At 40.7% G+C, this 124,909-nt stretch overlaps 5 protein-coding genes and 1 pseudogene across 5 annotated transcripts; 1 reads left to right on the top strand and 5 right to left on the bottom strand.

Moving 5' to 3' along the window:
- Positions 1-1,997: 1,997 nt before the first annotated feature.
- Positions 1,998-20,696, bottom strand: LOC143861730 (glutamate receptor 3.3-like). Its single transcript, XM_077372619.1, has 8 exons — positions 20,359-20,696; positions 18,903-20,149; positions 17,844-18,156; positions 7,832-8,011; positions 5,780-7,032; positions 5,272-5,572; positions 4,420-4,801; positions 1,998-2,633 (listed from the first exon to the last, which is right to left on the bottom strand). The coding sequence occupies exons 1-7, from the start codon at positions 20,672-20,674 to the stop codon at positions 4,434-4,436; spliced, it is 3,978 nt and encodes a 1,325-aa protein (XP_077228734.1). The 5' UTR covers positions 20,675-20,696; the 3' UTR covers positions 1,998-2,633; positions 4,420-4,433.
- Positions 20,697-48,879: 28,183 nt separating this feature from the next.
- On the top strand, positions 48,880-50,281 carry LOC143861958 (senescence-specific cysteine protease SAG39-like; annotated as a pseudogene).
- Positions 50,282-51,511: 1,230 nt separating this feature from the next.
- Positions 51,512-74,587, bottom strand: LOC143862204 (Apoptosis inhibitory protein 5 (API5)). The gene is made up of 16 exons (XM_077373214.1): positions 74,452-74,587; positions 74,193-74,354; positions 65,560-65,659; positions 65,407-65,472; positions 61,215-61,297; positions 61,046-61,120; positions 60,740-60,889; positions 59,732-59,797; positions 59,562-59,627; positions 55,454-55,564; positions 55,196-55,285; positions 54,975-55,081; positions 52,464-52,578; positions 52,306-52,371; positions 52,106-52,209; positions 51,512-52,030 (listed from the first exon to the last, which is right to left on the bottom strand). The coding sequence occupies exons 1-16, from the start codon at positions 74,536-74,538 to the stop codon at positions 51,841-51,843; spliced, it is 1,638 nt and encodes a 545-aa protein (XP_077229329.1). The 5' UTR covers positions 74,539-74,587; the 3' UTR covers positions 51,512-51,840.
- A 3,826-nt stretch (positions 74,588-78,413) lies between these two features.
- LOC143860905 (protein FATTY ACID EXPORT 1, chloroplastic-like) lies at positions 78,414-86,668 on the bottom strand. Its single transcript, XM_077371756.1, has 6 exons — positions 86,422-86,668; positions 81,185-81,425; positions 79,641-79,808; positions 79,005-79,051; positions 78,877-78,917; positions 78,414-78,773 (listed from the first exon to the last, which is right to left on the bottom strand). Exons 1-6 carry the CDS (start codon positions 86,542-86,544, stop codon positions 78,680-78,682), a joined length of 714 nt encoding a protein of 237 aa, XP_077227871.1. The 5' UTR covers positions 86,545-86,668; the 3' UTR covers positions 78,414-78,679.
- A 2,784-nt stretch (positions 86,669-89,452) lies between these two features.
- HGO (homogentisate 1,2-dioxygenase) lies at positions 89,453-95,768 on the bottom strand. Its single transcript, XM_077371440.1, has 9 exons — positions 95,466-95,768; positions 93,209-93,439; positions 92,938-93,017; positions 91,417-91,584; positions 91,117-91,292; positions 90,581-90,650; positions 90,295-90,449; positions 90,000-90,083; positions 89,453-89,917 (listed from the first exon to the last, which is right to left on the bottom strand). The coding sequence occupies exons 1-9, from the start codon at positions 95,675-95,677 to the stop codon at positions 89,657-89,659; spliced, it is 1,437 nt and encodes a 478-aa protein (XP_077227555.1). The 5' UTR covers positions 95,678-95,768; the 3' UTR covers positions 89,453-89,656.
- A 7,737-nt stretch (positions 95,769-103,505) lies between these two features.
- LOC143862366 (ATP synthase F1 complex assembly factor) lies at positions 103,506-109,442 on the bottom strand. The gene is made up of 4 exons (XM_077373403.1): positions 109,043-109,442; positions 107,099-107,178; positions 106,964-107,022; positions 103,506-103,987 (listed from the first exon to the last, which is right to left on the bottom strand). Exons 1-4 carry the CDS (start codon positions 109,334-109,336, stop codon positions 103,683-103,685), a joined length of 738 nt encoding a protein of 245 aa, XP_077229518.1. The 5' UTR covers positions 109,337-109,442; the 3' UTR covers positions 103,506-103,682.
- Positions 109,443-124,909: the final 15,467 nt, after the last annotated feature.

Raw genomic sequence — 124,909 nt, 5'->3', positions numbered from 1 at the left:
ATTGATTTTTGAGGCACAGCCTATTTACGTTGTGGCACATCAAATGGACAGTTTGGATCATCCTATGGAGTGGGTCGTACATTATTTTTTGAAAAATACTAGACTTTAGGTCCCCACACCCTACAAAAACTCTGCTTTAGAATCATGCATATTCATTTATTCTCATCATTTTCTTCTTCTTCTTCTTCTTCAGGGGAGAGACTCCATAGTAACTGCTCTCGAGTAGTGGTCGTGGTGTGGTTGTTTGTGGTATTGATATTAACTTCGAGCTATACAGCCAGTCTAACCTCCATGCTGACGGTCCAAAGATTGGAACCGACGGTAAATGATATCGATTCGTTAAGGATAACCTCCATGCCATGGTTAAGTGCTACAGTGACTCGTTCGTCGATGTTTTGCATTTCCCCTCCCAAAACATCAAAAAGTTCTAAACAGCCGACGATTATCCAGAAGATCTCAGAAGTGGAAAGATCGCAGCCGCATTTCTTGAGCTCCCCTATCTCAAGGAATTCCTCGCCAACTACTGCAAAGGGTTTGCGATGGCTGGTCCAACCTACAGATTTGGAGGATGATTCGGCTTTGTAAGTAGTTTCCTTTATCCCACTGAATATTTAATGTCCAATATATATAGGCACTTGGTGGAACTTTTGTTTACTTGCCACTTGGTGGATCATATGGAAAGAGAGGAACTCTAGAGTCTTTGAGGGTATGGCTAAATCTCCTCATTGGCTCTACCTGAAAATTATCACCTTGGTTATTTCCTGGGTGAGATGTTTACCTTTGTTCCGGTTTGTTTCGGCATTTGACCTTGGGAAGGGTGGAGGGAGTTATGTTTTAGTAGGGAGAGAAGAACTCAAATAGCGCCAAGATGGGAGCCCCCTCCTCATGATATGATTAAAGTGAATTTTGATGGTGCTAGTTTTGGCAATCCGGGACCGGCCGGGGTGGGAGGTGTTTGCCGTGACGATTGTGGTGATGTTCTTTGGGCATTCTCCGGTCCAATTGGTATTTGTGATGCATCGGAAGCCGACATTAGGGCAGCTTACCATGGAATTAAGAGACTTAGTAGAGGCATGATGGATAAAGCTATTGTGGAAGGGGATTCTTTGAATGTGATTCGGTGGCTTAAGGGAGGGGTGGCTCCTCCTTGGAGATTCCTAGCACTATTTGATGAAATAGAGGATTTAATCATGGGATCATCTATTGTGTTTTACCACGTCAGAAGGTCAGCTAATGAGAAGGCGGATTTGCTGGCTCGGCAGGGGGTATCTGGCGAATTGCTAGAATGGTTAGACTATCTGCCGCCATGAGGAGTATAGCGCATATTTGTATCTTTTTCTCACTCTTTTGATTTTCATATCTTGTATTCTTGGGGTGTTCCATCTCGGACTCCCATTTTTCTGTAATGCAATCTTGCCATTTAAAAAAAAAAAAAGAATAAAAGAAGGGAAATGATATCTGCGCCAAGTGTTTCAATAAACATGCGCTCCACTTGTTTGTCGTGTAGTATTTAAAGGGTTTAAAGAGCTTTTTGAGAACCATAATATCCTCTGAAATCCCTTTAAATACTAACGACAAACAAGTGGAGCTCTTGTTTATCGAAACACCTTGGCGCAAATATCATTTCCCTAAAAGAATAAATAACGCCTTCTCCAACAGCTTAAGCTATTGGAGTAAATGGTTGTTTCACAAGCCGGACCGGTTTGTGCAGCAAATCCACACAAGAAATCTGGGCCTTGTGGTTGGAGTGGTTGATGGTTGGAGTAAGTGGATTAGAGCTGAGGAAAAATCTAGCTCTAATACTACATGGCAGAAGCGTGTGGAAAGAAGGCGAACTTCTTCAACCTGGCGAAGAACACCTTCTCCTTTGATGAAAAATTCAGATCTGAAATTCTTTATGCACAAGTCCTGAAGTCAATATTTAAAAAAACAAATACTTCTGCTACTGTAACTCCATCTCTAAACCAACTAGGATTAGGAAGATAAACTCTGTCTCCTTATTTTGAATTCTATCCAAACTAATCATTATCTGTCTCCTAATTCAAGTAGGACTAAGAAAGAAGATAAAAACGAAAACAGAATCCAGGACAAATATCGTCCTACAACTCACGGCCAGACTGTGAGAGTGCTCTGGAGTGTTTTGCTCGCTTGCAAACTCCACGCTAATTGAACTCCATGGCCGGACTTTGAGGGTGCTCTGGAGTGTTTTGCTCGCTCACTGACTCCCACCTAATAGAACTCTTTTCTTCAGTGTCACCCGTCTTTGAAGCTATCTCTTGAAGTTGAAGTTGAAGTTGCCCATTGTCCCAGTATTTTACCAGCCTCACTATCCGTTTCCAGATGCTATCCTTCATGGGAGATGCATTGCCTTCATCAACCACATGGAGGCGATGTATTTTATGGACTAAGTGAGCAAGGAAGAGTAGAAGAACAATGGTGGAAGTGCCCCCTGTAATGACGAAGAGCCCCCAGAAACTAGTGAGGCTTAGGCTCACTGTGCTACCTTTGCTCTTCGAACATTCGGAGACAGAGGAGACCCAGTTGCTTTCCAGTTGCCTTATTTTTCCATTCTCTAATAGTTGTAAGATGGCTGTAGAAATGTCAGTGGCTAGTGGAGAACCCTTTGGGAATACCTGCAAATACAAGGAAGGGGGAGCTTCAGTTGCTACAGGTTGGTGCCTGTAGAATTTATCATTTTATAAAGTAGAACAATCTTATGTGTGGAATATTCACAAGATCATGTGTATATAGCTTTTTTTTTTGAAATGGAAAATATTATAAAAGGAGCAGAAGGGACACCCGAAAGGGAATACCCGAAGTTGCAGAACAAATAAAAAAACTAATTACAAAATAGATAGGACATCAAAGAGGAAATTGATCAGACCAATTCATCGAGTTGCATACCACCCCTCTTCTAGCCAACTCATCCGCCTTCTCGTTAGCAGACCTCCTAACATGCATCAACTCAATATCTAATTCAGCCAATATATCTTCCATTTCGTCAAAAAGATCCAAAAACCTCCAAGGTGGATCCACCCCACCCCTCAGCCACCAGATAACATTTAACGAATCCCCTTCAAGAATTACATTCTTCAGATGGTCCCTACACACCTTTTTTATTTCATTGAAAGCCGCTTGGACTTCTGCCTCCATAGCGTCTGTCACACCTAAAGGGCCCGAGAAAGTCCAAAGAACCTTGCCGGCATCATCATGACATAAACCTTCCACCCCTGCTGGACCAGGATTTCCAAAGCAAGCACCATCGAAGTTTATTTTTAACACTCCTTGAGGCGGTGGTTCCCATCTTTGAACAACTTTATTTGCCCACTCACTACTCAAACACACCACATGCCATCCTTCCCAAAGATCAAACGCTGAGACAAACTTGAAAGATGGATGGCCTCTTGTCCAATTAATAACCAATGCAATTATCCGCATATAAAGATAATGAGGAGCCTTGGCCATTCACTCAAACACCCGCTCATTTCTCTCCTTCCAAACCACCCACCAAGTGGCAAGCAAGCATACTTCCCACAAAATTTTCCCTTTCTTCTTCCAAGGCACGAAGCTCCATTGTTGCAACATCAACTCAATAGATCTAGGAAAATCCAGCTAATCCCAAATCTCATAAATATGCGACCCCATATAGACCGAGTGAACGAACAATGCATTTTTCGGTTTATCTAGCACTCGGGACTTGGCTCTTCGGCAATTTATTCAACTACGGGGAATTAGGGTCAGGTCAAAATGGGGTGTCTACACAACTGTTCCTGTTGTGTGTGTGTGTGGAGAGAGAGAGAGAGAGAGAGAGAGAGAGAGAGAGAGAGAGAGAGAGATGGGAGACATGACATATACGTTAAAGCCTAACGTTTAACGTTAGCCAGCCGTCAAGGGGGGGGGGGGGGGGGGGAATAACCTACAAGGAGGGGAAATATCAGCGCCCTATATTTATAGGGAAATGTTATCAGAACTACTGTATTTTGACGAGGGCAATCCTAATAAAGTATGGTATGGTCAGCACCATACGATGATCTAAACCCCAAACCGTCCATTAGATGGGCCATAGCCTAAGTAGGTTGTGCCCCAAAAATCATTTCCATAGGTTGATCCTAACCCTCTGATCTATAGAGGGTTAGGAGCAACCCTTTATTAGGAGTGCCCTCATCAAAATACAGTAGTGCTGATAACATTTCCCTATTTATATGGTACATATTATTTGCCCATGATGTTTTTCTCATTGTCTTTAAATATTTAATTGGATGTTGAGAGGTTTTTGTGAATTGTAATATATAGCTGGTTAAATAATAAAAGACAAGTTGAATTCGTCTTATTACCATAATATTGTTCTGCAAAAATCAGTAGCCGGTAGCATTTCATATTGGACATTCAATATTTACTAGGAGAAAGGAAGCTACTTACGAATCCGAGCCCTCCTAATCTGTAGGTTGGGCCAACCATGGCAAATCCTTTGCAGTAATTGGCGAGGAGAACCTTGAGATAGGGAAGCTCAAGAAATGCAGCTGCGATCTTCCGCTTATGAGCGCTTCTATATAATCTTCTGGATTTGGGAATTCAATGATGTTTTTGGAGGGGAAATGCAAAACATCCTGCAGGTATTTCTGGATGAAGGGGGCACCAGTGTCGCACCCAACCTTCACATCGTTCTTCCTTAACGGCGGTCCCAAACTTTCGACAGTTAGCATGGAGGTTAAACTGGCTAAATAGCTCGCATTTAATATAATTACCACGAACAGCCACACCATGAACACTACTCGAGAGAAGTTACTACGGAGTCTTGCACCTGAAGAAGAAAAAGAAGAAAATGATGAGAGATAATGAATATGTTGTTGGAACTGGGTAGAACTCACCCTTAAAAGCTAGTCAGTAAGGAAAGGGTGCTCAAGTACTTATAAGCCCTTCCACATCCACTTACTTTTCCCATACGGGATATTTTCATTGGCATGGGACCCCAACATATGCATGATTCTAGTGCATTAGAAGATTTTTTTCCCATGCATCAAAATAAACTTCCATCGGACAAAAAAGATTTTTCCCTATACATAGAGACCCAACTTTAGAATGGTTTAGATCAACCCAATAATGTAGGCTCCACTAGATATTTTTTCCCCTACACTCACACCAAAATGCATGTCTCATGGCTTGCTTAAACTAATATTCCATGGAAGAAGAAAAATCATGGTAGTCGAACATGGGCGTAGAGCTCAGAAAAAAAAAATTCATATAGTAATTACACTTGCGGGTAATACTTACTATCTGCAAAGAAGAGGGTGGAGAGCATGGTGCCTAGCTGGCTCCACCATGGCCCCCTAAAATCTGGGTTCCTTGGGTGCTCCAGGAACCAGACGACGAGACCAGTGTATATGAAGATGGTGCCCGTCACTATCCACATGGACTTGGTGAAGGGTCTAATGAATAGCCACGTGTTCCGAGAAGCTTCCTCCTTAACAGCGACCAGCATCCCTAGCCCCGACTCAGCATAAGATTGACTGAATTCCACGTACCGAGAGCGTTCGGTCAAGATTGTAGTGTCACCCACAACGGCATCAAAAGTCTGCATGCCACGAGTTTGTCTTCATTTTAGAGATGCTGAAAACGCGTCTACGAATCAACATATGTAACCTATAAACTTTTCGTCCCTTTCCGATGTGGGATCTCACAGGAAATATCATTTCCGATCACCAAAAAAAAAATTGGGTATGGATACTTTGTTCTGGATAGAAGAAAAATAGGGAAGCTGTGTAGTAGAATTGGAAATCACCTTGTAATAGACCTTTTTGATGAGATCATCGTATGTGCCGTGGTAGGGCACGAACATGTGAGGCAGATCATAGGGCAAGAGCTTTACAGCTTCTTCAAAAACTTCTATGCAAAAGCCCGTCACAACAGAGCCATTGACTATCTTAACGAACTGATTGAAGGCTGTTTGTACGGGAACACCGATTCTTAGTGGCTTTCCATCCGTTGTAGCCACCCACCCTCTCGGGGTCGAGATTTTTCCTCCGGGCCAGAAAACGTTCATTTCCAATTTTTCTCCACCTTCTTCTCCAATTGCACTGTTGGAAAAGCCGGATTCCAGCGACCAGAATCCAATTTCTCTATAACTCTTTCCAAACACGTTCACAATCTGAAAAATCCTTGTGCCCACAAATTCTTCGTCTTTGAAATTGATTTTTCCACTCAATCCGCTGAAATTGCTTGCTAAGATACTTTCTACTAACTTTTCACCCCCCTTTGAATTCTTCTCTATTGCCCGAGCCACTGTCCAAATGGAATCATAAGCACGTAGAGCAAAGATTCCTGGGTTGGGATTCTCTTCTTCTACTGAATACTCTAATTGGAAGTTTCTTCCGAATTTGAAGTTAAAAGCTTGGTACTCCCTGCTTGTTTCTGAATAGTAGGGCTTGATTCCTATCACACCTTGCATGGTGGAAATAACGGAGGAGTTAAAAGAATCAACTAAACTCGTGATACTGCTTGTAGTTATCCATACATAATCTTTTCCCATCATTCCCATTTTGTTTGCCTCCGCAAAGAGACTAACTGCGAGGGGTAATGAAGACTGCAACAGGACGAAGACTCTGCATTGCTGGCTTTTTAGCTTCTCTAACTCTTCTAGAATACTGGTTTCTGGATCAGATAATGAAGCCAATGGTGGGAGAGCCAACTGGTATTCTATCTCCGAACTCACATTTCGGAGGGCATCGGAGAGAAGTGTAATGGTTCCGGCATCGCCACCACTGAAAGTGTTGTCTTCATAAATTGCGGTCACTCTCCGCCACCCATAATTACCGATGATGTCCGCGATGCATTTCATCTCCGCAGAACCATTGTTAGCCATCGGAACTAAGAATGGCCACCTCACCGTCATCAAAGGCGGAGTGATTGAAGGTGCTGTTAAGGAAACTATTGGGACTTGATCTCGTTTTCTGGCATCGGCAACATGCACAGCTTCATCCCACGAAGCCGTGCCGATGATCAATTGTGCTTGTTGCTTGTTGATGAGTTCTTCCGCTGTCAATAGAAAAGGAATAAAATATACATCGAAATATATGTTACACTATGAAAAACACTTCTAAAACGGGATCCTGTCCTGAAAATATATAAGTGGTGAAAATGACCAATCCCTTTGGCTATTTTCAGCTTTTTTTCGCATTTATGGGTATACGCCCTCTCTATTTGTTTGATCAGAGGCCATCATACTTTTTTTTTTGAGCTCAGAACCCGTTTTTGATCAGAGGACATCATAGGGTTTTCCCATTCCCTTTTGGTCCATCTTGCCACTTCCGGTTTTGGGTACATTAAAAAAAACCTGTTTTAGTTAGTTTCTAAAACATGGGTCATACTGTCATAGCATTATGGGTTGATCTTTAAGGTAGCCAACGAAAGGGGTGGTGGTTAGCAAATTTAAATTCTAAAGATAACCGACATGCATGCATTTAAATCTTGGTAGGAGAGATTAAGGCGGTAGATTCAAAGGGTTTGGTTCCCATCTCTAACGGAAAAAGGTGGTCGAGACCACCCATTGTTTTCATGCCAAAGGAGAGGACACAACTGGAAATAAAAGCAATGTGTTGCGCGTTGGGCGATCAAGATTCAAGGACAGATCCTTGACAGATCCTTTCATATTATTTTATGTGGATTCATTTCCCAATATTCCTTGACAGATCCTTTCATGTCCCAATTTTCATTGACACAATATTTAGTGCATCAGTCATAATAACTATAGCTATGAGAAACCTTATGTAAATGGGAAGTTATAGCAAGGGAAATTAAAATAAAATACTTAATAAATAAAAAATGGAAGAGTTACCAGCGGAGGCCGCTTGTAGGTGATTGCCACCGGAGTTTTGTATGTGGAGGACTAATCTGATATTGGCAGAGGAGGTGTTGAAGTCTTGGATTGCAATTTCCATGGCTATCTTTTCCTCCCTTCCTATGCGGGAATCAGTGTCGATGATGGCGCCGATGTTTGCTTTGGCTGTTACCTTTGCTGCATCAAAGAGGAGAAGAAAGTAGAAGAGGAAGACGAAATGGGCTTGAGAAGGTAGGGAGTAGGGTGGCATTTTGGCCTACTGAGAAGCGAGATGTTGTGTACTCTGATTCTCTAGAGCTACATATAGTAAAAAACCTGTGCGATGCACGGGCCGACAAAGAGGAGAGAGACCGGACCGTGTAGATAATCAAATCTCCCAGTCAAAGCTTTTTTTTCTTCGAAGAAATATCTAAACCCGTTTAACAATTAGGCCATTACCCGTTTGACGGAGAGAGAGAGAGAGAGAGACCGGACAGTGTAGATAATCAAATCTCCCGGTCAAAGTTTTTTTAGAGACAGAGACCGGACCGTGTAGATAATCAAATCTCCCAGTCAAAGTTTTTTTTTTTTTCGAAGAAAAATGTAAACCCTTTTGACATTTACGTCATTACCCTTTTGATGGACCTTTTCTTTGCTAGAGGGTTAGGATCAACCCTCTAGCATTCAGATCGGAGGGTTAGGATCAACCTATGGAAATGATTTTTGAGGCGCAACCTATTTGGGATGTGGCCCATCTAATGGATGGTTTGGATCATCATATGGTGCGGGCCATACCGTACTTTTAATAAAGTGAGGAGTGCCCTCAACAAAATACAGTAGTGCTGATAACATTTCCCTAAAAAAATTCCATCTTTTTCCATGAAAGTTCTCTTGGAATGGTTAAAAATGGTGAATTTAAACACAAAACCGTTTCAAAACAACAATTTAAATTGGGTCAAAATATACGTAAATAAATTTTGAAGCAAAAATTCAAAATTCATAAAATATCTAACATATAGGAGATTGTATATAGTCTGTGCGGTGCAGTCTAGTATTTTTCGAAAAGTACAGTGGGTCCCCTACATAGCATGATCCAGATCATTCATTTCTTAGGCCACGACGTAAAAACTGTAACTGGAAAATCATTTCCATAGGTTGATCTTGTTAAAGTATCAAAGATTAAATAATGCCTTCTCCAACGGCTTAAGCTTTTGGATTAACTGGTTGTTTAACATGGTATGGAGTAAAAGGGTTCAAACATCCTTGATAGTAAAAATATCACATGCAATCTGGGTGTTAGGGTGCTTCCTAACATCCTCCCTCGTCTCCATTGTAATAGATTTTGATACATGGGATACATCTGCATGGTTGTCGACAACAAAATAAGTCAAGGTGATCGGTTCACACAGGACTTTTCTCAGTGTCAGAAGGAAACCAAAGATACGATATGGACTAAGTTACATGACGTGCATTCGAAGTAAAGCTCTCATTTTCGAATTTAATTTGCGGCCTCCCACCCTAGTATATTCTCCCAAACGTGATTCAAGAAAGTCGTTGGGCTTCATTTTCTTCCTCCCTGGCTCCATATATAGGCGCTATTTCTCGGAAGGGACAACATCTGGAAAACACCACCAGCTAGCACGATAATTACGATAGGATCCATGCCACTTCACACTACGATAGACTACTTGGTGAAATCCCTTTGGAGTAATTGGTTGTCTTACATGATCTCAAAACTAATTGTGAATTTAAACACAAAACCGTTTCAAAACAACAATTTAAATTGGGTCTAAATATACGTAAATAAATTTTGAAGCAAAAATTCAAAATTCATAAAATATCTAACATATAGGAGATTGTATATAGTCTGTGCGGTGCAATCGAGTATTTTTTTGAAAGGTATAGTGGGTCCCCTGCATAGCATGATCTAGATCATTCATTACTTAGGCCACAACATAAAAACTGTAACCCGAAAATCATTTCCATAGGTTGATCTTGTTCAAGTATTAAAGATTAAATAATGCCTTCTCCAATGGTTTGCAGGCCTCAGGCGATCATCTCCTATCATCATCTGTTTGAAGGCGTGATAATACATCCATTGTCGACCAGGATTTTTTCAACTCCCAGTTTGCAACGAGCATGGTGATGATCAGAGCGTCGTCATGAGGGGGTATCAAGTTGTCGAGGTCCATGTCTGAGAAAGAGATCTTGTTCTCTATTTTCATCTTCTTATCACAAGTATGAATAGCGTTGACTCGGCGGGCATAAGCTTTTCGAGCGGATGACGAAGTTCCCCCAGCTGCTAGCCCTCCCATAATGGTGTTTATGACCCCATTGGGCAGGGATCGGTGGATTTCAGGATGCGGGCTCGTTGGGGCAAGAGACTCATGCCGTGCCGGGGGCGGCAGGGATTGTCGAGGGGTTCGACCCTGAGTGCTTCTCTCCCTGCGCTCCCTTCTGCGGTCATTATCCTTAACATACTTCCTGAGGTATCCTCGGTTAATAAGTACTTCGATCTCTTCTTTAAGATGCCTGCACTCGTCGGTGTCGTGCCTGTGGTCTCCGTAGAAACGGCAGTATTTTAACTTGTCTCTTTTATTTCCCTTCGAGAGCATTTTGGCCGGCCATTTTAATAAGTTTTCTTCCTTGATGGCGGCCAGAATGCGCCTTCTGGAGGTGTTGAGGGGGTGTAACTTTCTTCCTTCCTCTGGGGGCTCCTTTCTCTTCACGGAGCTTTATCGTCCTTGAGCTGCTTGGTGGGTTCTTTTCTTCCTCGAAGGTTCTCCTCCGGTTCGAGTCCAGTGCCGCCAGAGTCTCCTCTACGGATATGAACTCTTCTGCCCCCACCATCAGATCCGCTAGTGACTGCGGGTTTCGGCGGGCTACCGATCGCCGAAAATCGTTAGACTTAGCACCAGCGAGGAGCGCATTTGTGGCTATAGAGGGATCTAAGTTCGGCACCTGAAGGGCCTCTCTATGGAAATGGCTCACAAACGCCTTCAGATGTTCGCTTCCCTCCTGTCTTAAAGCCATTAGCGACGCTGCTGTTTTTCTTGGCCTTCGACTACTCATGAAATGTCGGACAAGGTCATCTCCAAAGTCTTCAAAGTTACTGATGGAGTTCGGCTTGATTTACGAGTACCAATCTCGGGCGGCACCCGTCAGGGTGGTCGGGAAAGCTCTACAGAGGAACTCGTCAGAGGCTCCGTGGAGGAGCATCACGGTTCTGAACGTCTCCAAATGGTTCACGGGATCAGTGGTTCCGTCATATTGCGGGACCGATGGCATCTTGAACCCTTTGGGCGTTGGTGCACCCAATACATTATCGGTAAATGGCGATCTGCTTGAGAACGCCTTTGAGGTAGGCCGGCCATGATCTTTCGCCAGCTCTTCTATCTGGTGGTCTATTTCCTCGATCCTTCGCAGCATTGGGTCGGATCTCTTGTTTGCTCGCCCCACCGATCTGTCCCTTCACACAGAAGGGCCAGTGACAGACCCGGAATGACTTTCTGAGCTTCTTCGATGACGACGGGATATATCTTGTTGTGCACGGTCCTCCCTGGCTCGGTGCCTCTGTACGGAGCGAGATTGAGACTTGTGACAGCGGTGAGGCTCCGTTTGTGCGTGTCTTGTTCGGAAGTGATGTGCTAGCCTGGAGTGGTGGGAATGATCACGACGGGGAGGTATAGGTTCTTCCCCGGGGGACTTAACCTTTCATGCATTGGTCAGGAGGCCTCTGGGCCCTGCTGCTGGGGTGCTTGTTGGACCAGATGCTTGTACTGAACAACAAGAGTTATCATTTGATGGAAAAGAATCTACATTTGCTCAGACGAATGAGCGAGAGCGGGATTTAGATGCTCTGAGTGAGCCGGACTCTGATCCGCCGTCGCTGAAGGGGCCACTACTTGGGAGGCGATTCACTCGCTTCGTGCTCTGCGTTGTGCAACAGGTCGGGACACCCTTGCAGGGATTACCCGAGCGCCCCTCCGTCCTACTATTTGTGATGGGATTTAGAACAGCTTTTTGTTCGAGGGTCCCACGAATAGCGCCAATCTGTTAGGCCCAAAATTGGTAACAGATACGACAGTGACGAAAGAGCTGATCTGGCGGGTCCAAGTTGACTTAAGAATTTTATGTCCTGCACAAGAGCGCACGAGGTCAGAAGACCAACCCGGAGTCGTTACTCCGGACGGGCCCTTCGACACTCAAGTCAGTATGAGCAGAAGAGTAAAGCCAAAACTTGGAATAATAGCTTAGGAATTCGATCCACCCACCTTTGCATGAGTGAAGGCAATTTATAGTGAGAGTCTTGGGGTGGTTGAGTTACCTACCCCAGGACAGGTGTCGGCCCATGTGTGGACTTGATTTTACCTGCTCTTGGCAGATTACCAGGCTACCCCTGGGGCTAATGTTAACTTCATGGTGAGCCCTTCGGGGGCCACGCGTCGACAGCTAATTGGGTGTGGCTTTTCATACCCCATCAAGGTGTAAATAGTGGGCCCCACCATCAAAACCTGAGGTGTAAATAGTGGCCCCACTACATCAAAATATGAGGTGTAAATTGGGGCCTCCACCTTAAGCATGGGTTATGGGAGTTGGTAGGCCCTACCTATCAAAACATGAAGTCCAAAATGGTGGGCACCAACATGCTATAACAACCATTTTTTGCCCCTCTTAAAGCATATTCTTGGCTCCCCCCATTTTACAGGGAAAGAAACAGAACCTTAGGCCATGTCTGGCAGCCAGAAATTTCCTTTTTCATGATAAATCGGTGTCTCCAAGTTGTGAGAGAGGGAGAGAGAGAATTGAGAGGTCGCCATTGAGATGAGCAGCTAAAAATCAGGAAAATGTGGCTCCTTTTTGTTTCCTATTTTTAGCCACTTCACCCGCCTACTCCTCTCTCACCACTTGGAGACACAATTTTTCATTAAAAAAAATTCATGGTAGCCAAACGTGGGCATGTTTGGCAACCATGAAAAAGAAAATTCATGGAATCTGGACTTACTTAGTGTGATAGATGAGCAAAGAGGCCGGGGAGAAAGAGAGATTTGAGGGAGTGATGGGGGACGAGAGGATGTAATGAGCAGGAAATAAGGAAAAAATCCTCTTGGATTAAATTTTCTGACAAATGCCAACACCATTTAAGCTGTCACCGGCAACCAGATGTGACCGGTTGACTTATTCAGATTCCGTTGTTACCAATACCACATAAATCGTCTAGAGAAATAAAATTTTCATCATCTAATATCCACTACTTTAGATGAATTGTTGCATATTCCTCTAATAACCAATGGAATATAATACAAGAAATCATCCCAATGTCACTAAAAAGGGATTAAAAGAAGGGGTTTTACTAACGAGTGCCCTTTGTTAAGGAGCATTTGAAATGTAATTTTACACACATTTTGAGAATGTTTTGAGACTTTTACAAATGTTTTTAGACTTTTTCATTTGAAACATGTGTAAATTATGTTTCCAATGCACCTTAACGAGTGCCCTAAGGGCACAATTTAGCAAAACCCTAAAAAAAGAAGACGAAAACACAGTTCCTAGAGACAGGACAAGAATCCAAAGTATATAGGATCTAAATTGGTAAGGATACTCAAATTAAATATCCATAGCGTCTAAACTACTATGAGAACAATCAACAATAAATAATACTCAACTTAAAATCGATCCAGACGAAAATAAAGTTATCAGTCTACTAAAACCCTAGATTTCTTACAGAGATAGGCAACACGAGGAGACTCGTTTAATACATGAAACTTCTATGGAGTTCGATTTTCTACATCCAGGGCCGGGCTTTGAGGGTGCTCTGGAGTGTCATGCACGCTCTCAAACTCCAACGTTATAGAACTCCATTCTTCAGTGTCTGCCTTTGACGGTGTTGAAATTCTCTCTTGAAGTTCAATCTGCCCATTGTCCCAGTATTTTACTAGCGTCACTGTTCGTTTCCACACGCTCTCATTCATGGGAGATGCATTGCCTCCATTACCCACATGAAGGCGATGTATTTTATAGACTAAGTGAGCGAGGAAGAGTAGAAGAACAATGGTGGAAGTGCCCCCTGTAATGACAAAGAGCCCCCAGAAATTGGCTAGGCTCAGGCTCTCAGTGTTAATGCTCGTCGAACAATTGGAGGAGGAGACCATGTTTTTTTCCAATTGCCTTATTGTTCCATTCTCTAATAGTTTTAAGATGGCTGTAGAGATGTCAGCTGCTAGTGGAGAACCCAGTGGAAAGACCTGCCAATAGAAGGGAGAGCTTTAGCTTCTTCATGTAGATGCATGAGGAATTCTTTCTGGGCAATCTTCTTGCCACACCCTAACTACGTCAGGGCCCAACAAATGAATGGTTTGAATCACTCAAAAAATGCGGGCCCCATTGTATTTTTGGGCTGCAGGTGCATGCACAACCATCAACACATTTTTTGGGTGATCCAAACCATTCATTTGTTGGGAGTTGGGGTAGATAGGGTGTGCCCAGAAAATCTTCCCCAAACCCTTGTGTGCCGTCCATTTTAAACCTCCACAAATCAGAAAGTAAGTATCATCCTATGAAGAAGATTTTATGGTCATACCCTATTTGCATCAGGGCCCAATAGTTCGTCCATTTTAAATCTCTACAAATCAGATAGTTAGTATCATCCTCTGAAGAAGATTTTATGGGCACACATACTATCTACGTCAGGGCCCAACAAATGAAAAGTTTGGATCACCGCGAACAGTGTGGGACGACCATCATACTTTTGGGCTACACTTGCATACACAGCCGTCCACCATGCACTTTGTACTTTTAAAGTGAGAATTTATAGGGCGGATGGCCGTGCGTGCACGTGCAGCCCAACAAAACAATGGGGCTAATATCTTTTGGGTGATCCAAACCATTCATTTGTTGGGACATGACATAGATAGAGTGTGTGCAGAAAAATCTTCTCCATAGGATGATCCTAACCTTTTCATCCATGGTGTGTCCCATCCATTTTAAACCTCCACAAATCAGAGGGTTAGGATTATCCTACAAAGAAGATTTTCTGGGCACACCCTATCTACATCAGGGCGTAGCAAATGAATGGCTTAGATCACCTAAACAAAGTGGGCCCCACTATTTTTTGGGCTGCACGTGCATGCCCACTCAGGCTCCATATAAAAACTTAGCATTTGATAGCTGGTTGAACAATAAAAGACAAGTTGAATTCGTCACATTATTAAATTATCAGTGTGTGAACGCCCGAAATTTTATCCCAAAAATACCCCTTCTTAAAATTTCGTACCCCTTTGAAAGAGGAGGGCGTTTTTTTGTCTTTTGGAAACCCATTAGAGTTAGGACTTCTAATAAGAAAGCTATAAATACATCATTTAGGGTTCTGCAGAACGTAACTCCAACCCTAATCGTTTCTGCAGCCATAGAAGAGAGAGAGAGAAGCAAATCGAAGAAGTCGAAGATTGAGGTTAAGAAATTGGAGACGCGAATCGAGGTAAGAAATTAAACCCACGTTTATAATCTGTAGGTGTAATGAAAGAAACTAAAACAAGAAATCGAAGGATTGAGAATAAGATTAAGACGTCGGGATGATATACGATGATCTAAAGGATGCCCTAAAAGCTTTGATTAATTTTTTGTATATAGATCTGAGATTTTTCGAGCTTGTAATAGAATTAGATGGATTCCTCTCATCGATACGAGTCCAACAAATCCAACCACTCACGAATCAGATGTCAAACGAAGGAGTTATGGTCGTGTTAGTAACAAAAACGGTGAAAAATCATGTTTCGGGGAAAACTTGATCCGCGTATAGGGCGGACGTCCGGAAAAAATGGCGGACGTCCGTATGTACCAAGTTTGACAAACAGATGGATTTCCGGACGTCCGGCGCGACAATTTTTTTCCCCGTAGTTCGAAAACTTCAGAAATTCACAACTTATTCGTTTTTTTCCGTTTTCGACGTTCTTGTACTCTACGGATATGCTGAAAACGTCATCTTTCTGTTAAAAATAGTTTCAATAAGTTTTTGAAACTTTACAATAATGATATATATGCCTTATAGGACTGATATTAATAATAGAACTTATGGGGAATATGTATAATATTAATTGTAGGTGACCAAGGTGTTATGTGAAAAGGATTTCGAACTACAATCGAGGTGAGTAATAAGGGACTATACTGATGGGTTACCCCAAACCCTTTTTGACAATATTCTTTTGTTCGCATGCTTTACTGTTTGAAAACCCATTCAAATTATTGATTATTGCACCCTATTGAATATTGAAAACCATGATACATTATAGATTGAGATTGTACCCATTAACCTCTTTGAACTACATGCTATTGAATACTTAATCCTTCTGAATATCGAATCAGTTTTTCTTGAGATGCTATATTAATTCTAGATCCTTAGCCAATGGGGAAATGCATAATACCTTTGGCACTTAGATACCACTGGCCAGTGTAATTACTGTCATATAGTAGACAGATATCGAATCAATAAACATAGCACTATCGATGTCTCAAGAAACTCTGACCCATTGAAACTCTAACCTATTGAAACTCTGACCCCTTATCGAATATTGAAATTGAATAATGCCTTACTTCTGAAATTGATGCCCATTGAATTACCGATTATTGTTACCATTGAATGCCTTACCTTCTTTTAATTGTTTTTGCTTTTGATGCCATATCTGTTAGTGTAGCTTTCTTATTACTTCACATGAGCGCGTTTAGCTCACGCTTATTTAACAATTTCAGATCCTGAGGCGTGATTTCCAGCTTGACGTTGGAGCAGCGAGGGAGGACTATCTGGAGATTTCTTTATTTGCTTTCTTAGGTTACTAGTGAGTATTAGAGAGCTTTAGACTAGTTTAATTTATTTTCTTTGGCATGGGGATGAGAGGAATTGAATATGCATCGTAATGGATTTATTTATTTTGAGGTTGGATTGTCATTTGGATTTAGTTTATTTGAGCATGGTTCTGTTTATTGCTAGCCGTGCATGCTTGTGAAGGCGACTTTGCAGGTATGTGGCGTTGTCGCACCCCTAGGCCTTGTGATTGTAAATTAATATGTTTGTGAGTGGCTTGGGGCGTGACACAGTGCCTATATACTGGACATTAAATATTCAGTGGGAGAAAGGAAACTACTTACAAAGCCGAATCCTCCCAATCTGTAGGTTGGACCAGCAATGCCAAACCCTTTGCAGTACTTGGAGTTGGCGAGGAAAACCTTGAGATAGGGGAGCTCAAGAAATGCAGCTGCGATCTTTCCGCTTCTGAGATCTTCTGGATAATCGTCGGCCGTTGAGACTTTGATGATGTTTTTTGAGGGGAAATGCAAGACATCCTGCAGGTATTTCAGGACGAAGGAGTCACCGTCGCAACCAACCATGGCATTGCTCTTCCTTAACGAATCGATATCATTTACCGTCGGTTCCAATCTTTGGACTGTCAGCATGGAGGTTAGACTGGCTGTATAGCTCGAAGTTAATATTAATACCACAAACAGCCACACCACGATCACTACTCGAGAGAAGTTGCTACGTAGTCTCTCCCCTAAGAAGAAGAAGAAGAAGAAAAAGAAGAAAATGATGAGAAGAAATGAATATGAAATATTATAATGCAGAAGAAGATAATTTCATGGTTGCCAAACATGGCAGTAGAGACTCTAGTCTACTGATATTAGCACTACAATATTTGTTAATGACACGAACTCACCCTGTCTTTTCCTTTTTAACTGGCTCCTGCTAGATATAGAGTAATGCTAGAGAAACCGAGAGTACGACCTAAAAGGGGACCGAACAAATAGCTTATTGCCACAATATCACAAGTGACGTGAGATTTCTCTTAAGTATAGGGAATCAGAAAAAATAATGTTTTTCTTGAACACATGTCATTTTCTCATTACAGGTCCCCTGCTAGGTGATACTCTCGGTCTCCATATGATTTTCCTTTTAGGAATTGTAATAGCTTTTGATAGCTAGTTATATAATAAAAGACAAGGTGAGTTTTCGTTATTATAAAAAACCGGTAATACTTACTGTGGGCGAAGAAGAGTGTGGAGAAGGTGAACCAGAGCATGGTGCCGACCTGGCTCCGCCATGGTCCCCTAAAATCTGGGTTCCTTCGGTGCTCCAAAAACCATACGACGAAGCCCGTGTATACAAAGATGGCTCCAGTCACAGCCCACATGGGCTTGGTGAAGGGCCTCATGAACAACCAAGCCTTCCTAGAGCCTTCCTCCTTAACAGTGACCAGCATTGAAAGTCCTGACTCATCGTAAGGCTGACTGAATTCTACGTACTCAGATCGTTCGGCCAAGATTGTAGTGTCCCCGACAACGGCATCGAATTTCTGCCACGAATTTGTCATCATTTTAGAGTAGAAAAACAACTAGACAAGTAGTACAAAGCTAGTTGTAAGATAGAGACATCTCTAAGGATGACTAAGTCATCCAATAATATTCATAATTAGAAGTAGACTATGACTGAAATAGGAGCTCAAACTTTGACTAAGTCATCCAATAATATTAATGATACGCATCTTGAATTTGTTTTGATTGACCATGTTATTTTGACTTTTGATAATTGGGCCAGACAAGAATCAACTTTGGCAAATGGTAACTAATTTCTATGGGTGATTGCGGGCATCCCAAGGAATAGTACCCCCCTAAAAATTGGGGTGAGGATACCCTATGTCATAAAAAAAGAAAAAGAAAAGAAAAGTGGAGAAGCTGTGTCTTAAAAACATGGTTTTAAATATAGACAGAAATCTGAAATTTCTATCCAAAATTTTGGGTTTCGGTGGAGACTAAAAGCGAAATCCCTAATACCCAAAACGGTACTTTATTTCTGTCCGAAATTTTGAAATTTCAGTTCAAAATTTAAGGAATATCACCAAAAAATCTGGATTTAATTCATTATTTAATATTTTCACGAAATTTCAGCCGAAATTACTGGAATTTTTGACTCGGCCGAAATTTCGGTAATTTGGGCCGAAATTTTGTACAAGATAAAATATTTACTTTATTTGATTTCGTTGGATTTGGTTCGAAATTTCAAGCCGAAATTTGAAATCATGCGTAGAAATGTAATAATCACCTTGTAATAGACCTCTCTGACGAGATCCTCGTATGTGCCATCGTAGGGCACAAACTCATGAGGCAGATCGTAGGGCAAGAGTTTCACAGCCTCTTCGAAAACATCTATGCAAAATCCCGAAACGGATCCATTAACCACCTTAACGAACTGATTGAAGGCTGTTTTACCGGGAACTCCGATTATTAGTGGTTTTGCATCGGTCGCAGCGACCCACCCTTTCGGGGTAGAAGTTTGGCCTCCGGGCCAGAAAACCTTTGACTCCAATTTCACTCCACCTTTTTCTTCAATCGCACTGTTTGAAAATCCAAATTCCGGCGACCAGAATCCGAGTTCTCGATAACTCTTTCCGATCACATTAATAATTTGAAAAGTTGGCATGCCCGTTAATTTCCCATCTTCGAAACTGATTTTTCCACTCAATCCACTGAAATTGTTTGATAAGATACTTTCTACTAAATGTTCACCCCCTGTTGAATTCCTCTCTATAGCCTTACCCACGGCCCAAATGGAATCATAAGCACGTAGAGCAAAGATTCCTGGGTTGGGATTCTCTTCTTGGTCTGAATATTCTAATTGGAAGTTACGTCTGAATCTGATGTTGAAAGCTCGGAACTCCTTGCTTGTTTCTGAGAAGTAGGGCTTGATTCCTATAACACCTTGAATGTTGGAAATAACGGAGGAGTTAAAGGAATCAACGAGACTCGTGATACTGCTTGTAGTTATCCATACATAACCTTTTCCCATCATTCCCATTTTGTTTGCCTCCACGAAGAGACGAACTGCGAGCGGTAATGAAGAGTGCAACAGGACGAAGACTCTGCATTGCTGGCTATTAAGCTTCTCTAACTCTTCTAGAATACTGGTTTCCGGATCAGATAAAGAGGCCAAAGGTGGGAGAACTAGTTGGTTTTCGATCTCCGAACCCACTTCTCGGAGGGAGTCGGAGAGAAGTGTAATGGATCCAGCATGGCCACCATAGGTGCTGTCTTCATAGATTACGTTAACTCTCCGCCACCCACAGGTGTCGACTATGGCTGCAACGCATTTCATCTCGGCAGAATTATTGTTACCCATCGGAATTAAGAACGGCCTTCGCGCCATCATCAGAGGGGGAGTGACGCTAGCTGTTGTTAGAGAAATAATTGGGACTTGTTCACTGTTTATGGCATCAGCCACAAGCATAGCTTCCTCCCACGACGCCATGCCAACAATCACTTGTGCTTGATTCTGGTTTATGAGTTCTTCCACTGCATGTTGAAGTATAAATGATTAAATTACACCAACTCTAACAGCTTAAGCTTTTGGAGTAATTGGTTGTGTCACATGGTTTCAGAGCTATTGCCCCAGGATAAGTCATATGTTCAAAACCCAACAACTCATTGAGGCAACACGTGAGGGGAGTATTGAAGTATAAATGATTGCTGTAAAAATGAAAAATAAAAAATGGAAGAGTTACCGGCGGAGACTGCTTGAAGGGGACTGCCACTGGAGTCGCTTATGTGGAGGGCTAATCTGGTAGTGGGAGAAGAGTTGTTAAAGTCTTGGATTGCAATTTCCATGGCTATCTTTTCCTCTCTTCCGATGTGTGAATTGGCGTCGATAATGGCGCCAATGTTTGCTTGTAAGAGTCCGTTTTCAAGTTGGGCTGTTACCTTTGCAGCATGAGAGAGGGGAAGAAAGGAGAAGAGGAAGAAGAAAAGGGCTGGAGAAGGGAGGGAGTAGAGACGAGAGGGTAGCATTTTGGCCTTACTGAGAAGACAGCTGTTGTGCATTCTCTGCTTCTCTTAAGCTAACTAAACGAACTATACAGAGATCGGAATATATAGATAGTCAAATCTCCTTCTGGTCAAAGATTTATTCTTGGAAGAAAAAAGCAATTTGAACATTCTACGTTATTACAGCTGTATAATGGGATGATCTGGTCCTCCCATTTGATGGAGCTTGTCTTTTGTTAGGTCTAAAATTGGTAACAGGTTATGGTAGGGCCGGAAGGGCTGATCTGACAAGCCACAGCTGAAGGGCTAGTGGAGTCCTGCGCTGCACAAGCACAGACAATGATGCAAAGGGTCAGAAGACCAACCCGGAGTGGTGCTCCGGACGGGCGCTTCGACACTCAAGTCAGTATGAGCAGGAGTGCGGAGCAATGTCAGAGCAGAAGGCTTAGGGTTTTTATCTCAGATCCCTCACCTTAGCACAAGTGAAGGCTATTTATAGTAGTTCTGAGCCACCTGTCCAGGACAGGTGGTAGCCCTTGTATGGACCGGATCTCATACCTAGGAGGGGCAGGTGGAAGTCCCCGATTGGTCCAGGTGTCATACCTAGCAGGGACAGATGTTGGCTTTGCAGTGGTCCCTGTGAGGGCCACGTGTCAACAGCCGATTGGTTGCAGATTTTGGACCCCATCAGTTGCCCCCTGTTTCTCCGAGTCGTGACAGCGGCTAGGGGAAGCAAAAAGAGGGTTAAAACAGCATCCGGCCGGCCTTAAGGCCTCTGGGCAGCTGAGGCCGGCCTCAGACAGGGGGCCAGGAAAAACCGCGGCCGGACATGGGCCTCTGGGCGGCCTTGTCCGGCCTTGAAGCTTGGCCTGAAGGAGCACGGCCGGACAGGAGCCTCTGGGCGATCCAGTCCGGTCAAAATTTGAACCAGAAGTCTGGCCGGCCAAACCTCCTGGGCGTCATGGCCGGGCAGATCTCCTGGGCGGGGCGGCTAGGCCGGACAGGTCCTCTGTCGCCTAGTGACTGCGCCATATCCTGTCCGGCTAAGGCGCTGGACGGCCAGGCCGGGCAGGTCTTTTGGCGTTTAGCGATTGCGCCATATCCTGTCCGGCTAAGGCGCTGGACGGCCAGGCCGGGCAGGTCTTTTGGCGTTTAGCGATTGCGCCATATCCTGTCTGGCTAAGGCGCTGGACGGCCAGGCCGGGCAGGTCTTTTGTCGCCTAGTGAATGCGCCATATCCTGTCCGGCTAAGGCGCTGGACGGCCAGGCCGGGCAGGTCTTTTGGCCTTTAGCGATTGCGCCATATCCTGTCCGGCTAAGGCGCTGGACGGCCAGGCCGGGCAGGTCTTTTGTCGCCTAGTGATTGCGCCATATCCTGTCCGGCTAAGGCGCTGGACGGCCAGGCCGGGCAGGTCTTTTGGCGTTATCACTTTGGAACTTGTGCCTCGCATTTAATGCGGATGGCGCATTTAATGCGGACGGCGCACTCCGGCTGGTGGGAAAAGGGCGGGATTTTTCCCGCTCTTCCCAGCCTATATATACCGGAGTTTTTACTCATCATTTTTCACTTTTCACATTCTTCTCTCCTCCTCTGCTGCTCGGCTAGTCAAATTTCTGCCCGCTTCGGATCAGTGAGCCCGGAGATCTTCGTTCAACACTTCAGTTCGGTAATTTCTTTTAGCTTTTCTTGTCTTCCCTTTTAATGTCTAGCACTAGTTCGGAGTCGGACTCTGGCTCAAAGGAGTCCGGTTCGACTAGTAGTACGGGGTCCGGGGCGTCGGAGAGGACGAGGCCGGCCTCTCCTACGGAGGCCGGTGTTGAGGACGAAGAGATAATAATTGTAGACGAGGAGAGCGGGGAGGAAGTGATTGTGGACTTAGACACAATCCCGGTCCGTGGGGACGGACCGCACCGGGTAGAAACCAGCGGCGACGAAGAAGACGTCGAGGCGATAGTTCCTCGCTTGCCGCGCGCGCCCGTCGAGGTGATAGCGGAGGCACGGATGGAGGCCAATCCGCAGTACAACATCGGAGCCCTGCGCGAGGTGAACCGTCTGGAGCCGGGCAGACTTCAGGCCGTCAGGGACAAATACTGTATCCCTGATCGGTACACTTTGAGGGCGGCCGTGGAAGGGGACCGGGCCAGCAATGATAGTGCAGATCTCTGCCTATACGAAGAAGCCTTCCGGGCCGGGCTCAGGCTTCCCTTGCATCCGTTTTTTGTCGAAGTGCTGAGGTACTACGGGCTGGCGGTTACACAGGTCGTGCCGAACTCTTGGAGGACGCTGGTGGGCTTCCTTTATTTTTTGGGAGTTCGTCTCCGTAGGAACCCCACTATACCCGTCTTCAGGATGTGTGCGCACCTGAAGAGGCACAAGGAGGGCGGCTGGATCTATATCAGCCAACGGTCCGAAGTGAAAATGATCACTGGCATACCTACTTCCATTCACACATGGAAGAACAGGTTTTTCTACGCTAGGGACACCGAGCCGGGCTCCCACTGGCCGTTCTCGTTGGAATGGAGAACGCCGGACACCCAGAACCTTAGTCAGAAGCCAGCCCTTAAGGGTTACGACTACATGACCTTCGCTTTGATCAAAGAAGAGCTGAAGCGCGGTCAAATAAACTGCTCGGAGTTCTCCGAGGAGGCCGTCCTGGTAGCGCCGGGATCAGCCGTGCGACGCCGGCACGTACGTAGACTCTTTAGGCCAGCTTTTATTTTTTAAATTGTTTCGTTCTTTTTTTTATACAGTTCTAACTGTGTTCTGTTCTCACGTTCAGAAATGGTGAAGCAGATGTCCATGCTGGACAGGATCAAGCAGACCTCCCAAGCGTCCCCAACGCAGGAGCAGCCCCAACCCAAGGGCAAGAAAAGAAAGGTGCCGGAGTCGACTCCGGCAATGGCCGCACTGGCCGAACCTCTTAAAAGCAGCCGGGCGACGCACAAACTATCCATCAAGTCGAGCCGGGCAAATATCGCCGGACAGAGCTTCGGATCTGCAGGGGTGACAGGGCCCCAACACAGGGGGCCGGTCCTGGGCATCCCTGCCGCCACGGCGGCGAGAGGCGACAACGTCTTCCGCCCAAACTGGGCGGTGCAGAAAACGGACACCGGCCTGGGGGATAGTCGGATGGCCACGGAATTGATGTACCAGGGCGTCCTCCCACGCGACCGGCGGGACGTCGAGAAAGAGGCGCCGGAGACCTGTGAAGAGGCAATCACCTCCGCCCTCTATCAGCTCCAGGTCTACTCAAGGGACATGGCCAAGAAGCGTTATCTCTTCTCCGAGACGCTCACACAGATAGAGTCCGAGAAGAGCCAGCTCCAAAAGGACAAGGACGGGCTTACCGAAGCCGTCCAGATCAAAGAGGCCGAATGCAACAGCTTGAAGGACGAGCTGCAGAGGGTCAAAAACCAGGCCGTGCAGGATCTCCTAAATGCGCAAGAAAGAGCCGTCAGAGGGAGAAGACGGCTATCAAGGCGGCCGTGAAAGCGGCAGTGGGGGAGGCCGTGAAGGAAACTGAGAAGAGGAAGGACACACAGTTCTTCAACCTGGGCCTCCAGACCTATAAGGCGGGGTTCCTTCTCTGCTCCGAGCAGGTGAAGAAGACTCACCCCGACATTTCCCTGGACGGACTGGTCGTCCCGTATGCACCTCCAGAGGAGGAGGAGAGGAGGAAGAAGGCGAACTTGACTCCTCCCAACCCATCGAGGTGGAACAGGAAGTCGTTCTGGCTTCCGAGGTCACCGCTCCAACCACTGAGGCCGGCCAGGTTGCAGCCCCTACTTCAGAGGCAGTCACCGAGGAGGTGGCCGACGAGGAGGCCTGAGTGGCAGCCCTCTTGCTCCTATCTTTAATTTTGGTTTGTGAATTTTTGTAATGGCCCATGAGGCTCATTCTTTGTAAGCCAGCTCGGCGAAAAGAGCACTTTTGTAATATGAATACAAATTCAATTTTGTCCAACTGTCTGTACGACTGCTTTGCTTTTTGTATTTATGACGTCTGTGCTTCTTCCTTGTCTTTCTGCCGAGCCGGAGTGGTTGTCCGGATGTCATTGGCCGGAGCGATCCACTTCTGTCTCCAAGTTTGCAAACACTTAGAGTCTTTGAGGTGGTTTTCCACTAGGGCGGGTCCATGGTTGGAACTGATCTCCACACCAATTGGACGCGCCGGAGTGCACCACTGCCGTTCTCTAAGTCTGCAAACACTTAGGCTGAGAGCTAAGTCTGCAAACATTTAGAGTCTTTTGGCGCCTAGCGATCGTGCCATATCCTGTCCGGCTAAGGCTGTGGACGACTAGGCCGGGCAGGTCTTTGAGGTGGTTTTCCACTAGGGCGGGTCCATGGTTGGAACTGATCTCCACACCAAATTGGACGCGCCGGAGTGCACCACTGCCGTTCTCTAAGTCTGCAAACACTTAGGCTGAGAGCTAAGTCTGCAAACACTTAGAGTCTTTTGGCGTCTAGCGATTGCGCCATATCCTGTCCGGCTAAGGCTGTGGATGGCCAGGCCGGGCAGGTCTTTTGGCGTCTAGCGATTGCGCCATATCTTGTCCGGCTTAGGCGCTGGACGGCCGGGCCGGGCAGGTCTTTGAGGTGGTTTTCCACTAAGACGGGTCCATGGTTGGAACTGATCTCCACACCAAATTGGACGTGCCGGAGTGCACCACTGTCGTTCTCTAAGTCTGCAAACACTTAGACTAAGAGCTAAGTCTGCAAACACTTAGAGTCTTTTGGCGTCTAGCGATTGCGCCATATCCTGTCCGGCTTAGGCGCTGGACGGCCGGGCCGGACAGGTCTTTGAGGTGGTTTTCCACTAAGACGGGTCCATGGTTGGAACTGATCTCCACACCAAATTGGACGCGCCGGTGTGCACCACTGCCGTTCTCTAAGTCTGCAAACACTTAGGCTGAGAGCTAAGTCTGCAAACACTTAGAGTCTTTTGGCGTCTAGCGATTGCGCCATATCCTGTCCGGCTAAGGCTGTGGACGGCCAGGCCGGGCAGGTCTTTTGGCGTTTAGCGATTGCACCATATCCTGTCCAGCTTAGGCGCTGGACGGCCGGGCCGGGCAGGTCTTTGAGGTGGTTTTCCACTAAGACGGGTCCATGGTTGGAACTGATCTCCACACCAAATTGGACGCGCCGGTGTGCACCACTGCCGTTCTCTAAGTCTGCAAACACTTAGGCTGAGAGCTAAGTCTGCAAATACTTAGAGTCTTTTGGCGTCTAGCGATTGCGCCATATCCTGTCCGGCTTAGGCTGTGGACGGCCAGGCCGGGCAGGTCTTTTGGCGTCTAGCGATTGCGCCATATCCTGTCCGGCTTAGGCACTGGACGGCCAGACCGGGCAGGTCTTGGAGGTGGTTTTCCACTAGGGCGGGTCCATGGTTGGAACTGATCTCCACACCAAATTGGACGCGCCGGAGTGCACCACTCCGTTCTCTAAGTCTGCAAACACTTAGGCTGAGAGCTAAGTCTGCAAACACTTAGAGTTTGATTGGAGGAGCTGGCATATATTAGTGACTCAAAAGTGAGGGTTTGAAGACGGTAATGAATAGATTGGCCAGGTAAGATTATCTCAAAGCTTATTATACTCATTTTTTTTTTATTTAAATAAATTGTTTAATAGGAAGAAGGAGCTTGAAAGTCATAAAATTAGGGAAAAAAGTACCAAAACAGGTACCTGTATATGATAATTACTGAAAAAACTACAAAGATGAGGTATCGATATATGACAATTACGAAAAAACTACTTTTCCTGATGAATTTTTTGAGGATATTATGAATTCCGGACACCTTTAAACATATTTACAAATTTCGAGCACCTGAAGAGGAACAACATATTATAGAAACCTCTATAGATTGGAGGGCTAGGATTAGCCTATGGAAATGATTTTACGGGCACAACGTATTGATGTTGTGTGCCATCACATGGACGGTTTGGATCAACCTATGATGTGGGTCTGTACAGTTCTTTGTCGGCCCGTGTATCGCCACCCATTAAAGGTCCATAACTACAATCCTACCCCCATCAAAATGGCTATTCTACCCTTTTGTGTGTATTTTTTAGTAAGCAATGTCTAGAAAAAGTCAACATAGGCGGCTTTTCCTTATGCAAATTTACATATTTTGTGCATTTATTCCATATACTACGGATTCATGACACCTTTCAAAAAATTGACCAACCCAGCAATCTCTACAAAAAGAAGATATGCCGCTTTTCTTTTTGTAAATTTACAGATTGCATGCATTTATTTCTTATTACTACGAGATTTGTGTGACTATTACATAATACTACGAATTCAGGACACCTTTCAAAAAATTGACGAACCCAATTATATTTAACACAGAACGCTTGCATTTGGTACATAATACAACAGATTTCGGCCACCTTTCAAAATATTCCGGGTCCCACTCGAATGCATGGGTTTGGCTATAGATGGTGCATGAGACCCACCTCTCAAAGCATGAGTGTGAAATACTCCACCTCATCAAATGGGAAAGTGTTTGACCATTTATATTTTTCTCGCCCCATGCATCGCACGGGTGTGGAAGGCTAGGATCAGCCTATGGAAATGATTTTATGGGCATAACATATGATGTTTTTTACAAGTATATATATATGAGGAAATGAAGTATGTGCAGCTACACAGATAAGCTATTTCTGCAGAAACGATAGTGGGGGCCACATTTTTTGGAGGATCCAAAGCATTCATTTGGAAGGCCCTTCCATGGATATGGTGTGTACCAAAAATCAGCCCTATAGGATCATCTTAACCCTGCCATTTGTGGAGGAGAAAAATGCGCAGAAACAGTGTCTATCCATTTTCCCCTCCAACTTTGATTGGGTTAGGATGATCCTATAAGGCTGATTTTTAGTACACACCCTATCCACAGAAGGGCCTTCCAAATGAATGCTTTGGATCCCCAAAAAATGTGACCCCCACCATGGCTGCACACACACAAACCATTTCCTCGGCTGCACACAAACCATTTCCTCTCTCTCTCTCTCTCTCTCTCTCTCTCTCTCTCTCTCTCTCTCTCTCTCTCTCTCTCTATATATATATATATATATATATATATGAGGAAAAGGATTGTACGCTCGAGCGTACCAAGCTTCCAAGCTTATGGTACACTCGAGTGCTCCAATCACATGGGTCCCACATTTTGTGGTGATCCAAAGCATTCATTTGCAAGGCCCTACATAGATAAGGTGTGTACCAAAAATCAGCTCTATTGAATCATCCTAACCCCTCCAAAAGTGGAGGGCAAAAATGAGCAGATTTGTGGTCTGTCAATTTTGCCCTCTACAAATGAATGGGTTAGGATGATCCTATGGAGCTGATTTTTGGTACACACCCTATCTATGATAGTGCCTTTCAAATGAATGCTTTGGATCATCCTAACAAAGTGGGCCCATATTTGATTGGGCACTCTGTGGTACCCGATCCCGCGAGAGGGGTGGGGCGCGAGCCGCCGCGCTCTCTCTCTTGGTCTCCCGTATCCACGCGATTGGCGTGTGCATTTAATTATTGATTTGAATTCGTCTTTCATGTGAACTTGGGATCACTAAGGCAATCCGAATTCCACACGAAAGAGACTGACAGAGTCGCCACCTAGATGTGGGATCTAGGACCCGAAATTAACCAGAAATCTAGACTCGCTACCTGGTTACGAGAATGGAAGGTATGGGGAGTTATCCGCCACATGCACCATTCCTGCCCGATAATCGGTCTTCGATTCCAAAAGCTAACTCTTTTAAATTTATTTTAAATGGCTCATTCAACTCTATGTTAATGTGCGAACTAAGTGACATGCATCCTATGATCTAATTTCAATGTGAATCCTAAATGTGTATCTTGATTTATTAATTTGTCTGGATTCAATCTAAGTGAAAGTTCTCCTAGAATTCTAATTTCATGGAAAGCCCTAAATGATTTGATTAAGCATTTACAAGAAAATTAATATACAAAACACCACAATTTGTTGTGGTGCCGACTCGCGGGTGGTATGCCATCAGACATCCAAGCTGCCTACGTACCCAAGCCTCACTGGGATCAGAGTCGACGTAGTTCGGTGCACCTAAGCTAAGCTACTTATGCCTAACTCAACTAGGACACCGACCTAGACGGGATTGACTGTTTCAACAGTTTTAGGAGAAGTTATTTAATTCAAGTTGAGGATTTTATTATCTTAGGATTTCATCGAAGATGCTATATGATTCTTATCTAAATGCAAGTTCTCCCTTAGACTAATGCAGGTTAGCCTACATCCTAGTTTACTAGGCTTGTCCTAGGGAAAGAGTGGGTGACTAGTGTAACTAGACCTATGGCACGGTTGCTATACATAGCAAGCGTCTGTGATGAGGCTGGACTCCTAACTCTAGGACACGACCTGACACCAGTGTTCCTAAATTGGGCTCTAATGGTTCTTAGATTGGAAACCATAATCCAATGGTTCCGGAAGACTCAAGATGAATTGATTTCAGTTCTGGGAGTTAACAAATTTCAGATTTTGAGGATTTTCAGTTTCTGGACATTTAAGGAATACCAACGGTTCTAGGGTTCGCCAATTTCGGCCCAGAATGGCATTGTTAGGATTCAATTACAGTTCACCAAAACAAACAAACTATAATAACCGGTAAAAATATATATATAGAAAATGGGTAGAATACATATATTAAAAGTTACCAATAACCACTATGTCAATAGTCACTATGCAAGATTTCTATTTATAATTACTATTCAAAACTACTATTCACAGTAGGACCCGCTAAGTACTATTCATACATCAGCGGGCCCCACACCAGCGGGTCCCACATCAGCAGGCTCCACATCAGCGGGTCCCACATCAGCGGGATCCACATCAGCGGGATCCACACAAGCGGGTCCCACATCAGCGGGACCCAACGCAGCGGGAACCGTCAATAATTGGAAACGAAATAATAATTAAATATTCCACCGACGAAAATAATACTTAAATAATATAAATCATCGCGGTCAAAAAAAAACAATAATTTAATAATATTAATCACCGACAAAAATAATAATTTAATAATATTAATCGACGAAAATAATAATTTAATAATATTAATCATCCTAGTACTGTTCACGCAACCTTTACTATGTACGAAAATAAAAATTTCATCCTATTACTATTCAAACAGCTGTTACTATTCTCGACAATTTAATAATCAACTTCGAACACCAACGACAAAAAGATAAAAATAAATAAATAAATAAACATAAAAATAAATAAATGGATGGGATATTTGAGATACCTGGGCGAAGAACAGATGGCGGACAATGAAATGGGGAGATAGGGCCTCTGGGTGAAACAGGGTTGATCGGAGAATGTCAGGAAAGTGGAGCTCGAGCTCTCCTATGGTGGAACTCCCCGCCGAATCCGAGAGCAGAACAATTCTGAAAATATCGCCTATGTGCGATCCGCTTATGCTCTCCTCTTCTTCTTCTTTTTTTCTTTTTTTTTCTTTTATTCTTTTTCTTCTCTGCTGGATGGAGGGAGAGTATGAGAGATAGGGAGATGGTATAAGATGGTCGAGGAACGATGAGATGGCTGTGGTCGGATGTATGGAGGGAGGTAAGGAAATGGGAGAATGAGGAATATGGAGATGAGAGAGTGAGAATTTTGAGAGAGAGGCCGAGGGATATGGATAACTGTGGAAAGAGAGACGTTGAATGGGCTTGATTTGCAATACACAGAGGTAAGAACTCCCCTGTTCTGTTCTTTCTACCTCTCCTTTCAAAACCCTTTTTTTTTTCTTTTTTCTTTTTTATCCGACACTCTGTTTTAGAAAAAATTGGTGTGAGACGACAGAGATGGCTAAAAGGGTGAGGGAAACAGACGGATAGAGAAAGGGAGGCAGAACGTAGGCTGCTGATGAGGGAGAGAGGGAAGAGTGATGGAGGGCTGTTGCTTTGAGAGATGAGAGAAGAGAGAGTACAAGCGTCTCCTTTTGCAACATCCCAGTGTAGCCTCCTCTTTATAGCTCCAGCCAGAAGAGCTTTCTTCATTTGTTTTTTTTTAGATCTCCGTATTCCCCGCTAATTATCGAGAATTGTTCTTCCTGTTGTGGGCCACCTCCCTCTTGAATAGTGAGCTTCTTTCTTGTAATTCCACACTCCACAATAGAAAATTGCCGAACTCTCGTGAAAATGTCAATATTCCTCCACCGCAGTTCTCTTTTCTTTCTTTTTTTAAATCTTAAATATTCCTCCATTTCAACTCTTTTATTTTTTTAATCTTAAATATTCCTCCATTTCAACTCTTTTCTTTTTTTTAATCTTAAATACAGTTCCCATTTCAATTCCCCTTTTTCCTTCTTTGACAATTGTTTGGGAATATTTCCCACGCGAGAAGCACGCCTTTCTTTTTATTTTTTTAATAAGTAAAGAATCTTTCTTCACTATGCGTTTCCACTATCATGATCTAAACTGTTCATTTGATGGGGCCATCTATAAGCCTTAGATCGAAGAAGGTTTAACACTTATTTTCATTTAAACAATATGCGGGCCCCTTGATTGATCCAAATTTAAACAAATATCCAATACGGGCCCACCGACGGTCCGAGCTTCAATAAATGTTCAATGCGGACCCACCGAATGGGTCTGAATTCTCCCCTAGCTTGGATTCTCCTGAATAACCATCCTCAACACTAGCGAAAAGAAAAATGTGGAACATTGCAGAATTGATCGGAAATATTGAGATAGCATAAGGGACGAACACGGGAATGGAAAACACTAGAATCCGACAACGTCACACTAATTTCTTTGTTGATTAAAACAAATCAAAATGGGGGTGTCTACAGATGCCCCTCTTTGGTAGAGATGACGTAGTCATCGAATACCAAAGCAAAAGTGACAGAGCCATTTTGCGTAGCTTTAATCGACAAAGGACTCTCTAGACACCACGCAACCTAATATAATGCAAGACCTTAGATGAAATACTAGAACTTGAACATATATCAAAAAAACACTTACTCTAAATACCATGAGATGGTAGTTTAGAATAACGGAGAATCGGATTTATTTTGAATGCAAAAATCTTGCAATCTAGAACAAAAGATGCGGCGCCGTTTTTGAACGGGCAATGAAGGAATGGGATACCATTTTCAAATGGATTTTAGGAGGGAAAGGAATACCGTTTTTGAACGGTTTCAGAAGAAACGAGTCGCCATTTTCAAACCGTCTCAGAGAGAATAATGGATGACTTTCGAAAGATTTTATTATATTTATTTTTTTTAATTAAATTTTTTTTTTTTTTTTTTTTTTTTTTTGAAGAGAACGAAGCATCATTTTTGAATGGGCTCAGATAAAGCAAGGCTCCATATTTGTATGGATTCAAAGGACATGAGATATTATTTCGAATGGATTCAACCAGAATGAAGCCTCGCATTTGTACGAGGTCAAAGGGCTAAGAGACCGTATCTGTATGGACTTGATAAGAATGAGACCCCGTAGTTATACAGGCCCACAAGGAATGAGATATCAGAATAAGACACCGTCCTTGTACGGTTTCCCAAAGAATGAGCAACCATATTTGTATGGATCCCAAAGAAGAATAAGTGACTGTTTTTGAATAGACTGAGGAAGGATAAGATATTTATACGACTTTCAAGAGAGTAAGGAGGTGCCATATTTGTATGGATGAGATATCATTGTTGTACAACGTTCAAATAGAATCAAGAGAACATTTTTGAACGAACTCAGAATGAAATACCGTATTTGTACAGCTTCCAAGGAAATGAGACATCATATTTGTACGATGCTCAAAGAGAATCAGAGACCATAGTTGTATGGACTTGAAGAGAATGGAACACCGTATTTTTACGGAGTTCCAAGGAAATGAGACATCACATTTGTATGATGCTCAAAGAGAATAAGAGAACATTTTTGAATGAACTCAGAATGAAATACCGTATTTGTACGGAGTTCCAAGGAGATGGGACATCACATTTGTATGATGCTCAAAGAAAATAAGAGAACATTTTTGAATGAACTCAGAATGAAATACCGTATTTGTACGGAGTTCCTAGGAAATGAGACATCACATTTGTATGATGCTCAAAGAGAATAAGAGAACATTTTTGAATGAACTCAGAATGGAATACAGCATTTGTAAGGCTTCCAAGGAAATGAGACATCACATTTGTATGATGCTCACAGTTGTATGGACTCGAAGAGAATGGAACACTGTATTTTTACGGATTCCAAGGAAATGAGACATCATAGTTGTATGATGTTCAAAGGGGATAAGAGATCAAAGTTGTATGGACTAGGAGAGAATGAAATACCGTATTTGTACGGATTCCAAGGGAATGAGACATCATAGTTGTATGATGTTCAAAGGGGATAAGAGACCATAGTTGTATGGACTCGAAGAGAATGAAATACCGTATTTGTACGGATTCAAGGAAAGGAGACATCATAGTTGTATGATGTTCAAAGGGGATAAGAGATCAAAGTTGTATGGACTCGAAGAGAATGAAATACCGTATTTGTACGGATTCCAAGGGAATGAGACATGTACGGATTCCAAGGGAATGAGACATCATAATTGTATGATGTTCAAAGAGGATAAGAGACCATAGTTGTATGGACTCAAAGAAAAGAGAGACCGTTCTCAAACGGGTTTGAAGAATTTAGAGATTTTTCATGAGCTTGAATTTGATGTAAGATTAGATTTTTTTTTTTTTTTTTTTTTTGTTTTTTGAAATCCTTGCATGCGGATTAACTTAGCTCTGGAACGATTGCAGGGGGTTAGATACACCAGGCATCTTTTACCGAGACAGCTGTAACATTTAACTAACTGGACAATGATCGACTCTTTCTAAAGAGAAAACTTAGATAAAAGGCACTACTCAAAGGACTGAGGAGCTCTGAATGAGTGAACTTAGAATAACAAAGATTGACTGACTACACTGACAGACACAGTGATGCTTCTGACTTAGTTAATATTTTGTTTGGTAAGTCTATCCTTCCGAGGAATAGTTTTTCAATTGGTAAACACTGGACCTTTTCCTTAAAACAGTAATGCCTCAAGGATTTAATTACGACCCCTAAGATTGCTTAGCTTCAATGTCCCCAGTTTTGAGGATGTTACTTGAATTTGTTTGAACTTCAGTTAATCTTCAGTCTTGATATCGGATGTGGCCTTCTTATAATGATTCTCTTACCGTGACCAAGTCACCTTTTTGGGGTTTTTAACTTGGCGGACCGTGCTAGCCTTAACTTTTGCCTGAATCGCCTTTCTAGGTTTTCGATTCAGCAGGCTGTCCCCTTAGCTTTTGCCTAAGCCGTCCTTTCGGGTTTTCAACTTAGCAGGGGAATGATCTTAAATTTTGCCTAAACCGCCTTTTCAGGTTTTCAGTCTAGCAGATCTTCAAACTCCGTTCTTTTTCTTATTCATCATTTTTTTTTTCTTATCGTGTCTCGAGACCTAGATCATTAGTTCTGAACATCGGGAGGACTTCATAGGTAGGATAGGGCTTTACAAAGAATGGCTTAAGGCTCGACAAAGATTTCGACCGAACCTATGAACAGGTTGCCTACATATCCACATGTAGGAATCAGGTCGTGTGTAATTCAGGGCGAATGCCCCTAGTTTGAAGATAAATTGTTTGAAGGTTAATTGATTTTTCCTTTTTTTTCGTTCTTTCTGAAATGATTGACTTCTCTTCTGTTGGAACTTGTCCCTCTTCTTTTTTTCTGAAACGATTGAATTTCTTTTCTTTTTTTCTTTGAATCGACCGAACTCGGTTTAACCGAGCTGCCTACGTACCCCAGTGTAGGGATCAGGTCTCGCGTAGTTCGGGGCGGATGCCCCTAGTTTGATGGGTTTTCAAGAAAATTTGATTCAGGCTCGAAGGGTTTGCAAACCGGTATTCTTTTGACGTTGGGTTCTGATTTTGGGATTTATTCGGCCAAAGGAGGCCTTCCGATGTTCAAATTGGGAATCGATCTAGGTTACTAGGGTCCTTCTGGTACTGATTATTTATTTATTTTTTCTTTTCTTTTTTTTCACAGAATTTGACGGCATTTCCAGGTAAGAGATAATGGATCTTCTTCTTCCAAGATTCTAATACGTGCTTTTGACTTTCATAGAGCGAAACTTGTTCTTTGACATCCTCCATCTATGGATTCGTACTCTCGATATCTGATGATCACTTTTCATTGTTTGCTCTTGAACTTTTCATCTTGAATTTGTTGGCTTTTTGTTATGAATTTGAGAACCAAGGTCATTGATTGGAAATATGAAAGTTGTTTCCACTCTATGCCCCTTGTATAGCATATATCTTCTCACTTTCTTCATTTTCTTTGAGCTTTCCATCTATGTCTTGCCCCTGGTATCGGTTGTAGCTTTTCTAGACAATCTTCTTATTCTTGAAATAATTTTATCAATTCTTCACACTCTTTAGAGGGTAATGTATTTTCAATCGGCATTCACTGAATCAAAGTTTCAGTGCCAGTGTTTATCATTTCAATTTCATCTTTGAAAGGTTGGGATTGGCGCTCCTCCTCTCGTTCAAGTAATTGCTGTGACTCAAGTGGAGTTTCGTCAATTTTGTCCTCATTTGAAGAGGGAGTCTTATTTTAAGATCAGAAGCACACTTAAGAACAGACACAAGTGAACTTTTTGGAACTGACTGAAATTTTATTTAAAGAAAAGCTATTACATCAGACGACCTATCCTGAACATGCTCAGGATTCACAACTCTAAATAAGAAAGGGAAACAGAAGATAACTTGCCTGGACTAGGCATTGACCTTTAACTGTAAGACCGGACTCAACAATTATACTGACCATGATGACTGACTCAACATAAAATAGTAAGTGACTAAAACTTTAACTGCTGCAACTGTTTGGCGTTGAAGGCTCGGCGAAGGCTGGTTCGTTCTGAACATCATCATGGCTGATACTTTCAATTTTGGACAATGATGACTGATTCGCATAGGGAAATGCCCCTAGCTCAAGGATTCTGAGAGTGAACTCTGAAGGACTTAGCAAAATAATCTTGAAAAAGGTAGCCCCTAGAGGAGGAACAGACCAGGGGTACAAGCAAGATTGGATTATCTGGACCAGGCATGATCAGATCATGAGAACGCATAATCGAAAGATTGTGAGATTCTGCATCTGCCAGTTAGGGGATGGCATGAAGATACGATCGAATCGTATGACAGAAGAACGAAAGACGCACGATCAAAAGATTAGATGAGATAGCATAAGATTGCTTTCAACGGATAGATCATGAATGACTAATCCTATGAGATCTTTGGAAATGATGGGATTTATATCCTAACTCAAAGGGAATTTTTTTTTTTTTTTTCACATTTTATCAGTGTTACCTGAAGGCATCAACCTTAATCCTAATCTATCGGAGTGGAGAGAGAATCTCGACTCATGACTTTGTTCGTGTATATAAGGACCGATCGTGACCATTGGAAGATGGACCACGGCCTAATCTAGACACAAATGGGTAGGATATCCTAAACTAGGCTCACACACGTGATGCACATGTGTTCGTATACTACATGCATGTGTGGGTTAATCTAGGGGTAAGGCCAAGAGTTCCCTTAGCGCGAATCCATGTTCGATATACTGTACCAGTGTCCAGCGTATCAGTACGTGAACAAGAGATCCGTTTACGCACCATAAAGGTACTAGGCTAAGGGTGGAATGCTTCTCTAGCACAGAGGCACCAGGTGATGAAATCCCAGTCAACCATGCTAGATAACACTCCGGGTTCCTAAAATAGGACGTGTGTGCACGTGAAATGCAAGGGTTTAGATGCAAGTGATGTAAGTGTGTGCAATAAGTTTGCGCAATCTATGATGCCTTCAGGTTTTGTTAGATTAAGTTCAAGTAAAATGTGATGAGAAAATAAAACAAGGCAAACTAATCTAACAAGTATAGAGTTTTTATGAGCCAGTTAAATTAAATTCAAATGAATTATCTTTTGAAATTTTAATGAAGTTAGGTGGTCCCCAGCAGAGTCGCCAGACTGTGGTACCCGATCCCGCGAGAGGGGTGGGGCGCGAGCCGCCGCGCTCTCTCTCTTGGTCTCCCGTATCCACGCGATTGGCGTGTGCATTTAATTATTGATTTGAATTCGTCTTTCATGTGAACTTGGGATCACTAAGGCAATCCGAATTCCACACGAAAGAGACTGACAGAGTCGCCACCTAGATGTGGGATCTAGGACCCGAAATTAACCAGAAATCTAGACTCGCTACCTGGTTACGAGAATGGAAGGTATGGGGAGTTATCCGCCACATGCACCATTCCTGCCCGATAATCGGTCTTCGATTCCAAAAGCTAACTCTTTTAAATTTATTTTAAATGGCTCATTCAACTCTATGTTAATGTGCGAACTAAGTGACATGCATCCTATGATCTAATTTCAATGTGAATCCTAAATGTGTATCTTGATTTATTAATTTGTCTGGATTCAATCTAAGTGAAAGTTCTCCTAGAATTCTAATTTCATGGAAAGCCCTAAATGATTTGATTAAGCATTTACAAGAAAATTAATATACAAAACACCACAATTTGTTGTGGTGCCGACTCGCGGGTGGTATGCCATCAGACATCCAAGCTGCCTACGTACCCAAGCCTCACTGGGATCAGAGTCGACGTAGTTCGGTGCACCTAAGCTAAGCTACTTATGCCTAACTCAACTAGGACACCGACCTAGACGGGATTGACTGTTTCAACAGTTTTAGGAGAAGTTATTTAATTCAAGTTGAGGATTTTATTATCTTAGGATTTCATCGAAGATGCTATATGATTCTTATCTAAATGCAAGTTCTCCCTTAGACTAATGCAGGTTAGCCTACATCCTAGTTTACTAGGCTTGTCCTAGGGAAAGAGTGGGTGACTAGTGTAACTAGACCTATGGCACGGTTGCTATACATAGCAAGCGTCTGTGATGAGGCTGGACTCCTAACTCTAGGACACGACCTGACACCAGTGTTCCTAAATTGGGCTCTAATGGTTCTTAGATTGGAAACCATAATCCAATGGTTCCGGAAGACTCAAGATGAATTGATTTCAGTTCTGGGAGTTAACAAATTTCAGATTTTGAGGATTTTCAGTTTCTGGACATTTAAGGAATACCAACGGTTCTAGGGTTCGCCAATTTCGGCCCAGAATGGCATTGTTAGGATTCAATTACAGTTCACCAAAACAAACAAACTATAATAACCGGTAAAAATATATATATAGAAAATGGGTAGAATACATATATTAAAAGTTACCAATAACCACTATGTCAATAGTCACTATGCAAGATTTCTATTTATAATTACTATTCAAAACTACTATTCACAGTAGGACCCGCTAAGTACTATTCATACATCAGCGGGCCCCACACCAGCGGGTCCCACATCAGCAGGCTCCACATCAGCGGGTCCCACATCAGCGGGATCCACATCAGCGGGATCCACACAAGCGGGTCCCACATCAGCGGGACCCAACGCAGCGGGAACCGTCAATAATTGGAAACGAAATAATAATTAAATATTCCACCGACGAAAATAATACTTAAATAATATAAATCATCGCGGTCAAAAAAAAACAATAATTTAATAATATTAATCACCGACAAAAATAATAATTTAATAATATTAATCGACGAAAATAATAATTTAATAATATTAATCATCCTAGTACTGTTCACGCAACCTTTACTATGTACGAAAATAAAAATTTCATCCTATTACTATTCAAACAGCTGTTACTATTCTCGACAATTTAATAATCAACTTCGAACACCAACGACAAAAAGATAAAAATAAATAAATAAATAAACATAAAAATAAATAAATGGATGGGATATTTGAGATACCTGGGCGAAGAACAGATGGCGGACAATGAAATGGGGAGATAGGGCCTCTGGGTGAAACAGGGTTGATCGGAGAATGTCAGGAAAGTGGAGCTCGAGCTCTCCTATGGTGGAACTCCCCGCCGAATCCGAGAGCAGAACAATTCTGAAAATATCGCCTATGTGCGATCCGCTTATGCTCTCCTCTTCTTCTTCTTTTTTTCTTTTTTTTTCTTTTATTCTTTTTCTTCTCTGCTGGATGGAGGGAGAGTATGAGAGATAGGGAGATGGTATAAGATGGTCGAGGAACGATGAGATGGCTGTGGTCGGATGTATGGAGGGAGGTAAGGAAATGGGAGAATGAGGAATATGGAGATGAGAGAGTGAGAATTTTGAGAGAGAGGCCGAGGGATATGGATAACTGTGGAAAGAGAGACGTTGAATGGGCTTGATTTGCAATACACAGAGGTAAGAACTCCCCTGTTCTGTTCTTTCTACCTCTCCTTTCAAAACCCTTTTTTTTTTTCTTTTTTCTTTTTTATCCGACACTCTGTTTTAGAAAAAATTGGTGTGAGACGACAGAGATGGCTAAAAGGGTGAGGGAAACAGACGGATAGAGAAAGGGAGGCAGAACGTAGGCTGCTGATGAGGGAGAGAGGGAAGAGTGATGGAGGGCTGTTGCTTTGAGAGATGAGAGAAGAGAGAGTACAAGCGTCTCCTTTTGCAACATCCCAGTGTAGCCTCCTCTTTATAGCTCCAGCCAGAAGAGCTTTCTTCATTTGTTTTTTTTTAGATCTCCGTATTCCCCGCTAATTATCGAGAATTGTTCTTCCTGTTGTGGGCCACCTCCCTCTTGAATAGTGAGCTTCTTTCTTGTAATTCCACACTCCACAATAGAAAATTGCCGAACTCTCGTGAAAATGTCAATATTCCTCCACCGCAGTTCTCTTTTCTTTCTTTTTTTAAATCTTAAATATTCCTCCATTTCAACTCTTTTATTTTTTTAATCTTAAATATTCCTCCATTTCAACTCTTTTCTTTTTTTTAATCTTAAATACAGTTCCCATTTCAATTCCCCTTTTTCCTTCTTTGACAATTGTTTGGGAATATTTCCCACGCGAGAAGCACGCCTTTCTTTTTATTTTTTTAATAAGTAAAGAATCTTTCTTCACTATGCGTTTCCACTATCATGATCTAAACTGTTCATTTGATGGGGCCATCTATAAGCCTTAGATCGAAGAAGGTTTAACACTTATTTTCATTTAAACAATATGCGGGCCCCTTGATTGATCCAAATTTAAACAAATATCCAATACGGGCCCACCGACGGTCCGAGCTTCAATAAATGTTCAATGCGGACCCACCGAATGGGTCTGAATTCTCCCCTAGCTTGGATTCTCCTGAATAACCATCCTCAACACTAGCGAAAAGAAAAATGTGGAACATTGCAGAATTGATCGGAAATATTGAGATAGCATAAGGGACGAACACGGGAATGGAAAACACTAGAATCCGACAACGTCACACTAATTTCTTTGTTGATTAAAACAAATCAAAATGGGGGTGTCTACACACTCGGGCGTACCAAAAGAGAGAGAGACCAGACCGTGTAGATAATCAAATCTCCCTGTCAAAGCTTTTTTTTTCTTCGAAGAAAAATCTAAACCCGTTTAACATTTAGGTCATTACCCGTTTGAGAGATTGAGAGAGAGAGAGAGAGAGAGAGAGAGAGAGAGAGAGAGGACCGGACCGTGGAGATAATCAAATCTCCCGGTCAAAGTGTTTTTTTCCTTCGAAAAAAAAAATGTAAACCCTTTTGACAGAGAGAGACCGAACCGTGGAGATAATCAAATCTCCCGGTCAAAGTTTTTTTTTCCTTCGAAGAAAAATGTAAACCCTTTTGAGATTTACGTCATTACCCTTTTGATGGACCTTTTCTTTCATCGCTTGCCCGTTCAAAATCTGAGGGAACCGCGTTGGAAAGTGACTCAATGGTAACATGAAAATTTTCAAGGGAAGTGATATTGCTCCCTTTTCTTCTCCCGACGACCCTCTAGTGCATGTATGATTGCTCTTTGTACAGCACAAGGTAGTGGCCCGGGGAAGAAAAGGGGGGTATCATTTCATAATTTTGAATACCATCGGGGTATGTGCATGCACATAAAATCAACCATCACATTCATGGATGTTCACCTTTTATTTTGCCAATAAAAAAATCCATTTTTTTTCATGAAAGTTCTCTTGAAACGGTTAAAAATGGTGAATTTAAACACAAAACCGTTTCAAAACAACAATTTAAATTGGGTCTAAATATACGTAAATAGATTTTGAAGCAAAAATTCAAAATTCATAAAATATGTAACATATAGGAGATTGTGTATAGTCTGTGCGGCGCAACCGAGTATTTTTTTGAAAGGTATAGTGGGTCCCCTGCATAGCATGATCTAGATCATTCATTTCTTAGGCCACAACATAAAAACTGTAACCCGAAAATCATTTCCATAGGTTGATCTTGTTCAAGTATTAAAGATTAAATAATGCCTTCTCCAACGGCAATGACCACTTTGGATCATCCTACATGAAATGGGCCCAACAGTGCTTTTTGATAAATACTGTACTTTGCCCTCGCACACAGCTGTCATTTACAGGGTTGTCATTATAAGTTGAAAATTCCCCTAAGAACAAGTTTTTCTTTTCTAAATTTTCCCCAGGAATATCCAGCAAGCCAAACAAGGCCTTAGGCTTTATAAATCTTTTCAGAGAATGAAAAAAGTAAATGAATAAAAATTTGAACAGTTATAGACAGAGGCCCCTTGAAGGGATCATCGTAATAGTCAGAGCAAAGAGTTCTTGAAGTATTGGATTGAGTTGCGATTTCCATGACCGTTTTTTCTTCTCTTTGGGTGCGGAAATTAGCCTCAAAGAGAAGATATGGACAGATTTGTGAAGGCTTATACACGTCCATTTTACCTCCACAAATCGTAGGGTTGGGATGATCCTATGGAGCTAATTTTTTGTGGACACCTTATCTATGTGAGGGCCAATCAAATGAATGGTTTGGATCACCCAAACAATATGCTCTCCACTGTATTTTAAGCTAGTGTGTCAATAACTTATCTAGACTTGTGTGTAGAAACCGTCTCTCTCTCTCTCTCTCTCTCTCTCTCTCTCTCTCTCTCTCTCTCTATATATATATATATATATATATATATATATATATATATATATATATATATATCAAAACCATTCATTTGTAAGGCCCCATCATAGATAGGGTGTGTACAAAAAATCAGCTCCATTGGATCATCCTAACCCCTCCAAAAGTGGAGGACAAAAATGGGCAGATTTGTGGCAAACGATGTCTGTCCATTTTGCCCTCCACTTTTGGATGGGTTAGGATGATCTTATGGAGTTGATTTTTTGTACACACCCTATCTATGTAAGGGTCTTGCAAATAAATGCTTTGGATCATCCTAACAATGTTGGCCCACATGAGTTTTGGGACTTCAACCGCAACTAAGCTTGGTGCGGTCGAGCGCACAATCTTATTCCTCTATATATTCATCTCTCTCTCTCTCTCTCTCTCTCTCTCTCTCTCTCTCTCTCTCTCTCTCTCTCTCTCTCTCTCTCTCTCTCTCTCTATATATATATATATATATATATATATATATATATATATATATATATATATATATATATGAGAATAGAGTTCCTAAGGTGTCACCTCATATAGCTTATATGAGGTGGCGCTTAAAAACATAAGGGGCCCACTTTGTTTGGATGATCCAAAGCATTCATATGATAAGCCCTCACATAGATAGGGTATGCCCAAAAAATCAACTTCATAGGATTATCCTAACCCTTCCATTTGTGGAGGTTGAAATGGATGGGTATAAACCTCCATAAATATGCCCATTTTTAACCTCCATAAATGGAAGGGTTAAGATAATCCTATGGACTTGATTTTTTGTAGGCACCATATCCATCTAAGGGCCTTTCAAATGAGTGGTTTTGATCACCCCAAAAATGTGAGCCCCTTATGTTTTGTGAGCGCCACCTCATATAAGCTATATGAGGTGACACCTTAGGAACTCTATTCTCTATATATATATATATATATATATATATATATATATATATATAACATTGTGATTTCCAAGGCTGTGCCCTTTATCTTCTCTTTGGGTGCAGAAATTAGCCTCAACAATTGCGTCAATATTTACATTTAATTATATTTTTTAATCAATTTTCGTCAAAAGTCGTTTTGCTTTTGCCTTTGCTGCATAAGAGAGGAGAAGACAAGAAAAGAACAAGAAATAAGGGATCCAACAAGTGTGGACAAGAGCCGGTGGCATTTGGGGTCACCTTTTCTACGTTGAACTAACTAAACTAATTAAATACCTTTTAATAAATCCTTCACACTATCAAGGTAAATGTCCTTTTGGTTTAGTTGTGCTTATTTTGAAAGAGATACGTGAATTTATTTATTTATTTTTTTTAAAATATCGTAGAACATGAAGCGACCCACATAGCTTCAAATGGAAATGTCATGGGTAAGTTAAAGTGATAAAATGGCAGTTCCCGTTCTATCAAAATCACAAAGTGTAAAATGGTGAACCTACCCATCAAAACCTAGTTGCATACTTCATGAGATGGCTGCTCTCTCGTGCAACAGACCGACCGCGAAATGGCCTTGTGCCATGGTCCCTAGCAAATGCCTGAAAACTAATATTCTATGCGAAAAAACCCTAAGTCTAATAGGTTTGCAATTTCCATTGAAAAAAGGAAGGGGGAAATTTTTTATTTAAAAAAAAAAAAAAAAAAAAAACGAGAAGAAGTTTACACAATGCTGGAAATTTATTTTCTATGGGAAAAATTTCCAGTAAATAATATCCATGTGAAATGAAAAATGAATCACGTGAGGAAGATGATATTTTAACCCCCCTGCTTTACGTGCACACCCCCTTATAACCTGATTTGACGTGAAAAGTGGGCAACTTTATGTCAAATCACATTATAAGGGGGGTGTGCAAGTACTGCAGGGGGTGAAAATATGGATGATTAGATGTTTATAAATCTTCATGATTATCAATAGCAAAATAAGTCAAGGTGGTCTGTTCACAGGACTTTTATCGGCGTCCTTCTATTGGAAGGAAACCAAAGACATGATGGACTAAGTTACATAACGTGCATGGGAAGTAAAAGCTCTTTTCTTAGAATCTTGCAGCCTCTTGACCCTCGTATATTCTCCCAACGTGGCTCTCAACTCCGAATCAAGCATGATTATTCTAGAGAGTGGTTGGGCATCATTTTCCTCCCCCCTATTTCTTGGAAGGAGCAACCTCTGCAGAAAGACCCCCAGCTAGCACGATAATTACAATAGGATCCCGATTCCTGATTTCAGCAATCATGTCTTTCTCCTTTCCAATTCATGTAAGCTAGTAGAAGCTACGTGGGTGTATTGCTTCTTCCAAAAGGACTTCCAAGTTCCAAGTTCCAACCCATGGGAACAAAGGAAAAAAAGAGGAGCGGATAGCTGAAAGCCAGAAAGAAAGGGTGGATGATGGAGATGAAAAGACAATCACACTTATGACTTATCTGATGGTCTCAATTGTCTGATGCATGGTTTCAAATATATGGTTGACACAAAAATTGGTAGTAGCTCCGCCCACTTTTACATTAGAGTAATCTGGACCCTTCATTGGTAGAGAGATGTGCAGTTGGAGATGATACGACTACAGAATTACAATTGTTCAACAATTCCGATATTCCTTCCTAAAATACACTTGTTGGGCCCAATGTATCCGCTTGTATATGATCAGAACCATTGATCCAAACGTCAACCATAAATCCAGCCGGCCGGTTGAGAACACCATGATTGGATGATCCTAGGTCCTTATCTATGAAACCCCATTTAGGGTTCAACTAAGAAATAGCGAAGCCATTGAGTTTTGTAGCTATTTATGTTAGGCATGGGCTATTCGTTGAGGATGGGACCCAAAATTTGTAACCCAAAAATCAACGGTTACCAAAATGTGCTGCATAACCAAAAATGAGTGGGAAGAGACGCGCTCACGTGCGAACTCGATCTCCCTAGAGCTCCTGGTGAAGCCAAAGATTAGTGGGAAATATAGTCCCACATCGGATAATGCAAGGGAGGAGAGAGTGCGCTCATCTATAAAAGGGACGAAACAACATTTGTGTTTTTTTTAACTTAAATTGGAGAAATTAATAAAGGAAAAGTCAAAACGGTGCTTTCTTTTTTATTAAAAATCAAGGAGAAAGATTTTGTCTCGCCCTTTATTTTGGGAATCATATAATTTCTCCTTAAATTGACTGAGTTTATCGGTGATCAAGAAGTCCGATGATCTAGGGCAACTGTTGTCCTACGATCTCCCTAAGTGGGGGCCGCTCATTAATTGATTTAACAGTTTTGTTAACGAGTGCCCTAAAGAAAATTTACACATCTTTAGTTGATTTAAGAGTTTTACTAACGAGTGCCCTAAGGGCATCGGTTAAGGGGTAAATTTTCTTTGCCAAAGCACCACCAAAATCTCTGAAAAAATTTCCCCCACCTGTTCTCTAGCGCTTAATCTGTTACTCCTATACCGTTGACTCAATTCATCCTATCCTTGTGATCTTCCTTGCCTTGCCCCTGATCCTAGCCGCTTGGATCCATTATGCCTCAATTGATCCTAGCCATCCGATCTCTCCTTGCCTCTGATCCTAGTCCCCCTGGATCCATTATGCCTAAATTGATCCTAGCTCTTATCCATTATGCCTCATAGTTTGTTCTAATTGAATGTCCGTAGCTAGGTGATCTATTAGGGCCCATTTAGTTGGTTCCACCCGATTGAACTATTGCTAGCCCAACCTATAAGCAAGATTTTAAATTTCAGTTTTGGGGTTAGTTTCAGTCCTCACCGGAAAAAAAATTTCAGCCGAAATCTTGAAATTTAGGCTGAAATTTGGTAAAGGGACTCGAAATGTCGATTTTTTGGGTCGAAATTTTGAGTAATTTCGGCTGAAATTTGGTAAAGGATTAAAAAATTAATATTTTTTTCGAAATTTCCGAAATTTCGACCAAAATTTGGTACATTTCGCCAATTTCGGTTTCGGTCTTGACCGAAATCCAAAATCCGAGTGGCCGGAATTTAAAACCTTGCCTATAAGGTGTCAGTGTTTAGTTGGTTCTTAATTGAATGATCTATGAGCCGATTGAACTATTGCTAACACATGTTTTTATCCCAACCAGTTGCTAGATGGTGGCCATTCATCTAAGGGCCCACAATACCAGTATTCTGTTGTGGGCCCACATTGATGATGGTGGCCATTCATCCAAGGGCCCACAGCGAAATTAAGCATTGAGCTTTGGCGGCAAGTTAAAAGGAGATTTTGTCGTCCCAATCGAAGCCTACAAACATCAATCAGTGCTCAATTTTAGGATGCACATGAAAATGCCCCCTTTGATTGAAGAATTCTAGTGTGTGAAGTGCACAAATCTTCTTGTAGGACATGTGGCAGTTGGGGGATGTTAATGGGTCCACCTCAGTGAATAAAACACACCTTCGATGGTCTATTTTCAAAAAATCTCACTGACTTATTGATATTTAACCTTTCGATAGATGGCCTATAAATGGAACCTTAAATTTTTTTTTTAAAAAGCACAATAATCTACATTCTATGATACATGGATGGCTCCGATTGTCCTATCCACGAAAATTTTAGATCCTTGGCACTCAACCATCCGTTTGGATACACGGACTTTACAAGCTCAAACCTGGATTTTATAAATGGTTGTAAAATCCATGTTTTGGCTTATAAAATCCAAGTTTTAGTTTATAAAATCCAAGATTTTACATTCCTTGATTATATTATAAAATCCATGTATCTAAATATTTTCAAGTCTATTGTGGGGGGTGGGGGCTACCAGATTTATTACAATCATGTTATAGGGCTCAGTCGTAAGTTGCCTCGAGACACTGAGCTTGAACTTCTTTATAATAAGTGACATAAGTGGGAATTGAATTGGCTTGAACTGATACTAGTCCGAGCTTCCGCTATTCTGGTTATCCATCGCAGAGCTACCTTCTCCATCTTCTGTAAAGTAAATATCCTTCCTTCTCATGGGGATCCATTGGGATCCATTGAATTTGAATGAGCTCTTCCATCCATTGAAAGCTGCCCCTTTTCTTAATACCCTTATTCTCCCTTCGTCCGGAGCTGCCGTAACTTGGGCTTATCATGCTATACTAGCGGGAATCCTATATTGGTTGGATCCTTATTAGCGTATTTTTCGGATCTTACTATCTGAGTCTAGGTCACGATCAATTTTTGAATTGGTCCACCATTGCAAAGACAGATAATTTCATTCTCCCCATTGCAATATGATGAGACTATTCCTCCCAAAATAAAATGATCAAAACATTTCACGCTCACCATTGATTTACCGATTGTAAATTTTCGATTAGACAATAAGGTATGGCTTATTTACGGCAGGGTCCAACAAATGAATTGCTTAGATCTCTCAAATATGTGAGCCCCACTTTATTTTTTTAGCTACACTTGCAGTCTGCACCGGTGCAGCGTTTTATGAACTTGATCAAGTGGAAGCTAAATTAGGAGCTTCTACAGGATTACAGCGTATGAGGCAATCATGATTCATGACCCAGAATTGCACTTGTAATATGTTTCTTATTCCATAAAGGGAAGTTATATATCCGCCCTTTTTATTACTTGGGACACCGGGGCAATGTGCGTGGCAATCAGCCCCATTGAATCCTTCCGACGTGAGGTACATCAGCCCCTCTGCAGTCATTGATACACTGCTGCTGGGTGTCTCAAGTAATTAAAGGGGGCAGATTTATCACTTCCGGCCCTTAATAAAAGGTCATATTTATAGGAAAAAAAAAATCAAACAACAGGATAAGTTAGGAATGGTTGGGATGATCCTATGGATCTGATTTTTTGTGGACACCCTATCTATGTGAGGACCATTCAAATGAATGGTTTGGATCACCCAAACAATGTGGGCCCCCACTGTATTTTAAGCTAGTGTGTAGGTAACTTACCTACACAAGTGTGTAGGAAATGTTCTCTCTCTCTCTCTCTCTCTCTCTCTCTCTCTCTCTCTCTCTCTCTCTCTCTCTCTCTCTCTCTCTCTCTCTCTCTCTCTATATATATATATATATATATATATATATATATATATATATATATATATGAGAAAACGGTTTCTACACACATGTGTGGATAAGTTATCTACACACTACCTTAAAATACAGTGGAGGGCATATTGTTTGGGTGATCCAAACCATTCATTTGATTGGCCCTCACATAGATAGGGTGTCCATAAAAAATCAGCTCCATAGGATCATCCCAACCCTACGATTTGTGGAGGTAAAATGGACGTGTATAAACCTTCACAAATCTGTCCATTTTTTGCTCTACGGTTCGAAGAGTTAGGATGATCCTATGGAGCTGATTTTTTGTGGACACCTTATTTATGTGAGAGCCAATCAAATGAACGATTTGGATCACCCAAACAATGTGGGCATCCACTGTATTTTAAGGTAGTGTGGAGATAACTTATCTACATGTGTAGAAACCGTTTTCTCATTATATATATCGTAAGGGAATTGCTAGCGTCCATCCCAAAAGGCATTTTGCGGCTTGTCCGTCCCATGTCAGACCAGCCACCTCATGAATGGAGACAACAGCGTTGTCTCCATTCATGAGGTGGCTGGTCTGACATGCGACAGACCATCCGCGAAATGCCTTCTACGAGGGACGCTAGCAAATCCCATATTGTAATCATTATTTGCAAATAATTGCATTTGACTCCAAAATTATTTCCATATAAGATTTTATATAAATAAATTTTAGAGATATCTAAAGAAGTCCTAATTAAACTCTCTCTCTCTCTCTCTCTTACTTAAATTTTAGAGGTATCTAAAGAAGTCCTGAGGTAGCTATGTTTTCTTTCTAGAATTAGAAATAAACGGTTTTCATCGAGGAGTTTGTTTTTCGCTGTTAGAAATGAAACGTTTTTAGGTTTAAGCGTTTATGGCAAATAGCCTCTAGTTATAAATACATTAACTTGAATAAAGTCTCCATAGAAGACAATTATGTAAAGAAATACAATTGTGGGAACATGTAAAACATTAAAAACTATAGAAGTTGGGCTCTGTGGACTATGTGATAGTAGTAACATGGAACCAAATTGGGTGGTTGATTATCTATAAAAAAGCTTGTTACTCTCCCCATCCAGATCAGAACACTTGCCCGGGCACGTACGAAGTCCTTCTCACCATCACAATAACAATAAACGTAACGAACCATTTCCCATCTAATCTCTCCCTCTATATAAACTCAGAACGTACACCTTGACATAATCTATCTCATCTACAATCTCCTTACTCCATGGCTTCAACTTCCCAATGCTACTTGGTGGCTTTGTTTGTTCTAGGAGTTTGGGCTTCTCAAGCCATCTCCCGCACGCTCCCTGAGGCATCCATGTCGGATAAGCACGAGCAATGGATGGCCCGCAGTGTTCAAAAACTCCTTGACTCGACAAGGAACTCCCCCGAGTCGACTCCTTTTTGCCTTGGCCGCGTTCCGCATTGCACCACATCCGCATTCCGCGTTTTGCCCTACATAGTCATTAAACTCCTTCGACTCTCCCAAGTTATGACCGCGTCAACCTCGTCAACCGCATTCTTGGCCGCGTCCGCGTTGAGTCGACAAGGATTTTTCCTGGCCGCGTTCCGCGTCAAATCCGCGTTTTTAAACACATGGCGCAGCTCGTACAAGGACACAACGGAGAAAGAGCAACGTTTCAAGATATTCAAGGACAATGTCGAATTCATAGAATCTTTCAACAAGGTTGGGGACAAACCCTACAAGCTAAGTGTAAACGAATTTGCTGACCAAAGTGATGAAGAGTTCATGGCCTCCCGTAATGGATTTAGGCCCACCTTAACAAGGTCATGCGAAACAATATCAACCTTCACATACGAGAACTTCAGCGCGGTGCCTTCTAGCATGGATTGGATAAAGAGAGGTGCTGTAACACCAATCAAGGACCAAGGACAATGCTGTAAGCTTCGTTTCATACTTTGTTATCTGACTTAAGGGTCACGGTTTCAATCTAGTAGTTTCCTACTTGTGAAAATACAAAGAAAGCGCATGATTTTGTTATCTATTGGTTGCTTACTTATAATGATACGTGGAAAATAGGAAGTTGTTGGGCATTCTCAGCAGTTGCAGCTATGGAAGGAATTACCCAACTGATAAGTTGATTTCTCTATCTGAACAGGAGGTAGTTGATTGTGATATTAAAGGCGTGGATCAAGGGTGTGAGGGTGGTCTCATGGACGATGCCTTCAAATTCATTCAACACAACCAAGGCCTTACAACCGAAACCAATTATCCTTATAAGGGAGTTGATGGCACTTGCAACACTAAAAAGGCCGCTACCCATGCGGCAAAGATCAATGGTTATGTAGATGTACCAGCCAACAGTGAGAAGGCTCTATTGAAGGCTGTGGCAAATCAACCCATTTCTGTTGCAATCGATGCTAGTGGATATGCCTTCCAATTCTACTCGAGTGGTGTCTTCACAGGTGATTGTGGTACCAATCTCGACCATGGTGTTACCGCTGTGGGTTACGGAACAAGTGCGGATGGGACCAAGTACTGGCTGGTGAAGAATTCATGGGGCAATGGGTGGGGTGAAGCTGGATACATAATGATGCAGAGGGACGTTGCCGCTAAGGAAGGTCTCTGTGGCATTGCCATGCAAGCCTCGTACCCAACCGCGTAATGGATTATGCTTCTATCCCTTGTTTATATTTATTCCTTTCACTTTTATGGTGTCATACACCTGTGACAGAATATGCTATCTATTTCATAGTAAAACTTTCCCTGCCAAGAGGCTTTCCCGCTTACAGATAGTTTTGTCATGTAATTCTATAAGGTTGTTTATCTTTATCCGGTTCAAATCCTCCTTTGGGACAAAATGTCCAACAACTTGCAAGAACTTGGGCAATGTGTATTTTTTAAGCTAAATTATACCTCTCAAGTTATTCGTATAATAGCATCCCTTATTCGGATATAAGATTCTCCATTGGATTTCGTGAGTACATTTGGGTCAGTAGAACGTTAGGATAAGGATCCAATAGGCACAAACACAGTTGGATCCAAATCCTATCCATTAATCTTTGGATCCAAATCCATCGGACCGTCTGTGTCCATGGACGCCCCTAATTGCAACATGATGCAGCTGTCCTTAACCTTTGATAACCTCTCGTGCCCAATTCAACAGTGTCATCCAACAAGTAGAAGGTAAAATCATGTGCAGCACTTTTGCTTTTTTTCTCCCATGATCGATCACCAATGAAATGGAAAGACAAACTCCCTTGTGCCAATAAAATCCAACATTTTTTATGTACATTATGGCTGATTGAGTAATCAACGGCTAGGAAGAGATCTTATATGTATTCTGCATTTATTCAACGATCCAGACATTCATTTCTTAGGCATGGTTAGAATCTTTAACAGGATGAGAAGATGGGTTGGCTTATTTGTCATAGCCCATTATATTAACGGTCTAGATCATCCAATAACTTGTGCGGACACACAACACTGTTCTTAACAGATGAACACGGTTTGAATCTCCAAAGACAGGTCCTGCTCTTAAATGGGGAGCCAAAAAATTATAAAAATTAAAAGGGTTTAGGATCATCCTATGGCCCTCATTTTTGGGGCATGCCCTATCAATGGTGGGACCTAAAAAATGGATGATTCCCTCATAGGGACCCAAGTAAAAAAAATGGGGTAAATATATGATTTTCCTTTACGTAGGCCCCGTCATACTCTTTTCTGTAAAGGTACCTTTCGCGGCCATTCACTGTATAAAAAACTCCTGAGCGAGATCTTGTCCTAGGGGTGCAATTTGGGTTCCTGGGTCATGTTGAGCTTTTGCTAATAAAAAAATGAATTGGACTCAACCCGAACCTTACCAGATTCTGGCTCAATGAATTGGACTTCCCGGTTGAAAGATGAGCCACAGCCCAAAAATCACATGACTGGATGATTAATGCACTAGGAATGGCTCTCAAACAGATTTTTTTTAACATCGAATCTCAAACTAGAAACAAAGCAAACACTAGTCATAATCTTTACAAAGTCCTCTCATCACTACAATCGGACCTCCTTTTCAACCTGTTCTGAGTCTCCGATTAGAGCTATCTTAGTTCGAACTGAATTCAACCTCTCAAAAGCTTCCCCCTATAAAATTCAGAACTGAATTCGAAGCAGAAGAGCCAACTGATACTTTCGGCAATTCTCGTGTACTGAGTATACCTCATTCTAAGGATGAAATTAACGGTAGCCCCTTCCTCTTCCACGGCCGCCCCATCCCCTGCCTCTTCCACCACTTCTCCCACCATGAGACAAACCTTCAAATGCCCGATTCACAAGCTGGTTTTGCACACCACCCGCACCTCGTCCCTTTTTAGCTGCCCCTGGAGCAGCCCCTGAACCATTCGTAGCAGTTGTTGATCGCTTACCTCTGAAAACCAAGTAGATATTAGTAGAGGGAAAAACAAATTCGGAACAAAGAAAATAGGGAAGCACTGTCTCTGACCCTGCGGTAGCAGCTGTTGGAGCTGGCGAAGGCTTCACTGCTTCCTTCCATGAAAGATTGATCTTCTTATCCCCAATAAATGAAGGGGATTTTGAATGCAGTGGCTGAATAGAAAACACAGGTGAAATTTGTTAAAATGTTACGTACACAACCATTAACGATCAATGACCAAGTATTTTTTATATTTTTCCCTTAATCACCTGTGTCATTGCCAGTATATTATTGCAGGTTCGCAACCCTGTCGTAGTATTCTGCTTATTTGTTTTCTGCAGGGCATGAACAATATAACTGTCAAATACAGTAAAAACAAATTATAGGCAAATGAGAGAAAATACTGTGCCAGTTCCAAAAAACTCACAATTCTAGCCTTTGCATCATCAGTCTTAGCAGCAGTCATTGCCTTATTGTGCTCTACCATTCCTTGGGTCAATTTCTTCATAGTAGCCCTAGCTAGATCCTCAACACAATTCAACCTGCACCACCAGCAAAGCCAATGATGTCAATGCTATTCTTTTAAAAACTGCTACCAACCCATAACACGATAATTGGGTGGGTACCACATTTGGAAGGAAAGGACCAATCAGATATTTGAAGGAAATAAGAAAAGGGTGGATTGTGTTTCCCTCGAAGTGAAATTGGATCTTATCGCATGGGTCAAAGCAAAGAGCCGTCTCTCCTATGGTTTTGGCGAAATATTACGTAACTGGACAGCGGTGATCAAGGAAAGGAAGGTAGTTACAAAGACAACCCCTAAATGGTTACCACCTCCGACTGGAATGTATAAAGTTAATTATGATGGAAGTTCGAAAGCCAACCCGGGAAAGGCTGGAATAGGCAGAGTGATTCATGATGCAAATGGTATCGTAAGGATGTCATACTCGGTTCCTGCTGGAACTTGTGATGCTAATGAAGCTGAAATTAGAAAATTTCTATTTGGGGCTTAAATGGTTTTGTACAAATAACCTGGGCCCGCTCATCATCGAAGGCAATTCAACCAACGCAATTGCTTAGGCTACTGGAGACTCGAAAGGACCTTGGAACCTGCAATCCTACATTGCGGAAATCAGAGATATGATTCGTGTTATTCAACTGGAAATTCAGCACCAAAGGAGATTGGCTAATGAAATGGCGGATGGCCTGGCCAAGGCTGGTGTATTGCGGGACTTTATGTCTGTCATTGTGTATGCCAATGTGGAGGGCTATTTTATTTTATTTTTTTCTCTTTCTTCATCCATCGTATGCATTTATAGCGTATCTATATTGCGCTAAATCTGGGGACTTCTGGTCCCTTTTGTATTTTCGTCTGGGTAATATAAGTCATCTTTAAAAAAAACATAATTGGGTGGGTAAGAATCAAACATCATACAAACATTTGTATTGTTGTCTCAACTAAAAATAGAAGAGCTGGGCAGTGGCACCAAATGGTGACTGCTCTAAAAGGCCATAGGCAAATTTGCGCTTCTGGTGTAATGCAGCTAGAAACTGTTAATTTGTTATGTGTGCATGTGAGATGTAAGTGTATATTATGATGAATAGAGTGTGTGTTGTTAAGTTAGTAGTATGGAACTGTTTAATGTTTACAATTCAATCTGAAATGATGAAACTTTAATGAATGCACAAAATAACCATGGTCAAATGATATTTGTTAGCACTGGATATCTAAGGTTCGAGGATTCCCAAATGCTTTTCTATTATCATTTCTACTTTTTATCCTTTAATTATAACAAGTAAAGATATTTTATTAAGAGAAAAACGATAAGGAACAAAAGATTGAGGTGGCCCTACCAATGAAAGAGAAAACAATGGGCTCTACACATTTAAAATGATATAAATTAAAATATAAAAATAAAATAAGGACGATGATTACCCGATCCACAATTACAAACTGTTCACTCCTTCCCTTGCCAATGAATCTCCTATACCATTGGCACTCAGAATATGTTTGAAAGCAGTCGATCAAGGATTTCTAGAATAACATTTGTTAATCTCCATATATTGGAGTCCGAACTATCACCGCAGGATTCGTAAGGTTTGATGACTCTCTTTTTTCCTAGGATGCTTGGTTGATGAGATTGATAAAGATCAATTAGATGACTTCATAGTTGAACTGTCCTTAGAATGCAAACTTAAGGCTGCAAAACCAAGAAAAATAATATAAAGATAATTTCCATCCATGGCCATGTGAGTTGGCTTTAGCAGGGATGGATGTATAGTTTTCCAATTTTGGAACAATGGATGTATCTAGGTTAGTGATTCAAAACTTGAACTTGAATGAGAACTCGGCCAAGGTAAAAGGGACGACTAGGGTAAAACTTGTACACAGCCTTACCCCTGCTTTGCAGAGAAGCTGCGTCCGTGACTCGAACCCGTGACCACCAGGTCACAATGGAGCAACCTCACCGTTGCGCCAAAGCTCACCCTCTTTTGTAACTGTGTCCGTAACTGTTTTGTAACTAACATAACAGTTACAAAATAAATCCAAAAAATAAAATGTGCCTCACTCAGCAATTGTATTTGGTAACCCGTCCGCGGTGGAGTTATTTCTCTCCTATTGAAGCTTTGTTTTAGTAGGAGGGGAGTTCTATTTGTAAAGCATGTATCTAATCCACTTCGCTATTGATATACATACATACATACCTACATACATACGTACGTACAATTCAAAACTTCAGATGCACACACACATATATGATTCAAAATAACACACATTCTAGAAGAGGTATCAAACTTCAGATGCCAAGACATATGTGGAAAACTCCTAAGCAATGATTTTTAAGTGGAATACTAAGTACATAAAAAAAACAAGAAAAAAAATATGAATATAACTTAGCAGTCCGGTTTCTGTGAAATAGAAAACAATATTTGATACCTCTCAATGAAGTCTTTATAGTTGTCTGAAAAGTCCTCTCCAAGCCTGTCTGATGGTTGACCAGTCACTATCTTGTAACCACAAAGACTATTTGTGGCATTAGGAGTCTGCATCATGTACACAACTTAGAACCAATTTAATAACAACCAACATAAAAAGATTTAAATAGCAACCAACATAAAAAGATGTGAACAAGGAAAGGGTTGAAGAGATTAAATAACCTTGTGAGATAAATGGTGAAAGGTGTACAATAAGCATTCAACATAAGTAAAATTCATCTCTTCACCAGTTTTTCTCCGTGGCATGTACTTCTGGGAAAGAGAATAGACAACCCAAAACTGTTTGTTAGGAAAAAGACTTACAAGGAAAAAACATAAATAATGATGGAACAAATTACCGAGAGATGTAAAGTTTCATAAGATACAAAGCACAAACTTTATTACACTAAAATACTCTAGACCTTTTGTGTAAATCTCTACCTTGAGCAGCTGAACAACAGATGGAAGAAGCTGACGTGAATCCTGGGGTATTGTATAAGGTGACGTTTCAGCAAGGTTCTTGAGCAAGTCTAGTTTCCGTTCTTCAGGAAGCTGACAGGATAAGCAACCATTAGATAAAAAAGAAATGCAAAATGGAATATGCTCATACCTATTTTAAAATGCTTTCGTTAAATAAGAAAAAGACAGATTTATAAGCATTAAGTGAAATATGTTTCTATTGCAGATAAAGATGATCCAATCGCAAAGAATGCGTTTGATAGTAATGAACTTATAATGGAAAATATCACTGATTCATAGTAATGAACCAATAATGGATTTCAAAATATCACTGATCCATAGATTATATTTGCACATTGCACATATCATCAATGCCAAACATTTGCAGTAAGTGGACCCAACTCCCAAGCAGAAACAATGCATCACATATTGAGAAAAGTAGACATGCAAATAACAAGTGCTGAAAAATGTGGACGGAGATGATAGCAGACATGAAAAATCATATAAATATATCCAACAGGACCAACACAGCATCCCTGAATGAATACATAGATTATCAGGTTATACTTTTAATTGATATAGCAACAGTCACTGTAAAAACACTAGTTAATTCATTATCTTTTCACATAGTTTTTATAAGTTTAAATTTATATGCAATGCTCTCTCTCTCTCTCTCTCATTTTTTTATGATCGACAGTGATTTTTTCCTGTTTTCTTTTATATATTTTTTAACACCTAATGAATATCTTGCGTGCAGCTGACAGCCGACGATCGATCAAATGAAGGAGAAAAAGAAGAAACAATAAGACAGTAGAAAAAAAGGTTTTCTTAATGATTTTCACTGAGTTTTTTTAATTTTTCCCCCTTTTCTGTTTTCTATTCTCATTCTCTCGTGTGCAGCGGTAGGCCGACGATGATTTTTTTTTTCTCTTTTTTCCTCGTATTTTTTTTAATATCTGACAAAATTTTCTCTCCCCGTGTTGTAGCCGACAAACGATTGCCAACCAAAAGAAAATATGTCAACCAAAAGGTGAGTTTCTTCCCCTTTCTGTTTTTTTATTGGCTGAAAATTGGGTTAGTCAAGTCGGGTTAGTGTTGACTGAGTTCCAGTCGGTTTGGGTTTGGGTTGACAGTCCTCAAGTTGAGGCTCAAGTCGGGTTAGGGTTGAAGTTATGCTGCTTCGGGTTGGCCTCAAACTGACCTAATCCTGCCACCTTTGCACCCTTATCTAGGCATAGTTTTAAATGTCCACCAAAACCGACATGAAATGATCGAAATGTCCTATTACTTCACCCTCCAAAACACATCCCAAAATCGAAACACACAGGGAACCAAAAGTCTAAGTCTAGTACTATACTATACCATACCAATATGAGTTGCATCATTATATTTATAAGAAATGCATGTAAAATGTGGTGTAAATATTATGGGATTTGCTATGGACTTCCACAGCAAGGCATTTCACGGCTGACTGTTGCATGAGAAAGCAACCACCACCTCAGATGAATAAGACAATCTACTGAAAAGTGAGCCCGTGTAGCTGCTCTCATGTAACAGCCAGCCGCAAAATGCCTTTCTGCCAAAGTCCCTAGCAAATCCCATATAATACATATAAATGTTTATATGAATGACACATGAAATGTGGTGTACTGAATCATCATACACATACAACAGCACGCATCATCAGGTGTTCAATATTGTTAAACCATTTTGATATTGTTTCCATATATTTTCGCAATTTAGCAGAATTTTTACCAAAATTTCCATCCCAAAACAAAATGTTTCCATTTCCATCACGCTTCACGCCCGAAATGCATACCGAAACCGAAACTTGAAACTTTAGTTGGAGCAAGGGGAAAACTCTTTCCCTTCGTAATGAGTGACCTTTTTTTCGGAAAAAAAATTTATATACACAATGAGTGACCTTTTAAATGCACCAAAATGTAGAAATCCATGGAAGAAACAGAGGAAGAGGATATTGGTAGCTCCTGAGGAATGATAAAACCAAAGTTAAGTTTCCCTCATATAAGAAAAATTTGACAATTTCATACACCCCGAGGTGAGTAGGAGGCCATTTCTACCCTGAGGAGGTGGAACGCATTCCCTACATAATGAGGGGTTTTTTTACAGAGAGATATTCAGATGATAAAGTATATTAAGTGATTCTAGTATATTAACATTGAGGGAATATGAATCTGGAACCAAACAAACCTAAATCTAACATAAAACCATGGTTTTAAATTTCGGCCGTTTTGGCCGAAATATTTCGGTTTCAGCACAGGCCGAAACGAAATTCACATGAAGTTCTGAAATTATGAAAATGTTTACCGAAATGTTATAATTTCCACTAAAATTTATGAAATTTCCACTGAAATAGCCGAAATTTCAACAGAAATTGACACCGAAATTTTAGCCATTTCGGTCGAAATTAAAAAATAAAAAATAAACGGAATCATAATCATATTTTTACATGATTTCAACCGAAATTTCGGCCCGAAACCGAAACGTTTCGGTGGTGGCCGAAACCGACACCAAAACCGAAATTTAAAACCTTGCATAAAACACAAACCTAATAACCCTTGTTGTAGATGCATGCCCATCAATTCAATTCTATCCTAAACTGAATTTCTGGGAATTTTCGTTGCAGAATGGAATCTGGACCAAAAAATAAACACAACATTCCGGTCGAAAATCAAGAAATCCCATTAGGGATACAATGTTCTATTTGAACCATAGTTTTAAAACTCCCCCGCGTCCGCGTTGACTCCCACAAGTCAACTCCCTTTTAGCTTGGCGGCGTTCCGCATTATACCGCATCCGTGTTCCGTGTTTTGCCCTACAAAGTCAATAAAAACTCCTTTGACTCTCCTGAGTAATGACCGCGTCAATCGAGTACTCAGCCGCATCATCCGTGTTCTTGGCCGCGTCTGCGTCAAGTCAACAAGGATTTTTCTTGGCCGCATTCCGCTCCACAACCGCGTTTTTAAACATTGGTTTGAACATATCAAAAATACAGTGGATTTAACATTAACAGTGCCGCTTTTCTATTTATCTGGATTTTACACACTTTATTAGTTTTTCCAAGGAAATGAGGGGCCTTTTAGGCATTTCACCTCCATATAGGATGGGAGAGTTAAAATTCATCAAAACCCCCTCTTTGGGTTGCATTTAGGATTTCTTTTGTTTCCAAAACCCTAAAACAAGGTTCGAGAGGACCTTCCTTTGTCATTTTCTCGTGCCTTCTCTAAAAGTTGCTTTCTACCACAATAATCCACACCTAGGAGCGTCTTTTCCAAAATGTAAGATTGAAATAGGCGAAACACAGAACGTTCCAATCCGGAAGAAATTCGTATTGGCCTGTGGAACAGAACCAATAACTAACAGTGAATATATTTAGGGAGTGATAAATCGACCCCCATATATCTTAAATCGACCCCCTATGTCTCTCTCTCTCTCTCTCTCTCTCTCTCTCTCAGGAGAGAGAAAGAGACATGGGGGGTCGATTTAAGATATTTGGGGGTCGATTTATCACTGCCCTATATTTATAAGGAAAGATAATACAGAAGAAATAATAGAAACCATGCCTACTGGGTGAGAGAAGTAAATGAACCAAATTGTAGAAATTCATCGTCATGATTAATTTGGCCAAATAAGATTATTCAAGGAAAGCAGCAGCATCAGTACCTACCTGAAGTGTCAATTCTACTATATCATATTGAGAGGTAGTCAAAACTGAAAGGCGCCGTTGCATAATTAGGATGAAAGGGCGCCCCCATTGGTTCAAAGTCGCCAAAGTGCATTAATAATAGCACCGAAAATGTAAAAATCATCGGATACTTTGAACCAATGGGGGCGCTCTTTCATCTTATTTATGCAAGGGCGCCCTTCAGTTTAGAATTCCTCTCATATTGAATAGGCTGAAATTTTCAAAGCATAGACAATGACTTTTGATTTGGCATTCAACAAGATAAACAATGAAATTAAGCTACAAGTGAAAACCAACATGAATCTGAATAACAAATAGTACGACATGGAACAGGATTCTAAACTTCCATGGCTCATAATAGTAAGGAAAGGAGAACCAAATTACCTTATCAAAAACAGGTATGATGTGTTTGTTCAAATAGCTGAGAAATTTGCTGTTTGATGCACCCCTCTAAAGAAAAACAAGGCTTGTAAATTGATACCAGATCTAAAGCTGTGAACTGAAAATCATGTAATCAACTTAAAAAATAAAATAGCTTGATACCCATTCCATACCACAAAAAATGGAAGAGCCATATACAGGCATGACATCAATCTATCAATGTGGTCAATATCCGAAACCTGCAGTATCAAATCAATGACATACTAAGCAAGACTGAAAACAGGAACCAATAGAATTTTGATAAGTACCATAAACACAGTAAATCTGATAATAATGATAATTTTATTTAAAGCCCAGAAATCTTGTCTAGAGAAATAAAGCTATCAATGTAGGTTCTCTACCACCAATAAAGATAAACCATAAAAAATCACATTAATACCTTCAGGCCAAAAGAAACTGGTCCCAGCTCGTTTGCAAAAATGTTAAAAAAAAAACAAGAGCCAAACAGCAAGATACGAAGGTTATGGTTATCCTGGTACCACTTATCATTAGCGAGGAAGAAGAAAGAAACTGGTCAGGAATTCACAAAGGGAGGAACATCAAGACCAAATATCTATCTTGTTCTGAATAACTTAGACCGAATCACAGGCATTCATTGTTTCACTGATACAGCATGGGACTATTAAATTGTGTGATCTGTGTGCATCTACTTTTTTCTTCTTCTTGAAAGGTAACAACCTAAGTAATGCTGTAATCGAGATTGAATTTACGGGGACAAAAGGTCCCGTCGATGCCAAAATCATACAGCACAAACCAACCCCTATAACAGTGTCAGAAGCACACCAAAAAAAAAAAAAGCACAGTCCAACCCCTGTAATCATACAACACAACCCAATCGGAATTACATTCAACTATCCTATTATGGTATGTGCACAAGATAGGTTTGCACGAATAGTTGTTTCAGATATCTTGAGGCTTTTCAGATATCTTTTGTGTGTATATCATAAGTGACTGCTGAGTTTGGCCATCATGTCTTCAGCACATCCAAGATAAAAATAACATGGCATTGGGTTGGTTTCATGAAAAGTTAAATTGTATGTTAACAATTATTACAACATCATATTCACCATGCCATGCTTATCACCGCTCATCAAAAGAGTACCACAAAAACAAGCACTTACATTAAACTGGGCATCTAGATCTGCTTGTCCTTCAATTATTTCAATAAGTTCTTGCACACGCTCTGGGGGTGCACCATCTCCAAATATGCTCAAACTTCTCAAGAAGTCCATGAACATTTTAAATTCAGCACCAGTTACATCTTGTAAACTCTGAAATAACATATAACCAAATTTCTGACTTTGTCTAGCATATTCTAGAACAACATAAAGAGGTCCAACATTCAGATTTCAGACATGTTTATGGATTTGATTTAAAAAATGTAAAAAAACCAAATTGTGCTATTTAAATTACGATCTTCAACTTGCCTTCTTCACTAGATCAGTTATATGCCTTTCCAATGGCTCTCTAGGCTTCAAGAGCTCGGCTTTGAGGGGAAACACCTGCCATATAACAATTTTCTAGCTCAATAATGTAACAGAAGAAAGAAATTAAACATTGCAAATACAAATGGAAGAAAAATACTATGATTCCAACCTTATCCTTAATAAAATTGAGAACCTTTTCACGTATACTTTCCTCACCCTCCACAATATACTTAAACAAAGCTGTTAAAGAAGCTGCACAATTCAAATGGATTTATTAAATATGACAAAAAAGGCACAGTTCAATAGCTGCATCCTTTTGCTAAATATATTGACAATAAGTCCCACTTTAATATACACAATGACAAAAATTAGAAAAGATCATTCAAAAACAAAAAGACATAACTGAGGCGTTTAATAGTATGAGTCGAAGGTATATCTTTCAGGGCATAAACCAAGAAAAATACCAAACAAAAGTAATATGAGTTCCAACCATAAAAACCAAAATCATATCCCAGTCCTTAAAATGCATGTGAAGACTGATGATTGCATAGCATATACCATTCAAAAAAAAATGATGACATAGCATAAAATATTGTAGAACCCATACAATTCAATCTGTCCAACAACTTACAAAGCCATAAAAATCCTAGAACCATAGTTGCCCCACCACTAGGTTCTTTAACAGTCTAATAATAACAAATATAGATAGCTTTGTTACCCGAAGAATGACCACCAGCAGCTTAGCAACCATGGACCTTCAATCTTTATTAGATTTTTGTTATTAAATTTTTGCCTATCCCTCTCTCTTTTTAGTCAACCCCAGAAGGAATCTTCTAGATCTCCAAAGTTACATTTTCCTACAACTTATGGCCAAAAGTGCTCCTTTTGTGTACATACTCCGATAAAGCCAGTAGTGCAGAATATAAACTCCATGTCCGGTATTTAATATTTAAGCTTTTTAGGTCGGGGAATAATTTTTTTCACAAACAGTCATGCTCTAAAGCGTGAGCAAGAGACGAGCACACGAGAATATTGGCAAACATAGTAGATGAAAACACAAAAAAGAATTCCTACGCAAGGCCATCGAATATTTCCCAGGTATCACAGAGGACAGGAAAGTCAAATAACAGGTGCAAGGCAATCATTTTGGTGAAGAGCTCATTAAACCAGACTGAAAATTGGGAGGAATTAGGGAGACCGCAGAATTTCTTCCACCTAGAACAATGAGAATGAGTAAGATGAAAGTACACCTAAAATGATTCAGATTTAACTTTCAAGAAGTACAACACAATCCTCTATTCTTTGGCAAGTGATAAACAAGTTAAAGCATGGTAAAAATTGGGAGGATTCTGGGAATCAGTGGAAACTCATTAACCCATACTAATAAGATGAGTAGTTTATCCAAAGCTGCTTGCACATACTTATGTAAGCCACTGAACAGGAAGCAAAAGCGAAACCATTCCTTTCAGATCCCTTAAATAAGGGCAAGAGAAGGATGAACAACCCAATCGTTAAAAGATTTAGCAATCCCTAACGAAGATGAGAATGGTAGTGTATATACGTGACCACTTATCGCATGAAGGGAAAGAACAAGAAAATCCCGTGGACATGCTGATTGTGAGTCTTCTGATTAAGAGGAACAACAACCAAAGCAGCCGAGTGAGAACAAGTCTTGGTATCAGCTTGTAAATGATTATTCTGAAAATTTACAAAAATATAACCAGCAAACTTAATTTTCTTAAATGCTTCCAGATCTCACCTAGCTAATGAATGAATTCAAGAAGCAGTTTTGACTTTTGACCCATTCATTGACTCCCTCGTCATTTAGTTAAGTATATCTCTAAAATACATTTTAGCCAATTTCATTTTCCAACTCATGCTTAATAAGAGTAAGACAAACTAAAACGCCAAGTGTGTGAGAGTCTTGGCACCAACCCAATGTTAGTAAAGGAAAAGGTGTGAGGCAAGGCGAGGCGTAAGACTCAACCCATAAGGCATAAGAGTCAAGAATTTTCTAATTTTTAAAATTTATTATTTTAGATAAACAAAAAAAATGGAAAAAAAAATCTAGAAGAAAATGTACTTCATTTTCCACAACTACGTAGAATAAATCATTATTCAACTAAGAATACAAGATACATACCTCAAGCATCTAAAAAGATAGCAAATTCTAGAATCTAAATGGTTTCATTGCATTATGGGTTTTGGCCAAGTAATGCTCAAGACAATGAACACTCAATTGCACCGTTGATTACAAAATTTTAGATGAACACACCCACTGTTGATCTCCAACCACTTCCTGTGCATATTTCCATACATTATCCTTCCTTTCCGCCACATCACAATAAAAATACCCAAATACACTTCAAAAGAACTAAATAAACTCCCAAGCCACTCAAAATAACATGATAAAAAATACAAAACAAAAATCAAACTACATTGAAGCGATGAAGGTCAAAAGCTAAAAGCATGGGAAAAAGGATTTTTCTACTCATCGTTCCAAATAGCCGCTCATTCTCCACAAACTCCACATCTAAACATAGATCTTAATGAGAAAAATCACGCAAAAGTGACAGATTTATATTTCAATACCGATATATAATGTGATTTCTCGTGTTGTTTCGAAATAGCCACATGTAAGGTGGTATACAAAGGCTACTCCGTTGTACAAGGCTATTTCAAGTATAGTATATCCTTGAAATAGCTTTGCCCAGTTTAGAGTTTAAATTTCTGCTTTCCACATTAATTATGTTAATCTTGATTATTAGTTAGTTCTGAGTTTTTTTCATTTTTTAATTTAAAAATAATGGTAGATTATTTGGCATCATGTTTAGAATGTCTGCATCTTGGAATTAATTATTGGTTTTAGAACAATTAGCCCACATAAAGTATTTTGCATCGAGGATAATATATTGTATCTCATAATAGCAAGTGGTTTAGAATGTTGTTTTAATTAGTTAACATATCTGAATTTAGAAATGTTATTTTGCCAACCCACTCCCCAAAATACACAAGAAAATCCACGTCACCCTCCAACTATAAATCCCTCCAACTAATCAACTATAAATTACACTTAGTTTGTACGAGATGTGAATTAAGCACCATCCCTTTCCTAGAGGCAGTAAACGTAGTTGTCAAACCTCAAATAAAACCAGAAAACCCACAAAGTAGGAGCCACCACCTTCCAACTATGATATATCCTTCTTCTTTTTTAATGGTAGCAGCTTTCATTAATAAGAAATGGAGACTCAGAAAGTCCACCCAAAAACAGTACACAAAAGAAAATAGAAAGAAAAAAGGGGAAAAAGAAAATGCAGTCGAAGGAAACGCCTCCTATGGGGGCAGAAAATCAAACATCTCTACACCTTGCCTGTTCGTTCCTTCCATAGCTAGTCTATCGCCGATCCCATTAGCTGATATTCTGACATGTACAAAATAAACAGAGGATCCATTCACTCTATCTAAAATCCCATCAAAAATATGAGCGAACCTCCACGGGGGAACCAAAGAATCCTTGAGCCATCGGCCCGTCGTATCACGTTGAGGGAGTCGCCCTCCACAATCAGTCTAAGCTATCTTTATCCACCGAGATTATTCCTTGATGGGAGGCTTTAACCTCCGCCTCGCTAGCATCTACTACCCCAGTTGGTTCTGAAAAAGCCCAAATGACACCCCCCTCCCCCCGGCGTGCGCAGAATGTCTTAGTACACCCCCAATGCCTGCACATCCCGGATTTCCCGCGCTCGACCTGTCAAATTTAGTTTCAACAGTCCATTTGGTGGGGGTTGCCAATGAATAACTAAGGGCTGATTTTCCTTACTGTTGCATACCACCTTTCATATGCCGATACAAAGCGGAAAAGCGGGAGGGATTTCGCTCAAGCAATGGTTAGAGCAATAACTTTAATAAATAAGAAATAGGGAGACTTATCTTTCAAAAAAAAGAAAAAGAAATAGGGAGACCTTGCTACCCCTTCGAATATTCTGATGTATACAAAAATTTGGAAAGATTTAGATTAAACAAGAAGAAAGAAAGAAAATGGAATAACTGCGATTAATTGTTCAAAAGCACATTAAATCCAAAAGCAGGCAACTAAATAATTGAGTCCCACATTCTTAAAAACCCTTTGATTTGCTTCATTACAAAAAACAGCATTCATATTGAAGATGGGTAGTACTAGTAAAGAGAACTACATTAACAAAACACGGAAATATTTGATAATAAAGATAAATGAACATCACCATGCCAGAGTGTCATTTATGAGCAAAGTAGATGGCATCAACGTGAAATAACATCCAGAAGATGAAATAAATATAACATGGACAAAGTTTCAAGATATCATAATCATTAGGACGAGTTACCTTTCGGATCCTGCCTTAAAAGAGACATAAGAGCTTTATGCACGGCATCACGCTCCACATTTTCCTCTATAAGCATCAAGAGGATGAAATAAAATAATGAAATAGTAGGCAATCAAAACAAATTCCAAAGCAAAATTTGAAAAATAAAATTACCAGCTGTAAGGAGTTGGCCAAGAACATCTACAATTTTAGAAACGTATTCCGGCGTATCCTTACAAAGAAGAGGAAGCCCACGAATAGCTTGTACTCTGATCTGTAGCAATGAATGAACTCCAAAGAGAGTTCAAGTTATTAAGATGATAGAAGGTGACTAAAACTACTGACAGCACACAATGTTTCAACATGTCACATAGATAAACAGCAGAAGATAACTCAAATTAATTAATGAAGATGAAAAAAGATCTTAAAGCCCGTAAGTTGGCAAAAATCGTAAATATAGAATGTATAGATGCTCCAAGACAAACCCTAGAAGACTACTCCTAACCGTAGCCCTTAGGTGGTTTTTTTTTTTTTTTTTAAAGTGAAGCCCTTTAGGTGGTTAGCATAATGAAAGCACAGTCATTAAGACTACCAAAACCAAAAATAGAACTTTCTGACTGGAACCAGTAGCATTTTTTTTATCGATGTAGGACCTCTTCAAAACCTATCAAAACAGCCCCTAATAAGTAATTACAGTCCATTTTCTTTTTTCCCTTTTGGGACAATACCACAAGAGACTCTATTGAAAAGACAAAAGGTACGCGGAGATGTAAGAAAGCAGAAAGAACAGAGAAAATGGAGATAAGGTGACCCATGAAAAGCTAAAAAGGGAAAACCAAGGAGAGAAAAAAGCTCCAAGACAGGCATCTCATGGTTGATATAGAGCTCCTTTATACACTCCTTCTCTTGCTATAGTTTCCTCCATAGTATTGTTGCTTCTTGGAATGTGCCTAAAAGAGCGGCTTCAACCTCTTCGATCACTATTACCAATATGGCCTTTGCTAAGATCCAAGAGCCAAACTTGATCTCTTTCCGCCACCCATAAGATGCCTGATAGGTTCTCCTTGAAGGTTTGAAGCCCAGGCTGAAAGACAACTTGCCTCCACCCCTATTGTAGTCTCTAACACACAAAGGACCAGAAAATCCTTCACGAATAACATGGATAGAGAAGAAAAAGCTACAAGGCATCTCATGGCTGATATGGAATACTACTATATCCACTCCTTCCCTTGCTAGAGTGTCCTCTATAGCATTGGTGCTTCTTGGATGTGCCTACAAGACTGTCGTCAACCCCTTAGATTATTCTTACCAATATGGTCTTTGTTAGGCTCCAAGAGCCAAACTTGATCTCTTTCCTCAGCCCATAAGATGCCTGATACGTTCTCCTTGAAGGTTTGAAGCTGGAGTAGAATACATCTTGCCTCCACCCTATTTGATTCTTTACACAAACACACACCCCAAAAAACAAAACAAAAAAACTTATTCCCACCACAGAATTTAAATAAAAGTTAACTTCAATGGAACTCATTTGAATGATTCACCAAGCCACAACTCCATCCAGTCATTAATAGCTCCTTGATATTGGTTGAAATACATCACCAACATTACCCCCACGAAATTCTTTTCTAATAGTTGCCCCTTTTAATAATAAGAAGCTTTATATCCAAAGTTAATTCCAATATATAAAAGTGCCATCAAAGACCCTACTATTTCTTTCATTCCATATGCTCTAGAGTCTAGATCACCTCAAGGAGTCACTCCCCAAAGAACCTTCAATTTCAAAAGGTCGCATTGCCCATCCCAAGAACTCAACAACTCATGAAATACCCAAGATACACTGAAAGTGCCTTAAAATAGCTAATCAAATTTGTTTTCCTTTTAGTATGCCATTTTACAATGGATAAAAGATGGTTTGCATCTTCCTCCACTTCCAAATACACGGCATACCTACTAGCGAATCGGAAATCCTCATCACTGTTTTGCACTCATCATGGTTTATAATTCATCATAATTCTTCTAGTAAAAACCATCGGCCTCCTCAATTTTCAGCCCAAATCAAGCCCATCTGGATCCAATACTGATATCATCAGGACTTCGGCATGATGTCACCAATAGAGCTTAATATGAGGCTTTGTATGACTTCGTTCATGGACTCTTCCTCTGCATGTATGGCTGCACCAATTAACTATGCATTGGGGTAGAGACGTCCTGCTAATTATGCATAACCACAAGGCACCAAAGAATATGACAACAGTGGAAAGAAAATGTCACAAAGTAATACAAAAAAGGTGATTCCACCATTTTGTATATAGAAACAAACTGTCCCACAAGGGCCAGATAAAGAACTTTGGAATACAAACGATAGAAATTATTAAAGGAAACTAACTCAATTTCGTCAAAAAAAAATTGCATCACCAATACATGTTCTATAAAGTCGATGAAAAAATACGTGACCCACAATCTCACAAGCAACTAGACACAGCACAATCAACTCAACTAAACCTTTGTCCCAAACTAGTTGGGGTCAGCTAATGAATCCTTTAGAAAAATTTCATGAAGAAGGTGAACGGATCTACCCGGCTCAAATTGACTGTCTAATCCTGACACTAGTTAGGTTCGTCTACATGGATCATTTTCTTCCATTCTCTCTTATCCAAGGTATGTTCCTAGCCCTGAAGTCTCTCCTCATTGTTTCTACCCAAGTTGTTTTTGGTCTGCCCCTACGTCTTTTTACTCCATCAACTTGGCACGAGTCACTTACTGGAGCATCCAAAGGCCTACGTTAGATATGCCCAAACCATCTTGAGCAGTGCTCTCTCATCTTCTCATCAATTGATGCCACCCCCACCTTTTTACGGATGTCTTCATTTTTAATTCGATCTAACCTTGTGTGGCCCCACATCCATCTAAGCATTCGCATCACCGCTACACTCATCTTAGACACAGCACAATGACTCATGATAATCTTCTTGCGGACACGAAGATGATCAACAGTTAAAATCTTACAAAAGCAAGCGGTCCAACAAGAAGCATTCAACTTACGTGGGGCAGGCACATTCCAAACCCTTCAGGCATGAGAGGGGGATGCGGACGTGACCAGCTGGCTATAAAAGGACCGAACTGTGAACATTCTAAAAAAAATCCAAATCCACACCCATCTATCCTCACCTTACACCACTAATAAACATAGAATCCAATCTATCCATAAAAGTAGCAAGCATATGCATCTCCTTATTAAAAAAATGTATGTGGAACTGAACTTTTCAATCCACTCTCCCATCTTGTCGGATGGCGTCGGAATCCGGGTCTGCGATCGCGCGGTGGGTAGAGAGCCTCCGCGGAGTCTGCAATCATAAACAAAGGGGTCAGGGGGTCCGGGGTGGGTCCCGGACGACCACTTCGACACCCAAGTCAGATTCTTTGACCAACGATATAAAGAACAGCGAGAAAAAGCAAAGATTTGGTCGGGTTTACCAAGGTCAAGGCGCAGGTTCTTTTCTTGGTATGGGGGTGGATGGGTCGGAGGGGACTAACAGGGAGAGTGGGACTAAGCTCCCGGCCTCCTCTGTCGTTGCCCTCCCTCTTTCTTTCTTTTCAGGTTGTCTTTGAGGTAGATTCCCTCTGTCTTCTTCTCCCCTTCTCCTTTTAAGGGGTGGCGTGCGGGCCTTTTCATCATCACGGAGAGAAAACCTTCCTTCGCAGGATTGGGTCGTTCTCCTGTTTTGACGGCGCGCGTGGTTTCGCTGGGTAATCCCTTCCATAATTTGTGATGATGAGGCTTGGACGGCGAGAAGGTGACACGTGTCGTAACCGTATGGTCTTGCCGTTTATCAGCACCTTTCTTCATGATGGTTAAGCTCCATTGGTGCATGGACGACACGTGGCGAGATTTGAGAGTCGCGCCGTATTTATGTCCCATCATAATACCCCCTTACTCCTTTGGTCTATTGAATGGGCCAAGGGAGTAATGTCTGGTCAAACGATGCCATGGTGAGGGCATTTATGGCGGCTCCGGAGTACAAGGAGACGTGCTGTTTCGTCCGGCAGTTATCTCCCAGGAAATGGTAGCGTCATTAGGTGGCTTCTGGCCGGTCACCCGATAGGGAGGAGACACGTGTCGGGTGGGTTGCCTCATTTTGAGACCCAAGGGTTTCTCCCTCGGGTTTATAAAAGGAAGATCATCCCAGCATTTTATCATTGCTTTCTTTTTTAGATAGGTTGTTTCTCCTCATCTTTTTCCTTTTTTCGGTAACATGTCTGGTTTTCCTTCGCGAGTTAGGGGCAAAGCCTCTCTTTCCCAGAAATCCTCAAGTGACCCCGACCTGTCCTCTGACTCGGAGGAGGACCTTACGGCCCGTCGGAAAAGGGTTAGGAGGGACTCGGGCCCTCCCTCGGGCTTTCCTCCCCTTCGCCATTCCTCCTTGCCTAGCAAGGACAAGTCGTCTCGCTCCTGCGTTGCCAAGGAGTGGTCTTTTTTCTCCAGGGCCTATCAGCAGGGGATGGAACTGCGTGACCGGGTCGAAGATGGGTAAGAAGATTGAGGACTTCAAGCGGGAAAATGAGGCGTTGCAGAGAAAGGTTCACGCCCTCAACGAGCAGCTGCTTGAATACAAGGTGGACCCCTTGCTGGAGAGCTCCTGGGAGGAGGGGGGGACCCTTCGGGAGAGGAGTCTTCTTCTGGTCGTTCGAGCGATTAGTTTCTGGCTTCCTTTGTTTTCCTGTTTCTTTTTAGTTATGACGGATGTTTTGTTTGTTTTCTTTTGTTATTTCCAGAGCAAAGCCATGTATTCCCCTTGACAAATTAATGAAATAGCGTTCCCACCTGAACTATACGCATCTCCACTTTCCAACCCATGATGAATAAAGGACCGGAAGAAGACAGGGAGTGGGACAGAGGTAGCATCTAGGCTGATCCCCCCGAAAATACCCTAAAACGCTCCCCATGAAAAAAAAAAGACCTATCCTTTTTAAAATGGCAGGCATGACCCATCAACTCCGAGCTGATCACTCAAGAGGAAGATGGCCCTTCCACGAACAAGACAGTTGTCCAACCTTCATAATCGTGATTCCACTCTTTTGGTCCTTCAGTTCTCCAATTAGGAAACCAACTGTGAATTCTGCAGTGCGAGCTTCAATGAACCGGCGATGGTGATTCCTCCTCAATTGGCCACGGCATCGACCAGTCTCCCTCAGTGTTGTTTCAATGTCACAGTTTCAGCATCTCACATTTAATGCTTCATTTGATGTTCTTATGAAAGGGGATTCTCTCCGGTAGGTTAGCCCCCCCAAGTGTGAATGCAAGTTCAATGACATGGCTGCTAAATAAATTCCATCAATTTTACAATGACAAAAGGAAACAAACTCAAATTCTAGTCATTAATAGAGAAGTAGGAAACTCAACAAACAATTGCCATACCATTCCGTTTTAAGAGATAACCTAATCCAAACCAAACCAACCTAACTCATAATCGAGTCTAAATTATAACAATTACTGACATATTCAACTACATAGAAGCCATGAGATCTTTGCATAGTCACATATCCCTTAATCTAGAAACTCAAACTGTGCAGTCCCCTGTCATTGTCAACTTGATAGAAGCTTCAATTTTCATCATCTCCGTATGAAGTTTGCCATCTGATCTTTGGAATTTCTCCTTCTCTTAAACAAGATCACAGATGTAATGGAATTGATGTCAATATCCCTTTGCCGGCCAAGAAAAGATAGACTAAACCACAAAGATTTGACTTTGATTCAAAGTTGCATGTGCCACGTGTGTACGATTCTTGGATGTATGAATTACTTGGTGCTCCACTTGGTAACCATTTTTTAGACCAATTCTCTGATTTGCGTTCCAGAGAATGGAAAATTTAAAACAGAAAAAAAAAGAAAAAAAAAAGATTTGTGTAAAGTAAACAGTGATTTCAAGAGGGATTCTGCAACTTTTGCCATCCATAAGCACTGACTTTTTTGGAGCAAAATGGTCGGTCCAAAAAAGTGATTCTGGGCATTTAAGAAGCAGAAAAATCATAATGGTTATCAAATGCAACCTAAGATTTCTAGATTTTCTTGTATCTTCTATAAAATACAAATATTAAATTTCTTAAATTTAACCTTACATCAATCAAACCAAAAGAAAAGAAAAAAGAAAGAAAGAAAACATTGTAACAATATGGATCCTAAAAATTGTTTATCACTATGGATCCTAAAAATTGTCTATCAGGATCCCCAACAAGAAGGTTTAAACTAGATCCAAAGGCATTACACCATGTAAAATTTTGAATAATTTAGTGAAACATAAACTTTGTTGAATGTTTGATTAATCAACCACAGCAAAAATAGACAAAGAGAAATTGAGAAATAGATAGAGATGTTGAAGTGGCCAACATATCTTTGGCGCTATAACGACAAAGACACCTCCAACTACAAGCATATAGCTGTGGTTGATTAAATGTACCAAACCAGCCGATCGAACCCAATTCAAAACCAGCCATGTTCTCAGTCTGATTAAATCAAACCACCTCATATTAGATAAAGACGAGTTAGCTGTACGGTCTGATGGTTGAACCATTTGAACCGCCTAAAGGAACATCACCAAAAATGAAACCTAGTCAGTTCTTTTTCTCTTAATCATGTCTACGACTCATGAAATTTGAATATGAAAGCCACATAATTAACACATGGCCAAGTTATAATTTTTTTCCTATTTTCTGTTATTTTTCAATTTTCTTATTTTGCTTTATTAATGAAAATTAATCCATTTGTGATGCCACAGTTCAAAACCCAATCTCAACTCTGTTGAACTGGCTTTACCGAACTGTGACATTTTGCGAAAGGATCACCAGAACATTGGTATTCATACAAATATCTCAACAGCTTCATACTTGCAAAAGGGTGTAGTCCCCCCAACACCAATTATCCTACATAACTGAATTGGCAGCATTTCATCCTCCCAAGTCCCAAGAGCAGAAGCTGACCACTCTTCTCGTACTTTGCTTGAAGGATTTCCATCCAAAGCTCCAGCTGAGCATTGATTATCCTTCAAACAATTTCCCCATGAAAGCACATTGAAATCCCTCAAGCCTGTGGTCCCAACCAGCATCACCTCAGGTCTGCACACATTAGATTGGCTTCCTGTCAACAAGATTGTCTTGATCATAGTACTATGCGATGAATTTTTATAGTGAATCCACTACTGGGTGATATAAGATACATAAAGAAGATATTGACCAAACAAATTGCTTAACATCGCCTTAGTTGACATAAGCCTCCGAGTAAGTGAGGGGAACGGCCATCAAACTATAGAGGCAAGTCTCAATTCTCATTCACAGGATACTAGTCTTGCACTGGTGAAGGCCCAATATCAAAATAACCCCAAGGTATTTCAATGGCATCATACCCACTCAGAAAAGAAAGCAACTATAGAACACGATCTGTTACAATATTAATCCCAGGGATCATGGTTGTTCAGTCCAGCGAGAACAAGAACCTAACAAGATCACTGTGCCATCAATGCATTGAAGATGAGAGAGAACCATTCCCCATGACCAGCCACCATACCATGCAGGATACAGCATGCTCCTGCTGTCCAAAAACTGGTTCCAATAGATGCAGACTTTATGTTGACTAATACGGTGCAGATGAGATACACCTGCACAAACCTGAGACACACAAGAACCGCCAATCCACCACATAATTGAAAAAGCACTTAAGAGGATATGCACCCACAAATTCGACTTCCTCCACTCCAACTCCAGAGTCGATTTCATCCATATTTCACATCCAAGGTTTCTATTGATTAGCCATAAGCCTTCTCTAAATAAATCTTGATAGCCATCCCAAGAAACCAGCCTTAAATAATGCCATATCAATCACCCCATTGGCCATCAAAACACCATCTAAAATTTCCAAACCCCCAACAGAGCCACTACTAAAATTCTGTAAGGGCCCGTTTGGATGCTGAGAAGATTTTGATTTTGATTTTGATTTCTCACATTTGCAGCCCTTTTTGTGTAGTGATTTGGATCGGGATCAAATCCTTGGATTTCCAAATCAGCGACTGACAGTGAAAAAAATCAGATTTCCAAATATGCTGTGGAAATAAGTAATTGGAAATCTATATATCTGGCAGTTTCCTTCCCCCTCTTTGCTCCTCTACCTCTCCCCCCTCCAATAGGAAGTGCCCCCTTCCCTCTCTGTCTCCCTCAACATGAACTGGCGGATCTACTCATTTTGTATTCAAAACTCAATTCCAAATCCAAATACAAAATATGAGGTATCCAAATGGGCCCTAATTTCATTAGAACTAATTCAACAACCTAACTGAACTGAGTAGCCCAACTTGTTTACAGCACTCTAAGCTCAAATGCAACCTATCAGCTTCAAACGCACAAAATCTACATAAAATCCCTCAACCCATTAACAAACATTGACCATAGCATTCACGTTTATTTCAAACTCTATAACCAGATCCAAATAACCCAACAAAGCCCGATAACAGGTCCAAGAAAGGCCTCCTGCAGCACTAGAGCAGATCAAATCAAACCTCCTTTCACAGGTTCTAAGATCCAAAAGGTTTATCGAAGTGCAACAAAGCTGACAAAAACCCTGTCATCCCTGAAAGTTTTTGTTTAGTTTATCCGCGTGGACAAATCCAGAAGATCCAAATATTCTTCAATCCATCCATCAAAAATCTCTAGACCATTCATACTTACATAATGACAAAAAGAAGCACCAGAATTTCTCCGAGTTCAAACCCTAAAATGGGGGATCGGAAATTACGAGAGAGATAAAAAGATTCGAAACTCACCCCCAACTCATCCTCCTCGCACAAATCAAAGTGTGCCTCAAACGCTCTGTCCGCAAGACTAGGGAAGAACTTGAAGAATCTAGGGATGAGCTGCGCCGCCAATTGCTTTGCCTTGAGGCTCCCTTGTCTCCCCCTGATTATTCCCTCGTAGTCGCTTACTTGCTGCAGAGCCAATTGAAAGAAAAATCAAAAACCCTAATGAGAGATCTGAAAACCCTAGAAAAAAAAACACTCCAATTGAAAAATCGAAGAGACTCACCTCGGACTTATCCTTGGCTTCGTTAATGCGTTCTCCGTACTCGTACAGCTTCTCAACGTCGCTCGAATTTTCGGCGGCGGTAGCCATAGCCGCTGAAAAGGAAGGGAATGAAGAAGAAGGTCCGAATGAAAGACGGGTGATAATGTGATATATAGGGGAGAGAGTCTTAGCCTTTTAGGGATAAGGACCGAAATTTCGGATTATGCGCCCCGCTGAAGGATCATGCGCCCCACTGTTAACGTGAATTGTGGCCATGGTTTAAAATTTCGGTTTTGTTAACCGTTTCGGACCCACCAACCGAAATTTCGGATTTCGCCGAAATTTGGTATTTTGGTTCCAAATTCCGGACCGAAATTTCGAACGAAATTTTGTAACACTTTTTTTTTTTTAATAAACAATGTCTTTAAACTGAAATTTCGGCCCGAAATTACCGAAATTTGGTAAATGGCGAAAATTTGAATTTCGGAAATCTTCGGTTTCGGTCCCCACCAGTATCCGAAATTTCTGATTTCGGTCGAAATTTTAAACCATGATTGTGGCACACTGCCATACTTTAACGCTTTTTAACGTCAAATGACTCAAATCACGTTACAAGTGGGGTGCATAATCTTATAGGGGAGGCAAAAAAATTATCACCCTAAGAAAAAGGGGTTTTTTTTAGGGTGCAAGCCCTTATAGTCCCGTATTTTCCAAACCGTCCATGTGATTGAACACCACGTAAAATAAATAGGTTGTTCCCCAAAAATCATTTCCATGGGATGATCCTAGCCCTCCGATCTATAGAGGTTACCATAATAGTTGTAAGTGAAGAACAGTGCTCTCATACTAGTGCATTTACTAGAATTACCTTAATATATGTGGGGTGGAGGAGCCCGTTGTGGTTAGGCGTAAGGGAATTGGGTTTTGGTTACCGTCCCTTTTTTTTACTTAGACAGCCCACTCTGGTGTACAAGAGTAGTCACTGATACACTAGATGGGGCTGTCCCAAGTAAATAAAGGGCCAAAATATATCAATTTTCCACTAGGGACATAGAGAACTACAATCCAGTCCGATGGGACAAAAGCACAAGCTGTGTGCCGGTCGTGATTCAGATTTTGCTCCAGTGGCAATGGAAATTTTATTTGAATTTTTTGAATAAAAATTATCAATCTGTTCATATTCATAGGAGTATCAGAATAGAAATTGGATTATGATATAATGCAGATTCAGATTCTTGATTCTGGAAATCCAAACTCAGCCTAAATGTTGTTACCTAGAAGACTTTCATAGATAGTCTAATTTGAAATGAATTGTGACCCCCGGACGGCCGGACGGACGTTGGTGGATCCAAACTGAATTGGATCCATTGACAACCCAAGCCTGAGAGAAGAGGGTTTGGGGTTAGCTTAGTGCTAAACATGGAAACATATAAATAGGGTTTAGATTGAAGCCCTGTTCGTTTTAGAGTATGAAAACCGATTGTGAGCCCCAAACGGACTCAAAATTAACCGATTATTGGACTCAAAATTACATTTTATTTTCAATCCAATAATCGGTTCGGGGCTCACAATCTAAAATGAACAGGGCCTACGCAACAATTAACACATGGAAAGATTAAGATACGGTTATAGGGCATTGGAAACAAGCCAAAGAGAATTTTCCATCAAATCGCATAATTCAATGACCCATGGCTACTATTGCAGCGCAGGTCCCACATTCGACCAATTCTAAGTTATCCATTTTGCCAGGCCCCATGTTAGATACACAATTGGCACCCCACCAATCAGATGATCCAATCGTTCAATCAAGAGCCAACAGAACCTACATGTAGGCAATGGTCTCAATTCAACTGTGAAAAGTAGATCTCAATAGCTAATTAGGACTGCACAATTAGTGCAAGTTACGGGGCATTGCAGTCCAACAGAGCCTAGCCTAGCCGCACTCGGTAGATGGTCCAAATCACCCAAAAGATCGGGCTTACTATGAAACAAGTAGCTTTGTCTCCTTGCAATTTAGCCTCATTGTAATACAACAAGGCGTGTCCATTACAACATAGTGATTCTTACCTTTGATTGATCCAAACTGTCCATTCCATTGGTCTTGCTTTGGATCTCTCATGGCCCAAAAATCGCGTCAACCATCCAATCTTAACATCCAAAAATATGTTTTTTTATCTTTCATCGATGTTCAATAACAAAAACATACATTACTGGATGTTAGAATTGGAAGATTAGCTTGATTTTTGGGTCATATGAGGTCCAATGCCGAGCCTATCAGTATAGGGTTGGGAACTTCGAATCGATCAAAAGAGGGAGCCACTATATTATATTGGGTGTGCCTCAGTTTTACAAGTAGGTTTTGCTCTACCAAGCATTGCTCTGAGTTCTATATAATGTGCTTGTATTAAGCAAGTTGTGGTTAAGGAAGCACCAAATGCTAGGGAATTTGAGCTCGCACTTGCAACTTGCAACATATGACGATTTGTTGAGAAGATGTAACTTGCCAATCAATTATGTGACTTTAAAAAAAAAAAAATCCAATAAGAAGATTTACAATTCCCTCCTTTCAATTATAAGTTTCAGCAAGTACACGCTGTGTCACCTTCAAGGCTTTGCTTGGTTTCCTAAGCACAACTTTCTAAGTAATTAATCTCGGTTTTGGGTGCCATGTCGGCTAGTAGCGGTGTTTGGTCGACAAACAACAGAACTACTAGGAGATTACTCACGCAGTCGGCCTGGCATCCATCTTAACCTCCAACAAGCCATCAGCAAAACACATGAAAAAAGAGGGGTTTTTTTTTTTTTTTTTTTTTTGAGGTGAAATTCTCGGCTTCACAAAACCACTAGCAAATACACCATCTTCTATTTTTTTAGCATTTTACTACTGCTTACATGACAACCAAACAACACTTACTACTCCACCTACCAAGAGACCACTTTACTAATCTACATAGAGTAAGACAACCTAAATGACCCAAAGTTGCGACACCCATAGCAAAAATTCAATCCTACTCATGATCAGAAGCAATTGAGGAGAAGATGAGAGAGCGCCGCTTAAGATGATTCGGGCATATCCAACGTAGGCCTTTGGATAAAGTGACTCGTGCCAAGTTGATGGAGTAAAAAGAGGTAGGGGGAGACTGAAAACACCTTGGGTAGAAACAGTGCAGAAAGACTTGAGGGCTAGGAACATAATAGAGAACATGACCTTGGATAGGTTAGAATGAAAGAAAATGATCTATGTAGACAAACCCAACTAGTGTCAGGAGTAGACTTAGTCAATTTGAGCCGGGTAGATCCTTTCACCTTCTTCATGACAATTTTCTAAAGGATTCATTAGCCGACCCCAACTAGTTTGGGACAAAGGCTTAGTTGAGTTGAGTTGAGTTCAGTTTATGAAATTGAAGCAATCATAATTATGATAATTTTTCTACTTGAATATGTATTAGTCGTCTTTTTTTTCTCTTACGCCCTATTTGTCTTGGATTTTGGAAACCGCTTACGCATCCAAAACTGATTGTGCAATATGTACAATATTAGACTATAAATTCATTTGCAAGGAAGAGGACTAGTCACCCTTTCCCATTTGTACAATATTAAACTTAGCAAATAACCCTTTCCCATTTCCTAATGAGTTGGCACATTGAAGACTAGTCACCAAACATCAATGATTTATTGAATAATAATTACTGAAATAGTGTATATGAAGAATCTTCAACCATAGCATACTTGGGAGAAAGCCCAATCATACTGAATTCGTTAACCACCCTCAAACACCATGGAGAACACCCTAGAGATTGCATGTTCTTGAATAGAAGTTAGTGAAGGGCCAAAGTTGTGTAGTACATCTCCGGATACTGATGAATCTCATTTTTCAGGAAACAAACCACGATACAGCCAATATGATAGACAGGTCACTCATGGCTGTATGCTATTTACATCTACAGATTTTGGAAAAAAAAATTGGAGTACTAAGACAGCAATTGTGAAACAAGCCGCAGATTTGATCCACTCCTCATTTTACAAATAATAATGCCACGTAAGTCATAAGAATTCATGCCAAGGAACAAAGTGCAAAAGAGGAAACTAAAGAAGTGTTTTTAGCCATTCCATTACATAGAGATTCATCTAAAACACCCTATATATAAATGAAAACTACATTTTCATGCCTACCAATGGATAAGGCGTACCTGAGCATGCACAAGTGGGTCTCCAGACCATAAAATGATTATGGCCTTGAGGTTTTGAATTATGAAGGGCGACTTACTGCCAACTTCAACTTCTTTGGTGGTGGGTTTCCTCCAGATATCAGGACATAGGTATAGAAACACAGCATTGCGGCACTGCCATATAGAAAAAAAAATATATAGAAGATGTTAGAAATGGTAATATTCTGAACCTACAATCTTAGTAAACAATAATACCAAAAGCCATATCCTGCATTACCTCACAACAGCATAGAACCCAGTAGGAAAGAGTTTCTTGGTCTGCACTACCAATAAGCATCATGGTTAAAGCAATACAAACAGATTACGGCACTGGTAAAACAAAAGATTGTGTACAGTATGCCCTACCAAAGAGTACGTCTGAAAATTCTTCCCAAGAAGTGCCGCAGCAAGTGCTGCAATGTCAAGAAAGCATGGTGAAATTATATAATTTCATGAAAGATAACAGCCTACAAGCATGAACATAGTAGTAAGCACTAGAAGGAACGATATGAAATGGTTCTGGTTTATGTTTCTAGCTGTTTGAATGGTTAGAATGATCCTATGGAGCTGATTTTTTGGGTGATCCAAAGCATTCATTTGATTGGCCCTCACATAGATAGGGTGTGCCCAAAAAATCAGCTCCATAGGATCATCCCAACCCTATGATTTGTGGCGGTAAAATGGACGTGTATAAACCTTCACAAATCTGTCCATTTTTTGCCTCCACTGTTTGAATGGTTAGAATGATCCTATGGAGCTGATTTTTTGGGCACACCCTATCTATGTGAGGGCCAATCAAATGAATGCTTTGGATCACCCAAACAATGTAGCCCCCCACTGTACTAAAGTTAATGTGTAGATAACTTATCTACACTAGTGTGTAGGAAATCTTTTCTCTGTATATATATCTATGTTTTAATATACTAAAAATTCCATAGCACAAATAGATTGTGATCTTCAAAAAAGAAGATGAATAATGTCCAAAAGAAAAGTTTCAGATACCTGCTTGTCCAAAGATTAACGGGAAGTTAGATTTCCCTTGCCTCCAGACTTTCAAGCTATAGATGCTCAGGGTCAGCAAAGCACCTCCAAAAAGCACACCAGTGGTTAGAGTTGTAGGATTTCTTGAAAAAAGAAACCCAACAAGCCCACCACTTAAAACAAGCCCACCTGTGGCAAGATAAAAACAAATTCATATGGGAAATGAGAGGTGTGTGTGACACCTGATATATCATAGACATAGAATTTGATTAACTGCTCAAAATGAAAAAAAAAAAAAATTAGCAGAGAATCAATCTAGAGATGGAACTGAGAATTAAATTAAGATATGTCAGAATTCAAATGCATATACAAAAACCACAGGTTGAAAAATGGGTGACATGCACATGCTATGCATGCCGGATGAGCATTAGATGTAGGTTGAACAAGTAAAAGCCATATCAAATGTTAGATTAATAACAAGATTGTGATACCAACCAAGTACAGAGACTACAGTATTGAAGTTGCTTTTTATGAGAGTCTGCGAATGGTTTTAACTGCAATAAGTATACTTTAAAGAAATCACTCACAGTGAAGGATTCGAACAGTTGGTTGCTAAAGCAATTAGGAGGAAATTCTAAAATGACCATCAAACATAAAAAGTGCAAAGGGCTGAGAGTTATCCTCCAACCAAGGCATTAGTGGGAAAGATGGACCAAACTGCCATGGGGGTGCCCCCACTTAAATAGATCCCACTAACGCGAACACACAGGTCTCAACCCCAAGTTCTCTTCCCAAGGAGGACGGAAATGGGGCTCGTATAAAATAACTTACAATCTGTCAGTTTTTTTAATGGCAACCTATAATCTGTAGGTAGAGAATAAACTGAAAGAGAATACTTATAATTTCCATTTTGTTGTGGAGTAGCAACACAACTACATTGGTGTATGATGCCATGCTCATGAAAGAAAGAGGTCATATCATTTTCTATCCCATTATCAGTCCGAATCTGTTTTACCCTTTGATCAAACGGATTTTCAATTCATTTCATGAAGGATTAAGAAATGATAAAGAATGGATTGCAAATGAATACTTAAAATTTTCTCAGAGAAATTATGTTGCAACCCACTTGCTTTGGAATCTTTCCACCCATCTCTTCGTCTAGAATTTTTCATTGGAGCGACAGCTCACAGTGAGTTGTATGGGCCAATGAAAAACTCTAGATAAAGGGATCAACGGAAATATACCAAAAACAAGTACGTGAAAAACCAGCTTCCCTTTTTAATCAGCAAAGATATCATCATGAAAACCAAAAGACAAAATAAAAAGACAAGTGCAGAAAAGATGATGACTAATAAAGCTAAACACAGAATTATTATCATATAGACGAAAAGCTTAAAAGTGAAGCAGAACATGCTTGTTGAACCATGTAAAGAACACAAATATAATGAACCTAAACAAATTTGAAAAACAGATTTCCCCGTGCCCTGATTAACAAGCCCTTCACAATTTCATAGAATGAATATTGAGAGATGAAAAGTTGGCAATAATGATGGATGCATACTCACCAAAGGGAATCCCAAAACAGAAATCATGGATCTTTGCTGTTTTTTGCTGTTGGGTGCCACCATTTGTATTTAAGGATGTCTCCATCCCTAAGTTTCCATCAACCTGTTCTGTAGTTGGATATGATTCCACTGCCCCTTCTATGTGTTTGTTTGGTATCTCGGCTGTATACTTTAAAGTAGTCTTAGTCTCTGAGCCTGGAGTTTCCATGCTGCTTCCATCTAGGCGCATAGAAACTAACAACTGTATAGTAAAAGGTCCTATAACCAGTGAGTGTAACTATTGACTTGTTTTCTCTCGAGAAAAAACTACTGACTTGTTGCAATAATATCTTCAAGGATTTAATTGTTTTTTCAAAGAACAATAAAGATTAAATTCAGAGCCTTCAAATATAATTCAACTTCCCACCAGTCATGACAGGATAGTAAATGAACAGAAGTAACAGTGGTTATCCACACTTTAAGAAAACAATCATCACAGATGGAATTAAAGCTACCAAGAAGGTAAAATTAAGTTTATTGTGTGCATGAAGAATGAGTGTTTTGAATCAAAAGTTTAAGGGCCTCTTTGGATACCACCAAGATCAACCCTTATTTGCAAATAACATTTTTTTAGTTATTCTTATTTGTAAATGAGACATTAAAACCACTTGGGAAGCCATTAATTAAACAGGCATAAAACTAATTATGACCATATTTGCATATAAGATTATATGCAAATATGACTATATGAATATAAGGATATATCCAAGTAAGTTTTTGTGGTTTCCAACACAGATGCCCTAAACCTGCAATAAAATGGCCAGATAAGAAACGAATAAATAAATAGCAAAGCTGTCCTATGACAAAGAACTTAACCAATCCTAAAAATTAGAGAACTACTCTGAAAAGGAGGACTTTTAGCCTGAAAAAGTTCATCAAATGTTCATCCGATTTTACAAAGACCTATAAAAAAAAATAGAATTTAGTAATTTACCGTTACCATTCAAAAAAAAAAAGTAATTTACCATTTTCCTTTGTATGGAGGATTAAAGTTATTGGCTACGCGACTGAAAACTTCCATTAATGGTCCAAAACCTAATTTCATGTCTCACATGAACCTTTACTACAAAGCTCATGATCAACTCTTTAAGCAAATGATAATTATATCTTCAACTGAAGTTCTTTTTTCTTTTGATAAACTAAAATTTTATTAAGGAGAAAGAGTATACAAAGATATTACCAAAGGGGTAGAGACTGGCCCAACTAAGCAGCCCCTGTCGGCCGCATCGCTGGCTAAGGAGAAGGAAAAGTATCCTTTCTTTCGCTCAGCCAACTTCCTCTCCATTCTCTCCACCACCAGGGCTCACAAGATCTTTAGAAGGAAATGGCCACACCAAGCGAGGGTCCCAAATACAATATCAGTTATGACTCCAAATATTACATACATATCCAAAACCCTTCAATAAGCCACGTTGAATCCTCAACCTAAGCTATGTTGATAACGCTAAAACATAAACATGGGTGAATCATGAAAATAAAATAGGAAAATGAACAGATGAGCGACAGGTGGATGGAGAAAGGTGTATTGTAGAGTCCGAAAAACAAGAGGAGATCGGCATTATCTTCAACATCCTCACTTAATGTAAAAACTTGCAGTCCCAAGTAATCACTAAGCACTCTGAGCTACAAGAACTTTTTGTCAGAAGAGGGTTTGTAAAATCATCAACTACTTCAGCTCATGCTGTAGTACTAAATTTCAATACTTTGAAAATGAGATATGTACAATATCACATATGACGATGCTGAATTTTTACGAATGATTTGACTGGATCCTTTGTCACTGTAAATGTAGCCTATTATCACAGAAAAACTGAAAATTTTGAGATGCCAAATAGTTCTACCTCTAGAAGACCACATAGCAAATTCCCAAGTCTCTGGAAGCTCAGCATTATGGCATGGGATGACACAACTAACCCTGAAAAGGCTGAAAGCGAACTTCTAAATCTCGCTCATGAATAAAAAATGGATCAAGATGTTATCGACAAACTCAACACCAGTGATACATAGAGCGCAATGGTTAACGATGATTATTTTTTCTCTGACAAAGATGATCAACAGTGAAGATCTTCTCCAAGCAGACAATCCAACAAAAGACATTAATCCTCTATGAAGCCTTAGATACTCATGCTCTCCAAGCTGAGGTTCAATGGTGGATCCCATCTCCAAATTCTCTAATCCGTGTTGTGCCTCCTAATGTAAGTCGAATTTATTCGACTAAGGAGAGAAGTGATCTGCTCAACCTCCCAATTGAAGAAATTTCTTCAAAATCTAACACTCCAGTCCACCTTCTTGTTAACTCTGCAAAATGAATCAGCCACACTGATATCCTTTTCAAAGGCCATCCTAAAAAGCCCATGGAACTCCAGACTAAGGGCTCTGCCACTGCATCATTAATCGAACCAAAATCTGATTTTCTGGCAATTGTCAACCCTAAACCTAATCCCTTCCTGGAAAAGAGGCCTAAATTTTCCGATACCACGCCAGACAAAGACACCATGAGTCTGCAGTTGCCCTTAGACTTTCATGCCCGGGCTCTCTAAAGAAGGGTCATGTTCATTCTTTCAACTACACTGTTCTGTTGTAGGGTACCCATGTTAGTGAAGTGACACTTGATTCCTCGGTCTCTGCAGAAAACTAAGAAATTACGATTCATGTATTGCGTGTCAATTAGTCTATGGACATTTCAACCTTTTCGCATCTAATTCTCAACTTCTGCCAACCAATGCTTGAATTTGAAGAAGACTTCAGACTTTCTTCTCATGAAATACACCGACACATTTGAGTGAGCATAGTCAACTATACCTTCATTGTTTTGCGTTTGTTGTCTTAAACCTGACTCTGTTGCTCCCACTACACATAATATTTGCAAAAATCCAATTTTCCATTTCGAACTCCCTTAAGCAATTTCTGCTTATGAATTTCCATCAACCCCAACTCATTCATATGCCTCACGCATATGCCATACCTCCGAATCAACCTCACTGACCTCAACTGATGCAAACTCCACCATCACGGTGTTCCCTAGTAGCTTGTGCATGTTTTCAAATTCCGGTCCCATCATTAAATATGACTCATGAGGGTTCATCAGAAAGTAGGCCCCAAGGTAAGTGAAATGTTGTCCTAATGTCAACAATGGGTCCTACAAGGCTCCATTCATCATGAAAAATGGTGGGATGGGATGTGTCGTTATGATTTGTAATGATATTTTTGGTGCGGTAAAATTTAAGTGGGTTCTAGTAGACCTTCTAAAAAAGAACGCGAATAGCGTTTTGGAGGTAGAACTTAATCTTTCCAATTTGAAAAGATTCTAAGATCTGAAATAGGTGTCTATGGGTTTTATTTGGCAACTTAAGATAGGAGCAGAGTTTAACAAAGTTTTAAAAGTTAATTCAGAGATAATTTCTGATTTTTTTTTAAAAGGGAAAAAGTTATCTTTTTAAGAAGCAAGAAGTAGTACAGTATTCATTATATTCTAGGCTTCTCTAAAATAGAAAGTAGTTGCCGGTAAACACAAAACTCAGTTGAGTACTCAAATCAAGTTTTTGAGTTCAAAAGGCCTATACACTAGTATGATTTTTCATGTTTTCCTTTTTGAGTGTCAAGGTTAAAGAGGATTTAAAAGAAACACAAGTGACCTCTTTAACTAGACACGAGACTTGACCAAGTTGGGTTGACTCTCAGCTAGTCTTTTGAGTACACCATCATTGTTTACACACTAACTGTAAGATGATGAAATGATGCTAATAAGCCCCCTTGTGAATAACTTTCAAACTTCTGTCGTGGTCGCAAACCCTTTATTTTTTGAAATCATAAGAGTAATATTAAATAAAAGGGGAAATACCCCAGTGACCGAGATGGTCAGTACATAAATGACATCAAAAACTTATGGGATACAGCCCACTTGAGGAAGAAAGTAAAAAATCTCTAGCCTCTCTAGCTACACCTTCTTTTGCAAGCCTGTTAGCTTCTAAGTTTTCGAATCTTCTTACATTCTTAAAGGAAATAGACGATTTTACAACCCGATCCTTGATCTCATCGATCCAATGAGCAAATCTCCAAGAGTGAGGGGAAGACCCCTAGAGAGCCACCTTATGACATTGAGGGAGTCACCCTCTACTATTAGCCTATCAAAGAGGTTGGGTTCAATGAGCCAAATTCCTTGAAGTACCACTCTAATCTCCGCATCATCTGAATCCGTCATCCCTAATGGACCCAAGTAGGCCATTGATGTCACCCCATGACTATCTCTAATGAGACCTCCAACTCCAGCCAGTCCAAGACTCCCCGAACTTGACCAATCAAAGTTCAATTTCAGCTTGCTTATCTCTGACGGAACCCACCCGCTATTGATAACCTGAGTCTGCTCACTACTGATACAGATATCTCTCCAACCATACCAAAAGTCATGAGTTGAGACGAATTTAAACTCTGTAAGGATTTTAACCCATGCAATAGTGAGAACTATCGCCTTGGTAGTGAGAAATGTAACGAGGCCTTTTAACCAGACCCTTGACACCCTGGCATTCCTTTCTTTCCCGTGGTGGCAAACCTTCTTCCTCCATTACTAAAGAAATTACTTGAAAGTCTTCATAGTTCATACCACTTTTGAAAACTCATTTTGTGCCCCTTTACCCTTACCAAATTAAAAAATGTTTCTGTTTTTTGTTTTCCACAAAACAATCAATCACATACAAATCTCAATATCTTGACAAATATTAAATTCCTCGTAGTATGCACACTTTACCAATTTCAATAATGCTTCTGTTATTTCCATCAATCACATACAAATCTCAATTTCTTCACAAATATTAAAATCCTCGTTATATACACACCTTAACCTTCTTATATCACTTTCAAAGAGACCATTACCCAAAAAAAAAAAAAAGGATACCACTTTCAAAGAGCATCCCACTAAGCCTTTTTACATCAGTATTAAAAAAAATTGAAAGTGGAAACAGATTGTAATTTTTTGTGATAAATTACAGCAACATCAGTAAATACGAAGGATTACTCTTTTTGGTCAACATCATAGTTCTCCATATTTCCTACAGAAAAAGAAAAAAAAATCCCTGTGTTTTCCCAACTATGCAGTTTTCAAATAGCCCGAGATCTAGTTTGGAAAGTTACTGTAACCACTCATAAGGAATCCCATATAAATTGGAAAAGGAAATTGAAGAGAAATGAGTTGGAGAAATTACGCGTAAAGGTATGCGTCTCCCATAAGAAACGGATCCGATGAGGACCTTGGAGTTGAAGCAAAGCCCATCAGAGAAAGGAATTCTGCAATTGAAACGCCCATAGCTTTGAAGAGAAGCTTCCATTGATGAGGAAATCTGAGCTTTTTTAGCGAGGAGGTTGACCACACTGTCTTTTTCGTTTTATACGTAGGGGGTTGGGGTTTGTTTTAGGGAGAAATTTTCAATGGTTCTGGAAACTCAGTAGGTGGAAAAGGACCAAAATTAAGTGGGCGGCACTCGGCAGGTGTGTATACACACTTGTAAGCGTGTATAGCTTTCAGAAAAAATTTCCTCAACGGGTTATTTTCCAATTTCCTGTTTACTTTCTCTTTTGTTTCTCGGCGAGTGGACAGGTTTCTCATCATAATTTCGCCCCCTCCCTGTAGGCTATTCCCCCCTCCCCCTCGACGGCTGGCTAACGTTAAACATTAGCATATGTCACTTTCCCACCATTTGACCGGTCTCTCTCTCTCTCTCCACACACACACAACATGAACAGTTGGTGGGCCCAACAAAACCCTTGGTGGAATGGTGGGCCCATCTTTAAACAACGTAGGCCCCGCCCATACCACTGTAGGATAATCCAAACCGTCCATTTGATGGGCCATAAACGTAAATAGGTTGCGTCCCAAAATATCATTTCCATAGGCTGATCCTAGCCCTCCGATCTAAATAGAAACTACATCTTATGCAACCTCTATAGATTGTAGGGTTGTGATCATCTTATGGAAATGATTTTTGGGGCACAACCTATTTACATTGTGGCCCATCAAATGAATGGTTTGGATCATTCTATAGAGTTGGTCGTAAAGTAACATTAAGGCCCGTCCACAACATAGGACGATCCAAGCCGTCCATGGTTTGGATAATCGAGTTGGTCGTACAGTAACATTAAGGCCCAATCGTAGGCCCCATCGATTTTTTTCAAATTGAAGCGTACCATCCACAACATAGGATGATCCAAGCCGTCCATGGTTTGGATCCTCCTATGGTGTGGTTCGTACCAATTTAGGCCCCACCCATATTTTTGAAAATGAAGTGTACCGTCCAGACCATAGGATGATCCGAGCCGTCCATTTGAGGGGCCATAACGTAAATGGGTTGTGCCCCCAAAAGGGTTGGCCCATCAAATGAATGGTTTGGATCATCCTGTGGTCGTACAGTAACATTAAGGCCCGTCCACAACATAGGATGATCCAAGCCGTCCATGGTTTGGATAATCGTATGGAGGTGGTCATACACTAACATTAAGGCCCAATGGTAGGCCCCACCGATATTTTTCAAATTGAAGCGTACCGTCCACAACATAGGATGATCTAAGCCGTCCAGGGTTTGGATCATCCTATGGTGTAGTTCGTACCAATTTAGGCCCCACCCATATTTTTGAAAATGAAGTGTACTGTTTAGACCATAGGATGATCCGAGCTGTCCATTTGATGGGCCACAATGTAAATAGGTTGTGCCCCAAAAGTCATTTCGGTAGGATGATCACAGCCCTACAATCTATAGAGGTTGCATAAGATGTAGTTTCTATTTAGATCGGAGGGCTAGGATCCTCCTATGGAAAAATATTTTGGGACGCAACCTATTTACGTTTACGGCCCATCAAATGGACGGTTTGGATTATCCTATGGTGTGGTATGGGCGGGGCCTACGTTGTTCAAAGATGGGCCCACCATTCCACCAACGGTTTCTGTTGGGCCCACCAACTGTGCAGAGAATAAGTGAAGAGACCCATTTGGTCATTTTCCATGGGATGTTTTTTAAAGAAACCAAAATTTTGCCATTTTTTAGGAAATTTTCATTCATGGTGAACCTGGGATTTCATTTTTTTATGGAATATTTTTTCAAGGAAACGTTTTTCCAATAAATGTTTTTCCCTAGTTCCAGATATCCCTCAAAGAGGAATGATTCAGTAGGGCCCACCCACTATGTAACAACAAGTGGGTACCCCTTTTGATTAATCCGAACCATAAACTTGACAGGCCTCACTTTAGTAATTACACCAATCATAGAATCATAACATTCTAATTATGTTTATTTTTTTTTAACTGTTGAATGTGAACAGCTGCCTATATGTAGTTTGGAAAATGTTTACAAGAAAGTCACTTTTTTATGCTCCTTCCTAATCAGACACTTCATGGACCCCACTTTGTCTTCATTTACACAATCGTTGATATGAAGTGCAACCATTGGGCCAGCCAAATGCCATTGAGAATCCATCAAGCCTTGATCGTACCTGGTTTAGGGTTCAGCCAAGAAAGCTAATGGCATGTTTGCCAGCCATTAAAAAAATTCATGAAATCCTGATTTCCCTAGTGGGAGAAAAGGGCAAGGAGACCCGGGAAAAGAAAAATTTTAGTGATTGAGAAGAGCATGTGATGGGTGGAAAACAAGGAAAAAAAAACTTGGAAATTTTTTTCTCAGATTTCCAGTCTCTCCGCACTCATCCCCTCTCAAATTCTCTGCCATCAACCCTCTATGACGGGTTGGACTCGTAACTAATGGTTGAGTCGTTATCTCGCAACCTTGAGGGCTCAAGTTCAAGCCCAGCTTACCTACCCAAAAGAACAACAGCCCCCTGTCACTCTAATCGTTGATTTTTGTAGTACTTTATCTAGAGTATGAGATGTCTGTTGCAGGATGGGACCAAGACCACGAGGTACATGATGTTATACAAGATCAACGGTCTCGATCTCATAGACATGGTCCTATATTCCTCATTGTAGGACCCATAAATTGCCGCATAAAGTGACTTTCTCATGTAGTTTTTGGCCAGTCCATGTTCAACAAACAAGATATAGTGTTAGGATTGGATTATTGGCGTGTGAAGTGAAGAGATGAAAAGCATCAAGTGGATTGTTTACCTCTGAATTTGCTCCCTAAATCACTGGTGGTCAATGATCTGGACTTCGATTTTGTTTGTTGCAAAATTGCAGAAATTTCATGGAACTATATGCTATGGATCAAAGCCCATGAAGCGAAAAAACCATTGAAGAATGAATACCAGCAGCTACATAACAGGGTGTCGAAAGTCTATATACAAGATCCTGAGGCAACCAACAGTTCAAGGTGACGGCTCCCCGAGTTTACTTACATTCATCTTTCTAACAACCAGTTTTATTTTGATGGAATATATGTTGCATATTGGGGTTTTTATTCAGTCAAGAACAAGGACAGACTCCGTTCAGCTGGCTCATTCTTTGTGCTGTACTTGTTTACCATTCTGATCAATTTTAGCAGCAAAAACTTCGCTAAGTCCATTTACCGCAATATCTGTATCTTCACATGAGAAATGGGATCTTAGTCCAATCCAACACTGGTAGTAATCATGATCCAAGTATGGAGAATCGAGAGCCCATGGACAGATTCGAGGAATCAGACATGATTCAAACATGAAAGCCATGGTATCAGTAATTCTGTGTGGTTTCATGTCCTTTCCAAGTGTCACCGTCGCCTGTCAAAGAAAGGAACCAGTATGAAATCCAACAGATGGGGAAAATTCAGAAAGCTGTTACTTCAATTTAGGGGAAATCTACCTCAAATGTCTTGGTGTCTGGTCCATGGGGAGTCATGCAGCTATGAAGGCTTGCACCTCCAGGGAGAAACCCATCAGCTTTTGCCTAAAATAACATAAATATAGATTAGCTATATGCACATATACATGTCCAACATGTATTTATAGTAAATGGAACAAGATTCTTTTCTGGTTTAATTTTAAACACATGGCGATTATAGAAGTATCTGAAGAAAGAAAAAATTTTCTCAGTAAATAACTATCTTGAAAGTCAAATACATACGACAAAACAAAAAATTAGTCCCAAATCCCAATACCTCATATCCGCCGTAAATTAGGCCCATGAACTCGCTCATACAATTGCGGTGGTAGTATGGAGGGCGAAAGGTATTCTCCGCAACCAACCATCGGGGCGGGAAAATGACAAAATCGAGCAGCGCCACACCAGGTTTCTCAGAAGGGGCTGTCAATACTGCAATATATTACATTGGCCAAAGCCAATTAAAATGGGAATAATGTGAGAAAAGAGCACTTCTTTTCCACTAGAGCCTTACATTAATTGGATTCAAACATTCTAAAATGAGAAAAGATGAAGTTAGATACCCGTGTTTATTGAAGGATCGCCATGATCGATTAAAACAGTATTGAATGGGCAAAACTTACTCAGATCATACTGCAAGGAAAGATTATGTTTTCTCAGAAATCAGAATTAAGTCCTAAAAGATGCATTAAAACAGGAAGTCAATGATTTCAACTTTCAGATCGCATGCACACAGCCAGAAGAATATTGAGAAGATATCAAGCAGATATTGTAACCCATGTGCTAATAAGCTGAAAGCATTTGAATGTGAATCACACCAGAAATGCATGCACCTATGTTGAGCAAAGACTTCTAATACTAAAAATTTTGTGATGCCATAAATCATAATAGCATGAGTGTGTAGACAGAAAGCTCTTACGGATTAATTTTTTCTTAAATTCACCTAAAATTAGACATGCAGTGGATTCAAACATAATGCTTCAAAAAGCATAGTTCTCCATACAATTAAAGAGCTAAACACTTCAAAGAATTGGTTTCTTCATTTCTTCTAGTGCAATATGGTGATTAATGTTGGTTTCATGAATAAAAAGCAGCACACCTTATATGGAACGTAATTCCCATGCCAAGCAACCACATTGAATGGAGAAAAATCTTGGTTTGCAGTGAACAGTTCACCACCAAATTTTTGAACAATAGTGTACCCTGGATGGAATTTCTGTTCAAACCAAGCGGTGGGGACCAGAAAATCCCTCGAAGCAGCAAGACCATTAGCACCTAGAAAACATTCAAGTATCTATTGTCATTATTGCAAACAGACACTTAGTGAGATCGTGTTTCACAATAGAAGAAATTTTTTCTATATTTCTGTTCCCTTTGTCTGGGCATCAAGTTTTAGTACCTATTGGGCCAAGATCAGGAAGTTGATAATGGCTACCAAAAACCTCGGCCACATAACCACGTGATGGACCATCTGGAAGGTCAACACAGAAACGAAATCCCTGTGGCAGGACAACTATTTCACCAGGAGACACTTCCAATTTTCCGCATTCAGTTGTGATCCAGAGCCCTGTAATAGAAAGAAAAGAAAAGGTAGCAATGAATCTAATGAAAGATCATGCCGTCCATAATGAGCACACTTCTTATCGGCAGGAAAATTTGGGTCACTTCCCACTTAAGAAAGCAAAAGTAACAAAGGCACATGAAAGCTGAGGGCTGAAGCATTTTTTTTACGGAAAGGATAAGCAGGAAGAGGAACATGTTCTGCAATGTTTCCACAGAAGAAATGCATGAAAGAAACACATTGAAAGAGGAATGATAGATGCAAGGGCTACAGACGGGCCCTTGAAAAGATCCACGTCATTAAGTGCAACCGAATTCAGTTTCTTAACCGACTTTAAAAATGACCTGGATCTATTCAAGGGCCCTTCTCCGGCCCTTGCATAAAGAGAGCCCTTGCATCTATCATTCCTCATTCCTCATATATATATATATATATATATATATATATATATATATATATACTATGAAAGTTACATTGGGGACAAGTAGTCCCACACGATTTACATAGCATGAAGATCCAGGATCATACATCCTGGGCAAAAATCATAAGAGAACCAACTTTTCTACACCCACATCCATCTAACATAATCATTAACCCTCCACAAAAGCAAGTCACAATATTTCCAATACCCCATATAAACATCTGAACATATTCTAAGCTCAAAGAGAATACATACACCACAAAGAGAATGTAATTATCCACCATTTGTCAAAACCACCCCTACTCCATTGGAGGCTTCATCCAGAAACACAAACAAACATTTCTTAGAAAAACATTTCATGAATCCTTCAGCCTTTGGTAGAGTAGAGATTAAACAGAGGAAAAATCCTCGAGTAGCGAAGACCCAAGTGCCTCAAGCACACTCAAATAATCTCATTTAGCGTCCACTTCCTCGGTCAGAGCATAAGTTCCCATCTTCTAAACCATTAACGGCTTTCCTTTTCAACCTTCAAAACCAGGAAAAAACCTACACCACTTGTTCCATAATTAACCATGGAACAAGTTGTAGTTCAGCCAAACCCACATATTATGGTAATTTTCTCAGGGGCATTAATGGAGCATTAGTTCCTCGATTATCAACGTTAACTTTTGAATGCATCTCTTCAATTAAAGGAGCATTATTCGTAAAAAACTTAGAGAAGAGATTTCCATGGGTCCCTTTTTCCAAAAAAAAATAAAAATGGAACTATGGCTATGCATATCAATGCCCATGTATGCAACAATAAATAATGCACTTCATATATGAAAACTTGTATGATATTCAAGCAACAGGAGACACTTTCAGTAGCTGTAAAGAACAAAGCCCACGAAAATCATACAGGAAATTACCACATAGAAAAGCTTACGTAAGTCACTCACTTCCTTTCTGGGGAACTATTAAAAAATCGCCATCAGCATTGCAAAATGCACAATTGTCCATGGATTTGTTAGCAATGTACCTACAAACAAACGGAGTTCAGCCATATTCCAAAATTCAGACAGGACAAGATGCAAGATACCCATAACAGCTTCTTCTAAAAAATACAACAATTATGACATCAAATGTGCACAACTACTAGAAGGCATCTGATGATTGTGATACTAGAAATATGAAAATATAACTACTCGAAAACTAAGAACTATGAATTACATGTGAATAGCATATCCATATCGAAGGTAAGAGCTTCCTGCTCCGCATATTGTATATAGCCCATCAATGAAATCAGTTGGTGAATCAGGAATATCTGCAGGCTTCCAGCGCAGTTGCGTTGGATTCACAGAGCTTGTTGACTGATTAAATTCACTCACAAGATATTTGTGGCTTGGAACACGAGGTTTGAATGGTTCATGCGTAACAGATGGTTTAATGCGGTATAGCCAACTGTCAAGAGTTCAAGAGAGAAACAGATCAATAAATAACAATAAAAGAACCTTCAAGAAACATCATATTTCACTTCAAAATGCATATAATTTTCCTAGGATATTGAAAACAGAACATAAAGTATAATTACAAGAACACCCAAGAAATAAAGAACTGGAATTATGTATAATGTACTGAACCACAAAAAGATATAGTTTTTTTTTTTGAATGACAAAAAAAAATATGGTTAACTAACTAAACTATATATATCAACTTCGTTTCTTTCTACAACAAGAAAGATTAATGATTTTTTTGGAAAAGTTTGGGAAGGAAAAATATTTTAAATTTTCCTACTATTTTAACACATGAAAAAGATAATCTCATATTCAATTTTTACTTAGAGGGACCTTCAATTTATGATAATATTCCTCTAAAATAACCACAATCATATCATTTCCCTCTAAACTGTGAAAAGAAGAAATTTTCCCAACAAAAAATATTTCCACCGGAAACATTTTTCTTGCAATCCAACCAGGGGCCTTGTTTGGATTGCAGGAAAAGTTTGGAAAGGAAAAATATTTCGAAAATTTCCTACCTTTTTTACATGTGAAAAACATAACTTGAACCCACCCTATTAAATTTTTTATTTAGAGTAACCTTCAATTTATGATGATATCACACTAAATTAATCATAATTGATGGGGTGTAAAAACAATCCTCCAATAAAGGGCCGACATGCGGCAAATAGGAAAACCCCTGATTAACCCTCCTAATGAAGGGTAACTAAGTAATCATACCCAAAAAAAGGGAAGTTCCAGTACAGCCTCTGCCCTATCACAAGTGACACATGTCAAAGGGCAAAAGGGTAAACCAATATCCAGGCCCCCAACTATAAATAACCTCAAAAGGTCAAAGGTGGGGGTTCGATACCCAAGATTTACTATTCAAAGCTTTGCTTTCCTTATCTGTTGCAATCATTGACTTAAGCATCGGAGGGCCTATCCAGAGGATCCACTCTGGGTTGGTCGTCTGACCCGGTGTTACCTTGCGCAGGACACAACTCTGCATCCTGCCGGTCTCAATAGTACTTCAGATCAATTATTATCCAATCGCACGCTTTATCCCTGCCAGGTCAGCTCTTCTTCGACTGCCACATCATGTTTCCGATTTCGACTGTAACAATAATCATATTATTTCACTCTAAATTGAGGAAATAAAAAATTTTCCTCACGAGAAATGCTTTTCTATCAATCCAATAGTAAATCAAGGGAAATGTTATCAGCATTACTGTATTTTGATTAGGGAACTCCTCACTTTATTAAAAGTATGGTATGGCCCGCACCATAAGATGATCCAAACCGTCCATTAGATGGGCCACAGCCTACCCCAAAAATTATTTCCATAGGTTGATCCTAACCCTCTGATCTATAGAGGGTTAGGATCACCCCTGTAACATTCAGATCGGAGGGCTAGGATCAACCTATGGAAATGATTTTTGAGGCACAACCTATTTAGGTTGTGGCCCATCTAATGGACGGTTTGGATCATCCTATAGAGCGGGCCATACCGTACTTTTAATAAAGTGAGGAGTCCCCTCATCAAAATACAGCAGTGCTTATAACATTTCCCTAAATCAAAATCAACACACAAATCTGCATCATTTCCTACATGTGTTTAAATCGGAATTTCAGTAAATTTATGAAGTTGCTTGCGTTGTAAAGAATTGGGTCCCCTTTTTTCAGTACCATCAGTGACGGGATTTCAACAAAAAGTTAAAAAGGGATTTCAACAAAAAGTTAAAAAGAATATTATATGCAGATCACCCATGAGAAGAATTCATCAGATTCCTACTAACTAAAGTTCCTAGATTCCATTATCACATAACCTCTATGAAGGGGTGGAGAAGCAACCGTTAACTCCAAAAGCATAAAAGTTAACGAAAACTGTTAAAGAGAGAGAGGGGGGGGAATAGCCATCAGAGAGGGGGGAAATATCACTCCCCATTTTGAAATCTTCATTTTTCATTTCACAAAGGGGTAGAACTGACCTTCTCTGATTGAGCTTTCGAGGGGCAGTGAAAGCTGTACCAGAGATCTGCTCTGCGTAGAGACCGTACGGGCAGACTAAAGGACTGTTCTGCCCCTGAGGTAAGGCCCCGGGTTTTGCCTCCGAAGAGAAATCGTTTCCGAATCCGGACTGGTATTTCATCTCCGCCGAGAAATCGGGACCGTCGATCTTCGAAACCTGTTTCTTCTCCATTTCGGGTTTTGATGAGAAGAAGGAAAAATGGAAGAGACGTGGTGGAATTGATACTTAGTTTATAACTTTACACGAGGTGGGCGTCATGACTCATCATGAGTAGTCGGTTGTCCGTAAGTTTAGCGATAGTTATCTTGAGAAATTATATTTTATAATGTTTTTTTTTTTTTTTTTTTTTTCAGTGGGGACCGGTGGCGTGGGGTGGGGGGAGGGGCGGGGACAGCGGGCGGGGGAGGCGTGGGGGAGAGTTTACACACTAGAGTTATCTACACACTAGCTTAAATTGGAGTGGGGCCCATATTGTTTGGGTGACACAACGGGCTCTCACATAGATAGGTTGTGCTAAAAAAATTAGCCTCATAGGATCATTCTAACCATTCGAATAGGGGAGGCAAAAAATGGACATATTTGTGAAGATTTATTGCACGTCATTTTACCTCCACAAATTGTAGGGTTGGGATGATCTTATGGAGCTGATTTTCTAGGCACACCCTATCTATGTGAGGTCCAATTAAATGAATGCTTTGGATCACCCAAATAATGTGGCCCCGGCTGTATAATAAGCTAGTGTGTAGAAAAACTCTTTTCTCATATTTTGGATACTTATAATCTATGGTGGGCCGACTTGTACCGGTCTCTGTAATTAGAGTCGTTGGTCTTTACGGGTGATGACTGATGACATCCTAGCCCTTGACTAAGTTGGCATCTTTTGGGGTTGAAGATGGAGTCTCAAGTGGAACCCAAGGTTGATGGTAGGATCAAACGGTGACGTCAGCATATTAAAGATAAAGATTGAAATGTTTGATTCAAGTCTCTTTTGAATGTATATCGTTGTTAGGCCTAAAATCGGTAACAGGTTATGGTAGGGCTGGGTGGTCCGAGCTAACAAGCCACGACTGAGGGGCTGGTTGAGTCCTGCGCTGCACAAGAGTACAGACAAGAAAGAAAAGGGTCAGAGGACCAACCCGGAGTGATACTCCGGACGGGCGCTTCGACACTCAAGTCAGTATGAGCAGGAGTGCAGAGCAATGTCAGAGCAAAAGCTTAGAGTTTTGGTTCTCAGATTTTCAGGACCCTCACCTTAGTACAAGTGAAGGCTATTTATAGTGATTCTGAGCCACCTGTCTAGGACAGGTGGTAATTCTGAGCCACCTGTCCAAGACAGGTGGTGGGCTCTGTATGGACCAGGTCTCATACCTAAGAAGGGCAGGTGGAGGTCCCTGATTGGTCCAGGTGCCACACCTAGTGGAGACAGGTGTTGGCCTTCCAACGGTCCTTGTGAGGGCCACGTGCCAGCAGCTAGTTGGATGCTGAGTCCGGATTCCCTCAGGGCTGAGTCCGGATTCCCTCAGTGCTGAGTCCGGACCCCATCAATCGTCATGACGTTTTATTAGGCATTTTTTTAATTGGCTCGATGGCTTTTCGGTAATTGGGATATCCTTATCGATTATTTGGAAAAGTGTCGGATAAGGAAGAGTGTCGTTGTAAGGGAAGTGATATATTCACCTTCTTTTCTTCCCTCACCCACGCCTCCACTATATTTACGACCTTAAGTGATATATTCGCCCCCTCTTCTTCCCCGGGCCACCCTCTCTAGTGTATTATGATTTATGACTGCTTTTTTGGCACTGCTGGGAGTGGCATGAGAAAGAAAAGGGGGGAAAGAGAAAAAAAATGGATCAAAACTGAAGAAAATGGTGGGGCCTATAGAGAGAGAGAGAGAGAGACGGTACCTGAAAGAAACAAAGAAAAGGATACGTGAATTCAAGACCGTGAAATGATAAAATGGTCTGATGATAAGCGGAGGGAATAGCTCGGAGGAGGTTCTGGCCAGGGCGTCCTAGAATGGCATTATAGGCTGACTTGGCCTTAACCACCAGGAAGGTCACCATGGCAAAGGACTGGCGGGGCGGCTCCCCGATAAGAACTGGAAGCTCAATCTGCCCTTCGACCTTGACAACTTCTCCTGAGAACCCGAACAGATCTGAGTTGGCCGGCTTCAGACGGTCAGCTCCGATCATCATCTGTTCAAAGGCGTGATAGTAGAGGATGTCGGCGGAGCTCCCGTTGTCGACCAGGATCTTCTTCATTTCCCAGTTCGCCACTAGCATGGTGACGACCAGGGCATCATCGTGCGGGAGGATCAGACCGTCAAGATCTGCCTCCGAAAAGGATATCTCATTTTCCGGCTCGGCCTTCTTGCTGCAGGCATGGACGGCGTTGACCTGCCGGGCATAGGTCCTGCGGGCCGATGAAGAGGTCCCTCCCGCGGTCGGCCCTCCTGAAATGGTACCAATAACACCATGAGGTTGAGGTTGAGGTTGCGGTACCTGAGGAGGGAGAACGGCCGGGGCAGGAGCTTGGATGCGGTCGCCCAGGGGTTGGGCGTCTCGAGGGCTTCTGTCTCTGGGCCTCGGGTTGTCCTGGCGCTCCCTTCTGCTGTCATTATTTTTTAAGTACCTCCCGAGGTACCCTCTGCTTATCAGCTGCTCGATCTCCTCCTTGAGATGAATGCAGGCATTGGTGTCGTGGCCGTGGCTCTTATGGAACCGGCAATACCTGGACATATCTTGCGTGCCCGCCTCTGGTGTCTGCTTCTTCGGCCATCGGATGAAGTCTTCTTTCCGAATGGCTGCCAAAATTTGAGCCCTGGATGCGGTGAGCGGCGTGTAGCGCTCCCTCGTCGGGGGGCTCCTCTCCTTTCGAGGCCGGGGGGAGCTCCTTTCCTTCCGGGACGGACTGCTCTCCTTCCTCTGGGGCCTGTCGTCCCTACGTTGCTTGGCGGGGTTCTTCTCCTCTGGTCTTCTCTTGCTGACGGAATCCAGGGCAGCGAGAGTTTCCTCGACGGAAATGTACTCTTCCGCCCCGGTCATCAGATCTGCCAAGGACTGCGGATTGCGTCGAGCGACTGCTCTTCTGAAGTCAGTGGATCGGGCTCCGGCCAGAAGAGCATTCGTTGCCGCGGAGGGGTCCAGGTTGGGTACCTGCAGGGCCTCCCTGTTGAACCGGCCAACGAACGCTTTTAAGGCCTCACCGTCTTCCTGCCTCAGGGCCATCAGTGAAGCCGTTGTCTTTCGAGGTCTTCTGCTGCTCATGAAATGTCGGGCCAGGTCGTCCCCGAAGTCGTCGAAATTGTCCACAGACTTGGGCTTCAGCCGCGAGTACCAGTCTCTCGCGGCTCCAGTTAATGTGGTGGGGAGTGCCCTGCAAAGGAACCCGTCCGACGCCCCGTGGAGAAGCATCGTGGTCCTGAAGGTTTGCAGATGATCCACGGGATCGGTGGTCCCATCGTACTGCGGGATCTGCGGCATCTTGAAGCCCAAGGGGACTGCCGCACCGAGTACCCTGTCTGTGAAAGGGGGATTGCTACTGAAGATCCTTGAAGCAGGGCGGCCATGATCTCTAGCCAGCTCTTCGATTCTATTATCGATCTTCTGGATCCTCAGTAACATCGGATCATCCCTCTGTTCAGCCAGACGGGCAGGTCTACTCCTTACGGCTGATGGGCTCCTTGCGGATCCGGATTGGCTGAGGGGACTCCTTCGCCGGTGCCGCGTTCCCTCTCCGTGCATGGGGTCTCTCTTGCTGCCACGTTTCTGCACGGAGGGAGATCGTGACCGGTGATGCTGACGAGGCTCAGGGTGCACATTCCTGTCCCGCGAGCGGTGGTCTCTTCTTGTGGAGTGACGAGTTGGGTCCCGGAGTGGAGACGCGCGTTCTCTGCGGGAGCTTTCTCCCCTCTGAACGGGTCGAGAAACCTCGACTGGGTGTTGCTGGAGTGCGGGGGCCGCATTCCTGAACTGCGCAACTACAGCAGTCATTTCTTGAAAAAGGGCCCGCATCTCCCTTGGGGTCGGGGTAGGGTCTGAACGGTCCGAGTGGGGCGAAGTCTGCTCCACGGCCGCCCCGACCTCCACCTGCGAGGCCAGCCGCTCACTTCGTCCTTCACGGGGGGCCGTAGCCCGAGTAGCCCGAGAAGTCGGAGGTGCTCGCTTGCCGGTCTGTCCTACCATTTTTATCTGAGTGAGATTTCGAACAGCTTTTTGTTGCGTGGTCCCACGGATGGCGCCAAATCTGTTAGGCCTAAAATCGGTAACAGGTTATGGTAGGGCTGGGTGGTCCGAGCTAACAAGCCACGACTGAGGGGCTGGTTGAGTCCTGCGCTGCACAAGAGTACAGACAAGAAAGAAAAGGGTCAGAGGACCAACCCGGAGTGATACTCCGGACGGGCGCTTCGACACTCAAGTCAGTATGAGCAGGAGTGCAGAGCAATGTCAGAGCAAAAGCTTAGAGTTTTGGTTCTCAGATTTTCAGGACCCTCACCTTAGTACAAGTGAAGGCTATTTATAGTGATTCTGAGCCACCTGTCTAGGACAGGTGGTAATTCTGAGCCACCTGTCCAAGACAGGTGGTGGGCTCTGTATGGACCAGGTCTCATACCTAAGAAGGGCAGGTGGAGGTCCCTGATTGGTCCAGGTGCCACACCTAGTGGAGACAGGTGTTGGCCTTCCAACGGTCCTTGTGAGGGCCACGTGCCAGCAGCTAGTTGGATGCTGAGTCCGGATTCCCTCAGGGCTGAGTCCGGATTCCCTCAGTGCTGAGTCCGGACCCCATCAATCGTCATGACGTTTTATTAGGCATTTTTTTAATTGGCTCGATGGCTTTTCGGTAATTGGGATATCCTTATCGATTATTTGGAAAAAGTGTCAGATAAGGAAGAGTGTCATTGTAAGGGAAGTGATATATTCACCTTCTTTTCTTCCTCACCCACTCCTCCACTATATTTACGACCTTAAGTGATATATTCGCCCCCTCTTCTTCCCCGGGCCACCCTCTCTAGTGTATTATGATTTATGACTCCTTTTTTGGCACTGTTGGGAGTGGCATGGGAAAGAAAAGGGGGGAAAGAGAAAAAAAATGGATCAAAACTGAAGAAAATGGTGGGGCCTAGAGAGAGAGAGAGAGAGAGAGACGGTACCTGAAAGAAACAAAGAAAAGGATACGTGAATTCAAGACCGTGAAATGATAAAATGGTTCCCATAAGGGAGTATGTGAAATCAAGACCGTTGATATTGTCGCAAATAACTAGGCGAGCCATGTGATCTTTGCTGCATCTCCGACCGACATTGGGAGCCTAAATCATCAGATCAAGGACGCTTGACTTATCAACAGCTTGGATTATCCGATCAAGGTGTTCTTAATGGCATTCTGTCTTGAAATGTTGGCAGTTAGCCAAATTACTATATATCATTTTTCAAGTGCCCAAATCCAGACTGTAAATTTTCATTAACTTGTATTATTTCCCCACAGTTGCCTCTGTTCCCTATCTCTGGTTGTGGATGATTATCTACTGTTGCAAGTGTATACTATATGGTCTTAAGGAAAGGTAGAGTACAGCCCACTCCAATACTCCGTAGAATGACCCAAACCGTTCATTTGTTGGGCCACAAAGTAAATAGGTTCCATAGTATGATCCAAGCCCTCCTATCTATAGAGGTTACGTAATGTGCAGGTCATCTATAAATCAAAGGGCTAGGATCATCCAATGGAAATTATTTTCAAGGCACAAGCTAATCACGTTGTGCCCAACAAGTGAGCGGTTTGGATCATCCTATGAAGTGGGTTGTACTAGTGTACTTTTGAAAAATACCTGTGGCCACACACCGTATAAAATTTTTGAAGAGATATAAAATGACAGCAAAAATGTACCTTAAAAGGCCATTACTTTTAGTCGACTAAAAGAGAAACATTGTTTTTTAAGCAAACACTTTATCACACGAGGATTAAACACTGATGGAACATGTTACCTAACAGACAAACAAAATACTTTAAATATCCTTTAAATACTGCACGACAAACAAGTGGAGCACATGTTTATTGAAACACTCGGCGCACATATCATTTCCCTTGTTATTATTATGAAACTTAATGATGGCTACTAGCAAAATGGTTGTCTGGCGCCGGAGGTTGAAGAAGAGGATTTCTGAGACTTTGTAGCGTTTGACTCCGCTGAGCTTGTTGAGCTGAACAACTATGTATGCAGGGAGGCTGTGGGAATCCCATTCCAGGGAGGATTCTTAGTCTTTCGTGATTGCGGCCGGAGCCAAACTAGTTACCATTATTGGTTTTTTTCAACAATTTTATTTCACCCAAATCGTTTTGCTGCCCTCCAAGATATTGATGACACTGCCCCAACGATGGAGAAATGTCCCCAGCTGCAAAGTAATCATGAAGATGATGAAGATGAAAACCTTCCTAAAGAACATTCAATACCTCCCTCTACTAAACCTTCTGGTCACCACATCGTAGCTGACTCGTAACCTCATGAAAATGAAGCATGGCAGGAGGTGAGTAGAAAGAAACACCAAATTTTACGGAAGAGCCAGGAAGATGAGTCATAGGATGATTGACTCCCATGATTATTAGTGGTCCTCGAAATACATAGTGTCTTGGTTGTTAGTGTAGGAGCTGATGTCCTCTCTTTTGCCTTTTGTGTTTGCTCTTGTGCTTGGTTGGGCCTTTTCTTTTGGTTTCTTTCCCTCGTTGTTTCCCTCTGCATGTAGAGGGTTTGCTTTCTTAGCTTCATGTGTATCTTTCTATTTTATCTAATACATGTGGTAGGGGTCCAGCCTGACCACAGCTTGCCCATAAATAAATAAATAAAAAGGTTTTTTTCAACACGGGATCCCAAGTGTTTTCCTTTATCAGGGAATTGGAACTCATTGGAGATTTTATATGCTGCGTACGCGTTGTCAGTATTTTTCAAAAAGTATAATGGGACACTTCATAGGATGATCCAAAACGTTCATTTGTTCCGCTTTGTTCCACCACATCCTGAATAAGATGTACTCCGTACATTATCTCCGTAGGATGATATGCACCTTCCGGTCTATAGAGGTTTTATAATGTGTAGTCCTTCTTCAGAGAGTAGGGATATGATATACTCGCCCCCTTTTCTCCCCTGGGCCACCCCTTCTAGTGTGAAAGTAGCAGGGGTGAAGATATCACTTCCTGAGAGCGTATTAAGAAACGTGCCACCCCTTCCTATTGTGAAAGTAGTCGGGTGAAGATATCACTTTCTGAGAGCGTATTAAGAAACTCCACATTGGCCCACCCTGATAAGTAGTACCCAATTAAATTGTGAAAAGAGATATTCACGCCTTTTTTTTCTTGAGACAGCCTCCTCTGGTGTAAAAGAGTAGTCATAAACACACTAAAAGGGGGCTGTCCCAAAGAACATTAATATCATATACAAGTTGTGTCCTATAAAAGGCCAAAAAACCTAGTTATTTTTCTGGTTGCTACTGAAATGTAGTGAACTGGTGGTAGAGTCTTCATTCCATTCACATTAATTATCTTCACATTGAGAGTTTAAGAACAAAAGCACCCTTCTTGAGTCTTAACATTTTAAATTGAATAACAAGTGTAACATATAATTATTATATTTACAAAGTAAATAAACAAAAAAATTCAGTTGATGATACTTTCATTAATTGCTATGTACTTCAATTCAAGTTCTTCTGGTATGATCTTCAATGGAGTTCGAAAAATATTATTTCGGATACAAGGTTTTAATAATTCAGGATTGTAAAATCGTGGAGTTTAGAAGCTAAAATCCGAATTTTAGAAGCTAAAACCTGCATTTGTAGACAAGGAAGTCATTTTTTAACATCCGATCTCATTTTTACTCATTTATAATGACTCATGCATATGATTCTTTTGAAAACGGTTCATTTTGACCGAAGAGAAATCGCCAAAAACCATGAAGATGATATGGAAGATAATGTTTTAGGACAACAAGTAATGCGAGCTAGCAACATATGCTGTCTTCTTGAACAGAATGCATTGAACATTTGAACATTGACTAAGAGGCTACCAGGGAAGAACCTCCCTTACTCTTTACAGTCTCATAAATATCCCATGGTGCACATGGTAGGATTAAAAAATTATGAACTCATTGGCAATTAACATTTCTAAGCCAATTAATAGGTGGGTAGAAGGCGAATTACCCGGTAGGCATGTCAAGCGCCTGTAGGACGTCCTTGAACTCAAAATCACAGGTCTGTTTGTTGAATCGCTCAACCAACCTGTACCTATTGTCATTCAGATAGAAAGACTGCGCCGCCTCCACAAGCCAGCTAGCCTCCGAATCACTGAGCTTACTGGTGAACACAATGTCTCCGCGGATGAGCACTACATCCTTTGTTTCTGCAAATTCCTTATAGTAAGTTGTGGTGAAATATGGAGCTGCTTGAGTCCCTCTCGCCTTGTAATCTTCAAGACCAGTGAAAAGCATGTGTGGCATTTGCACTGCAAAACAAGTTTGCATACATGTTCATATTATACAAAGGTTGATTAATTTGATCGTTTTATTTTAAAAAGCTAAAACATGTAATGAGAATGCTAAACTGCCTTTTGATTCATATTATACTCGTGGATGGATTATACTTCCATATGTTCAATCTTCATATCAGTTGACGGACATCTTCACGAAGGCTATGACATGTGCATGACCAGGGGCGGAGCCACATATAGCATGAGGAGGGCCACGGCCCCCAATGACTTGCAAAATCCCTTTTATACCCTACAATACATATGGGTTTTACCGGCGTTCCTGAACGCCGGCAATAGTAAGCTGCCCCCCCCCCCCCCCCCCAAATCCTATGTAGGCAAAGTGTAATTTAGTCCGGCCCCCCAAGTGTAAATTCCTGGCTCCGCCCCTGTGCATGACATGACTTTTGATTCACAAACTGATGCTTTCTGATCCAGAGCAGCAATTTGAGGGGTGTGTGAAAAATAATAGTGTATGTTTTATGTTTCCATTTATGCACTTTAGCTTGTGCACATAACACAATGGCTCCTTATGTAATGGTGATCGATATAAGGGAAGGAGTTTGTAACAATTTTTTGATTTTCTAATTTCACAGTAGACGGGACTAAGCTGATATTTCAGTTTTTGTAATTTGTAGCATTTACATCCACACATTATTCCAGATTAAATTCTAATAAATCTGCAAGCATGACCTCGCCAAAAAAAGTCACGGCTAAAATCCTGATAGTAACAACTAGATCCAGTGTATAGAGCAGCTAATCTTTAATTGATTCATGCCTACACCGAAAAGCATTGCATAGAGGTTCTTCACTTCTTCAATTACATCACCACCTTATGGCTCTCGAGATTCATCACTTGCCAGTACTGTAACAAGCAATGGAAATTGATAAAGAGATACCTAGCAACCCTGCATTACTCTTAGGTATGACTGCTCGCATGGGCATTTGTAGTCTAGACTCTAGAGAAAGTCTAGAAACCAGCAAAGATTTTGGAATGACAAATAAAGAGAGGTTGGTCTAATCAACCCAACTATCATTAAAAAAAAAAAACAAAATGTTGTTCTTGGCACAATTATGGATGCCATATAAGATGTGATAATTTCCAAGAAGAATCTCTACAGGTTCCGTATCAAAACAACAAGTTCTGAACCCTCTTGATCATGTCTTTTTCTATGGGTAAGTTGAACCATTGACAGTGTGGTTATGAGACAAAGCACCTACCGAGGGAGATGCGGGCTGAAGCCCACTTGATCACTTGAAATCCCTCCATTTATGCAGGTATGATCCATCAACACATGAGAAACTTTGTCAATAGAACTGGAAGTTTTGTTGTGCTGCCGAAGGGTATCTCTGAGGTCACGACTGCAGCACATCATAGTTTGGTCATTCAGCCCATCTCCTTTTGCCTTGTAGACATTCATGAAAGGGATACCGTATCCACTTTTTGGTAGAAGGATCAGTTGAGACCGTTCAGTCATTGTTAACTCTTGCACAACATTAGGAAATTAGTATTTTAGAAGAGATATTTTAGGGATTTTATTTGGATGAGATTTTAGTGTATAAGGACCCATGAAAATCTGAGAAGCCGATAAGCTTCAAAATATGGTTCGCTAATCACTTGGGTTTCTAGAAGTAGCCATAGGGGTGAACTAGGATTTAGTTGGAGGAGGTAGATTGGTTTCAGGAACTTGGATGTCCATGACATGTTGAGCGATTATATTCTATTGAATATGAGTTGTTTTTTGTGGCATAGTGTGACTTGGTTGAGTATTATTTTATTTTATTTTTTTTGCCTTTCAGTTTTTTTTTTTTTCATTTGTACCTATGATATTCTCCTTGTTGCGGTCATAGTGCTGTGCGCCATAACTTATATATTGCATTTCCACTATCACTATGTGTAACTCTGGAGAGAATCTCGCAGACCCTTGCAAGCAACTTATTGAACTCCACAATCCATCATTTATCCCCCTTCATATTGACTACTATCAGCTTGCCGTTAATTGAACCACCTCTTGTCCAAGTTATCTATAAATACCCCACGAGAGTGCCTGGTATTTTCCCTGACTATGAGTTACTTCCAGCAAATGAGCACCTAAGCACATTAAACTACAGATGTTCATCTACAGCTAAATTGATCTATTTACTTACTGCCAGAGATTCCATTTTTTCCCAGGCAAAATCCTTGCAATTTCGGTGTTGCTTCATGCTATTAAGAGATGTTTTCAGCAGCATATAATTTTCCTTCAAAACACAAATCATCCAAGTATACGAACAACTATGAGTGTAACATTAAGTTACCCTATGAATTCTAGTTTTAAAAGTTTGGATCGTGCCAAGGTGATTATCCTCCAAGTTCAATAGCATGTAAATTTTATAGCTTACCACAGCAATGATAAAATCACCTAGGAAGTGACTCCATGAATATTATAAGAGAAATGCACAACCACGAAGAACAACAATGTATGACATCCTTTATGCTTTATACTAATCAAAGAAACTAGCTAATGAACAATCTAACATCAGAGAAGTACCACACCTCATAGGAGAAGCAAACAAAGTAGTGAATTCTTCAACCAACAAAGGAATCATATTGTACAATTGTTTTATTAAGAAATACAATAATATAGAATTCCACTCGTTTTTTTTTTTTTTAAGGATCCATTCTCCTTTCACACCCTCTCCTTGAGGTCGCTTGCATTATACCTCCGTGTTATGAAGTTTGCAAGGTTCAGGGACTCCATAGTAGGCAGGTATGAATAAGTAATGGAATCTGAAAGTAATGAGATATTTATGTTTCGTGTCTTACAGACCCAATTGTTATGGAAAAGATTATCTTGAAATCAGAAAGGGCAATCTATTTAGAACAAACGGGTCAAGTTTTCATTAGGGAACTTAAATGATTACTCCCATTACAGCAGGTATATCAAACGTTATGAAAGTAATTAGAGATGGAACCTTGAATGAACATGGTTGTATAACCACTTTCTCTCCACAAAGGCAGGACAAAATGCCGGCTACAAAAATATAACAGCAAGTGAGAAGCAAAATTTAATAAAAAATTATCACTAACAAATCATAAAAGTGGTGTACCAAGAAATTGCTCTTTGCTCCAATAGATGATATAGCTTCCCTTTCATGGATGTACTTACATGACCTCTTCCCAAGTGATACTGTTGCATAAGAAAAAATCATATACGGAGACCAGCCCAAAGCCTTACAGTCCACTGTAACTAAGAACACTTCAAACATAAAGCAACACCAGTCCAATCATAACAACACAAACCCACAGGAATAAATGTTTACAATGGTGATGATGTCTCTGCCCGATAAGCATAGCACTAGGAAGACAATTTTTTTTTAAAAAAAAATAGCACTAAGAAGACATTAATCGTATCACTATCAAGGCATGCTAAAAGAACATCAAATGTTTACAATGTGCACTACAAGAACCCAGTCCCTACGTGAGCCAAACATTAAAGTTTTGATTTTAATCTTCCGAGATTCCCCACTTGTGGACACATTTTTTTTCTAACTTAAAAAAAAAGTGTGCCCACCGGAGGAGAATCTCGAAAGATTAAAATCAAAACTTTGAGGTTTGGATTACGTAGAGACTGGGTTCTTTCGAATAATTTTCTTACACACGCAGTTGCTAAATTATAGAAAGGAGATTAGGCTACGTAAAAAACCATAAAAGAGCTTTAAAAATTTGACTACAGGAGTTCATGATCCTACCTATAAATAATGCCCAGAATTGCTCTTCATCATGGTTTACAATTAATCTACTTAGTTATTCTGTTTAGTTATGGTGTACCAGCAATCCGTGACTAGAATTTCTTCTTCTTCTTCTTTTTCTGAATGACGGACTCTTTTCTTTATCTGTTACTAGAATATCTACAAAAAGAGTGCCTAATGCTTCTTTAGTCACTAAGTCTTCTTTAAATATTTTTAACATTAACAGTCCTGTTGTTTTACCATTTTGCCTGCAAATCAGTTTTCTTTTCACGGTATCAGGGCAGGTGATCATTGTTTTTTGCTTCTCTTTCTTTTCCATTCCAACTGATGCAGGCTCTATGGTTCTTTCCGTTTAAATGGCTTTTGAGACAGAGAAATCAGTAGTAATCATTCAGTTTCTTCACTGAATCTCTTCCCTTCTTCGGATTCATTGGTATTTTATTCCATGGGAGTAAAATACTGTTGCTTCATTGATTGGAAACTTGAAATTAACAATCAGAATATCCTATCTTGAAGTTTATAATCAGCTTAATATTTTTATTGAGTAATTTTGATTTTTAGCATCTAATTATATATTATGAAACTTGAGATTACATGAAACTTGGGATTACATGAAACTTGCAGCCTTAAAATTTTTGAAATATCATCGCTTTTTGCTGATTAGAACCTTGATTGATACTAAACTGCTAAAACTAATCTGGCATAAGAACCAGAAAATGAGAATAATTGTCTCTACTAAAACTTGATCCTACTGTGGCATAATCTACACATGGGAACCATAGATTGTATATTGAAACACGAGAACTAACATGGTTTTTGCCCAACTAGACTGTATCTCGAGTTTATAAACAAATATCAGAATCTCTAACACATTTGGTGACCTATCCCACAATGACAACAGTAACACAAATGCAGAAAATGGTTATTTAGTTCAGGTGTAGTTCCTTCCTTAATTACAAAATCCTGGTCATTGAGAGATTCATGGGCAATTGGGATATAAAGATTTCGGGATAGAGATTACCAATCTTTTGAACATATTTATAAAAAAAATAAAAAAAATCTTTTGATCACATTTCAAACAAATTGAAATGATTGAAGTTTTTCTATTTGGAATTGTCTCATCAATTAAACATTAAAACCAGTCAAATCATATTCACAAAAAGCCATCTCTATCCAATTTCAATTTCTCAAATAAGTCATGAAAAAAAGAAATGCATAAACATATAAAACCCGCAAAAATCATACTCAAGACAAAAGATGTCATAATTTGTGAGAATTAGGTTACATGGTCTTAGGGCTTACGTCATCCCAGATGGAAATTAGATCCTCAGGCGAGAAGCTCTTAGCCCTTTCAATGTCGATGATTGAATCCAACGGCTTGGGTTGAAGAGGCGTGAAACCGGTGGCGAATCTCGACCCTCGGCTGAATCCAAGCGAAACCCATTTCAGGAAATCGCTGGGAAGTGTTTGCTTTTGCTGAGTAAAGCTGCTAAAAGCGAGCTTTTGGTTCGAAGCAGAGGATGAAAAATTACAGTGGATAAGACGTTGGACTAAACACCGAACAAATTGGGGTTTTGTACATAATCGTTGCAACATCACATCTATCTGTGGAAGAGCGTAAAGATTTGCAATTCGAGAGAGTCCTTCTTCTGATTTTTCAAGGATTTAACGAAAGATTTATTTCATCCCGTACACCATGTTTCCTTTTGATCATTTTAAGTAGGGCTGCAACTCGAGCCGGGTTTTATCCGACCCGCATCGACCCGACCCGAAAATAGCCTGGGTTGGGTTCGTTGGGTTCAGGTTTCATGGGTTTCGGATCGAGCCGGGTTGAGCATTCAAAAGCCCGCATGAATCTCGGGTCGAGCCGGGTTTGAAGGGGCCCGGCCCGACCCGACCCGACCCGAGTTACATAAGTGTACATTTTTTTCTATTGTTAGTTAAAAGTTTATAGTGAAAACCCACGCACCCACTCTTATTGTACGTGAGTGTAATTTCTGCTTCTATGAGTTGAATTGATTCAAGTGTTTGATTCAGCATTGTTTGATTGTAATTACAACGTTGTTTGATTATAACATTGTTTGATTCAAGTGTAATGTGAGTGTAATTACATCATTGTTTGATTCAAGTGTAATGTGAGTTTAATTTCTGCTTCTATGAGTTGAGTTGCCTTGCCAAACAAGAATGTTCCTTAAAAAATTGCGTCAACGTGGAAAACCTGACCCGACCCGAGATTTATCATGGGTAGGGCCGGGTTTGGGAATCGTGGGTTTTCCACAAAAAAAACCCGACCCGACCCGACCCGACCCGAGATATTTCTCGGGTAGGGTTGGGTTCTCCAAAACCCGACCCACCCGATCCGAGTTGCAGCCCTAATTTTAAGGCTTTTACAGGGGCACTGATAAATTCGCCCCCTGCGAGAACCTATTCGCCCCATTTTAACCGGGTTGTAAGCTTACAAGAGGTATGGCCTACAACCGGTGTAGTCCATCAATAAATTGGAGGGTTAGGATCATCCCATGAAGATGATTTGGGCAAGGCCTAGGAACAAATGAAAAAAAGTAAATTGAACCGTAGCACTTCAAATTTTTTTTTTTTTTTTGAGCTTCAACTTGTAATGATATCCATCTAACACTGCTCGAGGATAAATTCACCCCCTGTACGTTTTTCTTTCCCTTTAAAACTTAACGAATAATGTTAAAGGGAGGGGGATTTTATCCCTCGGAGGGAGGGAATTTCATTTCCCAATAATTTTCATAAGAAATTTTTTTTTCCTATGAAATATTTTTCGTACAGTCCAAACAAAGCCAATGTGATTGCTTGGATAATATTCGAAATCTGAATACATGTAGCAGCATGTAACTCATAAAAATTGAGAAAGTGTGATATGGCTAACAATTTTATAAACAATATCTGTTATGAAAATAGGTTGATTAATCCAAAGCATGTTCCACATTAAATTGGCTAAAGATTATCAGCCAAGAAAAGGGAAATGATATCAACACTTTGATGTTTTGATATCATGTTCTACTAGCTTGTTTTTCAGTATTTAAAAGGCTGGCAACAGATTATTACAGTCCCCAAAAAGCTCTCACAAGCACATTAAATACTAAAAGACAAGCAAGGAGAGCGAAGATATCAAAACAATGAAGTGCTGATATCGTTTCCCCAAAAAATTTGCTATATTTTGGATAAGGGAAATGTTATCAGCACAACCATATTTTGATATCTGCACAAACCTGTAGACACCCCATTTTGCTCTACCTTAATCGATAAAGAAATTAGGGTTTGTTTTCCGTCGGTTTTCCAATGTCTTTCTTTCCCGCATCCGTTTGTTACATTTCTAAATATTTTTGGTCATTTCCGTCGTGTTTCGCATTTTCCCGCTAAATGTTGAGAAGGATTATTCAGAAAAATCTAAACTAGGGAGAATTTGTACCCGTTTGTGTGGGACCCGCTGGTGTGGGACCTGCTAGTGTGGGACCTGCTAGTGTGGGACCCGTTTGTGTGGGACCCGCTAGTGTGGGACCTGCTAGTGTGGGACCCGTTTGTGTGGGACCCGCTGATGTGGGACCCGTTTGTGTGGGACCCGCTGATGTGGGACCCGCTTGTGTAGGGCCCGCTGATGTGGGACCCGCTTGTGCGGAACCCGCTGATGTGGGACTCACCATTAGCATGACTTAACTTTCTCTACCATTTCCACTAACTTCATTTTTCCCTTTAAAATAACACCATTATCTCCATTACCATTATATATTCCATTATCCCCACCACCATTCCCACCATTACCATTATATATTCCATTATTCCCACCACCATTCTCACCATTACCATTATATATTCCATTATTCCCACCACCATTCCCACAATTACCATTGTTTATTTCCATTATTCTCCACCACACCCACCATTCACATTATATATTCCATTATTCCCCACCACAATTCCCACCATTACCATTATATATTCCATTATTCTCCACCACACCCACCATTCTCATTGTTTATTTCCATTATTCTCCACCACACCCACCATTCTCATTGTTTATTTCCACCTCTCCACTAAGTTTTTCACTATATAAAGAGAGGTGATGAGAGGAGGAAAAAAGAAAAAAAAAGAACACATTGTTTTTGGATAGTTTTCTCTTTCTCTCCCTCAATATCTCTCACTCTCTCACTCTCACACTATCATTATCTACTTTCTCTCCTTATTTGTTTCTCCCCATCTCTCTCCCTTGTTCCATATATAAAAAAAATATAAAAGAAAATAAAACAAAGAAAAAGAGAAAGAAAGCGGAAGCGGATCAAGCGGCGGTGCGATTTTCGAATTTTTCGGCTCTCGGATTCGGCGAGGATTTCGATCACAGGTAGGTACTTAATTTTTAGATTTTTCTAGAATTATTTGGTATATTTGCATGATTTTTAGTATTTAATTGGATTTAGTTGAAAATTAAATATGTATGCTCAAAATCATGATCTCCATGAGTGTTTCGAAAATAAAATATATACTAAATGAATTCCAAAATTAATGAAATTTCGTGGGAAACTAATATGATACCAGTACATTCTACCATGAAATTTTGAGAATTTTGAGAATTTGTTTGGTATATTATTTTATGCTTTCTTTGAAATTTACCAGCTTTTGGAGGAATTGTTACTGACATCAGATCACAACTAAAATTCTTAAAATTTTTACAGTAGTCTTCAATCTCACATTTCTAGTTACTGTAAAAGTTTCAAGTGATTTGGATCTGTTTTCATATGGGATGTAGGGTTAATTCATAATCTGGTCTGAAAATTAAAAAATCTGAAACTGATAGTAAATGGTTTCCAAAATTCATGAAAATTTCTCAGTATGTTATTTTTACTTATATCTTATTAATGTAGAAATTTCATTGAATTTAGATTCATATTTCTAGTGGTTTCTGTGTTATTTGTGCAATCTGGTCAATCAATTGTTAAATCGAAATTAAATATGAGCTTAATGTAAAAATCTGTAAAACTCTTTCCGTAAGCTACATTTCATCATATCTTGCTGCTGTAGAAATTTCAACTCATTTCGAATTCGTTTGCTACAATTTCACTTGTAAAATCACTCATATGTTTAAAATTGATAAAATTCATTGAAAATCCGAAATTAATTGAAAATCATCTGAATATTTCTAAAGAACCTTAAATCTCTGTCACACATTAACTCCTTAATCCATTGAAACAGAAATCTTAGGATCATTAGAATTCCCTGGAAAAATGGTCAGTGCATCCATAATCGTATCCCAATTGCAACCGATCTTTGACAATTTGAATACTTAAGCTATAGCATGTTGTTGGCTCCGAGGTTACTGTCCACGGAAATCCTGAGATATGCCAGGCAATAAGATGTTATAACCTAAGTATTAAATTGCGCAAGGAAAGAACGCACGATTCCCTTCCTTGGATGCTATTCTGGGCCGAAATTGGTGAACCCTAGAACCATTGGTAATCCTCAAGTGTCCATAAATCGAAAATCCATGAAATCTGAAATTAATTAACTTCAAGAATTTGAATTGATTTGTCTCGAGTCTTCCGGAACCATTGGATTATGGTTTCCAATCTAAGAACCATTAGAACCCAATTTAGGAACACTAGTGTTGTGTCGTGTCCTAAGTTTTAGGGAGTCCTAGAGTTAGGAGTCCAGCCTCATCACGGACGCTTGCTATGTATAGCAACCGTACCATAGGTCTAGTTACACTAGTCATCTCATCTTTCCCTAAGACATGCCTAGTAGACTAGGATGTAGGCTAACCTGCATTAGTCTAAGGGACAACTTGCATTTAGATAAGAATCATATAGCATCTTCGATGAAATCCTAAGATAATAAAATCCTCAACTTGAATTAAACAACTTCTCTTAAAACTGTTGAAACAGTCAATCCCGTCTAGGTCGGTGTCCTAGTTGAGTTAGGCATAAGTAGCTTAGCTTAGGTGCACCGAACTACGTCGACTCTGATCCCAGTGAGGCTTGGGTACGTAGGCAGCTTGGATGTCTGACGGCATACCACCCGCGAGTCGGCACCACAACAAATTGTGGTGTTTTGTATATTAATTTTCTTGTAAATACTTAATCAAATCAGTTAGGGTTTTCCATGAAATTAGAATTCTAGGAGAACTTTCACTTAGAATGAATCCAGACAAATTAATAAATCAAGATACACATCTAGGATTCACATTGAAATTAGATTCTAGGATGCATGTCACTTAGTTCGCACAATAACATAGAGTTGAATGAGCCATTTAAAATAAATTTAAAAGAGTTAGCTTTTGGAATCGAAGACCGATTATCGGGCAGGAATGGTGCATGTGGTGGATAACTCCCCATACCTTCCATTCTCGTAACCAGGTAGCGAGTCTAGATTTCTGGTTAATTACGGGTCCTAGATCCCACATCTAGGTGGCGACTCTGTCAGTCTCTTTCGTGTGGAATTCGGATTGCCTTAGTGATCCCAAGTTTACAGGAAAGACAAATTCAAATCAATAATTAAAATGCACACGCCAATCGCGTGGGAACGAGAGACCAAGAGAGAGCGCGCGGCGGCTCGCGCCCCACGCCCCTCTCGCGGGATCATGTCCCACAGTCTGGCGACTCTGCTGGGGACCACCTAACTTCATTAAAATTTCAAAAGATAATTCATTTGAATTTAATTTAACTGGCTCATAAAAACTCTATACTTGTTAGATTAGTTTGTCTCGTTTTATTTTCTCATCACATTTTACTCGAACTTAATTTAACAAAACCTGAAGGCATCATAGATTGCGCGAACTTATTGCACACACTTACATCACTTGCATCTAAACCCTTGCATTTCACATGCACACACGTCCTATTTTAGGAACCCGGAGTGTTATCTAGCATGGTTGACTGGGATTTCATCACCTGGTGCCTCTGTGCTAGAGAAGCATTCCACCCTTAGCCTAGTACCTTTATGGTGCGTAAACGGATCTCTTGTTCACGTACTGATACGCCGGACACTGGTACAGTATATCGAACATGGATTCGCGCTAAGGGGACTCTTGGCCTTACCCCTAGATTAACCCACACATGCATGCAGTATACGAACACATGTGCACCACATGTGTGAGCCTAGTTTAGGATATCTTACCCATTTGTGTCTAGATTAGGCCGTAGTCCATCTTCCAATGGCTACGATCGGTCCTAGGTACACAAACAAAGTCATGAGTCGAGATCCTCTCTCCACTCCGCTAGATTAGGATTAGGGTTGATGCCTTCAGGTAACACTGTTAAAATGTGCGAAGACTAAAAACTTTTCCTTTGGGGTTAGGATATAAATCCCATCATTTCCAAAGATCTCATAGGATTAGTTATTCTTGATCTACCCGTTAAAAGTAATCCTATGCAATCTCACATTTTGATCATGTGTCTATCATTCGTCTCTTGTGGGATTCGATTGTGTCTTCATTGGCGGAAATTGTGTCTCAATCATTTGATCGTGCAATCTTGATGATCTAATCTTGCCTGTACCCTTGATCTCTTCCTCCTCTAGGGGCTACCTTTTTCAAGAATATTTCTGCTAAATCCTTCAGAGTTTACTCTCATAATCCTTGAACTAAGGGCATTCCCCTCATCATTTGGATTCATTCTATTGTCCCAATTACTTGCTTAAATGTGTAATATTTTTCAGTCATTGAGAAGAAACACTCCATGAATGTCAAGCTCATATACCTCGTGTTCATTATTTTCATGACAGGGCACTAAACACCATAGCTAACCCTACTATTCCTTGGGTTCGGATCTCTTCTCGATTGCAGAGGAAATCTGTCTCCCCGCCACCTTCTCTGAGGACCCCAGCATCTCCTTCTTTCCCATCCTCATCCTCCCCAATGGCAGAAAACCAGAACAGTAGTCTTCCACCCGCTGCTATTACCGATACTCTCACCTTGATTCTCCGGCAGCTTCAAGAACTCAAAGAAGAGAACCAAGTTATCAAGGCCCAGCTTTCTGAAAAGTTGGGGCCATCGTTGTCCAAAGATAAAGGGTCCATGCACCATACAGTTACTTCAGCCGCACCTGCCCAGCCAGTGTTCATTCCTATCCCTGACAAAACTGAAGAAGATTTTGAAAAAGAGCAGTACAGCGAAGATCGCAGCAGGCCTTCTCAGTCCATGGTTGATAAAGTAGTTATGGAGAAATTAGAAAGTCTTACCAGGAAGGTTCAGGACATTCAGTTTCAGGACCAGGGTGGTTTCAATCCAAGTGACCTCACACTGTTCCCAGAAATCCGTCTCCCAGCCAATTTTCAAATGCCGGACTTTGATAAATATGATGGTGTGGGTTGTCCAATCACACATTTGCAAATGTTCACCATCATGTGTCAGCCTCAAGGCTTATCTTCTGAGCAAATGGCTCAATTGTTCCCGGTTTCCCTAACCAAGGTTGCCAGGAGGTGGTTCATGGTCTTGGACAAGACTCGTTACAGGACATGGAAGGATATCGGCGAGCAGTTCATCAGGCAATTCAAATATGATGACGGGACAGAAATCACCAGAAAGGATTTGGAAAGGACAAAGCAAGACTTGAGGGAATCCTTTCTGACCTTTGTGAAAAGATGGAGGAGAATAGCAGCTCAGATGATGGAGCGCCCTTCTGAGGAAGAGCAGGTCCAAATAATCATGAAAAATATTTCCCCCCAGCTCCAGTATCACATGTCGTTGCAGTATTATCCGGACTTCAAACACTTTATCGTGGCAGGCACCCAAATAGAGGAGGCTATGGCTCAAGGTGTGTTCAACCGAAGTAACCCGAATACCAAAGAATTCAGGAAGCCTCCATCAGCTGAAATTAATAACCTTTCCCGCTCCAAGCCTCAGCCTTCAAAACCTCAGAACCCCATGGTGATGGATTATACCCAACCTGCTGTCGCACCTCGGCCACAGGCCCAGACAGAATTTACCCCTCTCCCTCTTCCACCATCTGTGATACTCAAGGAGTGTCTAGCCTCAGGTCGCATAATCCTGCCCGACATTAGGGCTCTTCCTAATCCTTTACCAGCAAATTGGCGAACAGATCAACACTGCGAATACCATAGAAATTCTGGCCATCTCACTGATAATTGCGTTGCCCTAAAATTCAGAATCCAGAGGTTGCTCGACAATAAAAGCCTTGTGTTTGAGCCAAGTCCCGTTGCTACCAATAACCCATTATCAAATCATGCAGTACTGCCGCCAGCCGTTCGCAATGCTTAAATAACTGAAGGTTCAAAGGGGCACAGGTCCGGTTGCAATGAAAAGAATCAGAAGTTGAAAGTACCATTTATGAGCCAGCTTTCGCCGAGCCTCCGAAGCTAGACAGTTGCGGCAGTTAAAGTTTTAGTCGTTTATTATTTTATTTTGAGTCAGCCATCATGGTCAGTACAATTGTTGAGTCCGGTTCTACAGTTCAAGGTTAATGCCTAGTCCAGGCAAGTTATCTTTTGCTTTTCTTTTAGAGTTGTGAATCCTGAACATGTTCAGGATAGGTTGTGAGATGTAGTTTTTTTTTTCTTTAAATAAAATTTCAGTTCCAATAGTTCACTTGTGTCTATTTCTTAAGTGTGCTTCTGATCTTAAAATAAGACTCCCTCATCAAATGAGGACAAAATTGACGAAACTCCACTTGAGTCACAACGATTACTTGAACAAGAGGAGGAGCGCCAATCTCAGCCTTTCAAAGATGAAATTAAAGTGGTAAACACTGGCACTGAAACCTTGATCCAGTAAATGCCGATTGAAAATACATTACCCTCTGAAGAGTGTGAAGAATTGGTAAACCCATTTTGAGGATAAAAAGATGGTCCGGTAAGCGTTACCATTAATGCCAAGAGAAAGACCCAGATAGAAGGTTCAAGAAAGAATGAAGTGAATATCATATGCTATGCAAAGGGCATGGAGTGGAAACAACTTTCATATTTCTAATCAATGACCTTGGTTCTCAAATTCATAACATGAAGCTAACAAATTCAAGATAAGAAGTTCAAGAGCAAGTATTGAAAAGTGGTCATCAGATATCAAGAGTTACAAATCCATAAATGGACGATGTCAAAGAACAAGTTTCGCTCTATGAAAGTCGAAAGCACGTATTAGAATCTTGAAAGAAGAAGATCCATTATCTCTTACCTGGAAATGCCGTCAAACTCCGAAAAAAAAAATGAAAAAAAAAAATAATAATCAGTACCAGAGGGACTCTAGTAACCTAGATCGATTCCCAATCTGAACATCGGAAGGCCTCCTTTGGCTGAATAAATCCCAAAATCAGAACCCAACGTCAAAAGAATACTGGTTTGCAAACCCTTCGAGCCTAAATGAAATTTTCTTGAAAACCCATCAAACTAGGGGCATTCGCCCCGAACTACGCGAGACCTGATCCCTACACTGGGGTACGTAGGCAGCTCGGTTAAACTGAGCTCGGTCAATTCAAAAAAGAAAAGCAATTCAATCAATCCAAAAAAAAAAAAGAAATTCAATCCTTTCAGAAAAAAAAAGGGGGACAAGTTCCTAAAGAAGAGAAGTCAATTATTCCAGAAAGAAGAAAAAAAAAGAAAAATCAATAAACTTTCGAACAATTTATCTTCAAACTAGGGGCATTCGCCCTGAACTATACACGACCTGATTCCTACCTTGGGATATGTAGGCAACCTATTCACAGGTTCGGTCGAAATCTTTGTTGAACCTTAAGCCATTCTTTGAAAAGCCCTATCCTACCTATAAAGTCCTTCCGGTGTTCAGAACTAATGATCTAGGTCCCGAAACAAAAAAAAAAACGATGATGAATAAAAAAAAAAATGGAGTTTGAAGATCTGCTAGACTGAAAACCTGAAAGGGCGGTTTAGGCAAAATTTAAGATCATTCCCCTGCTAAGTTGAAAACCCGAAAGGGCGACTTAGGCAAAAGCTAAGGGGATAGCCTGCTGGATCGAAAACCTAGAAAGGTGGTTCAGGCAAAAGTTAAGGCTAGCGCGGTCCGCCAAGTCAAAAACCCTGAAGAGGTGACTTGGTCACGGTAAGAGAATCGATATAAGAAGGCTACAGCCGGTATCAAGACTGAAGATCAACTGAAGTTCAAGCAAATGCAAGTGATATCCTCAAAACTGGGGGCATTGAAGCTAAGCAATCTTAGGGGTCATAATTAAATTCTTGAGGCATTACTATTTCAAGGAAGAAGTCCAGTGTTTACGATTTCAAAAAAAAAAAGAAAAAAAAGAAAAAGAAAAAGCATTCTTCGAAAGGATAGACTTACCAAATAAAACGTTAACTAAGTCAGAAGCATTACTGTGTCTGTCAGTGTCGTTAGTCATTCTTTGTCATTCTAAGTTCACTCCTTCAGAGCTGCTCAATCCTTTGAGTAGTGCCTTTCATCTAAGTTTTCTCTTTAGAAAGAGCCAATCGTCGTTCCTATGTCCAAAATGATGCAACTGTCTCGGTGAAGGAGGCCCGGCTTCGTCAGCTCCCTTCGATTGTACCTGAAAGAGCTTGAGAATCCAGTCAAACAGCTTCATTTCAAAGATGATCAACTCAGAAGAGTTCAGAAGTAGAAACATCAGAAAGCCCAGCTTCCGTAAAAAGATCATACCTCAAAAAGGCATCTTAAGCTTGGAAGAGCCTCAGATGCAATGATGGTCGAGCCAATTTCTCAGAAAGATGAACCGTTAAAATTCAGAATTTCCTTCCAGTTAGTTAAATACTATCCTGGTCAAGAAATGTTTATCTAAACACCTATCAAGAGGCAAGTCCCACTTTTCCATGATTATATCCAAGAGAGCCGTTGTTCTAGATTACCAATTTTAAGTGTCTTGTTCAAGGTTTCAGTTATCCAAATCCCCAAAGACAAGACCAGCAGTCTCTTTGAGAAAAATATTGTTGAAGTTTAATAAAAGTGTTTCTAATCCATTCTTGTTAGTAATGGTTCTTCGGTTTGCCGTTTCATCATTCGTCACGGTTTGCCGTTTCATCATTCGTCAAAGTCCTAGTTTCCGATATCTTTGTCAAGCATGATCTGTAACATCCCCGATTTCATTAAGTTCAAAAAATCAAAAATTCATCAAATCCAATCCTATGTCAAATTCAAGTTCATGAAAAATCTCTAAATTCTTCATTGTTGAATTCATCAATCAAAGCTATCTTGTTTCCTTGAGCCCGTTTGTGAACGGTGCCTCATTTTCTGAGTCCATTTGTGAATGGTCTCGTGTTCTCCTTGAGCCCGTTTGTGAACGGCGCCTCATTTCTGAAGTTCATTTGTAAATGGTCTCATGTTCCCCTTCATCCCGTTTGTGAACGGTGTCTCATTTTCTGAAGTTCATTTGTAAATTGTCTCATATCCTCTTCAAGCCCGTTTGTGAACGGTGCCTCATTTTCTGAGTCCATTTGTTTATGGTCTCATGTCCTCCTTGAGCCCGGTTGTGGACGGTGCCTTATTTCTGAAAAATCAAAAATTCATCAAATCCAATCCTATGTCAAATTCAAGTTCATAAAAAAAAAAAACTCTAAATTCTTCGTTGTTGAATTCATCAATCAAAGCTATCTTGTTTCTTTGAGCCCGTTTGTGAACGGTCCTCTTTTCTCGAGTCCATTTGTAAATGGTCTCGTCTTCTCCTTGAGCCCGTTTGTGAACGGTACCTCATTTTCTGAGTCCATTTGTGAATGGTCTCTTATTCTCCTTGAACCCGTTTGTGAACGGTGCCTCGTTTCTCGAGTCCATTTGTGAATGGTCTCATCTTCTCCTTGAGCCCGTTTGCGGACGGTACCTCATTTTCCAAAAATAAAAAAATTTATCAAATCCAAATCCTTAATTAAAAAAAAAAAATCCAATCCTACGTCAAATTCAAGTTCATAAAAAATATCTAAATTCTTCGAGCCCGTTTGTGAACGGGGCCTCATTTCTCGAGTCCATTTGTGAATGGTCTCGTCTTCTCCTTGAACCCGTTTGTGAACGGTGTCTCATTCTCTGAGTCCATTTGTGAATGGTCTCATCTTCTCCTTGAGCCCGTTTGTGAACGGTGCCTCATTTTCTGAGTCCATTTGTGAATGGTCTCTTATTCTCCTTGAGCCCGTTTGTGAACGGTGCCTCATTTCTCGAGTCCATTTGTGAATGGTCTCGTCTTCTCCTTAAGCCCGTTTGTGAACGGTGCCTCGTTTCTCGAGTCCATTTGTGAATGGTCTCATCTTCTCCTTGAGCCCGTTTGTGAACGGTACATCATTTTCCATCATTTTCTGAGTCCATTTGTGAATGGTCTTTTATTCTCCTTGAGCCCGTTTGTGAACGGTGCCTCATTTCTCGAGTCCATTTGTGAATGGTCTCGTCTTCTCCTTGAGCCCGTTTGTGAACGGTACCTCATTTTCTGAGTCCATTTGTGAATGGTCTCTTATTCTCCTTGAGCCCGTTTGTGAACGGTGCCTCGTTTCTCGAGTCCATTTGTGAATGGTCTCGTCTTCTCCTTAAGCCCGTTTGTGAACAGTACCTCATTTTCTGAGTCTATTTGTGAATGGTCTCATGTTCTCCTTGAGCACGTTTGTGAACGGTGCCTCGTTTCTCGAGTCCATTTGTGAATGGTCTCATCTTCTCCTTGAGCCCGTTTGTGAACAGTACCTCATTTTCTGAGTCCATTTGTGAATGGTCTCGTCCTCTCCTTAAGCCCGTTTGTGAACGGTACCTCATTTTCTGAGTCCATTTGTGAATGGTCTCATCTTCTTCTTAAGCCCGTTTGTGAACGGTACCTCATTTTCTGAGTCCATTTGTGAATGGTCTCATATTCTCCTTGAGGCCGTTTGTGAATGGTACCTCATTGTCTGAGTCCATTTGTGAATGGTCTCTTATCCTCCTTGAGCCCGCTTGTGAAAGATGTCTCATTTTCTTAAAAAAAAAAAAAAAAAAAAAAAAAAAAAAAACCGCTTGAGAACGATCTTTGTTCTTTCTGTTCGGAATCCATTCGAAAGTGGTATCTCATTCTCTCGTTGCTCGTTTGTAAACGGCACCGCATCAGGATTTCTTATTATGTTCTAATTCTAGGATTTCATTTAGGGCCTTGCATTAGGTAGTAAATGTTTGCGTCTAAGTTCCGTTTTGTGTAGAGTCTTTTGTCGATTAAAGCTACGCAAAATGGCTCTGTCATTTTGACTTTGGTATTCGATGACTACGTCATCTCTACCAAAGAGGGGCATCTGTAGACACCCCATTTTGCTCTACCTTAATCGATAAAGAAATTAGGGTTTGTTTTCCGTCGGTTTTCCAATGTCTTTCTTTCCCGCATCCGTTTGTTACATTTCTAAATATTTTTGGTCATTTCCGTCGTGTTTCGCATTTTCCCGCTAAATGTTGAGAAGGATTATTCAGAAAAATCTAAACTAGGGAGAATTTGTACCCGTTTGTGTGGGACCCGCTGGTGTGGGACCTGCTAGTGTGGGACCTGCTAGTGTGGGACCCGTTTGTGTGGGACCCGCTAGTGTGGGACCTGCTAGTGTGGGACCCGTTTGTGTGGGACCCGCTGATGTGGGACCCGTTTGTGTGGGACCCGCTGATGTGGGACCCGCTTGTGTAGGGCCCGCTGATGTGGGACCCGCTTGTGCGGAACCCGCTGATGTGGGACTCACCATTAGCATGACTTAACTTTCTCTACCATTTCCACTAACTTCATTTTTCCCTTTAAAATAACACCATTATCTCCATTACCATTATATATTCCATTATCCCCACCACCATTCCCACCATTACCATTATATATTCCATTATTCCCACCACCATTCTCACCATTACCATTATATATTCCATTATTCCCACCACCATTCCCACAATTACCATTGTTTATTTCCATTATTCTCCACCACACCCACCATTCACATTATATATTCCATTATTCCCCACCACAATTCCCACCATTACCATTATATATTCCATTATTCTCCACCACACCCACCATTCTCATTGTTTATTTCCATTATTCTCCACCACACCCACCATTCTCATTGTTTATTTCCACCTCTCCACTAAGTTTTTCACTATATAAAGAGAGGTGATGAGAGGAGGAAAAAAGAAAAAAAAAGAACACATTGTTTTTGGATAGTTTTCTCTTTCTCTCCCTCAATATCTCTCACTCTCTCACTCTCACACTATCATTATCTACTTTCTCTCCTTATTTGTTTCTCCCCATCTCTCTCCCTTGTTCCATATATAAAAAAAATATAAAAGAAAATAAAACAAAGAAAAAGAGAAAGAAAGCGGAAGCGGATCAAGCGGCGGTGCGATTTTCGAATTTTTCGGCTCTCGGATTCGGCGAGGATTTCGATCACAGGTAGGTACTTAATTTTTAGATTTTTCTAGAATTATTTGGTATATTTGCATGATTTTTAGTATTTAATTGGATTTAGTTGAAAATTAAATATGTATGCTCAAAATCATGATCTCCATGAGTGTTTCGAAAATAAAATATATACTAAATGAATTCCAAAATTAATGAAATTTCGTGGGAAACTAATATGATACCAGTACATTCTACCATGAAATTTTGAGAATTTTGAGAATTTGTTTGGTATATTATTTTATGCTTTCTTTGAAATTTACCAGCTTTTGGAGGAATTGTTACTGACATCAGATCACAACTAAAATTCTTAAAATTTTTACAGTAGTCTTCAATCTCACATTTCTAGTTACTGTAAAAGTTTCAAGTGATTTGGATCTGTTTTCATATGGGATGTAGGGTTAATTCATAATCTGGTCTGAAAATTAAAAAATCTGAAACTGATAGTAAATGGTTTCCAAAATTCATGAAAATTTCTCAGTATGTTATTTTTACTTATATCTTATTAATGTAGAAATTTCATTGAATTTAGATTCATATTTCTAGTGGTTTCTGTGTTATTTGTGCAATCTGGTCAATCAATTGTTAAATCGAAATTAAATATGAGCTTAATGTAAAAATCTGTAAAACTCTTTCCGTAAGCTACATTTCATCATATCTTGCTGCTGTAGAAATTTCAACTCATTTCGAATTCGTTTGCTACAATTTCACTTGTAAAATCACTCATATGTTTAAAATTGATAAAATTCATTGAAAATCCGAAATTAATTGAAAATCATCTGAATATTTCTAAAGAACCTTAAATCTCTGTCACACATTAACTCCTTAATCCATTGAAACAGAAATCTTAGGATCATTAGAATTCCCTGGAAAAATGGTCAGTGCATCCATAATCGTATCCCAATTGCAACCGATCTTTGACAATTTGAATACTTAAGCTATAGCATGTTGTTGGCTCCGAGGTTACTGTCCACGGAAATCCTGAGATATGCCAGGCAATAAGATGTTATAACCTAAGTATTAAATTGCGCAAGGAAAGAACGCACGATTCCCTTCCTTGGATGCTATTCTGGGCCGAAATTGGTGAACCCTAGAACCATTGGTAATCCTCAAGTGTCCATAAATCGAAAATCCATGAAATCTGAAATTAATTAACTTCAAGAATTTGAATTGATTTGTCTCGAGTCTTCCGGAACCATTGGATTATGGTTTCCAATCTAAGAACCATTAGAACCCAATTTAGGAACACTAGTGTTGTGTCGTGTCCTAAGTTTTAGGGAGTCCTAGAGTTAGGAGTCCAGCCTCATCACGGACGCTTGCTATGTATAGCAACCGTACCATAGGTCTAGTTACACTAGTCATCTCATCTTTCCCTAAGACATGCCTAGTAGACTAGGATGTAGGCTAACCTGCATTAGTCTAAGGGACAACTTGCATTTAGATAAGAATCATATAGCATCTTCGATGAAATCCTAAGATAATAAAATCCTCAACTTGAATTAAACAACTTCTCTTAAAACTGTTGAAACAGTCAATCCCGTCTAGGTCGGTGTCCTAGTTGAGTTAGGCATAAGTAGCTTAGCTTAGGTGCACCGAACTACGTCGACTCTGATCCCAGTGAGGCTTGGGTACGTAGGCAGCTTGGATGTCTGACGGCATACCACCCGCGAGTCGGCACCACAACAAATTGTGGTGTTTTGTATATTAATTTTCTTGTAAATACTTAATCAAATCAGTTAGGGTTTTCCATGAAATTAGAATTCTAGGAGAACTTTCACTTAGAATGAATCCAGACAAATTAATAAATCAAGATACACATCTAGGATTCACATTGAAATTAGATTCTAGGATGCAT

The sequence above is a fragment of the Tasmannia lanceolata genome, unplaced genomic scaffold (assembly GCF_043159265.1).
Source record: "Tasmannia lanceolata isolate RefF3 unplaced genomic scaffold, GAP_Taslan_0.1 ptg000037l, whole genome shotgun sequence".
In the NCBI taxonomy this organism is placed as follows: Eukaryota; Viridiplantae; Streptophyta; class Magnoliopsida; order Canellales; family Winteraceae; genus Tasmannia; species Tasmannia lanceolata.
This window is presented reverse-complemented; position numbering and strand designations above follow the sequence as displayed.

What these genes read in the sequence shown, in the direction of transcription:
- LOC143862204 (XM_077373214.1), bottom strand. Translation starts at nt 74,538, where the DNA reads ATGGCTACCGCCGCCGAAAATTCGAGCGACGTTGAGAAGCTGTACGAG. An exon ending in AAGCCAAGGATAAGTCCGAG is followed by an intron (nt 74,355 to 74,451) that starts GTGAGTCTCTTC and finishes TTGGCTCTGCAG; the next exon opens with CAAGTAAGCGACTACGAGGG. An exon ending in GCGAGGAGGATGAGTTGGGG is followed by an intron (nt 65,660 to 74,192) that starts GTGAGTTTCGAA and finishes TCATTGCTACAG; the next exon opens with ATCAGAGTACAAGCTATTCG.
- LOC143860905 (XM_077371756.1), bottom strand. Translation starts at nt 86,544, where the DNA reads ATGGAAGCTTCTCTTCAAAGCTATGGGCGTTTCAATTGCAGAATTCCT. An exon ending in CTGTTTTGGGATTCCCTTTG is followed by an intron (nt 79,809 to 81,184) that starts GTGAGTATGCAT and finishes ATCTTGCCACAG; the next exon opens with GTGGGCTTGTTTTAAGTGGT. An exon ending in ATTTTCAGACGTACTCTTTG is followed by an intron (nt 78,918 to 79,004) that starts GTAGGGCATACT and finishes TTGGTAGTGCAG; the next exon opens with ACCAAGAAACTCTTTCCTAC.
- LOC143861730 (XM_077372619.1), bottom strand. Translation starts at nt 20,674, where the DNA reads ATGCACAACAGCTGTCTTCTCAGTAAGGCCAAAATGCTACCCTCTCGT. An exon ending in CCTTCAAGCAGTCTCCGCCG is followed by an intron (nt 20,150 to 20,358) that starts GTAACTCTTCCA and finishes TTCAACATGCAG; the next exon opens with TGGAAGAACTCATAAACCAG. An exon ending in CACACTCTTCTTCGCCCACA is followed by an intron (nt 8,012 to 17,843) that starts GTAAGTATTACC and finishes TCTTTGATGCAG; the next exon opens with CAAAGGTAACAGCCAAAGCA.
- HGO (XM_077371440.1), bottom strand. Translation starts at nt 95,677, where the DNA reads ATGGAGAAGAAACAGGTTTCGAAGATCGACGGTCCCGATTTCTCGGCG. An exon ending in CGAAAGCTCAATCAGAGAAG is followed by an intron (nt 93,440 to 95,465) that starts GTCAGTTCTACC and finishes AACTCTTGACAG; the next exon opens with TTGGCTATACCGCATTAAAC. An exon ending in AATAGTTCCCCAGAAAGGAA is followed by an intron (nt 91,585 to 92,937) that starts GTGAGTGACTTA and finishes TTTCTATTACAG; the next exon opens with GGCTCTGGATCACAACTGAA.
- LOC143862366 (XM_077373403.1), bottom strand. Translation starts at nt 109,336, where the DNA reads ATGTTGCAACGATTATGTACAAAACCCCAATTTGTTCGGTGTTTAGTC. An exon ending in GAGCAAAGAGCAATTTCTTG is followed by an intron (nt 107,023 to 107,098) that starts GTACACCACTTT and finishes ATATTTTTGTAG; the next exon opens with CCGGCATTTTGTCCTGCCTT. An exon ending in TACAACCATGTTCATTCAAG is followed by an intron (nt 103,988 to 106,963) that starts GTTCCATCTCTA and finishes CTTGTTTTGCAG; the next exon opens with TGCAAATGCCACACATGCTT.